This window comes from Euleptes europaea, chromosome 16, assembly GCF_029931775.1.
Source record: "Euleptes europaea isolate rEulEur1 chromosome 16, rEulEur1.hap1, whole genome shotgun sequence".
Classification (NCBI taxonomy): domain Eukaryota; kingdom Metazoa; phylum Chordata; class Lepidosauria; order Squamata; family Sphaerodactylidae; genus Euleptes; species Euleptes europaea.
Genome location: NC_079327.1, coordinates 25,500,652 through 25,644,830, shown reverse-complemented (window position 1 = coordinate 25,644,830; position 144,179 = coordinate 25,500,652). Strand labels below are relative to the sequence as shown.

At 43.7% G+C, this 144,179-nt stretch overlaps 2 protein-coding genes and 1 non-coding gene across 4 annotated transcripts; all 3 read left to right on the top strand.

The window, feature by feature from the left end:
- Nucleotides 1-11,885: 11,885 nt before the first annotated feature.
- Nucleotides 11,886-25,221, top strand: ARGLU1 (arginine and glutamate rich 1). The gene is made up of 4 exons (XM_056862080.1): nucleotides 11,886-12,278; nucleotides 21,154-21,379; nucleotides 23,717-23,800; nucleotides 24,973-25,221. The coding sequence occupies exons 1-4, from the start codon at nucleotides 11,920-11,922 to the stop codon at nucleotides 25,135-25,137; spliced, it is 834 nt and encodes a 277-aa protein (XP_056718058.1). The 5' UTR covers nucleotides 11,886-11,919; the 3' UTR covers nucleotides 25,138-25,221.
- On the top strand, nucleotides 12,410-12,482 carry TRNAA-GGC (transfer RNA alanine (anticodon GGC)). The gene has a single exon. It is a non-coding gene; the product is annotated as a tRNA-Ala (tRNA).
- Nucleotides 25,222-34,991: 9,770 nt separating the features above from the next.
- EFNB2 (ephrin B2) lies at nucleotides 34,992-101,647 on the top strand. 2 transcript variants are annotated; one of them, XM_056862078.1, is made up of 5 exons: nucleotides 34,992-35,169; nucleotides 68,709-68,992; nucleotides 97,689-97,781; nucleotides 98,549-98,662; nucleotides 100,677-101,647. In XM_056862078.1, the coding sequence occupies exons 1-5, from the start codon at nucleotides 35,042-35,044 to the stop codon at nucleotides 101,057-101,059; spliced, it is 1,002 nt and encodes a 333-aa protein (XP_056718056.1). In that variant the 5' UTR covers nucleotides 34,992-35,041; the 3' UTR covers nucleotides 101,060-101,647. The 2 variants fall into 2 exon arrangements, with proteins under 2 accessions (XP_056718056.1, XP_056718057.1); XM_056862079.1 differs by lacking the exon at nucleotides 98,549-98,662.
- Nucleotides 101,648-144,179: the final 42,532 nt, after the last annotated feature.

Sequence of the window (144,179 nt, the reverse complement as noted above, 5' to 3'; positions counted from 1 at the left end):
TCTAATACATTATCTTTTAAAACAGCGATCACAATATATTTTCATTTAACCTAATGTCTATATGTATATTTTTCCATTCATCAATCAGAAAAAAATCCAATTTTCTTTTCAATATATTAATGTTTCCAGTATTTAATAAATCACTCTCAAATCTTTCAGCTCAGTTCTAACTATGTTTATTCAGGATGCTTACAATTCCAATCAGTTTTTAGTCCCCCCGCCCACCTTCTGTCAGTCATATGACTACTTAATATCCTTTTAAAAAGCCTAAATTTTAATCATCTGCTTCCTAATGGCTTCTTGTCGCCCACTGATGTCATGAAAGGAAAATCAGAGGTCCAAGTGTTTTCCTGTAACTCCAAGTAGATCGTAGTAGCTGTAAATACCATCTTACCCTAATTCTATGGATGCTTTCCATGAATTTGCTCCCCTGGTTAAATGGCATTTCTTCCAAGTGATGAAGCATAAGATTGGGTCCCAGGGATGTAATATTACTTCAGTCTCCCTGTGAACTTAGTTCACTGTGGCTTGTATCCAATGTAATGCAAGCAGCGTAGAGCTTGTCAAATGGGACTTTCCTGTCACCCCCTTTCCAATCTCTCCCAAGTTGTTCCAGGGGTCAGGGGACTTTCATGAACAGGAGGTGGTCAGTAGTAGAAGGGAGGGATTGGCAAAAGTCCTCCCTTCTTTGCTGACAGAAGGGCACTTCTGTTGGCAGACAATGGGACCAATCCTAAGCAGGTCTACTCAGAAATAAGTCCTATGTTATATAATGGGGTTTTCTAAAAGGCAGTGTCCTTGGGATTGAGGTCAAAGACAGTAGGATACTATTATGCGTCACAATCTCTTTGCTTTCAAATTTTTGTCACTGGGATGCAAAACAGGCATCCAAAATCTGAAAAAGGCTTTGATGCGAGTTTGCCTTTTCTGGAGCTTTCAAATAGTCAGAATCATCTTTGTTCCAAAATGCGTACAGAAATAATTGGAATGAGAGTTCGAATGCCAAGCCCATCTTGGGAAGAAACTGTAGAAGCTGCTAACGTCTGAGGCACCGAGAAAGAGAAAGCTCCTAATGGAAATGCTGACAGATTGCTAACCATAAGTGCCGCTTAAACACAAACACATGCTTGTGCTTTTGGGAAAATGCAACACAAGTTTGAATACTGCATGGATAAACCCACAAGCATTACTATGCAGGATGGGACCCTACTCTGGACCATAAGCACACGTTTGATCACATTCTTAAGTCTCCCAATAGCTGCAAGGAGAAAATGATTGTAACAGCATCAGGAAAGCCCTGCTAGATCCAATCGAAGCTCTGTCTAGTTCAACATCCTCTTTCCAGCCAGATAGCTCCAAGAAGGCAACAAGTAGGACATTAAGGCAATAGCTTTCTCTTTGTAGTTTGTTCCATGGTATACTGCCTCTAAACATGGAATTTCTATCTAGCTATCATGGCTAATGGCCATTGATGCACCTAACCTTCAGGAGGATCATGAATGACAGACAAAAGTGCATGCATGAGCTACCCATCAGGAACGCACTTCATTTTCTTTTTCCACATATAAGTTGTTTTCTAAGGCTGTCTGAGTGGCTGGAAGATCATCATGCTAACTTCATTTTCTCTTTTCAGCACTTATTTAAAAACGACCTGTTTCTTTCCCCAGTGCTGAAACAGAATGACACTCTAAACTTTTCTATCTGATAAGGATACAACAAGAAACAGAAGCATACTCATCAGACATGGTTTCCATTAGAACTTGGCAAAACATAGTCCTCTTTTATTAAGAGAGATTAATCAGGACCTTTGCACAGTAGCTGGCCAAAGCCAAGAGGAAATTCATTGCTCCAGCGAATGAGCAAACTGTTCCTAAAAAGCTTCTGCTAGATCTGACAATAGGAAACCTCACATCCTTGTCTTATAGTATGTTATTCCATTTTTTGGGTGTGGATTTTAAAACATTAATATCTTCCAATTCAACCCAATCATGTTGCTTTCAGGAACAGTTTCCAGAATCAAATCTAGCCACTATCTGGTTTAAAATGAGGGAAAACATCTCTCACACAAAAAAAACCTGGCTTTTAACATTCAGACCATCAATTAAGTTAAACATTTTTTTTCTTTAATTTCTGGTTCATTATCTGGCTTTTAATAGATCAGTCTTAAATAAGAGTGCATATTGAAGCCAGTCTGGTGTCATGGTTAAGGTGTCGGACTAGGATCTGGGAAACCCAGGTTCAAATCCCCACTCCCACTGTGGAAGCTTGCTGGGTGACCTTGGGCCAGTCACACACACTCAGCCCTGACCCTGGCTAGTATTTGGATGGGAGACCTCCAAGGAATACCAGGGTCTTGACATGGAGGCAGGCAATAGCAAACCACCTCCAACCCTCTGTTGCCTTGAAAATCCTATGGGGTCGCCATAAGTCAGCTGTGACTTAACAGCAAGCAAGCAAGCAAGCAAGCAAGCAAGCAAGCAAGCAAGCAAGCAAGCAAGCAAGCAAGCTAGATAGATAGATAGATAGATAGATAGATAGATAGATAGATAGATAGATAGATATACAGATATACAGATATACAGATACAGATATAGATATATTGTAGAAAGTTAACAAGTTCACTGCTCACAATGTATTTTAACTGTTTCATACAAGTGTTATTTTAAAACTCCTGTGAAACAGATACAAGCTGCATTGTGATGTACCTTGTTGAACTTTTGGCAGTATATACATTTAGTTTAGTGTGATCTATTAAAAGCCAGATAACGAACCAGCAATTATTACTGAGTGTATCCTCCCCCTTGTCGTATGGAAAATATTATATATATAGTAACCAGAAACTAAAACACTTAAATAAAAACAGGGCCACATTCCAGCCTCCAGCCCATACGGGGCCATTCCATCATGTTCCTTCACCTCTCTTCTGTATTGATTGATACTCAGCTGCAGCAACTGATGGTGATATCTTCTCTTAGAATTATCCAGCAACAGAGGCCCGAAACAGGTCTGAGAAATGTCCATTGGGAAAAGTGGGTGTAGCAGGAGGCATCCAGGACTGTATTGTGAAGGCTTTTCGCCAAGAGGCAAAAGAGAGGGGATGTAGAATCATTTGGGCTGCCCCCCAAATGCCTCTCCCTTGTTAGCTGATTTCCAGTTCTCCCACACACAGAGACTTTATGTCTTTCCCTCCACATATTTAAGAGTCTCAAGACACACCAGTGCTGTAGAAAGACTAGATTTGGCAAATATATTCCCAACCCTAAGAGAGCCAAATATTGTGCTGCTTGCTATCTTCAGACCACTGAAAATCCCCCAAAGGCAAACAGCTGGGGGACTACAGACATGAGCCCCCAACAAAAGATCTGAAATGTAGCCTCGTTTGTTCCACAGCTAGTCATATGACAAGAGTCCTGACATGATCATATCTATCCCATAAGGATATTAACAATGCAATCCTATGCAGCGTTACCCCCATCTAATCTGGTGGATTTCAGTGGGCTTAGACTGGAGTAATGCCTCATCGGTTTGCACCATAACTATACGCATAAAAGCATTTAAGCTTAAGTTATACCAGGACGCTGGCATTGTTCCACAAACCCTTGTATGTATTTAATATAAAAATGTCTAACTAGATAGAAGCACATAAAAAAGCAATTCTTTCTGTAAATGTACACAAATATGTGTGGGAGATATGAGGACTCGTATAGGGGAAAGAATTTCAAAATCTTCCTCAAATCTTCCCCTCCAGGATTAATTAAACTCTGAGGGGCTTGAGCAAAGCTTTTCCTCCCTTTCCCCAGTAACTGAAACTTGGCTTTACTTAACATGCTGTCCCTCCTGGTGCATATTTAGTCCTCATCAGGCTGGGTTTTGAAAGTCTTCCCTTCCCCCCTAAAGTTACGCAGAGGTCGTTTTTGTTTCATTGCTTGGTTTGGTGGCCTGATTAATTTTGGTGGCTCATTGCAACAACTTGTTTCGCTTTGCGCCCTATTTCGGTAACCGCTTTATTTCAATTTCGATTTTTATATCGTTTCCAATTGATTTCAAAGGGCAAATTTCAATTTCCTATAATTAAAAAACATTTCTTGTCATAATCTAGTGAAATCTGCAGTGGGAGAAGCCCTCCATGAAGGCATTGTTAATGCCTACTAAATGTCATCTAAATAGATGATGCAGGTTTTATTCTTGGGCAATTGAAGTTGATCATTTTTAAAAGTTCCTGATGGTTTTTCTGGGGCTAATTTGCATAAAACTCACAGGGAGTATAGAGAGGCTCCTTTATAAAATCCCTATTTTTTTTCAGAAAGGTAGGTAAAGCGATTCAGGAATTATACCTAAAATCAGTTTTAGAGGTTTGAGTTTACAATTATTTTGTTTTCCACCAACCCGGCACCAAAGTGCTAGGAAAATGTTAGAAAGATAGTTGCGGGGTTTTTAAGCCAGCGTGGAGCCAGCGTGGTGTAGTGGTTAAGAGCAGTGGTTTGGAGCAGGGGACTCTAAACTAGCTAAATAACTATGTGTGTATGTGTACACTTTCATAGTTTTCTCTCAAGGATCACTGTGATTGGAAGAGAAAGCAAAGAAAGTATGAATTAGCAGCCTCATTCAGTTCAGTGACTCATTGACAACTCAGAGCTGTCAATCATCTTGTCTCTTGCCTGACCTAGCTCAAACTGCTTGGAAACCACTTCCCTAATAAGGAAGAAGTTGTTCCAGGCAGTTAGATAAAGGTGGGGAGAGGCTGGGAGTCAAATGAAGCAGCCAGCTACCTGAAGTGCCCCAAAGGTCATTTATGCATGGGTACTTGAATTCACGTTCACCTCCTGTCTGACTCGGGTGTTCCTTGGAGTTCTGCACATGTTTTCCGTCCATTAGAAATGACCTCGCTACCAGCCCTCTCAATGTTTGGGTCTTCCCATTCCTCTGTTAACCTTACTCTTCCCTCTCCCCTGAGCTCATCCGGACTGAAATTTCCATGCAGAAGGCAAAGCATGGGCCATAGGAAGATTGGCATCTCTCACAACCAATCACAAAGCAGCGTCTAAAAAGGCGGGGATTCAAATGCTTCCTGTTTCCTCAGAACTCTTTCTGGGCAAAAGAAAGACTTTTTAAAACTGAGGCTTGGATTCCGCCCCCTTTCTTTCAGATTGCTCCAGTTTTTGTTCTTAAAATGCTTTTTTATGCAGCAATTGGATTTTGGGGTGGGGAATCTTCTCTCACAGTGAGCACTGTGAAGTAAGCCAATTACAAAGAAGCATTTAAAGGGGCGGGACTAGATTTGAGCTTAGAGAGAGCTTGGTGCAGAGATTCCCAACTTGAAAGTGTGGGTCTAGTCAGCAACGAACCTCAGGTAAAACTCCCATGCATAAATGACCAAAGTGCTCCCAATTACTTTACTTCAGTTCAGAGTATTTGGGAGAAACTTTGCTTCATTTAAAGATCCTACTGATGCATCTCTGAAGCAGGATGATTCATTTGCGAGTGCAATTCTTTCCAAAACAAATGAACACCACTATATTTGCCTACATCCCCCCATATTTTTCTGAGAAGACAAGAATCACTAGAAAAGACAATAACGCTAGGAAAAGTCAAGCATGGTAGGAAAAGAGAAAGACATGACGTGAGATGGATTGACTCAATAAAGAAAGCCACTGACCTCAGTCTACAAGACCTGCACAAGGTTGCTAATCATAAGACGTTCTGGAGGTCTTTAATTCATAACATCATTGTACATCCAAAGCAACTTCACAGCACATAACAGGCATATTTTTCTGCATGCTTGGGAGGTTCCAGGAGTAGGCTGAAACCTGAACGTTGTATGTGAGTGGCCTCATTATACAGCTTGTACCATTCACCCAGCAGCCAGTCCTACACATAAAGCCAGCTGGGTGACCTTGGGCTAGTCACAGCTCTGTTAGAGCTCTCTCGGCCCCACCTACCTTGCAGAGTGTTGTGAGGAAGGGAAGGTGATTGTAAGCAGTTTTGATTCTTCCTTGTGATAGAGGAAGTCGGCAGATAAAAACCAACTCTCCTTCTTCTTCCCCACCAAAACAAAATGTAGAGTTTTTCAGGAAGGGGATGTGTTTCTTTCTCACTTACTTTTGCACAGAGAGAGCTATACAAAGGAACAATTGTTGTACGAAGAGGATACACATCAGATTTACTTATTTTACTGAATCAGCATGAATTATCTGAGATCTTCAGCCACACACACAAAGTTTCTCACTACAGATCTTCTTGTTAACCACACACCTACTCACCACATATTCACACAGGGCCACCCCATACATGAATCAATCCAAGCTTGCTACAGAATATATACACTACAGGGAACAATGAATCATGGCTCCCTGATTAAGATGCTGATATGTTTATACTGTATTTACCCAAAGCAAAACAGCCCTGATTGTAAAAGATCTGTGAATTTAAGAAACCTCCTACTTTTTCTGGACAGCACATGTGGGAAAAAAGGTAGTATTCCTTTCAAGTAAATTGGGGTATTTATTATATTTTGTTCCAACTTTTCAGACAAAAAAATTCCCTTTCAAGGCAGTTCATATCAATTGAAGTTCAAAATACAATTAGGGCTCCCAGCTCTGACCCTCACTCTATGGAGCAGTGGAAGGGGGAAATGGAGGTGGAAATGTTGGTGTGGATGCCGTGATGTCACTTCCAGATGTCACAGCATATGCAATGCTCTAGGAATTTACCATAGAGAGTGGGTGAATTCCTAGCTTGGCACGGACACTGTAACATCACTTCTAGTCACTCAACTGGACATGTAATGGAGTTTGTGACATTCCCCCTCCCCAGATTTCATCCATGAAACCTCTCAAAGGTTGCTAGTACAGGCAGACACTGCACATAAAAGAAAACAACACAGCCCTTGCCCTCAAGCTTACAGGCTAAAAGATAAGACACTCAAAAAGAGGATGTGAAAAGGTCATGCTCCATGGGTGGAAATGCTTCCTCTCACAAAAACAGTATATTGAATCCAGAGTATTTGGACATAGCAAATACAGTTTTTCACAACATGGAGAAGATTCATTTCTGGGCTTTACACAAAGTGAGGAGGAGGGCATGACCCAGGCTTATTTTCATGTGTTGGTACTGTAATGCCAGATATAAGGGCTGGTTTAGAACACTATGTATTCATGCGCACACACATGGAAGCTTTGGGAAGTTGGCATCCGGGAGCCATGAACCAACAAATCATGCTCTCTGTGCCTGGTACGGCCTCTCACCAGTAGAGAGCTCTGAATTACGTTCATCTTCAAGAATGTGGTTTCTGGTTACCGAGCTCACAAGATCAGGCACTCACTAAGTGACGCCTTCGGCCAATATCTATAGGTAATGCTAATTAGAGTGAAGTAGACACTTAATTTCCATTGGTGCTTTTGTGTATCAATCTGCTTGTCAGCAGCCATGGGCCTGCCCCATGGGAATGCATAAATGATACTGACTTTCCTTTGTTTCTCGGGTGAGTAACTCTGCACATCTTATTTGTGGGCTATTTCACCCCCAAGTCAGTGTTTAGCTAAATAAAGAACTGTTGCTCTTTTTAACCTCCTCCTAGTTGTCTTCATTGGACTCTATAAGACAACCAGGGCACTTCAGTACCCCAGGGAGCAGGGAAACATGATACCGGCACTCCATCTGGAAATATAAGGTCATGCTCACAACCTTTAATTTATAATGGTGTTGGGTTACAGCTTTTCCAGGTAGTTACCTCAGCGCCCTGACATCCCTCTGACCCAGTCCACTAGCTACTCTTCTCCCCTTGGGCATTTCCCCCTTTGAAGGGTAAGCGGTCTCCAGGCCCCTTCTTGCCCCTCCCTCATCTCTTTTATTGCCACTCCTATCTCTGCCTCACTTCCCCACTCTTCCCAGGCTGCCTTTTCGTGCCCCCCTTCCCAGTACCCAAGCCATGCCTCCCATGTTAGAGATGGACCTGCCCAACACAGAGGGGGGCCATACTTGGGTTGTCAATCTCCAGGTGGTGGCTGGAGATCTCCAGCTATTACAGCTGATCTCCAGGCGATAGAAATCAGTTCTCCTGGAGAAAAATTGCCTGGCTGCTTTGGCAATTGGACTCTATGGCATTGAAGTCCCTCCCCTCCCCAAACCCCGCCGTCCTCAGGCTCCACCCACAAAACCTCCTGCCAGTGGCGAAGAGGGACCTGGCAAACCTAGACTGCACATTCCAACCTGCCCAGGGGCCCAGATGGCTAGTGGGATTACCAAGGGTAGCCATGCCTTTGCACTCAAGGACCAGCTGGTGTCAGGTTTGTTTTCTGTGCGCACTTTCTACTCTCAGTTTCAAAACAGGACACAGAATGGAGCTTAATTCTGAGTAGACCTGCCCAGGATTGCTCCCTTACCGACTTTGTAAGCGTGGGACCTGCCTTTGCCTGTGAAGTCCCTTGGATCTCCAGTGTTTCTGTTTCTCTTCTCTTTTTTTCTCCAGCTGCTGAAACCAACATTTTCCTCTTCTTTTGCACTCCACCTCCTTGGCAGACAAACTAGCATTATCACGTGCAAATACAATACTTTACATATTCAGATGTTTCCATGTAGAGGCAATCTGCAAGGCCCAAAGTTGTTGCTTAATTGACTTTTCTGCTGACCTTGTAATTTAACATTTCCTTTCTCTAAAGGAATCTTTCACAGTTAAATGTTTTATAAGTGTTTTCCCAACCAGCTTTAAAGAGATTTAAAAAAAAGTTTGTTTCCCACAATGCCACCTGTTCTGAGTGTCTGCTGAAAATGTTACCCAGATGCTCTCCTGATCTCACAGATGTTAGATGTCTGGTGTCTTGTGCAGAAGCCAGCCAACACATCCTTTGCCACAGATACAGAGCAGCTGCAGGAAAATAAAACATGCCCTAAGCAGCAGTTTGAGAATTAGAACAGAGACAAATGTAAGGGACTGGGAACAATTTTAAGACGACGTTAACACAATAATTGTACACGCACACTAGATCATGTCTTCCAGTAAGGAAAGCTCATTGTGTTCACTGGGGCTTCCTCTCAAGTAAGAGTCACAGTATGGTAGCTTTAACTCAACACGGAAAAATCACATCATTCACTGTACAGGGATACATTTATACATGTTATTATTACTTACTGTAAATTTTGCTCACAGCTCAGAAGAGACATTTGCAAATTAATCTTATTTAAATATCATTATACATTACAGAATAATTGGTTATTTTCTGCACCATCTTAGTATTAGCCAACTATTTCTTATGATCACGTATAGTAAGGGTAGGTATCCTGTTCAACATCAAAGGGCACATTGCCAATACATCATTAGATCAAATACCCCTGACTCTAATCCTGTTTTAACCACATGTTTGTTAACCTCAGGTGGTACATATTCTATTGCACATATTTTCTAATAAATTAATTCTGATATATAAGGACAAAATATTTGAATCAGACTTAGGCAAATCTCGATGACTTGAGACAGAAATAGAAATAATAAGAACAGTGCAAAGTGTAGGGGTATGACTGGGGGGCTGGATATCCCCCTCATCTGTGATATCCAGCCTAGAAGGGGTGGTGCATTCACTAGCAACATTTGTTAGGTTCCTCTGTGTTGTTGGATAATTAAGTGAATGCAAATATGTGTTGTTGGATAATTAAGTGAATGCAAATATTCTCACATTTGCATTCCACTGTATAGTATGGAAACCGGCTTCCTACCTAAACTCTGCTGAGCTGGCCATGTTTTATTTTATTTTTTTAATTTACATTATAGTCTGCCTTTTTCACTTGGACTCAAGACAGATTGCAACAGGGTGACTCAGTATAATCAACAGGATGGGGCATTCAGTGAACAATGCAATAGTTGATCCATGACTCCAGAAGAAGAGTTGGTTTTTGTATGCTGACTTTCTCTACCACTTAAGGAAGAATCAAACTGGCTTACAATCACCTTCCCTTCCCCTCCCAACAGGCACCCTGTGAGGTAGGTGGGGCTGACAGAGCTGTGACTAGCCCAAGATCACCCAGTTGGCTTCATGTGTAGGAGTGGTGAAACAAATCCAGTTCACCAGATTAGCCTCCACCACTCATGTGGAGGAGTGGGGAATCAAACCCAGTTCTCCAGATTAGAGTCCACTGCTACAAACCACCGCTCTTAACCACTACACCATGATGGACTGCTGCAGCTCTCTCTGCGTGAGGCTGCCCTTGGTATAGAAAACAGAAGCTCATTTACTAACTACAGCTCTCAGGTATGATCATATCACCCCAATTGTACCACATCTTCACTGGCTGCCTATTTGCTTCCGGATCAAATTCGAGGGGCCGGTTCTTGCAATAAAGACCTGCATGGCCTAGGATCCACATATCTGAAAGACCCCCATGCCTCATAAGTGTCCGTGCACCAACTTAGATCACCCCAGGGCTTCCTCTTGAGTGACCCATCTCTGAGTTCCATGAGATCTGCCATGCTTCAAGCATGTTTGTTCTCAGCCATAACACCCCTTCTTTGGGACCTCGCAGAGGAGATGGAGGAGGAGTCTGGTGTGGTTTTGCAATCGAAGTAGCCTTACTGGTCAAAATTTTTTTGAGAGCAATGTAACTTAATTGAAACCATTAGCACCTTAAAGACTTAACAAAAATATTTTCTGGTAGGGTATGAGCTTTCGTGACCCACAGCTCACTTCTTCAGATATCTGAAGAAGTGAGCTGTGGCTCACGAAAGCTCATACCCTACCAGAAAATATTTTTGTTAAGTCTTTAAGGTGCTAATGGTTTCAATTAAGTTCAGATATCTGAAGAAGTGAGCTGTGGCTCACGAAAGCTCATACCCTACCAGAAAATATTTTTGTTAAGTCTTTAAGGTGCTAATGGTTTCAATTAAGTTCAGATATCTGAAGAAGTGAGCTGTGGCTCACGAAAGCTCATACCCTACCAGAAAATATTTTTGTTAAGTCTTTAAGGTGCTACTGGACTCTTGCTCTTTTCTACTACTGCAGACAGACTAACACGGCTACCCATTGTGAATTACCTTAATCGAAACCATGTTCATGAAGTTCAGTGCATGCTGCAGAGATGGCTTTAGGGTCTTTTTATGTCTTTTTTATAGTGTTTTAATGCATCTGTATGGTGTTGTTGATACCTCCATTTGTAAGCCACTGTGAGCTACCCTTTGACATCGGGAAAGGCAAGATACAACTATTGTATTTGAGTTGTATTCAAATTTTCCCCCCCTGTAACGTAGATTAAAATTCAAATCCAGTTCAAGAAAGATCGCTGGTGATTTATTTCTGGATTTTTCTCTTCTCTCTAAAAAAAAAAAAGCTTATGCTGAATGTTTTTTCTGGATTTTTCTCTTCTCTAAAAAAAAAGGTTATGCTGAATGTTTTTTCTGGATTTTTCTCCTCTAAAAAAAAAAGCTTATGCTGAATGTTTTTTTTTTAATTTTTGAAGTGCCACAAAGACGAGTCTTATACAAAGTGGAGCCTCCGCAGAGCCCACCCAGAGTCTTGCAAATCCACCCAGCCCCAGCACAAAAACACAGCAGCCCCAAGAACTCCTTCCTCCCGCTCGGGCGTTTCCGGAGCAGGCCCTTCGGCTCGTTCCCGAAGCGGCTCGGCGCTCCGACACTCGGCGGCGAAGCCCTTTCGGCCGTTTCCGGAACGCCTCGCCGGAGAGCCTTCGGGCATTTCCGTACCGCTCTGCGGCGCTTTCCCTCTCCCGAGGCGCGACGCCGCGGTGCATGGTGGGTCCGCGCGGTGCATCGTGGGGCGGGAGGGGAGGCGGAGAAGGGCCCGTCTCGGGAGCCGGGCCGCCGCCATCTTGTCTGCTCGCCGCTGGGCCTCGGGCCTGCTGGGGCGAAGCGAGGCCGGGCAGCGTCGCGGCGCGGAGGCCGCGCTGAGGGCCGCCGAGCCGGGCGAGGCGCTCGGGATGGGCCGCTCCCGTTCGCGGAGCTCGTCCCACTCCAAGCGCGTCAAGAGCTCCAAGCACAACAAGAAGAACCGGAGCCGCTCGCGGTCCCGCTCCCGGGAGAAAGAGCGCGCGCGCAAGCGCTCCAAGTCCCGGGAGGCCAAGCGCAGCCGGCGGCGGGAGTCCCGCTCCCGGTCGCGCTCCAACACCGCCCCGTCCCGCCGGGAGCGCGAGCGCGAGCGGGAGCGCGAGCGCGCCTCCTCCCCGCCCGACCGCATCGACATCTTCGGCCGCACCGTCAGCAAGCGCAGCAGCCTCGACGAGAAGCAGAAGCGGGAGGAGGAGGAGAAGAAGGCCGAGTTCGAGCGGCAGCGGAAAATGTGAGCTCTTGGGGGGGGGGCGGATAATGTGGGGGGGGGTCTTCTCTCCCCCCCCCTACTTCCCTTTGTGGAGCCGGTGGAGCCATTGGGACGCAGCTCAAAAAGCATCGGGGTGCGTGTGCGTGATGGACGGGGCTGTGGCTCAGCGGGCAGAGCCTCTGCCTGGCACGCAGAAGGCCCCGGGTTCGATCCCCGGCAGCTCCACTTACAGGGACCAGGCGAGCAGGTGATGGGAAGGACCCCTGCCTGAGACCCTGGAGAGCCATGGGGAGGGGCTATGGCTCAGTGGCAAAGCCTCTGCGTTGCATGCAGAAGGTCCCGGGTTCGATCCCCGGCAGCGCCACTTACAGGGCCAGGCGAGCAGGTGATGGGAAGGAGACCCCTGCCTGAGACCCCGAGTAGACAGCACTGACTTGGATGGACTGAGGGTCTGGTTCAGTATAAGGCAGCTCCATAGAGACGGTCCATGCCCCAATGGTAGAGCCTCTGCTTGGCATGCAGAAGGTCCCGGGTTCAATCCCCGGCGTTTCCAGTTAAAAGGGACTCGGCAAGTAGGTGATGGGAAAGACCTCAGCCTGAGACCCTGGAGAGCTATGGGGAGGGGGCGTGGCTCAGTGGTAGAGCCGCTGCCTGGCACGCAGAAGGCCCCGGGTTCGATCCCCTGCAGCGCCACTTACAGGGACCAGGCGAGCAGGTGATGGGAAGGAGCCCTGCCTGAGACCCTGGAGAGCCGCTGCCGGTCTGAGTCGACAATACTGACTTTGATGGAACGAGGGTCTGGTTCAGTATAAGGCAGCTCCATAGAGAAGGTCCATGCCCCAATGGTAGAGTGCTTGGCATGCAGAAGGTCCCAGGTTCAATCCCCGGCGTCTCCAGTTCAAGGGACTAGGCAAGCGGGTGATGTGAAAAGCCTCTGCCTGAGACCCTGAGTAGACAGCACTGACTTGGATGGACCGAGGGTCCGATTCAGTACAAGGCAGCGCCATGTGTGCTACGGGGAGGGGCCCTGGCTCAGTGTGTAGAGCCCCTGCTTGGCATGCAGAAGGTCCCAGGTCCCAGAAGGTCCCAGGAGAGCCATGGCTCAGTGGTAGAGCCTCTGCCTGGCATGCAGCAGGTCCCAGGTTCAATCCCCAGTTAAAGGGACTAGGCAGGTGGGTGAGGGGAAAGACCCCTGCCTGAGACCCTGGAAAGCAGCTGCTGGCCTGAGTAGACAGTGCTGACTTTGATGGACCAAGGGGTCTGATTCAGTGTAAGGCGGCTTCATGTGATGTTTCTGGAGAGTGGGGGAGGGTGCTGTTAAAAGAGGTTTTGCAGGGAGGGTGGATGCTGGGGGGTCCGTCTGACACGTGTTTTTGCGGTTCCCCGTCTACTCTTCCGCAAGCAAGCCCCCTGCTCCCCCCTTTTTTGCAGACAGGTTCCACACACCTGCCCTTTCCTTGGGGCCCATCTTGGCCTTTTCGCCATCCCCATCCTTCCGGGTCTCCGCCTCTTTCGACTGATGCATGCAAGCCCGCTATGCGCAGCCTGCACTTCATTTCCGTGCTCTGGGCCCTGCTGTATCTCTTCTGTGTCTCCTCTGACTAACGCACACAAGCATGTGGGGTTGCTTGCTTCCTCTCAGCCTTTGCTTGTCTTGAGGGTGTGCATTGTTCTGCTGCACCTTTGGTTTCTCCACTTCCTGTAGTGTGCAATTCTGCAACCATATTTCAAGGCTTGGATGGAAAATTTCTCTAGCTACAATAAAGCACAAGCGGAGCAGACATGGTGAAGTATGGGGTATAACTGCTCTCTGTTCTGCTCTCTGAGCATAGAGTGAGTGTAATTGTGCAGTTTTCACCTCTGTGTCAGTATCCTATATAGTGCCAAATGATAATATTAGGTTTGAAATACTTCAGTCAAGGCAAGTTTGCTTATATAGAAATACACGTGTTATATCTTTACTACAACTACTTTTGGTTCTAAAGGGACGAGAATATAAAGCTGTATATTATTCTTATAGTTGTATATCCTTAAAGCCGAGTTTGGACTTGGGTGTCTAGGAGTATAGAACACATCCTCCGTTGTACCATCTTGAGTTTTGGCCTTTTGTTGGATAGCAACCTGTTGTTGCTGGAGGAACTAGAACCTTTGGATTAAGTTATTTTGCTCTATTTCTGGAAGTGTTGAAAAGGAAGAGAAAAGATCTGCCTCCACATTGCTCAACACCAGACGTTTCCCTGTTTCTGGAGGTGATAACTCTTTGGGACACTTGGGGGATGTTGGGATTTTCTCAATCTTTTTAGAGATCTCCGCAGCTACATGAAGGTTGACCAGTGGACACAAATCAATTAGCATATCCTCCTCTCAGTAGAGGTTTCTGCTAGGAGTGTTTCTTTGGGTTTAGAGTAACTAGTACTTTCTTTAGCAGCTCCTTCATTCATATTAGCTGGTAATCCATTTGATGAAATAAGAGGTTTGACTTTCCCGTTTTTGAAGTATCTAAAGGGAAAAATCCCAAAATACTGCAGAAATTGAAGTTTTTCCAGTATCAAAGAAGGAATCCATGAGGTATTAAAATGTAATAAAATACGATCATGATGAATTGGGCCATGCATCCTTTCGACAAACTGAAGATTACCATAAGAGAGTGAGATAAGTGTCCCCTTGCCTACCATTTAGAGGACCAGTCTATCCATTGTCTCTGAAATTTATAAATATCAAGACCCTTGTGTTATCAGCCAGCTCCTCAATGTTAGGTATGATTTCAGTTAGCTGTGTATCAGTTGTTAAAGGGTCTAGGGAAAAATTTGGGGTTTTATCTTCGGGGCAGGGTGAGCAATTTGACAGGCTCTCCTAGGTTGGCTGTCAGAAGACATTGCAGGTGGGGAGAAGGTGCTAAAATCTTAGCTATCCCCAAAGATTGATTGGCCCACGTAGTGAGAAAAGGGGTGTGACTCCTATCTGTTTATTTAAAAGTTGTGAAACTGTGGTCAGGGATTTTCTTCATAGGAAAACTTCTTTATCCTGCTTTGCTTTAGTTTTGACAACATTTTACTCTTTCACTCTCACTATGTCCAACATTGCTACAGGCTTTAAACCTAATATCGTTTGGCACTATATAAGATACTGACAAAGAGGTGAGAACTGCACAATTACACTTGCTCTATGCTTAGAGAGCAGACTGCAATATAGTCATTCCCCGCACCTCACCACTTTTGCTTTGCTTGTGCTTTATTGTAGCTCAAGTATTCACTACATGGGAGGACTGCCCTGTTCCTTCTGTAATAGACAGGCTGCACTAGGCAGAAAAGCAAGTATAGTGTTTCCTGTAGAACCTCTGGGTTACCAACAGTATAGAAATGAGGCACTCTAGAAGAAGGGTTGGTTTTATACTTAGCTTTTCTCTACCATGAAAAGTCTCAAATCGTCTTCCCCCATCCACACGCACACAACATGCACCTTGTGAGGTTAGGTGGGGCTGAGAAAGTTCTGAGAGAACTGTGACTGGCCCAAGGTCACCCATTAGGCTTCATATGGAGAAGTGGGGAATTGAACCTGGTTCTCCAGATTAGAGTCCCCTGTTTTTAACCACTACCCCACATTGGTTCTCTCCCCCCCCCCATTGGTTCTCAAATAATCTTTCTTAGGTGAATGCAAACAATTCAATAAATGTAGGTAGATCTATCTCAGAGCAGTGCTTTGAGGAGTAGGATCAGTAGAAACTGATCATTTTGTGTATGTGATGCTGAAGCTAGCTAAAGCTTTTCTTTTGGTTCAGTCAAGATTTCATTCTCAGTGGTAAACACACATCAGTGCTTTCTTTATAAGCAATTTAATATAAGGTGTATTCATATGTGCTCAGCATTTTGACCATTGGCTAGATTGTTAAAAATTGGGTTAGATGCCATATCTGCTGGCATACTCATGGAAAATGCCTGTTAATATGACCAGTCTTTGTGTGTTAACAGTTGAGTGTGGGATAGGAGTATTGATGAATGTCATAACAGCTCCTTCTGTGAGCGGAGAATGTTTTCATGCCCTGTACATCATGCTTATAAAAACTTCCATTGTATGTTCCATGATTACATTACATTATTCAAACAAGTTGATCACTAATGCAGGGGTGGGGAACCTTTTTCCTGGCAAGGGCCATTTGCACATTTATGACATCATTCAGGGGCCATACCAGGTGTAGATCTCCCGGGGGGGGGGAAGAGGCAAGGGTTGCCAGGTCTCCAGCCACCACCTGGAGGTTGGCAACCCCAGGGGAGGCCACACAGAGAAGGCCTGCAGGGTGCCCCCACTTCCCCCTCCCAGGCGGAAGGGCAGCCAGCAGTGGGCCCGAGCAAACGAGGTGCCAGGGGGGCACAGCCCACAGTTGATCGGCAAGGGAGGAAGGAAAACAGAAAGAGGAAAAGGGAGGGAGGGAGAAAGGGAGAAAGAAATGGAGAGGGAGAAAGAAAGAAAAGGACGGAGGGAGACAAAGAAAAGGACGGAGGGAGACAAAGATAGAGACAGAAAAAGAGGGAGAAAGAGGGAGAGAAAGAAAGAGTGACAGAAAAAGACGAAGAAAAGAGAGAAAAGCCTTCCCCACACACACACACACACACACACACGCTGGCCCCACGCGACCGGGCCCTAGCCTCCCCTGCCCACACACACCCGGCGGCGCACAGAGCCCCGTGCGACCGAGCCCCAGTCTCCATGCCCTCTCCTCCCCAGAGTCCACAAAAGGGCCCCCCCCAAGCCCAATCGGCTCCTGCATGCATGCTCTGCCGCCGAGAGCCGCCAGCCTCTTTCCCCCTCCCTCTCGCTGCTCATCAGCCGACAGTCGGCGAGAGGAGGTCCAAAGGGCGCCGCTGTAAGCCGTGGTGCCAGGAACACCCTCTGGGAGGGCCGGCCTGCGCCCCGCCTCTGCAGCAGGGTCCCAGAGCTCCCGAGGGCCACAAAAAATGTCCTCGGGGGCCCCATATGGCCCCCGGGCCTGAGGGTCCCCACCCCTGCTCTAATGAGTAAGAATAGGCCAATATAATTTCTAAACTGGCTTTGAGCTGTTGTAACTTAAAAAAAATTATGAAGTTCTATTTACCCTTGAGATATTTCTTTCCGCCAAAATTAAAGCAGTTACAGTATATTGTCTTGAGGGTTTTGAATGTTGAATATATTTTATGTCTGCTAGTTTTTCAGATTAACATTAGTTCACATGTTCTGTTGGAGTGGGCTCAGTATACACACACTTCTAAGTGTTTGACAGAGGGTGTGCATCAGACTTATGGCTTGTGAAGGGTTTTGCTTCGATCACTGAAATGCTTGCACTGAAAGGTCAGTGGGTATCATGTCCTAATGAGAAGTAAAGCTTGATCCCTGACCCAAAGGGAAATGTGGAATTTGAAGGTGCTTGAGATGATTCTACAAAATCTTTAAAATCCTACCGTACACAACTCTGGTTCTGATTATCGAAGACACCATAGGTGGCAATGATTTTTTTTAAAGAATGTTGACATTGCACAAATATATTATGAATATACTGGGTTTATCAAATGGATAGGTTAAAAAGTTCTACACAAAGATCGAAATGGTCAAGGAAAAGGCAGGCTGTTTGACATTTAGAAGGACCTTGGCTCGACGGCAGTTAAATACTTAGCATCTATAAAGAGGAAAATAGACGAGATCCTAGGCTTGATCCATGCCATCTTGAGTTAAAAATGGTTCTCTTGTAGTAGGTTGCTTGATACCTTGGAGAGCTGCTGTACATTAGTAGTGGGCTGCATAAATCAGTGGCCTTTGAGCAAAAGGCAGTTCCTCCTATTTTTGTACTTGTTCAGACGGATTTAATCTCCAGCCTAACTTTCATACTTGTGTTCTTACATTGCTGTTAAAAGTGTTTGCCTGATATACTGGGAAGAACTGGTGCCCACTTAAGGTTAGATGTAGGCATGCAGCTACAGATAACTTGAACATGACTTGGGCAAAGCCCCCCAAAAGGCACACAACATCTGCATGCAGTCAGTATTAATTCCCTTTCAGTCTCCATAGATAGATATGGGTTTACACACATGGTGGTATTCATGCATTTTGTTCATAAAGCACCTGTACCTTTTTGTACTGTATCTTTTCTCCTATTTTCAAAAAACTCCTATACGGATTCAAGTTTGTCTGCTAATTGTGCATGAAAACTACGCTGCAGTATGGCTGTGGCTGCAGAGATTCTATCTATCCTAGCTTCCATTTCAGCACGTAAAATATGTTGATCTAATTTTAGCATGGATCCAGCCCAAATTAATAATTTAAATACCATCTTTCAGTGACTAGGTTCTAAACACACGTTTAACTTTCCTGTTGAAATGTAGAAGTGCTTAATTTTGTGACTTGGCATGATGCTTCTCACCCTTGTTATTGCAGAAAAGAAGTTTGAAAAATGTGCCTTAGACCAGAAACATATCAGCTCAACATTCATGTTTTTAATCTGTCATGAGACTTAGCACCATATTAAGATTAAATGTTGATTCCTATTCATATTTTAAGATACTGGTTTTAAATAAATACACACCTAACTACATGGGCATCTGCTGGGTTCTCAAAATTATAAACAACTTACATTGCATTCTCCTAAAATAGGCAGAGCCCTCTGGCTCATGCTGTACTTTTTTCCTGTGGTAGTTGATGCCTTAGTCCTCTGCAGCATTCAATTTTTGAATCAAATTATGCACTCAGAGCTACCCACTGGTCAAGGCATTCTTATGCATTGACCTTAGTGAAAGTTCTACACATTAAAATCACCTTCCGTCAGTTTGTGCATTGCTTAAAATAAGCTGTCTTTGTAGAGTAGCTCTATAGAGTAAAGCTGTTAGGCCCCGCCTTTGAGAAAGTTCCATTTTCTAGCAAACCACATGTAAAGTTTTATGAAATTAATTGCCTTTCTACCGCAATGTGTCCAAGGCAGTGTTCAGTTTTTTTAAAAACAAAATTATATCATTATGTATGTGTAATTATTTCACTTCTGAAAAACAGATCAGTGTGAATTTTTTTTTTATTTGACTCTTTTTTGTTTTACATCTTCAGATTTTTGTTTTGTCTTCTGGCTAGCTGTGGCTCATTGAGTTGAGAATATAATTTTTTAAAAAACACTTAAATCACAGAAGTTTTTATGGTGCTAAATCAGATGTTTTTAAAAAAACTTTGGATAACAAGGGCACTGTTATATGCTGTAAGTAAGGAACAGAATAAAGAACTAGTAAAAGCCATCTCTGGTTCAGTCATACGGTTGCAGTCTCTCTGTAGCTATAAAGTAATTGTCATACAGGATACATAAGCAGACATAACTGAAGCCATGTTTTGTGAATGCTGCAAAATAAGGAGGATACTGCAAAATTGTCACAAGCCATGGGGGAGGGAGAGTCAGTCTGCATGGTGTGGCCCCCCCAGTGTGTGTGCACTGTTCTCCCATGGCTCTGGGTTGAATCTTTTTATTCTCCATTCATGGCAGAGCCTTCTGCCAGCACAAAGAGCCTATTACTGGCAGAGAACATTTCTTCCTCCAGAAGAAGCTTCTTCTTTTTTTCCTGAGCCAAGGCTATGTTGCTAGTAGGATGGAGTCACAGAATCCAACCTGATATTTATAATAAGATTGTCTGGTCAAATTAAGCACTTTTAAGTGTCTTGAGTGAGCGGTCGCTTAAGAACGTATGCAGCTTTCTAATTAACGTGTGTGTGCCTTGGGTTCTACCTGTTGTTTTTAATAGGTGAAAGCATTTTTTTTGCTCTTACTTTATGAAATGACAAACCCTGTAAAATTACAAAAGAAGAGGAGCGAGATGTAGTTTGGCGACTGATTCCAAAATGGTTTCCAGTCAGGAAGGGGCTTCATGCCGTATTGGTACACAAAGCAGTTGTGAGGTAGATCCTGTGTGATGTAGAAATAAACCAGTAGGGTTTAAGTACACAGTAGTATCCTTGATATGTGCTACATCTAAAGACATGCAATTGAGAGCCGAGAGCAGTACTTGAGCTCAAGTTCTATCCCAGTAAAAGAGAAAAAAAAGTATAGAACTTGAAGGATTAAAACAAGTTATGCATGTTTGCACTGTTAGGTCATACAGAGTTTTGAAAGCATGGAGCCTGTGTGGTTAGAGTTTCAGGCTAGGCCTGGGGAGGACTAGGTTCAAATCCCTACTGAGCTCTGAAGCTTATGCCCTTCTGAGTCCATTGAAACCGGTGCTTTGCTGAGGATGGCACTACAAGTCACCTTGACCCAGTCAGGTTAAGCTGAGTGTGTGTGGCTGGCCCTATTGCACAGGGTTATTAGGACAAAATGGGAAAAGGGAGAAACTTGTATACCTCCCTAAACTGGGCAGAGGTCTTGAAGATCTATTAACTTGGTATGTCTATGTAACTGCATTATATATCGAATAACAGGTATTTGAATCAAATCTATATCCATGTTTTTGAAATAAAACTAAGAATCATTATGTTAGAGTTAAATTGTATCATGCTTTGTTATTTATGTTGTTCATGTTTCCACAACTAACATATTCTTTCTCTTATATTCTGTTTGAAGCTTACAATAAAAAGAATTTAGTTTAAATTCAAAAAGTTGTGTCTTGCTTATTGTAGGTGATAAGGCTGAATAAGATAACTTCTCTTCGCAGGAAGGGGTAATTCTAAGAGCATAATCACTGAACATTTCAGATTCCAGTGCGAAATAAGTTGGATGTTAAATAGGCTTGCAGCATTGCGTCATTTTCTGCTAAATAAAAAGCAAATACAGAAAAGCAGGCTTTGGCGCGTATATGTACCCGTTTGCGTTGTGTACAGGAAGAAGAAAGCCATGTAATAAATTCTGATTGACTGTTGTTTGAGGTCACCGCTTCTTAACTTCTTATTTCTGCTTCTATAGTCGGCAGCAAGAAATAGAAGAGAAGCTTATCGAGGAAGAGACAGCCCGAAGAGTGGAAGAACTTGTGGCCAAGAGAGTGGAAGAAGAGCTAGAGAAGCGAAAAGATGAGATTGAGCGGGAAGTTCTTCGCAGGGTGGAGGAAGCTAAACGCATCATGGAAAAACAGTTGCTCGAAGAACTCGAGCGACAGAGACAAGCTGAACTTGCGGCACAAAAGGCCAGAGAGGTAACGCTCGGTCGTTTGGAAAGTAGAGACAGTCCATGGCAAAACTTTCAGTGTCGGGTTGTGCCTCCTGTTGCGTTGAGAAGGAGATGGAATACAGCAAATCTAATTCCCTTCTTGTGTAAACTTGCATTGCTGCGAAACCTAATTTCTGAGTTATTCAGAGGAGCTCACTGATACCTAAAATGGTTACTCTCCTAAAACCTGTGCAAGGATTCTTGAATTTTAACGGAACTGATCTTCATATTTGAGAATTGTTTGAAACTTTTGCCATGGCTGCAGGATATATCCACAGTCCTTTCTTACTGGGGAAAGGGGTTAAACAATCTGTGACTATGTATCCCTCATTTGTTTTGTCTTACCTAGACTGTAAGAGGCTTTATGCCTTCAGTCAGGGTTAAAAATACAGGGTCCAGCCCTGAGTTGCTGAACCTTTTCTTAAACAAATAGCTACTCTTATTTTCCCTTTTAAGCAAACATGCATTCTTCTTGAACACACAGTGGACACATTCTGGAATGCTGGTCCTATTCAACTTTCTTCATAAAAAGGCCTATGCCAAATTCATGAGATCCAGTTTTTCAGTGACGACTAACAACTCCTTCTTTTTCTCTAGACTAGAGAGTTGTAAAAGAGCAGGTTTTCCTTGCCTGAAGTTGAGCTAAACATGTGACTTCTTCTGTCAGCAGCTGGAGCAGAAGCTGAAAATGTCTTTCTGTGAGACAGTAATTTGCTACTGGAGGTTTTGATGCTTGCCAGCACTAATCACTCCAGGATCCCAAAATTTCAAGTTAGACTACTTTAACCTCGACTGAAAATAGTCCCGAGTGTCAGTCAGTTCTCACTCCATACATATCTGTGTCTGGTGATCTGACTTGAGTGGGCATAGTTTATTAGTTGGTAATAGGAGAAATACTTCAGTAAGATACTTTTGCCTTCATGGCTTTTGCTAATAATACAGCATGTTTACAATTCAAAGTAATTGCATGTGCCATAAATTCAGCAAAATTAAAATTCTGGCTTTATAAACAACTGCTGAATTATTTAAGATTGCAAAAAAAAAATCTTTTTTGAAAATCTTTGCACAATGGATTCTGGCTGAAGCAGCATTCACTTCCCAAAGGGTAGCTGATTGACCAGTAGTGGGGTCAGTGTGATGCTGGCTTACCTCATCCGGGTTTTTGCTATGCAGCATCATCTTGAATTCCTGGAGTGAAGGGTGCCAACCTGTAGCTGGTTACTAGACATAGCAAGAAGGACTTCCTTTACATACTTGCTTTGTTTCCCATTCATTATATTTTTTTTGTGCAGACCTCTGGCTGATTCTAAAAACATCCAAATATTAAAATAATTTGAATATACTATGGTAGTAACTGAAATTACTTCTGAACCTTATTGCAATCTTTTTGCTTATGGTTTGCATATCAGAGTCTCTTTAACTTTTAAAGGAAACTCAATGTTTCCAGTTTCATTTCCCTATCCTCCTTTCTCTGGACTCCTGAATTCCAGTATAAAACTATAGTGCGACAGTTTCATGACTGTCGTTAAGTTTGTCACACTGTATAACGTCCGATCCATTTCCCCCACGAAAGAAGCTCCCGCAGTTCCACGGAGTATGGATTTTACCATTTGTACTTTTCACTAACAGTAAATGTATTTTTTTCCTTATTAACTGTTTGCCTTAGGAATGTTTTGTATATATATATTTTTTGTTCCTTCTTACCGTAAACATCTGCATTCCTCAGCTCAGCCTTCCTTGTATGTTGTTTCTTTATAAATGGTTGAGCTGCTGATGCAGGCATTGCCAAGCTAACAGTACAAATCATTTTAAAGAGGAAGCTGGCGCGTATGGCAGCCGAGGAGCACACTCTGCAGGACACTGGACAAGACAGTAAATATTCAACTTTTAATGCTGATTAAAGGAGTATAGGTAAAGAATACGTAGGTATACATGATTGGTGAGACAAACTATTCACTTTATTTATATTTTATATATTACTCTTTTAATTTGGTAAATAACTATCCAGTTTTTTTGTAGTTGTCCTTGTTGATTTGTGTGATATTAAAAAAAGAGAAAGTACTAGTAGTAAATGGTCAGGGTTCTCTGATTAGGGAGGGTTTAGTTGGTTGCTGTTTGAACTGGGAGGGATGATTTTAAATTTAGAGCTAGAGACCAATTTTAGTGGCTGCACAGTTTGCTTTTTTTTTGGAAAGACCAAAAGACGGTGGCTGTAAAGCTGCCCCTTTAAGTCAGTTCACAGAAGGAGTTCCTAGGAAGACTAGTGCAGATGGGTGAGTGAGTATTTTACTTCTCTAACATCTTACCCTGTCCTCCCCTTTAGGAGGAAGAGCGTGCAAAGCGTGAGGAGCTAGAGCGAATACTAGAAGAGAATAATCGAAAAATCGCAGAAGCACAAGCTAAATTGGTAAGTAGAGTTAAAATTTAGCGTTGCAGAACTGGTAGGCTGCCATCTGACACAAAGCTCTTGGGATTGTTGGGTTTAGCGTGTGTTGGGTTATGGCCATAGGGTTGGATCTAAAGACCTCTCATTGCGTATGGGAGGTTCTTCCATTCACTCACAGAGTTTGTTCATTATTTCCCTGTCCCTGGAATGTAGCTCCAGAGAGTTGGGGAACTCTCTTGAGAAAGATGCTGAAGTTTGGAAAGGCCTCAGAGTGGGGTTGAATGGCAGCACACAGACTGGATCCAAACCTTTGAACAAAATAGCTCCCTGTGCTGCTTTGCGTTACTTGTGGAAGGTTTTATAGCTGCTTTTGTGCTTTTGCAAACCTTAGCACATGCAGAACATAATATTTTAATTTCAGGGTTTTTTTCCGCATAGTGTTCAGGCACAAGGTGTATAAAACAGCTCTTTTATGCAGGAAAGCACTTCTGAATCCAACCTAGGTGGTTTAGTTTTTATAAAAAGTAATGCCTATCCCCACTGAAGCTAATAGTGGGGAGAAAAAACCTCAAAAAATGTAATCGTGAGAATTAGCCAAAGATTTTTCTTAGTTATCCTTACAAGTGCTTTACTGTATTTATAGGGCATGCCGCGGGAAGGGGTAAACTATTTGAAACTCTTGCTTCAAGAAATAATTGTGATAGGTAAAGAATACCAAGGGAATTTTATGTAAGGACGTTTCCCTGTGGTCACCCCCACCGACTGCTTTGGGGCTTACTACTTACAGGGGAGAGCGAGGCGACCTCTGACAGACGGAAAAGGCATGCATAATCAAAAGGAACCCCTGAAGCAGTTGGCGGGGGTGACTGCGGGGAGACGTCCCTGCATAAAAGGCCAAGGTTTCTGTAGAGTAATAAGGATATAGAATTTTTGGTGCCTGTTAGCTTATAATTCCTGCATTGTTCAGGGGGTTGGACTAGATGACCCTGATGGGCCCTTCCAACTCTATCATTCTATAAGAGGAGGTTGCAATCTGCAGGCTTGATCATCAGTCATAACAATGAAGAACAGCAATTGGGCTCTTCTCCGCCAATGTGAGCTACAGTATAGGATTCCAGTAATGTTGAAGCAACAAATACTGTATAAGAGCTGCTGCTGGTGTTACAACCTGTTTTATTATTTTCATGTTACAGGCTGAAGAACAGTTGAAAATCGTTGAAGAACAAAGAAAAATTCATGAGGAGAGGATGAAACTAGAGCAAGAGAGACAACGTCAGCAAAAGGAAGAGCAAAAAATGATCCTGGGCAAGGGGAAGTCTAGGCCAAAACTGTCATTCTCACTAAAGAGTCAGGATTAAATTTCAGCTCTGAACTCTAATGGAAAATGAAACAAACTTTGTATAGTAGCTTCATGTTGAAGTGTTTTTTTTTATTTTTCTTTCGTGATTCCCCCCCCCCCTTTTTGGACGTCTGAAAAGTTAGCTTGATCTAATAGGGGCTGTGCTCTGCATCTCTCTTTTAACTTCTATTTGAGTCAAATCCTTATCAGATCATTGTCTTTTTTTAAAAGAGTAAATCTGTTCTCATCCGCTTTGATTCTGGGATGAAGTGACTTGAAGCAGGTCGAGTCGCTTCATTAATTATGTATGGTCTGATAAGGTTTTTACTGACCCACCGATGTCAGAGTTATACTCTGATGTTAACTATTAATGCTGGTTCCGCTGGCTTTTTAAAAAGTTTGGCAAAGGTATTGGCAGATTTCCACAGTGTACTGGATCCTCAGTGGTTTGTTATTTTGGTGTCCTATGATACTATCCCACTATTGTGCTTGATGTTCCCGATAACAGGTAAGGAAAAATGTTGGTCAGTGTTGCTGGAGATGTGTAAAGGGAGTTCAGTATTGTCTCTGCTAGAATTGTTTTTATTCCATGGATGAAAGTCAACCAGCATTCCCCATTGTGTAAATAATCCAATTTGCCGAATAAAGTGAAGTCTTAAATTCATACGTTTTAAGTACATTTTTTTAATTGCATGTATATTTACTTGAACAAATGGCAACTTTTCTTACCACCATCAAAAGCTCACTAGTATTAAGGACACTGCAAGACTTTTTTAATGCATATTTCCAATGCGATCCTTGCACATACGATTGCGACTCCTGCAGTTGTGATGTTAAGTGGTTGTTCTTGGCTTTTGGTGGTTTTATGTTGATGGGGCCCTTTAATCAACGTTGTCTGTCTTTTTGCATTGGGATCCAAAGGTGCAAGTTAGGCTCGTGGCTGGCTCTATTCCTGTGGAATTGTTGGCTTTTGGGACTCCCCTTAACTTCAGAGCTCTTTGTGGTGTGGCATTGGGAGAGGAGGCTGTGTTTGGGAGCAAGAAGTTGAAAGTTTCTCAGGCTCACAAAAGTTTTCTGATTCTTTTGATCCTTTGATTTCATTTTCTGAAGCATGTTTCACAAGTGACAATTGTCATGTCTTTTTAATTATCACTGCTGCAGTATTCCTGAAAATGTTTACTGACATATTTGTCTGCATAATAGTAATGGTTTAGGTGCCTGGTAGAAGAATGAATATATATATTCACACACACACACATCCCATTCTAAGCACTTATTTTTCTGGCCCAGCAAGGTCACAATTGGTGAATTAGAATACTTTGGTAACCTTTTTAGGGGTAATTTTGTAGGCATGATTACAGTGGAACACTACATTGAAGTAAGAAACGGTTGATTTGTTAGTCCTTAACTTTGGACATTTTGATCCTGCTTGTTTTTGTCAATCCAGGAATATTTTTGAGACTAGATTGAACATGAATCCCGTCTAACAAATATTCCTATGCAGCTTTTTCCGTTGTCATGTACTGTTTCTCTAATAGAAGTGCAGCATCCATAGTGCACTCTTTATGTCTTCATTAGAGCAGTTTACTTAAAACGATCAAAGAGCAATAAGAATTGATGCTAATCCCTTTTAGTTTTGCAAGTGTGTAACTTTTTTTGTGCCAGATTTTTCATTATGTGGCCCAGGTGTGGAATGGCCTCAAGTTTTACTTACTTGGAGTATAGCATAAAAGGACAGCAATGAAATAGTTGAACTTTAAAGGTCAATTAATTTTAAATATGTTTGTAATAAATACTTCTGTGACCATTGTGCTGTTCTTACTTCAACACACACTAGTCTAAAACATAGCAAACATCTTTTTTATCTCTGGAAATCTCAAGCTGCAGCTGGAAAGATCTTTTAAAACTATTTTTGTGTGATCTAAGTTTAGTTGAGTTCTTTTCTCCCTAGAAGAATAATGGACTGAAATACCTGATTTTTTGCATTTGATATATTTTCTGGGCCCTTTCTTCCTATCTTAAAGAAAACATTTCTGTATAAGAAAAAACAAAACAAAAAATGCAGCATTTTTAACCCGTAAAATAAAATGGAAACCCGTTAACACTGAGACCTCAAGTAACTAATGTGATGACATTTAACAACAGCACCTTTGAAATCCGCCTATAGGATGAACTGGTACTGTCCTGGGCCCCCAATTCTACAGCTTCTATACTGTGAGAAAAGATGACTCTTGGGTTGTCCTGCTTTACTGAGCTTGAGACAACATATGCTTAAGTAGGCTACTGTGAAAAGTTTATAGAATCCCATTAACCAACATTAGAGGTACACAAATTCAAATGTCTGTATCAAGCAAAGTGACACAAACGAGTGTTATGTTAATCCTGATTTTACTGTGTTCTAAACAATTTCCTTCAGTCTTCTAGGGCAATATGTTGCAATGCCTTCAGATGTCCAAGTGTATGGAAATACAACTCCCAAGCACCTGCAGTTTGAGAAATGATCTGGCTGTATGATATACATTCCAAAATATTATTTGCTCACCGTTTTATGAGATGCCTTTTGTTATTTGTTAAATATTCAAATAAAATCATTTGTGCATTCCTTTGCACCAGACAGTGGAATTGGTGGTCAGGATTCTTAAGCATGTTGAGCGTATATAAACCGGGCTTTCTAGGGTTTTTTTTTTCTTCAAGCAAAGATGGACTTAAAACTCTAGTTTAGAATCTTCTAAAATTTTGTCTATTCCGAATGCTCTTCAGCATATAAAGAGCAGGTTGAGTATATTAAAATACACAGCTGCATTTAAAATTCCTAGACAAGCTGTGTTTTTATTAGTTATGTTTTGGATGGTCCTAGTTTTTTTTTTAAGTATACCAACAGAATGCAGGACAGCCCAGATCCCTGCACTATGGTGAGGAAATCAATTAAAGAGAAGAGGGAGAGAACCAAGATCTGCTCCACTAACTTCTTTCGTGAATAGTTCTACTGGGTGTGTTTCTCTACGAGTTCTGCAGTCATTGAGCTGTACTTGGGGAGAGCATTTCTGATGCTGACCTGCCTTCCCTTCTCACATAACAAACAATTTTTGCAAGTGAGAAAGAGTCCCCTTCCATACACATGTATACAGCTCACCAATCTAGAAGCTGCTCCAAGAGCAAACAGTTAAAAGGGAAACAAGAAAGCACAGAAGAAGTGGTTGCCAGTTAAGGTTGGGGGGGGGGGAGGAAGGGGAATCATGCTTTCCATATCAATTTTTCCTTGTTCCGAAACCTGCCAAGGAACGCTGGGGAGATAGAAAAGTGGGAGAGTACTTTGGAAGAGTAAACAGTGGCTTACTGCTGTGTCATCCTGTGAGGTGTAAAATACACCTGCCTGCTGTGGTTTCAGTTCCCCTGGCTTGGTGCCTCCCTGCCCCATGAAATTGTAGCCAGGCAATGAGTAAACAGCAAGGTTGGGAGCTTTGAGTATTTCTTCCAGCTAGCGCTCTCAGCGGAAGGGTTTCTCTTGGGATGCTGGTGTGTTCTGCGTTGCACGGCGGGGGTCTCTTTGCAGAGTAGATTATACATAAAAGGTTCACCCCATGAGGTGCGGTAGATATTTTAAGCTGATTTCTTATAAGCAGGAGTTTGATTCTTGTACCCACGAAGCCAATAATTGTCAACTTGATTCTGAAAGGACTGTTCCGCTATGCAGAGTAGCTGTCCCTCTTCCAGTAACTTGTTGGGGAAATCTTATGTCTGACAGGGAGAAGCCTGTCTGCTAAACAGCGTGGCTGGAAACTGCATCCTGAACACACTTAATTTGCAGTAAATCCTAATGATTTTAAGCAGTTCTGTTTTGGAGTAAACAGGCCAAAGAGGAGTACACCTCTAACTTTTCTGGAAGTGACTGTAAAGATCTGAGCAGTGTGGTTCTACCAAGCGGGGTTGGTTTGACTCCAGTGCCTGAACTGACTTTCCTCTGACAATGGGTGGGTGGGTGGGTGGGTACAATGTCCTTGAGGTCAGTTTTCTGAAGAAAAACCAAGTGCTGAACGTTATTCAAGAACCAAGCCCTTTCTCTCCCTCTTCCCTCCCCTCAATTTTTTAAAAACCCATGAAAGTAAATGGCCTGATCCTGTGTTTGAGGATGCTGAATCCATAAATCCGAGTCCAGTCCAATGTTCAAAAGAGTAATTGTTACTTTTAAAAATTTTGAGGCTGTATTTGGGACTTGTATATACAGAACACGAATGAAGCTGTGCATGCTTACACAGGAGTAAACCTCACTGAATACAGTGAATCTTGTTGCGGAGTGATCAAGAGCCAGTGGGGTTCGGTGACAATACAATCGGGAGCAAATTCCATTCCATTTCACAGGGCGAAAACGCACGGGAGGTTTTGCCTTGGATTTAACCGCTCTCTACATGCACATTTTCCCCATCCAAATCCTCAGAACTCATCAGTAAGCCCCCATGCAGAGTTTAGAGAATTCAGATGGCATCTAGAGAGCGGCAAATCCAAGGCAAAACCTCCCATGCATTTTCTCCCACAGAGTGCCTTTCCCAGCGAGGCGCTACAAAGATGAGCGGAGAGCTTCCTCGAGTTTTTGGCTCCTTTTGACTCAAAGGCAGCCAGAGTTTCGAGGAGTCCCAAGTCCCCTCTGGTGTCCAAGGCTTGGCTTTCCCTCTTGGGGGTGGCTCTTCCCGTTTCTCCCGCTTCCCGCTGCTCAGGCTAGCGGGGCCCGGGGGTCTCCAGGAAACTCCGTTTAGACTTGCGGAGGGGAGGCCGAAGGGGGTTCGAGGCGCCTGGCTGCCGGGTGCCTTGGGGTGGGGGGAGAAGACCCATCCATGCAGTTGCTCCCAGAACATTTGTTTGTAGAGTCCGAGCTGAAGTCGTGTTTGGGGGGGGGGAGAGAGAGATCACTAGAGCCACTTTTGCATGGGAGGTTTTGCCTTGGATTTGCTGCTCTCTAGTTGCACATTTCCCCCATCCGAATTCTCAAAACTCTGCATGGGGGCTGATTGTTGAGTTTTGAGAATCTGGATGGGGAAAATGTGCAACTAGAGAGTGGCAATCCAAGGCAAAACCTCCCGTGCATAAAGGGCCAACATTTTGAGATAATTTGTAAAAGTCACCAAGCGCAAACAAACAGATGTAGCTCACCAGGAGTCGGAGTTGTGGAGCCAGGAGCGGATCTAGTGGGTTTGCAGTTTCTCCCCCCCACCCCGCCCCCAGATCAGACAGACAAACGTGGAGAGGTAATAATGGGCGAGGGCAGCGATCCCGGGCACGCGCTTACTTGCTTGCAAGGAAATCCAGCCAAGGGGAACTTGGCAGAGCTGAGAAAATCTCTTGGATTTCAGCGGCCCTGCTAAGGAACTGCCCCAACTAGGTTTAGAGTAAACGCCAATGATAGCAGTGGGGCGTGCGATCCCGATCCTGGGCGTGTTTACTCGGGAGTAAGACCCCATGAATTGCATGGGGCTCTTTCAAGCCAATGCTCACAGAAGGGCGGCCCGGCTTCCCGAGGTTAACAGTCGTCTTCACTTGCTGGGCGGTGGCTAAAGATGGCTTTGGCAGTTGAGCATTCAACAGGGGCAGCGTCTCTCTATCCGGCACTGCCTGTTTGCCATGCAGACCGAAGGGCGCTGTAATTTTGTTCCCCTGTAAACAATGCCAAAATGGATTATTTTTAAAAATAACTTCAAAATATTTCAGAGTATCCTTGACAGGTCCCCTAAAAATAGCCAACGTGGCCTTTATTTATTTTTATTTTTTTCAAATAGGCAGGGGATGTAATGGGTTTTCCTAGTTAAAAATATTTTATTTTTAAAAAGGGACCCAGATGTCAAGCAGGGCTATTTACAGCCTGCAAAGAAGCCACCCGTCCTCCAGCCAAGTCCCTTTTGTTCCCAGCTCTCATTTTAGCCACTATTGGAGGCTTCCCAGATGTTGCCCGTGGCGGGGAGGCGATCCCCGACCCTCGTCCCAGAGCAGGGGACCTAAAAGGCGACCCCCCCCCCGGGGCCCTCCCTCTCTCCCCCCCTCCGGCTCAAACTACAGGGTTCCCGGCCCGCCCTCGCCGCGGATGCCCAGCCGTCCCGGGCTGCTCTCGGTCGGCCAGGGCGCCTTTCCAGGGGGCGCGGAGGAAGCCACCAGCCGCAGATCCCTGGAGCAAAGGCGCGGGGCCGGCGACCCCCGGGAGGTCGCCTCCCTTGGGGGTCTCGATCCTCGCCAAGGCCGCTGCTAAAACCCCTGAAAGCTGAGCGGGGGCTGCTTGGCAGGGTTTGGGGGGGGGCTTCCTTTGCCCCCACCCAAGAGTCCGTCTCCAGTTATGCATGGGAGGTTTTACCTTGGATTTGCCGCTCTCTAGATGCACATTTTCCCCATCCGAATTCTCAAAACTCTGCATGGGGCTGGTTTTTGTGAGTTTGGAGAATTTGGATGGGGGAAATGTGCATCTAGAGAGCGGCAAATCCAGGGCAAAACCTCCCATGCATAGTGGCTCAGGAGTGTCTAGGGAATCCCCCCCTTAATTCGGAGTTGGGGGTCTGCTGTAAACTTTGGGCACTTTCCCACAGGCGGAATAATGCACTTCCGATGTACTTCGCAGCTGGATTTGACTGCGCGAAAGGGCAAAATCCACTCGCAAACTATCGTCCAAGTGTCTTGAAAGCGGACGGAAAGTGCATGATTCAGCCAACCGACCTTTATTAAAAACAGTCGTAGACCAGCACAGCTCTTCACAATTTACCATTAAAACCCTGATGCCATTTATGCACGGGAGGTTTTGCCTTGGATTTGTAAAAAAAATCCAAGTAGTGAAAAATAGTAAAATAATAAAAAATAGTAAAAAAAAATAGTAAAAAAAAAGTTGTTTGTACAAACTTTATAAACTACCAAGTGCATGATTCGGTATGGTGAAAGCGTCCTTTGCGAACTCCCTGAATAGTTGGCTGAGCGCTCCTTAGCAGTTGGCTGTGACCGACCAGGTCGCTGCCGGGGAGATCCCCGCAGCAGATCGGAGCCGGGGCTCTGCAAAGGCATTTGGGGGGGGGGGACCCTTTGAACTATTCCGCCAACGGCGACCAAGGGCGACCGACCTGCGGGAGAGACGTCGGCGTGGCGGCGGATCTGGGGACTCCGCCTGGCTCCGCGCAAACGGGGGCTTTCCGGACCCCGCCCTGGGAAAGGACCGGGTCGGTTCTTCGAGACGGGCCGATTAAACCGCCCGGGGCTGCAACCATCTCCGGCACAAAAGCGTCTCAAGATCTAAAGAGGAGAAGGACCTCTCCCCTCCACTTTCGCCAAAGTAAAGTTTCCGTCGGCGGAGGCCCAGATTTGCGCGCGGGGTTTCTCTAGCTTCTTCAGTTTTTATTGAGAAAACCGATCTTGGGAAGAGGTGTCGCGGTTCTCTATTTCGGGAGGGCAGTTTTTCGACGCGATGACCTCGTCGGCTTTACACAAATGTTTGCGCGACGCTCAAAACCATCCTAGAATAGCTTCGAACTGATATAGGTCCCGGGCATCGCAGCACCCTCATTTCCCTGCCGCAGCCCTTGCAATCCACACACTTGGAGGTCATGCTGAGTTTTCTGTTCCTCTCCTACGCAAAAAAAACCCCTTACATTAAAATAATTTATAATTGGTAGCAGATGGGACACATCTCGTTCAGGCTGGTTTAGATTTCGCGTTGGGTTTTTTTTCTTTTCTTTTTGGCCAGCAGCCGATGAGGTAGAGAAGATCGAAACCAGGACGTTTCGGCTGTAATCCCCCAAACCGGCTCAATCGACACCCCCCCCCCAAAGCCCCGTTGCAAATCAAGCCGGGTTAACGCCGGAGTAAAGTAGTGCGACTCAATCAAGGAAGCCACAGCCTTCAGTTTGCAGGATCTGAGCAAGGCTGTCAAAGATAGGACATTTTGGAGGGCTTTCATTCATAGGGTCGCCAGGAGTCGGAAGCGACTTGACGGCACTTAACACACACACACACACACAAGTAGTGCGAGGAGCGAAGGGGGAAAGTTGACTGGGTGTTGGGACCCCGGCCGCGCTATCCCCGCCGCGTGCGCTAGTGGGCGCTGTGGCTCCATGCAATTGAGCGCCGGGCGCGACCGAGCCGGCCGGCCGCGGGCTTGCAGCAAGAGGCGAAGCTGCCCCACGCACCCCCCGGCTGCTCCCCAGGCTGCCCCAGAGGCCCCGATCCGGGCTTCCCTCCCTTCCCCCCGCTCCGCCTCCATCGCAGACCCTCTCCCTGCGACCCGCGCCCGGCTACAGCCTCGCACCGCCAGGCAGCACCGAAGCACGTTGCTCAGAAAGCCCCCGGCGTGGAAGAGGGGGCCGGAGGGTGGAGGGGTGGGGATCGGTGCAAGGGTCCCCGCCGAGAGAGAGGCCAGCCCCAGCCCTGCAAAGCCCGAGAGCAGCTTCGAAAGGAGCTGGGGTCCTAACCCCCCCCTCCCCTCCCGCCCCCATTCGCTGGAAGTCGGACCCAGGTCGAGGGGAGCGACTTCCAGGCCTTAAGATCGGGATCTCCGAAGCGGACCTCCTTGGAAACGAATGGGCGCGACCCCCCCTCCTCCCCCCACGAGGCAAATCTGGCGCGGGTGGGGCGGGGAGGTCTCGAAGCCCCCCGGCGAACGCGTGCGGGTCCCCCGCGCTTCCCAGGCCCCGAGCTTGGCAGCACCGGGCGGAGGATCAGCGCGGGGAGCCTTGCCCGGACACCCAGGGGCAGGGCGGTAGGTGGGTGGGTGGGAGGTCCCTTACGACCCCTGGAGAAAGTTACCCGAGCGAGGATCGCCGCGAACTTCGGAAGCACAAAGACCCCCCCCCCCCACTCTCCGGTCTCTCGGGCTCAAATTCCCAATAGGCGTCTGCGCGTCAAGTGCCTTCGAGGCGCAGCCCGCTTCTGGCGACCCTACACGGTTTTCCAGGCGAGAGAGGGGGCGTCCAGAGGTGTTTCGCCAGGGCCTCCCTCTGCACAGCGACCCTGCTCTTCCTCGGTGGCCCCCCACCCAAACACTAACCAGGACCCACCCTGCTTCGGAATAATGGAAACCCTTCTTTACAAAAAATCGCCCTTTCGGGTCACCCCCTTCTCCTTGGCCGCCGCGGAGGCGACGAGCGGGCCGGGCCGCCTCACCTGTCCTTCTTCCACCCCCCCCCCGGTCTCTTCCCCGCCCAGGTCCCGCCCCTTTGGGCACTTGGGGGGGGGGTCTGCGCGCGCCCAGAGGCGAGGTGCGCGTAAGTGACAGCGCCGCCGCCCAACCAGCGCCGGGGTTGGAGGGAAGGGGGGTGGCCGGGTTTATAGAGGGGAGCCCGAGCGCCGGAGCCGGGACTCGGAGCCCAGGAGGAGCCGGCGGCCGGAGCAGCAGCAGCAGCAGAAGAAGACCCCCCCCCCGGAGGAGCAGCAGCAGCAGGAGGAGCAGCAGGAGGAGAGAGCCGCGGACGAGCTGCGCCCTGCGCGCGTGTGGCTGTCTGGCTGGCCGGCCGGCTGGGTGGGTGGGAAGGCGAGCGCGCCTGGCTCCTGGGGGTCCGACGTTGGGAGCCGGCCGGAGCCTGGCGCCCCCCTTCTCTGGGCCCGGCCCCGAGGGACAGGGAGCCGGCGGCGGGCGAGCCATGGAGCGGCGCCCAGGCGCCGGGCGGGACGCGCCGCCTCGCCTCCTGCGGCTGGATCGATAGAGGCGCGGGAGCCGAAGAGGAGGGCCGCCCCGGCGGGGGGCCTGGGGGGCAGCGGCGGGAGGCTCTCGGCCCCCGCCTGGGCGTTGCTGCGGCCCCATGCCGGCGGCCGGGCGCGGGAGCCGCTGAGGCCGGAGGAGGAGGATTGGCTTGGCGGCGCGGAGGGACCTGCGGGCGGCGGACCTGCCTTCTTCTTCCCCCCCCCCCCGCCGCCGCCGCCGCGGAGTTGGCGCGCCTTCGGGGCGGGAGGCGGCGGCGGCCCCGACCATGGTGGCGCGCCGGGGGGGATCCCCGCTCGGGCAGTGCTGCTGGGCCGTGTGGGTGCTGCTGTGCCGGAGCGCGCTGGCCAGCTCGCTGGTGCTCGAGCCCATCTACTGGAACTCCTCCAACCCCAAGTAAGTGCGCGGCCGGGGATCCGAGTGGGGCTGGGGAGGGGGGGGGGCGTGGGGGCCCTGCTGATGGGGCGGAGGTGCTCTTTCCCAAAGGAGGGTTTCGTGTGAAGCGCGCCCCGTTGCCCCCTCCCCTTCCAGCGCGCATCGTCCGCGTTGCATCCTTGCCGGTTCCAATGGGATTTGCGCCGGGTTGCTCGCGGTGAGCTGAAATCGGGTGTAACTGGGTTGCACTGTTAGGCCGTTCATGCACGGGAGGTTTTGGCTTTGCTTGGCCTCTCTCTCTAGATGCTTGTTTTTCATTTTCGAGATGCGCTCCCTAGATGCACATTTTCCCCTCCCGCGTTCTCCAAACTGCATGGGGGCTTATTGTTGAGTTTTGAGAATTGAATGTGCATCTAGAGAGCGGCAAACCCAAGGCAAAACCTCCTTACTTAAATGCATAAATGCATTTTTAACTCCATTTGGGTGAATGAAAAAGGCCGGGGGCAAGAACCAGGCGGCACCCACTGATGGCAGTGCTCGCCTGGAAAGTAAGGCCATTTATTCATAAATGCATATGCATTTATGCATAAATGGTCTTACTTTCCGGGCGAGCATTGCCAGCAGTGGGTGCCGCCTGGTTCTTGCCCCCGGCCTCTTTCATTCACCCAAATGGAGTCCGAGAGAAGTCACCTTTGTGGGTATCTGGTACGCACACTCACGCCACCCCTCCGCATCAATCTAGCAGACGTCGGGCCTGGTTTGTCAGGAGGCAGAAGCTGGCAGAAATGTGTGCTGGTGACTCAGCCATGGGTAGGTTCCCATCCATCACCTCTCAGCAGGCTGAAGCCTGTGGCGGTGCTGAGCAGTGAACAGCGAAGGGCTAGAAGGAGCCGGAGATTCGCTCCCTGCCCCTGTGCCTAGCTGCCGGCTAGCCTGGGTAAGCAGACGTCAGGCTGGTGCGTCAGGGAAGGGCATCTGCCCAGTGAAGAGTGTCTGCTTCCTTTCTTTACAAAACCAGGCAGGAGGAGAGGGGGAAAAAAATTGGCCCCCAGTAAGGCCGGGTCGCTTCACAACACACAACTCTTTCGAAGTGGGCGAGAGAGTTATTCCACAAGATGTTGAGGCAGTGAAACAGGAGGTGGGGGTTTCCGCCCCTGTTCCAGGGGCTGTAAAATTGTATCCTTGGTTGTCATTTACAATTAAAGTGAAAAATGGTCCTCCCCCACCCCCACCCCAATAAAGGGATTGGGAGAGATGCAGTGCATTCGCCTTAGTAAGGGGCATTCAGCAGAGAGGGCTTTTCTATACACTGCTGAAATTAAAGCAGGATCAGAGAGAGACGCCTGATAAAAGAATTTGTATTTCTTTTCAGCTTTAGGAGAATGTTTTGCTGCAGATAAAGTCGGCTGTGTTAAACTTGGAAATCTAAGAGAACCACTTTAGTCAGATTTCATTTTTTTAAAAGGAGCACAGATAAAAGTATCTTGATAATATCGGCAGACAAAATGAGGAGCAGTCATAACAGCGCCGCCTCTAACGACTTCTTAGAAAACAGGAGCAGATTCCCTCCGTATCTATCAAACTTGCCGCTTGTGAACTGTTCCAAGCTGCCTACGGAAGCACAGAGTTAAATGGCTGTAAAAATACCCTTTAAATGGATGATGCATTGGGGGAAACAGCCTGCCTCGCAAGTGTGAAATGGCTGTTCAGTTGGGTGTCTCTCGCACACGCTCCCTGCGATCTACTGAAAAGACACCACAAGTTTGGATTTAGACCTAGAATCCAAAGGAGTTTATTTAGAAAACCACATTCTGACCCCGGCATTTTTCTTTCACTCTGTTATAGATTTCTCTTCCACGGAAAGGAAGATTTACAAGCAGGGGTTGTGACCTTTGATAATAAGCATTTTTAAAAAATGGGACAAAAGGGCCATTTGTTTTCATTAAAATGGGGGAATTGGCTTCTCCTGAGCTGGATCATGGCCTTCCCATTCAGCTGGGGGTGCTTACTTCCCCTCCCAAGACCGACGTAAAGAAATTGCTGCTATGTAAGAAACGGTCCTCCGTTGCGTCTGGCTGCCTGGATTAAAGCTTAGTGTAATTCTCGGATCTAGGAAAAGCTGGAATATTAAATCTCTGTTTACACACAAACAAGCAAGACAAGATCTGTATTAAAAAGCAGTGTGTTTCTTTTTTAACTGCAACGTAGGTGAGTGGAGGGGGGAAAGGGGGTCATGTTTGTGTGGCTGCTAGCATGAAGTGGAGCGCTACAGGCGAAGGGCATTCTTGCGCCTGCTGCTGCAGTCTAGTAATTGCTTTATTCCTACAGAGGTCACTCTTCCAATACGGAACACGGTCAGTGCGCACTGGCCATCTTTCTTCTGGTTGCTTCCAGGCCTAACCTCACCGTAGCTGTCCTTCCCTCCTACTAGAAATCACAAACGACTTGTTCTGGGTGCTCTTAACAGTATATGGCCCTGTCTCCAAAGTCGTGAATCTATTTTAAAGGGCAGACCGGGTTGTGTCACTTTATAAACGGTTGGGTATGCTCAAAAGGTGCCCTAATGGGATCTGATTACTGCCCCGCCTTGGTCCAAGGAGTACCACTTGCAAATTGTTTCTGCCTGGTGACGGCAGTTTTAGTTTTCTTTCCTTGATTAGTAGAAAAGGGCAAGAGTCCAGTAGCACCTTAAAGACCAACAAAAATATTTTCTGGTAGGGTATGAGCTTTCGTGAGCCACAGCTCACTTCTTCAGAAAGCTCATACCCTACCAGGAAATATTTTTGTTGGTCTTTAAGGTGCTACTGGACTCTTGCCCTTTTCTACTACTGCAGACAGACTAACACGGCGACCCACTGTGAATTTCCTTGATTAATTCAGGTTGACTCACTTCTCTGAACAGGTGACCTAGAAGGTGTTGGAGACATTAAAAAAGAAACCTTAGTGGTTTATAGGCCTTGGAGGTCTGTACTTTGGGGAAGCTTACAAACGCATGAGTAATTTTCGGGGAGGGGGCAGGGAGATTTGCACTTTTCAAGCAGGATTTCTTTCTGAATTCAGCACCATTGTTGGCAAGAAGGCTAGTAAATAACTCCTTAGTAAAATGCAGCCGTCTTACCGAGAAAATACTTCTTTGGTACTTTTTGGGAAGAGCTTGGTATACGCTCTTTTTTTTTTTTAACTTTTCCGTGCATTCATTTATTGAATACGTATGTTTATTATTTTCAAACATATGTGAAAGTGTTACACTTGGATGCAGTTAATCACAAATTTTGATGCAGTTTCATTTTTTTAATGGACTAACTTTGATCCTATGTTCTTTAATAGCCTATTCTTCTAAACTACAATTGTGACTCTCTGTAATGACTAGAATGGTTTAGCAAAGGGAGGGGAGAGAAGACAGTGATTGAAACCCCCCCTTCTGTGTGTTAAGGTGCAGCTTATATGTACTTAAGAGCTCCTCTAAAATATAGGATATATTTTTTTACTGTATTGATAAAATGCATCTTTAGCATGCTGTATCCCTTGCTTACAGGATACAATGAAGCCTGTAGAAGGGAAGAAATATTTAACTTGAATATCCTTTTTAGAGATCAGTATAACAATGTATGCTTAAACAGAGTTACACCCTTCTAAGTCCAAAGTGCAACTCTTGTTTAGGGTTGCCCCATAAAGGCAGCATGATAAACTACTCAGTTGTGGATATACACCCAGCTGCTTCCCCCCACCACCACTTCCACACCTTCATCCATTCAAAGATACTAGTCTACATACTTTAGAGCTTGACCTTTGGAGCCAGGATGACAACCAACATCTAACTTAATTCTGCAAACCACCCTCTCTAGTTAACTGGGTTATGTCTAGTCGGAAGAACTTCCCAAGACCACTTGTTAATGTGAGGTTGCCTTCCTTGTGCTGACTACTTCTGCCAGCTAATCACTTTTCTGCTTACAGCCAATTCAGGGGCTCCTTTCTGTTGTTTTTTTTAAGATAGTAATTTGGCTAAAGGAAAGCAAACAGATAGCCAAGTGATATCTCTGACGATAACATATTACACAAGAAATCCACCACGGTTAGTCTGAATAAACACTAACCTGTCAGAGACTGATAAAACGGCCCACAATTTATGGCCCTGCTTAAGCCATCTTTTCAGTGGCATAAACCAGCCTGCCTCTCACTGGTGGTTTGTGAAATTCTTGTTTTTTTGTTGTTATTTGAAGGCAAACAAATGCACATTCACTGCTGACTGAATGGACCCTTGAACTGTGCTCTGCAATTTATGTTTGGGTTAATGTTGTCGGTTTTAATATGGGGTGGGGGGAGAGACACAAAGCACCAAAGGGTGGAATTGTTAGTTCTTTCACATCCACATTCCTTGCATTTTGTCAGGATGATAAACTGTAAGTAATGCTCGGGCCGAAAACTGAACCTACCGGAGCAGAAATGCTGTCTCAAAGCATTGGGTATCCCTTTTTTCTGACAATGACTTTATTTGGGAATCATGACATTACTTCTTAATCTTAGCGGCTAGGGACTTCAGAGGAACATAACGTGTATGAAGGTATATTTGGGCCTGGCTCACTCACGGGCCCAGCTAACAAGAAAGGTAGGATACTTTCCCACGAGCAAGAAAATCTTAAAACACAACCCTTGAAACATGGGATGTGTAGTAAGCCCCGAAACATTTAAGGTATGTTCACATGAGCTAAAACTTCATAAAAACTTAGCTCGCAGAGATAGATTCACCTGATAACAGAGGCCAGCACTCCAGCCCAGGGAAAGTGGAGTCAATTTATTGTATCATCCAGAAACATGTATGTAAACTTGTAAAATGCAGATGGAATTTAGTATAATCTGCGCACTTTCCTTCAGCTTTCATCCAAAACATAATTATTCCCAGTTGCTCCTCAAAGGCAAAGACTCTTAAATGCATTCCTTTCTTTCAGTGGCTTCTGGTGCAACACGTCACATTCTCAGCACAGGTGATTTCTTTTATAGCTACAGGAAGCTTACTGCCAGCCAAAGACCAAATGTCTGACTCAGTCATTTTTATTTTTTCACTCCCCTTTACATGTGATGATTTGGAAGCATAATGGCTGCATGCATCCAGTAATTATTTCAATGCCTCTTATCTGTATACGTTTTAAAGAAAAGTAACTTTCAGTTCAAGATAATTCACAGTGGGTGACTCCTCCCCTTAGGGTTGGGCTGTCCAACTTTGTTAGTCTTTAAGGTGCTACTGGACTCTTGCCCTTTTCTACTATTTCAGTTCAAGAATTGCTGTTAGATAAGTTTATTTAATCTCCTCTCCCCATCTCCTCTCCTATTTTAATATGACATTTAGAATACATCTGCTTGTAGAAAAAAAATTCTCTAATAGGAAGTTGGTTGAATGTATATCTCCAGAGAAATCTCTGTGTGGTGATGTGCCATTTAGGGAATGTATTAAAGAGGCTACAATTAATCAATATATATATATAGTCTTAAGTGACTCTTGCCACTAACACATTTCCTGGTGCAGACAAAGAGGAAGTGTTCTGAGAAGGGGGAAAATAGTAATTAAAACTTTATTCCTATGAACTCCACTGACCTTGGGCACTGACTTAAAATTCCACTGTTTCTCAAGGCCACAGATCTCAACTTCTCATAGACTTCACTCTGCTTGATGCTGGAGACGTTGAGAAGAAGGGACTGGAATATTTTGCACGATGGCATAGCAATCATAAACCCACAGACTTAGGGACACGTAGTATTTTTTCCATATTTCCAAGCGACAGAGCCTCCTAATTTGTATTTGGTGGATGTAAAGTACACTAGAGGGATGAGGGCCAAACACAGGGCAAGAAACTGCTTGGGAAGAGAACTCCTGTGGTTTCATTGTTTCTCTGTAAAGCCGGTGCATACAAAGACATAACGCTATTCAGTCCTTCACCCATGATGGAAAATGTAAACCGATGAGATTGTCCCTCTTGTTTAACTTGTTTAATTCTCATTTCAAATTCAGTAGTATAGCGGCCGTGTGAACTCTGAAGATTTCTTTTAGTAATCCATTTTGTAGTTCCGAATCAAAAACAAAGTGAAAAGGTCTGACACAATTTGCTTTTATTTTTAGGCAAATCAACCCTGCTCCTAGTTAATAAGGGGATTACAACCCAGACTAGGCCTTTACAGATGTAATGTAAATCAAGGGCAGGGTATAAAGAAAGTGATCCCTTTTGATTGAAGTATGGTAAAAAGGCATAGAGAAACTAGCAGCGGTAATCTGATTGTATGGCAATAAAACCACCATTTTCTGTCTTTCAGATAAAAATAATGTGGTAAATCCATGCAGCTCATAAGATGTAAAGGCAGATAAAGGGGGATGCCATGGCAACATATAGATTAGCTTGATGTTAGAAATGACACGTCTATGAAAGGGATGTGGAAACTAAGGGCCTTGCTTCAGGGCTGCAAGGTATTATGTGAGAACAGCCCCCCCCCAAAAAAAAAAACTTGGGGGTCTGGGATTAAGAAGTATAAAAGGCCTACTTGTGGCTGGGCTGGTTAAAGCAGTAAAGAAAAGCTGCTCAGTTCTTGCTCATTGGTGGTGTATAATATGGTAAAGGCAGATTTCATTTACTGCCTTTTTATTGCTGAGATGAGGGCTGATTAAAACTTGGGATCACTGCAATTGTTAAGGATGTAGAAGATTTTCCTTTTTAACTCCTGGCCTAGCCGGGGTAGGATTAGCTGCACTTGGCGTTTGTTTCCTTAATCTATTTGGGATTCGGGCAGGGCCATGCTGGCAGGGAACGGTGATTGGAAGGGATAGGTAGTGCTGAGGTTATCTGAAAAGAAAACAGGGGGCTTTTCATTTCGGCCATCTTTTAGACGGTGCTCTCGATCTCACACTCCACGGGAGAAGCTAAAATAAACATTGCGCATTGTCCTCTTCCCTTAGCCAGATGATCCTTCGAGAGAATTTTTTTATTGCTTCTGCTTGCTTCACAACCTCCAAGTAGAAGAAGAAAAAGGACAAATCCATCTTTCAGGGTGTCCCCCCCCTCCCACAGACCCCCAAATAAATTAAAGCAGCTTAGTACCGGTGGTATTTATTTCCAAAAGACTGAAATCCAGAGTTTGAGTGACCTGGTGGGTCTACTTAATGTTTAAACAGTTGGACCATAAAGGAAGTTTCCCCCCTCCTTGATTACCAGGTATAGTTAAGGTTTGCAATAGCTATAAAAGTGCAAAGGAATGATTCAGATACATGGTTTCTTCAGTACATCGGTCTTTAACTGTCCTTTGCAAAATAGCACTCTTGCTTCTGTCTTTCTGGGACCCTCAGCGTTTGTAGAAGTTCCATAAAAAGCACCCCCCCACACACACACACAAAGACTACATGTTATCCCCCTGTTCTTACATCAGCCACTTAAATGAGAACTGCTACACGTTGAATTGTTGTCCACATGGAAGACAGCATACAAGCTCAGAGGAAGTTTGGCCCAAATCTGTGAATTGGTACTTTTGTTGTTAACTGTAGTTTGGTAACTTTGGGGTTTTCCTTGCTTGGAGCGTTGACACAGCTCTGAGGAAGTCACCTGATACCATGGTTCTCCAAATTGCTATGCGTTTTCTGTGGAAGTCCTTTGAAATCTTTTGACCCATAACTGGATTTTCAGCGCAAATTTGAGAAGCTATTCCAAGTTGATGCATCTTAACAAACGTGTGGCATAGAGACCTTGAGTATATTTGTGTAATATATGGAGTCTTAAGAGCTGTGATGTCTTCCAGTGTCCCCGTGTAGCCTTTAGAAATCTATAGCACAAGATCCATTTTGGCTTGCAGATGCTAGGCAGAGCTCAGGGGCAAGGCGTCTTCTGCTTTACAGGCTGGTCACATCCAAGCACCTTGCATTCTGCATTTGACAATGATTGCTAATGGGCTATTCAACTAAAGTATTTGCTTGTTCACAGGGAACAGGGCATGATAAATGTCCAGCAAGCTTGCGGCCTCCTCCAGCTTTTCAAATGGAGACTGGTGCATATTTATGGAAGGCAAATGACAAAAGAAGCAGCTGAATTACTCTGGCCTTATGCTTTCTGTTGGAACAAGGGTTAAAGTGATTAAAGAAATAATGCAAAAACCAATGTCGGTTTGTTTGCTAACCATTATCCAACATTTAGCTTTCGAACCTACCTGTCATGTCACATTTCAGAAACGTCTCAGATAAAGCTGTGTACATTTGGTAGAGCATAGGGGAAAGACGAGGCAATTATTTATGTAGCGTTTCCTGTGCAGCAGATTGTCAAGCATATCTCTTTTTACGTTGTTCCCTCTTCAAAACCAACAGAGGATTCAGATCTTAACATTGCACTTACCTGTATATGTTCATTCAAATGAGGACTTGTAACACACTGAAGTTTGCAGCTGGGGGAATTACGTTCTCTGCTGCAAAGCTATTTCACAGTGCACAAAAAAGCTAGCAGCGCTTGGAGAAAAGTACCCAATATATTTTTTTAAAAGAACACTAAAATATGGTTTTTAGTTTGACCATATCCTGTTTTTCAAAGGGAAAATTGGTAGATTTCAATAACTAAATGCATGCAAGACAGACACTGAATAAATTGTGGCAGCGGCTATCTCACTGTTTTGATAGAAGCAGAAACATGTTCTTATTCCAAGTTGTATCCCTGTCTCATCAAGTTCTGGTCAAACGTTTCTGATCTTTCTTCTGACTTCAGTTGTAACCTAGCTCCAACTCAATCTTTATAGCTTATAGGCGTTTCATGTATGGCAGCTGCCTTGCCGTTTGCAGGCAAAATCATTTTGTAAGGTTAATGGGAAAATCTTGACCCCAAATATAGCTGCATGAAAGCCCATTGCATGCAACATGTGTATCAGTGGGTCAAGTGGCACAACACAAGCAAGCTCTGATATACATGCATTCACTTAACAGTACATAAAGATCCTGTCTGTGGGTGTCGGCACACCTCTGTGCGATTAGGGACCCTGAAAAAGCAGATGATGATGAGAAGAGAGCCCAACACACATAGGATCTTTATACCCTTTCAAGTGGATGTGTGTCTCTGTGTGAGAAGTGGACATTGCTGATCTCCTCCCTGCGTGTGTTTGATGTTCATGGATGTGTGGTGTGAAAAGGATTTACATACGTGCAATCTAAATAGTGAAGATCACAATTAAGGTACGTAACTTCTGGATCCTGATTTTTCTTTATCTTCGGTTGCTTGTCGACTTGAACTCTCTGAGGCCATTTATGCAGGGCTGTTTCCCACATGATCACCCCACCGATTGTTTCAGGGCTTCCTTTTGATTATGCATGCATTCCCCGACCATCAGAGGTTGCCTTGCTTCCCCCGCATGTTTCTGTGTATTTTGCCCATGTTTTCTGGATTCTGTTTTAGCGGAAAACATGCGGGGAGCACGAGGCGACTTCTGACCGTCAGGAAAGGCATGCATGATCAGAAGGCCCTGAAGCAGTCGGCGGGGTGACTGCGGGGAAACAGTCTTGTATAAAAGGCCTGAGACTCAAGTCTAGGTGATTTGGATCACAGTGATAAAAAAAATTAAGACCCTTTAGTCCAAACTGTTTATATATTTCAGATCTCGGATATATTTATATATCTCAGATCATATAAACACTTCACCCCCTTTGTTATCTTACCCTAGTCTTTGAGTTACCATTCAGGAAAAGGTTCTTTTGCCAGAAGTGTGAAAACACTTCAAGTTCTGCCACCCTATGAAGAACAACCCTGTCATTAACCCATTATTTCATCATTTTCTAAAAGACATGTTCCTTAGATCTTCAAGCCAGTGCTCATAAAAATAATTAAGTTAAAATAATTGGAAATTCTTCAAGACTTATTTTGAACAAAAAGTTGTCCTAAAGTTTAGCATTTCTAAGAAATCAAAAGCTTATTTTGTTTCCTGCCGAATCCCAGTTGTTTCATCAGTCAGGAAAAATCGATCCGTGACGCAGAGTAGTCAATTTACTGAGGTTATGGGGAGACATACCTTTCCTTTCCTTTATCCCTTAGAAGCTCCTTGATCCATTGATCTTGAGCAGCATATGGGGAGACATACGTGGTACAGTAGTTATTTGCAGGGTGTCAGCATGATAGTAAATCTGTTTATGGCGCAACATTTGGCAGTCTTTGTCCTGTGACTGATAAGGACAGTTACAAGTGCTCAGTGTGGGATAGTGATGAAACTTACTGTTCTGCTTCAACTATTTAGGGTTAAGGTCCCTTCACTGTGTAATGTGGCAGACCTGTAGCAGAATACTGTATAGAGTTGCTCCGGTCTAAGCCCATTGATCTTAATTAATTCTACATAGTACCGTATTTGAACCCATGAGGTTTTCTAAAGAGCCAGTGTGGTGTAGTAGTTAAGTGCTGTGGTTTGGAGCGGCGGACTCTAATCTGGAGAACCTGGCTTGATTCCCCACTCCTCCACATGAGCTGCGGACTCTAATCTGGTGAACTGGGTTGGTTTCCCCACTCTTCCACACGAGGGCAGCTGGGTGACCTTGGGCCAGTCACAGGTCTCTTAGAGCTCTCTCAGCCCCACCTACTTCACAGGGTGTCTGTTGCGGGGAGGGGAAGGGAAGGTGGTTGTAAACTGGTTTGATTCTTAAGTGGTAGAGAAAGCATATAAAAACCAACTCTTCTTCTTGTATGGTTTCTTCTAAAAGATTCTGTAAATAATCTTAGAGGCATGTAGGAGGTGTCACTATGTTAATTTTTTTTGTTCAAACATTTACACTGAATTTTTAAAATGACACAAATTTCCTCAAAAACGAGGGTTACATCCCCTAACAGTGTTGTGAAATCAAATCACACTGGTTATCCTTCTGCAGAAGCAATGGGGGAGAAGGTGCTGGTAACAGCCTGCTGAAGTTTTGTTAAATACCACAAGTTAGGTTCTATACAGCTGCAATAGAAGGTGCTGTTGGACCTTTCCCACCTCTCCTTTCCTCTGACAACCACCTGGGAGTGCCAGGGGTTAAAGAACCTGCACGGATCCCCAGTGTGAGATGGGTAGCTGCAGTGAGGAGGAGAAAACGCACGAAATTTCTCCTCCTGAGCCAGAAGAAAGCTTCTTAAGCAGAAGGATGCAAAGGAGTCAACTTAATGCAGTCCTTTTAGAATTAAAGAAGCACAGCTGCATGCTATCCTGTCTGGGTTGGGAAACTACCGTATTTTAGCCAGCTAACAGTAGAAAACCCCACTCCTTGAGAGCTCCTAGAGACACCTCTTGTAGTGATGAATCTACAGCAGCATCTAATGTATGGGAAGTGTGGTGAATGTGTCTTGGTGACCATTGCATTCCCATTGTAAGGAGGCATTGATATGTTGGTTTATTATCTGAGTAGATGTACATTGTGGAATACAGAGCAACTTTTAAATTTTATTTTCATCATATCATAGAGTTGGAAGGGGCCATACAGGCCATCTAGTCCAACCCCCTGTTCAATGCAGGATCAGCCTAGAGCATCCCTGACAAAACCCCTAGAGCATTTTGTTTCATGTTAACACTTTTACCCCATCACTTTATTTGGGATGGCTTACTGTGTTGTGGTGTGGGGAAGCTTAATGTAAACAAGGAAGATTGATACCTCCCATGGACTGTAACTTTTCACAGAAAAGGAAACAGTGGAATATAGGGAATAGGGTGGTGATGTAGGGGTGACTATGGATGAATGGACCCAATTGCAGGAATAGTAGGTAATGGAACTTTGTGAACCAGCAGAACAGCACCTTAGGGCCCAGGCCTAAGATACATGTACTAAGGTAGCATGGGCTGTAGTAGTTTGTAGTGCTCTTTTTCTAGTATTAGCTACATTTGCGGTTTGGCTTTTAAATACCGTGAATACAGAAGAAGAAGAGTTAGTTTTTATATGCCAACTTTCTCTTCCGCTTAAAGGAGACTCAAACTGGATTACAATCACCTTTTCTTCCCCTCCCCACAACAGACACCCTGTAAGGTAGGTGGGGCTGAGAGAGCTCTAGGAGAGCTGTAACTAGCCCAACGTCACCCAGCTGGCTTCATGTGTAGGAGTGGGGAAACAAATCCAGTTCACCAGATTAGCCTCCACAGCTCATGTGGAGGAATGGGGAATCAAACCCGCTTCTCCAGATCAGAGTCCACCTCTCCAAACCACTGCTCTTAACCACCACGCCACACTGGCTCTCAACAATACAACTTTCTGTGCTAACAGATGATACATTTTATGTTGTTAAAGCTGCAGAATAAGTTTAGCTTTGGTAAGAAAGTAATTATTGCATGTATTTCAATTTTTCCCCTCTGCTCCAGAAAATTCTGTTGTCTTCTTAAAAAATATAGGAAAGAACTCCCCCCCCCCTTCCATTGCTTCAAAATGTATGAAAATGTTGCATGTCTAGTCAGAGTAGAGATTCCCTCACTCTGTGTCAGGCAAGCTTTCATTTTCTCATTTCTTTCATTTTCTCCCTTGTGCAGAGTCCTAGGGAGGGAAGGGGTTCACATAGAAAGATCACATAGATCTTTCACGGTGTCTTCTGAAAATCCCAGCCTGAAGTACACAATTGCTTCCTCTCTGCTGCTTTTGAAGAATTTGAGCAGGGGATCTTTGCACTGGCCTCGCATGGAAGGGATGTTGGCCCAAAAGCGGAGGAGTGGTTTGCATGGCAAGCAAACTTGTGGATCTTTGGTGAGCCATTTTTGTGACATCTAACGCTGGCCACAAAATGGGACTTGTGCAGTGCCACTTTGGCAGAGGGTGGTACTCGCTGGCAGGCCTAGCAAGTACTGATCCCTGTTGCTTTGATGAGGCAGTATTCTGGGCCTGATGCCATGGGTGTAGAGGCCGTGGCTCAGTGGTAGAGCATCTGCTTGGCATGCAGAAGGTCCCAGGTTCAATCCCCGGCATCTCCAGTTAAAGGGACTAGGCAAGCAGATAATGTGAAAGACCTCTGCCTGAGACCCTGGAGAGCCACTGCCGGTCTGAGTAGACAATACTGACTTTGATGAAGTATATTTGATTCAGTATAAGGCAGCTTCATGTGTGTGAGTTCACAGATCTTTAGGGTTGCCAGGTCCCACTTCGCCACTGGCGGGAGGTTTTTGGAGTTGAGCCTGAGAAAGGTGAGGTTTGGGGAGGGGAGGGACTTCACTGCCATAGAGTCCAATTGCCAAAGCTGCCATTTTCTCCAGGTGAACTGATCTCTATCAGCTGGAGTTCAGGTGTAATAGCAGGAGATCTCCGGCTAGTACCTGGCAGCCCTACAGACTGGTGAACACCACTCCCCTTCCAAGTGCTTAAGTTGGGGCGGTGGCTTTTATCAACAGGATGGAAGGACTGTTCCTGTGGTCTGTTCCTGTGACGTTATCAGCACCTTTCAATGTCAAGTCCTTCATGGAAGTTGATCTGGCCTCTGATGTTTCAGTGAGCTTGGAATGTTGCCCTTTAGAGAATCTGAGTTTCAGAGGTGAATCTGTATGTCGCTGTCAATACTAACTCTCAAGCGTGGCATCTTCACTGCTGGTCTGCTGGCCTGATAGTGTTTGCCATCTGCTTAGCTAGTGCCAAAGCAGCAGTTGAGTCATATGCCTGATTGAGTAACAGTACCTTTTGAAGTTCAGAACATCTTGACTCCTTTTGGGAGCTCCGTAGTTCCACTGCGTCCGCTGTCCACACTCCAGTTGTTTTCTTCACGTTTAATTAATTTCAGTCTTAGTTCAGGAACAGTCGAGTTTAATCATTCTGCAGTGCTTAACCTTTAGGCTCTCCCCCCCCCCCCCCAGCCCAGTCCTCAAGGTAATTCTCGATTTTATTGGTGAGCTGAGCAGGGAAAATCAGGTTGGCAGACAAGAACGCTAAGCTACATTTTAAAAAAAAAAAGGTTCTAAAAGGATGTGTTTGCTATTTGAGGTTTCTGTGTGTCAGAATCTGTAAAATCAGGGTGACTTCAATAATCCTTTTAAAAGGATTGCCAACCAAATCCTAACTAACTTAACTTTTGTAGTCGTTAAAATAATAGAGGAGATCTATACTTTAACTCTTGTAGCTCTGTTCTGATAAGAACTGCTCTCAACAATGTACAGGATGAAAGTTTCAAATACGTCTTTAGGCCTTTTGCTGAAGTGCAGCCAAAGAAGCTTTCAGGAAGAGGGGTGGGGGGAGAGAGAAATGTGCATTACTATTTTTCATCTTCATAAAATCTTTTTGAGTATAAAATCCGAGCAGGAGCTCAAACATGAAACCATTTTGTTTTCATCGCCAGGGGCCATGTGAAATAATAGAGGACAACTTTGTGCTAGAATGAGGGGAATGACTTTGTCTCCTGAATATCTGTAGCCAGATGTCTCTCTCACACACACATACATACACACAGAGGCCTTCCAGTTGGGAGCCTAGCTTCCAAGCAGGCTAGGGTCTCAGCACCTCTTTTGAGAAACTAACCCCAGCCTCCCTGCTTTAGTATACTTGGCTGAATATCTCGTTATTCACAGTTTTTGGTCATTCATTTTTGGCTTCCAACTGCCTGGGGTTTAGGTGGAGTTCTGGATGTTTAACACATCATATTTATGTTATATGTGTAAAGTTTTTAAAAGGGGGGTACAGTTTTTAAAAGGGTGAATGTGCCAGTCGCACACTTTAAAATGAGCAGGTTGTACAGGTACATTCTGCAAGAAGCTGGGATCGAGAGCCAGCGAGGTGTAGTGGTTAAGAGCGGTGGTTTGGAGCGGTGGACTCTAATCTGGAGAACCGGGTTTGATTCCCCACTCCTCCACATGAAGCCAGCTGGGTGACCTTGGGCTAGTCCCAGCTCTCTTAGAGCTCTCTCAGCCCCACCTGCCTCATAGGGTGTCAGTTGTGGGGAGGGGAAGGGAAGGTGATTGTGAGCCGGTTTGAGTCTCCCTTAAGTGGTAGAGAAAGTCGGCATATAAAAAACAACTCTTCCTCTTCTACTACTACTACTTCTACTACTTCTACTTCTCCTCCTCCTCCTTCTCCTTCACCTCCTTCTCCTCCTCCCTGTCAAGGGTCTGCTGAATATCAGACCCCGGGTTTGTAGCCCTTCATGGGTGCAATGCTTCAGGTCCCCACTGACCCGTGGAGTCTGCACGGTGATGTGGTTGTTTGTATATACGGTAATCTGTGTCTGAGTGCCCAACTAGCTGTGATGTTGGCTTGGTTGCTGTTCCAGCTCCTGCATAGGGTCCATTGTGGATAGGGTTGCCAGGTCCCTCTTTGCATTCAGCGGGAGGTTTTTGGGGGTGGAGCCTGAGGAGGGTGGGGTTTGGGGAGGGGAGGGACTTCAATGGCACAGAGTCCAATCGCCAAAGCGGCCATTTTCTCCAGGTGAACTGATCTCTGTCGGCTGGAGATCAGTTGTAATAGCAGGAGATCTCCATCTAATGCTTGGAGGTTGGCACCCCTAATTGTGGAACTGTGTGGAAAGGCTCCTGGGCAGCAGTATAATTTATTGTGTTACAGGAGCAGTGCCAAAGACTGTTCAATAGATCTTAAACAGGGATCGGTTAAAAACACACAACTCAAGGTTTTTGTTTGGTTCCATCTGCATCTTCCTTGCATTGTTCATTTTTAAAACTGTGTTGTTGTTTTTGTCTTGACGTAGGGGTGAAGTTTGAGTGGTCATCTTTTGATACAATATTGATTGGGGGAAATCTACACATAAATTCTAGAATACATCAGAATTTGTGCCGATACACGCATTTTCTTCTGTCCATTATGTTTTGCTGTCTGGGCGATAGGTTCCTTTTCTGTGTGTGTGTGTGTGTGTGTAGCTGCGATACACATAACCCAGCACGCCTAACTTCTGAGGTTTGCTAGCCCTGTCAGGAGGGGGATTTTGTGTGTGTGTGTGTGCGTGTGCTGGACCAGCTCATGAAGAAGAAGAGTTGGTTTTTATACACCGACTTTCTCTACCACTTAAGGAAGGATCAAACTGGCTTACAATCACCTTCCCTTCCCCTCCGCACAACAGACACCCTGTGAGGTCGATGGGGCTGAGAGAGCTGTGACTGGCCCAAGGTCACCCAGCTGGCTTCATGTGGAGGAGTGGGGAAACAAATCCAGTTCACCAGATTAGCCTCTGCCGCTCATGTGGAGGAGTGAGGAATCAAACCTGGCTCTCCAGATTAGAGTCCACCTCTAACCTCCACACTTTCTCATAGGAGTGGCGTCCCTGGGGCAGCTGCAGAAACCAGTCTGTGGAGAGAAGTTGGTTGTGTGAATGAGCCTCTGCTATCCACATTGCTTGTGGCACATCCCTGCTTGCAAGAAGGGTGGGGTGGGGGCAATTCTCCATCCCTGTGGTTGCCTTGCCCAGGCAAAAGCCACCCAACAATGATCAGAGGAGTTAGAATCTCACATTTAGTCACTCGTTTCGCATTCCACACCGAATGACAAGGCAGTCCCCACCCTTTCTTGTTCACTCCGGCTGGCTGTATGACTCAGAACAAGACCGTACAGGTGCTAAGAGATTATAATGAAGAGGAAGGAGCCTTGAAACATTTAAGGTTGTCTCCTTCGACTTTGGCTGACAAAGGGGAAAAAAAACTCCTGAATAAGGGAGGCTGTGTGGTAGAGCCCAGCAGTCGAACAATCTCGTTCTATTGTTTTTGGCTTGTGATTTACTGTGTCCTTTTCAAAGCTAACCTCCTTGCCAGATGCCAGCTAGTCTCTGTTAGCTTAATTTAGAGCTGAAGTTTCAAAGAAATGTATGTTAGGTTCACTTCGACTTTCTTTGCTGTCCCTTTATATTGTACAATCTGTGCATCCCTTTCAATTCAAGGGGGCTTCCCGTTTCCTGGACCTCACACACTTTCTTACTAAACTGATTTTGGTGGTATGACGGAGAAAGGTGTTTAAAAATATTAGTAAACTTAGTTTCTCTGACTGGTAAGAATACCTTGTCTAAAGGCTCCCCTGCGTTATATTTCGAACAGCACAGACACATGCATGCGCGTAGCTTTAATACACCGCCAGGTTCTCCCTATATTGTGTGGCTGCAAAACAGAACGCCGGTCTTTACAGCAAGGGGAGTCGACTTTCATTACAATGAAGGTTCAATCGCTCAGAGCTGTAGGCAGTGAAACTTAATATTATTGTGACTAGTTTGGTAATTTTAGGATGGCAGAGGGGAACGGATTGAGTTTAAATAATATAAAAGTTGCAATGCGCGCACACACGGGCTTTGTCAAATGGAATCTGAAGTTACTTAGTCAGGGAGTGCCTCCTCTCCCATTGTCGGCATGAATCAGTGTTTTGTAAATAACCAGCCACTAGACGGCAGATTTATTAACTAAAAAAAAAAAAGATGGATGCGTATCCAGAGTGACTAGTATAGATGCAAGCGAAAGCTGTAGAGCTGGTTTGTGCCCCTGAGGCTTGCAGGACACTGGGGTTTCCCATCTTTTATTTTCATCTAAAAGTATTTTTTTTTGTAAACAATAGGAAGACCAAGCTAGGAATACACGCTCCTATCTGTTTCAGACTCTGTGATTACAGTAGCCCAGGGTATATGGGCTCATTCCAATGCATTTCTCTCCCATTATTGTAACAAACCCACTCAAAGAGCCAGTGTTTTTATTTTTACTTCGTCAATGTGCAAAAGAAGCGTTGCTAGAAATATGAGAAAAAAGACCCCCCAAGTATGGATGTTGTGTTCAAGCCGAGGCAGAAAGGATTGTATTTGACTCTCTAATTAGTCCTCTGCACCGCAGCCATTGGAAACGAGCAAAGAAGGTTTATCGTCATCTTTACGATTCAAAACGGTGCTTGACAGTCTCTTACGGGGCTCTGCTGCAGTCTTCCATTATCTTGCTGGGATTCACAACAGTGTGTTTGTGCCGAAACCTGTTCTAATGTTAAAGTGCAAAAGGGGGCAGTAAAGTGCTATCCTGAAAATGCTATCTTTTTCACTAGCGCCTTTTTCTTTTCTTTCTTTTTTTAAAAAAAATAGATACTCGGTTTACTTTCCATTTGCGATCTCAATTATTCACCGGTTTATTGTTTTAGGCGATTCTTTCCTACGTTTAGTGGGTTTGAAAAAATGCAGATCTATATAAAAATATTTACCGCTTTTTAATAACGGACGACGCGGCAGCGAATGTTCCTTTTGGCCTCGGCATGGGGCTTCTTTTCCCCCCTCCCCCCTTTTTTTGAAACACTGAACCAGAATTCCTCCCCTTCCAGATACTTATGACAAAGTGATGCTGCAAAAAAAGAAAGAGAGCCTCATTCAGTAACAGCTCCCTTGTATTCTGTATCGCCAACAGGGCATCTCTGAAAACAGTGCAAAGAGAGAGAGAAGGTTGAGGCGGAGTGCTGGGGGTCTGGAGCAGTAAAATGTGGAGGGGGTCATGGGGTCAAGAGTTGGGCTCTCATCCAGAGACACATGCATCATTCATCAAGGAGTAGCTAGACTGAGCATCTAATTGCAATGCGTCTTCCAAGGACTTCTCTTTGAAACACACCCTTAATTACTAAAGACTCTTGCTTTTTATTTTTTTAACCACTGAAGGGACAGGCCAACAAAATATCGTCATATGATGCACGGCAACCATTTTTCGTGAAAGTAGCTTTTTGCAGCATAGACTGCTCATTTTTTAACAGTGGTGTTAGTCCAGTACAGTTGGTAAGATGCATACAACTAGAAATGTTAGCAGAGTGAAAATGCAGTTCTAAATACAGAATATTCACAGTAGCTGTACAGCATTTTTTATTTCGCTGACCAAAACAACAACAACAACCCTGCCGCACATTTGCTAATCCCTTTTGTTTTTTGAAGGGGGGGACCAAAATTGGTGCAGAAAATGCATCAAAACTCTAGTGCTTTAAGTACTTATGACATTCTAATAATTGCTTTCTGCAAAATAATACAAAAAAAATATTGCAATTAACAGTACCAAACAGGAAAGGTCATTTATGTTGACAACTTGAAGTTTTGAGCTAGATCAGCCGGACTGATTTTACAAGTGGGTGGACTTTACAAGCGATTTTTTCTGTCTCTAAAATGGAGCTAGATTCTGTTTCTCATTTTGTGTTCTTGTTGAAGTGGGGAGGATCTCTGAGGCCTGGGGCTGCATTCAGATGGCAAAGGCAACTGCAGTTTAGTTGAAATGTTCATAAAGTGTGTGCCATCTGTGGTATTCTTGATGCCACCTTCTAGTTGTTCCCCCACTTAAGGTGACGAGCTTGGCGTCTACTGGAGCCCATTCCTTTTCTACTGTGGCTTCCACCTTCTGGAGCGGGCTGCCTGAGGAGGTGAGGGGGACACTGGCTTTAGAAGTTTTGAGGAGGTATTGTAAGACAAGTTTATTTCCAAGGGATTTCAAAGATGCAAGTATTGGTTTTGTTTTTAAAATAGGACGATCTTATTGTCTTTTGCATTCTAATCTTAGAATTGTAATGTGCTTTGAGGCACCAGGCAGGGTATAAATTTTTTAATGCATTAACATGACTTGTTGCCAAGGTCGCTTGTGTACCTGGATCCTTTCTCCTAGTGTAAAGTGTGGAAGGAATCCCAGTGCGAAAGTAACTCTGGCAACTCAAATGAAGGTGTGTGTTAGTTTTTCCATACATGCGCACCAAAATGGAATGTAGAACAAGCTGGGTTCCTTTACCTTAACTGCAATGTCATCAAAGTGTTTGTGTGTATGTGCTGCTGGCTAGTGGACTCAAGTTTCAGTGTACATGTATGACCCAGATTAGGCAGCCCCCAACCCCTGTGCATGTATCTTAGCTTGGGGTGGGTACTTTGCTAGGATTGCCAATGCTAGTTTGGGAAGCTCATGGAGGTTTGGGGTTATTACTTGGGGTGGGCAGAGTTTGAGGAGGTGGGGATGTGATGCCACTCTAGGACTTCCATTTCTCCTGGATTCCATGGTATATACCATAGAGTCCTCCCTCTGAAGTTTCCATTTTCTCCAGGGGAACTGATCTCTAGTCTGGAGATCATTTGTAATTCCAGGAGAACACCAGACCTCATCTGGAGATTGGTAACCCTATCCTCCGTACAAACAACCAAGGAGAGCCCCTCAGACACAGACAGTGCCACTGGGGCCAGCAGCATGGGAGAAAGCAGCAGGCATGGCTTAGGCCTATCATTACCTTAGGGGTCCAAATGGCTGCCAGCCAGGTCAGAAATGAGCCATAGAACAAGAGTTGGTTTTATACCCCACTTCTTCTCAAAGCAGCTTGCAATCGCCTTCCCCTTCCCACAACAGACACCTTGTGAGGTAGGTGGGGCTGAGAGAGATCTGAGAGAGCTGTGATTCACCCAAGGTTACCCAGCAGGCTTCATGTGTAGGACTGGGAAAACAAACCCGGTTCACCAGATTAGATACTGCCACTCTTAGCCACTACACCTCGCTGCCTCCACTGGCCAGTTACAGCTCTCCTCCTCATCTGCTTTGCTTGCTGTCATGGCAGCTTCTTCACAGGAAGGAGTACAGAATTCAGTGAAATGATGGCAAGGAATGAAATGAGGAAATTTTCACATATACTGAAATTGTCTGAGTTTCTCTTCCATTTCTGTTTTTGCATGGGTGTTGCTAACATGGGATGGTAAGCAGGAGAGAGCTGGAATTTTGAATCTTTCAGGTGCTGGAAAAGGTTGTGTGTGAAGACACCCTGAGCAAGAAGGAAGCAGGCTGTGTGTGTGTGTGTTCAGCTGCAGTTGCTGTGGAAACCAGAAAAGAACAGTAAAGGCCAGCTGCTGGGAACCCTATCAGAGCAGCCGGGGATTTCGAAAAGGCAGTTTGGCATTAGAGGTGCTCCAACAGGAGAGTACATTTTTGGAGACATGGAAGTCCAGTTGTCATTATCTTCTGTTTGTTGGCTTTTTTCTCCCCTGTTGTAAGTTTTTCAAGTTCATATATGGTGGATAAGCAACACCCCCTTCACAACACAGTTGGTGTAGTGGATCAAGTGAGGTCTCGGTTCCCCAAGTTTGTCTCCATCTCCTTGTCTTCAGCTGAGCCTAGCCATTTTTGCTGGCAGGACTTGGAAAAGGCCAAAGTCTGGCAGTGGTGCTAGTGGCAGGATATTGGGCAGTGTTTGGAATAAATCTGGGGCTTGCCTCACCACCCAGGGAGGCCCTGACCTCAGCCAGACAGAATAGTGTTCCTCCTGTGGAAGAGCTCTTGGAAGTTCAAAGCAGTTTTGAATCTTGATCTGAATAGATTTGTATATACCCAAGGAGTTAATTGCATTTCCCCCTGTAATTCTAGGCTTCATGATGGCTCATAAAATAGCAGGACTCATCTTGTGGGGTTTGTAGTGGCTCTTGAGTACTCCCAATGTGGTGTAGTGGTTAAGAGCGATGAACTCTGATCAGGAGAACCAGGTTTGACTCCCCACTCCTTCACATGAGCGGTGGACTCTAATCTGGTGAACCAGGCTGGTTTGCCCACTCCTACACATGAAGCCAGCTGGGGGACCTTGGGTTAGTCACAGTTCTCTCCAAACTCTGTCAGCCCCACCTATCTCACAAGGGGAGAGGAAGGGAAGGAGATTGTAAGCCGGTTTGATTTTCCTTAAAAGGTAGAGAAAATCGGCATATGAAAACCAGCTCTTCTTCTCCTTCTCCTCTTCCCATAGAACTTCGTTTAAATGTGAGAAAAACTGATTCGGATTCAAAGTTAACAACTTTTCCTCCTGCCTCACTTAAAATACTCAGAGGAAAGTGAGTATGCTGAAGAGCTGTAACTTAGTAATGGCCTTTGTACTCCAACATGTAATTTTGTGACACTGAAAGGAATGGAATGGATCACAACAGTTATAGTTGTAAAAGGGATGGTAGCCAGGGCCCATGTAATATCTAGAAATCAAGTTCATGTTTTATTTTAGTCCCAGCGTAGTAGAATTTGCGGTGGTTCCAGACCAGTTTTTGCTTAGGGTAAAAGCTGGCTAGGAAATCTGCCAGGAAGGACTCTACTAGACCTTGTGTTCCTTTCCTTGTAGACTGTGAATAAAGATATTTCACGTTTACTTAAAAGGACCCTCTGCATCTTCCTGAGTGATTACAGCATATTACAGCCTGTGCAGAATGGTGGTCATGGGTAAGATTGTGTAAATGACACTATAATAATAACCTCTTAACAATAGGGTGTTACTCTTTGAGCTCTGGCAGACGAGTATTTAAGGTTTCTAGCAATGAGCATACTTGTAACCTTGGTGATGCTTGTACAGTCTGCCCATCTTGCCTTTGCCTCATACTTCCAAGAGGAGGTAGAGCCCTTTGTCTTTTGCTTCTAGTGATCCAAAAGAAGTGCTTGATTACCTATCTGTCAGGGGACCTTAAATGTACATGGGCTGAATTCAAGCCGGGGTCTGGCAACATTTTTCCAACCCTTCCAGAAAAAGGCAAAACAGAAAATTTGTTAAGATTCATGCCTGAAGAATACTACAGACAAGCTAAAGTGCAGATAAAAAATTCCAGTTCTTTGAGAATTCTGGAGTGAGTTTATTATACCTACTGGAACACATCTGTTCATGTTAATAGAGCTCTTTGCATTAGTGGTCTGTATTATTAGATTATTTCTAGCATCTGGGAACATCCATAATTAGTGTAAAACTGAACATAGGCAAATCATGAGAGGGAGGGCAGGAAGGGTTGTGTCAGTGTTTGGCTCTCAAGGCCCTTTCTTACATGCCCAGGAAAATGTCAGTGGCCACTTTAGGATCAGGAAGCAATTTCCCTCCAGGCCAGATTGGCCTGGAGGGGTATTTTGGGGGCCATCTTCTGAACATGGATTAGGAGTCACTGGGGGTGTGGCGGGAAGGTGGTTGTGAATTTCCTGCATTGTGCAGGGGATTGGACTAGATGACCCTGGTGGTCCCTTCCAACTCTATGATTCTGTGAAAAGAAGCAGATGTACAAGGACTTGCAGGGGGCATGCCATTTTCGGTTTTTGAAAGCCCCCATAATCTCTCCCCCCTTTCCTGCTTCCTCCTTTGCTCCCCACCTACCAGTCAACTTAACCTTTATCTGCCCCCCATCTTCAACTTTCCCTCCTTCTCCTCCCCCCAGCAGCTGAGAATACTCTCCCCAAGTTGTGCAGTGATAGTTGCCAGGCCTAGCTGCGTGATGCTGGCCACCAGACCCAGTTGTGCTGTGGGGTACCTGCAAGGACTTGTGAGGTAAACCTCACTTTCTATTGTATTCCCCCTCCCCACACTATTTCCTCCTTTTCTTTTCCTGGCAACTCCCCTATGCTCTCCTTTCCTGGCTTCCTTCTTTCCTTCACATCCACAAACCAACCTACCTTTTATCTTGCCCCTCTTCAGCTAAAGTTGTCATTTATTTACTTCATTTGTACCTCACCTTTTGCCACAATGGGAATCCAAAGCACCTTATAGAATTCTTTTCCATTTTATCCTTACAACAACCCTGTGAGGTAGGCTAGGCTGAGAGTGCACGACTGGCCCAAAGCCACCCAGCGCTCTTCTACAGCATAGTGGGAATTTTGTATAACCACTACACCACACTGGCTTTCATGTGGTGGCTGCTGTTGAACAGTAGCAAACAGCCAGGCCTGAATAAGTCATGGAAGTTGCCTGGTAGCAAGTGGCATGGTTGCTACCAGGCTGGCTCTGATGAGTGATCTTGTGACCAAAACATTAATAAATTGGATGAGTGATCCTTCAAAAGCCAAAACAGTCCTGGAGAGGCTTCAACTAGCAGTATTATTTAGGTTGTCTGACAGTGGCCACAATGGGTGTTCATTTCTTAAAACTACAGGTGCTCTTTCTATTATTTTGTGGGTTTTTAACCCCCCTGTTTGTGTGTGTGTTTTATATTTCAGGTTTTTTTGCAAACCTGGGGCTTTTCTCAGATTGTAGAAAGAGCTGCCTTTTTGGTTCATGGCTCCAGTCTCTGGATTTAAGTGTCCACAGATCTGGTCATTGTGAGAACTATAGGTGGTTCTTAAGTTAACTGTTTCACTGAGAACTTCTGGCATCCCTGCTCTGTAGTTACCTCTGAAGGTAAAGTAGTCAAGGATGGAAAATTCTTAGCAAGTGGATATTAATTTGCATGTGTTCAACTGAGAGAAGCACATCCATGCACTTTAAATTCAGAGCACTTAGCACATTCTTACTGCAGCGTTCTGATATCTGCATTTTCAGATGAAGTAATTTTTGTGGGTCTGATTCTGCTCTCTTTCAATCATTTAGGAATTTTTTCCCTTGAGCTGTCAAAGCAGATTCAAGTGTTATGTGTGGTAAGCTTAGTAACAATGGCAGAAATAAGAAAGCTTTAAAAAGCACACCTTTGAAAAACAGTGTAGAGCTTAGTTTTTAAAATACCACCTACCGTAGTTTCTTCTGCAGCAAACCGCTGGAAGGTTTGGAAACATCCCGACCTAAGTGTTTATCTTGATATGGTATTACTGGTTTGATTTTTTTTGCAGACGGTAACGTCTTCTTTGCATGGCTGTTTCACTCGCGGTCACCCCTCCAACGACTTCAGGTCTTCGTTTGGGTTATGCATGCCGTTTCCGACCATCAGAGGCCGCCTCCCTCTCCCCTTGCATTTCCCCACGTTTCGCCCGCGTTCTCAGGGACCAGTTTTATCTCAAATTTGAAAACGTGGGCAAAACGCGGGGAAACGCAGGGGGAGAGGGGGGTGACCTCTGACGGTCGGAAACGGCGTACATAATCCAAACAAAGACCCAAAGTCGACAGGGGTGACTGTGAGTGAAACAGCCATGCATAAAAGACCTACGTTTGCCAGCAGGCCTGGAGAAAAATGTCCTGTCCCTTTAATAGAGGCTTCACATGTAGAGACTGAAGCCTTCACTTTCTGAAGCTTTTCATTGTGTGGTAACATCCCATCCCATTAAGCCTCTATTAAAGGAACAGGACACTTTTCTCCAGGCAGTTAGCAAATCTGTACAGGAAGAATAAGAATTTTGAAATAGTTTCATGCCGTTCCGCAATTATTATGAAACCTGTCTTCATTAACGGTGGTGGTGGTAGAAAGTGCCATCAAGTCATAACTGACTTATGGTGACCCCATAGGGTTTTCAAGGCAACAAACATTCAGAGGTGGTTTGCCATTGCCTGCCTCTGTATTGCAACCATGAACCTCTGTAGAGGTCTCCCATCCAAATACTAACCAGGGCCGACCCTGCTTAGCTTCTGAGATCTAATGGGATCGGGCTAGCCTGGGCCATCCAGGTCAGAGCCTACTAACAGAATAAAGAGTTAAATGATGAGTGTAGTGAAGTGATACTAAGAGCTCTAAATGCCACTAATTAACACCTGCTTTTCATAAACAAGGAGTAAGCTGTTTCGAAGAGTAAAACTTAAAAACAACGCTCTTGGGGGATGTTTTTTGACACATTTTGTGTTTGAACGGCTTGCCACAGTCCTTGAGTCAAAAGCTGGCGAGGCTTCGGCAAAGAGCGTCATCAGGCTGTGCCTCTTGGCTGCTGGAATGGATCCTAGCACCATATGCAGCTCCATATTTTCTGTCACAGCCGCCACGAGAACGGCGAACGAGACAGACAAAGGCAGGTTACAACCAGTTTTGCTCATCAGCTCCATCTGCTCCTGTACGCCCACCCTAAAAGGAATATGTTCCGAGTCTCTCCCGTCTTGAATATATTGCGTGCTTTTGTGATTCAACCGTGCCAACATTTTGCTTGTTTGTGCTCCTATTTAATTGCAGTGGCTTCTTGTTGGATTAAAAAAAAATCTGCTGTGAGAGCGAACAATAAAGCAAAGCAGCTGGAGGGCGGCGTTTTATAGCTGCAGGTTTTTGCGTTTGGATGTGACACTTTGCATCGCATACCTTTGGTCTCGGAGAGACCCAACTGCTACAGACATAATTAACCCACCCTTACTGTGAAGCTTCAAGCGGAACTCTTTAGAGGATGTGGCATTGGCATCACTCCTCTGGCACCAGGTGTGGGATACTGGAGACTTTTGATCCTGAATATTAGTTACATTCCCTTTTGAGCTTAAGCTTTTTTATTTTTAATGAGCTTGAGGACTACCTCCTTATGCACGCCTTTCAAAGCATCGTCGTGGAACCTGACTGGATTACAGCCACGTGAAATGCCTCAACGTGGGTCTGCAGCTCATGGGCTGCTCACAGGGATGATTTCATGGCATCTGACAGCAAGAGAGCCAGCGTGGTGTAGTGGTTAAGGTGTCGGACTAGGACCTGGGAAACCCAGGTTCAGATCCCCACTTGTGCCATGGAAGCTTGCTGGGTGACCTTGGGCTAGTCACACACTCTTAGCCCTGACCCTGGCTGTTATTTGGATGGGAGACCTCCAAGGAATATCAGGGTCATGATGTGGAGGCAGGCAATGGCAAACCACCTCCCAACGTCTCTTGCCTTGAAAACCCTATGGGGTCGCCATAAGCCAGCTGTGATTTGATGGTTAAAAAAAAATAGCTTCAGCATCATGAATACAAACCATCCAATTTCTTCATACCACGATCTGTTAATCAATATGGATTTAAGTTGGATCATTATTTCTACTTGCGGTCATCTGTGCTAATGGTCTGAACTTTTCTGTGTCTTTGTGTGGAGTTGGTACAGCTTTCTTATTTTAACGCTGACTCTGGCTTGGTTCAGCTGCAATGCCAAACCATGGGTTGCTGCTATGGGAAGAAATCTGGTGGTTCCTTAAGCTAAGGCGTTCTCTTCTCCTCTTGTGTGTTGCCTTAATTCTTCCCAAGTTGGGAGACAAAACATTATTTGCCATTACATAGGAGCTGGCAAACTGGTTTGAGTTTATTCTGCAAACCAGGATTCCAGACTGCTGCTTGGAATCCAAGCTACTGCTTGGAATCCTGGTTTGCAAGGCAGAATCTTGGGAATTAACACAAGCCTGCAAATCATTATCTTGAAAGGGATTGAAGGAGGGATAGTACACATTTAACGATATCATAGATTCGTTCACACAGCAGCAAATGATGGTTTGCCATTATACTATGAACCAAAGCTTTAAAAACATTTGACATCCAAACCTTGCCCTATAAGCTTCAACCTTGGATGAGTATGTAGTTACTTAAATTAGAAGGTACCAGAGAAAGGGACATTCCTAAAAGCTGATGTGATACCCCAGATCTTCAGCTTGGGTAAACATAATCTGAATGTCAGACTTGAACAAATTAAATTGCCTGATACTGAGTCAGACCCTTGGACTATCAAGGTCAATACTGTCTACTCTTGACTGGCAACAGCCCTCTGGGGTATCTGGTTGAGGTTGCCAACTTGGAGAAGAAATGTCCTCCCCCTTTAATAGAGTTTTAATGTGTAGAAATGTGCAGGTGGAGTTTTTAACAGCGTGGAGGTAAATAGCATCACCAGTTAAATAATATCTCATTAAGCCTCTATTAAGGGGGCTGCAATTTTCTTCTCCAAGGTATTGGTAGCCCTACATCCGGTCAAGGTCTTTCCTATCACCTATTGCTTGATCCCTTTAGCTGGAAATAAAAGGGAGTGAACCTGGGGCCGTTTGCTTGCAAAGTAGATGCTTACCTCTGAGCCAAAACTCCCACACCAAAATAGGTTTGACTCAAAGAACTATATTTGTAGCAGAGCTGGACCACAGCCTGACAGCAAAGAAATAAAACTTTTTTAAAAGTATCAGATTTTTTTTTTAAAAAAAACGTGATTTATTCACACTTAGTGGCATTTTGGAAGTTTGATTCAAGGTGATCAAGATCAAGAAACCTTCAGTCACGCCCTGTATTGTAGAGGTGGGGAGGGAGTGTGTAAAATGTCAGGCCGAGCAAACACAGCTTGCTGTTAAGCAGAGGTTTAGTCTAGGCCTGTAGCCAGACATTTTATGGGGAGGGGACATGCGTACACTGGGGGGGGGGACTAGGGTTGCCAGAGCCCCATCATTCTATTGTCATTGGACAGGGGCTTGATGATGTCATTGGGCGGGGCCTGATGATGTCACATAGAACAGTTGTACTGATAGTTGTACTCCTTTATACTACTAGGTTTCTATCCCATGACATCTATATGTAGCCACACCTTTGTGTGGAGCCAGCGTGGTGTAGTGGTTCAGAGCGGTGGTTAGCGGTAGAGTCTGATCTGGAGAACCGGGTTTGATTCCCCTCTCCTCCACATGAGCGGCGGAGGCTAATCTGGTGAACTGGGTTGGTTTCCCCACTCCACATGAAGCCAGCAGGGTGACTTTGGGCTGGTCACATTCTCTCAGCCCCACCTACCTCAAAGGGTATCTGTTGTGGGGAGGGGAAGGGAAGGTGATTGTAAGCCGGTTTGATTCTTCCTTAAGTGGTAGAGAAAGTCGGCATATAAAAACCAACCAATCTTCTTCTTCTTTGTCTTTGAAGAGATGGGATATTTACCAGACTAATTTTTTTTTAAATAACACGGGAATTAACTATGTACTAAATTATAAAATGTAGTTCAACCATTAGTACCAATCGCTGCCTCCCATTGTCAGTTTGCATATACCTCAAGCAGGAACGTGTACCAGTCTTAGAAGAAGCCGTATATCTGCAGTATGGCACACCGTCAAATATCCAGGGAACAATGATTAGCTTATAATCACATTATGAGCCCTTTGTTGATTTAATTAGTGTACCTACATTCTTTTCTCAAGAGATGTTGTAGATTAGAACATAAGACTTGAGGAAGTAAAATTCAAAATCAAGCTGGGAAAGCTGGGGTGGGAAGGTGAGATAGCAATTAATCACTAAGAAGGGACATTCCTAAGCTATACTTGCCTGCAAATCACTCCCTCCAAACTAGGAAATTATCCCCTAAAACCATGCAAGTAGATGTGTGTAGTTACTGTGCGGTACATACCAGCAAAGTATTCACTGCCTCATTATTATTTTTGGCTCAAATACATTTAGATCTCCCCCGATAGCTTGTGTTTCTGTAGTGAGAGGTTGTGGTGCTTAAGACTTCTGGGTTATTGTGTCTTTTTGGCCTTCCCCAGCAAAAAATTATCTTTTTTAAAGAGAGGTTCTGGAGTTTAAACCTGCCAGCCAGTGTCAGACTGGTTAGAATGGTCAGAATGACAGTCAGACTAGGCTTTGGGAGAATCCCTGCTCTGCCATGGAAGCTTTCTAGGTGACCTTGAGCCAGACCCATAATCTCAGCTTCGGCTACCTCGCAGGGTTGTTCTGAGGATAAGATGGAAGGAAAGAGAACGAGGTAAGCTGCTTTGGGTCCTAATTGGATCTAAAGTTGGCATATAAATGAAGCAAATAAATTTGCCGCTTTGGTCCTTTAGCCCTAATTCAGATTTTGTGTTTTGCAGAAGCAAGGACAAGGACGGGAGGTTGATAATGGTTATACTTTAGTGAGTAAAAGGCATTCTTCACATGTTCAGAGGTGTACGTTCCTTTACAAAGGCAAGTTACAGCAAGGAGATTTGCAATTAATGATTAAAACTGCTTACTAGGCTTAGTGAAATGGGGCATTCATGTTTTTTGTTCTTGTTTCCCACCCAACCCCATTAGTGAAGCAAATTCCTAACTGTAATTAGAGGATGGGACCTTAAAAGACTATAAATCTCACTTGACTTTTCTGCCCGGTATTTTCCTGTGTCACTATGGGTTTAAAAAAGAAGGTATTGTCTAGTGCGGCAACTAAAACTTCAAACTTTGTCTAACTCAATGGTTTGTTTTTTCAACATGGGAAAATCCAGGGTAGTCAACTTAATGGGGAGGGGGGCCCGGTTATAAATATGCAAGTAAGACTTGGCCTTGTTTGTTCATAATATCTAAATGCAGCCTTTCAGTCAGAGTTTATCAGCCTTGTTAGGACAAATCTCATGTTCAGATTGTCTTTGGACCAAATTGAAGACTTGGGATACCATAAACCCTTTGAGGCATTATGAGACCTATCACTGGCTGAACTTTAGGACTTTGTCTAACTCATTTGACCCACCTACCACATCCTTCCCTTAGGTACAGGCTAGGGTAGTGGGTGTGAGCCAATGTGGTGCAGTGGTTAAGAGCGGCAGACTGTAATCTGGAGAACCGGTTAAGAACACCAGACTATAATCTGGAGGACTGGGTTCGATTCTCCACTCCTCCATGTGAAGTCTGCTGGGTGACCTTGGGCCAGTCACAGTTCTCTCAGAACTCTTTCAGCCCACTCAGAGGCAGGCAATGGCAAACCACCTGTGAACATCTCTTGCCTTGAAAACCCTACAGGGTCGCCATAAATCAACTGTGACTTGACGGCGCGCGCACACACACACAGGATAGTTGGTGAGGGTATCTTTAATCAAATATAGGATGAAGGCCTAGAGCTCTATTGCAAAGCTTTCATGTTTGATTGAGCTCACCATAAATCTAAATGAGTTCGGGCTTCTCTGTCTCTTACAGAGAGAATGAGGATGTTTGTATTTGAAAGCTAGCTGTTGGATAGGGCCATTCATTAGGAAAGCATTGTTTCATTCTACAGAGACATTTTCTATTAAAAAAGATCTTTGAAGCAGTATGGCTGGAGAGAAAGATTTAGAAGGAGGAAAGGGAGTCTTTCAGCTTGTAGGTATTAGGTGGGGGTATTGTATTAGTAGCTCTAAAGACTAGCTTCCAGGCATTAATTGGAACTCATGCATCTTGGGGTGGGTAGGGATGATTAGCTGAAAATACAGCAGCCTTTGTTACTTAAAAGAGCGCAAGTCTTCTTTCTGTGGTTGAATCGATATTACAAGCTATTATTGTCATTTTAAAGCGATTATTTTTTTTTAAAGGTGCGGCGTTAAAATAAGGTCAGGTGCTTGACTGATGAGCAGCCAACTATAAGTAATCGGAATTATTTCAGGGGTCTCTTTGATACCAGACAGTAACAAAATGAGCCTATGCTTAATGGCATTCTAGGCTTTATAGAAGGTTTTAATTAGCAGTGACTTGCATCTGAACAAATGGGGTTTGTTTTTGAAATTAAAAAGTAGGGGATGGATGGGTTGCATCAACTAGGGATGTTGCTTTTTTTTTTTTTTTTTTGCACTGATGTCAGCAGAATATCACCAGCCAAACTGGGGTGATACGGAAGTTCACATACTTTCCTGCCCAGCAATTAAGATCATGGGAAGATGCCCTCCAGACTGCCCCACCAATCAGAGATGTTTGTTTAGTGTAGGGGCGGGAAAACTTTTTCCGCCAAGGGTCATTTGGATATTTATAACATCATTCGCGGGCCATGCAAAATTATCAACTTAAAAACTAGCTGACCGAGCCCCAAGCAGGCAGCTGCCCCAGATGACCCCCCCTGCACGGGCAAGCAGGCAGGCATCCAACCGGTGGCGCATTCGCCCACCTGGTGGCACAGGATGGTCTGTTGTACCAGCTGGGTGTAGCCGTCCAGCCACACGCCGGAGTTGCTCCTGCTACGCGTGGTCGGGGCCGGATTCTACAGCCGGCTCCTGCTACCTCCGCCTGCAGGGGTGAAATGAGGACACACTGGCTAAAAACTCCCCCCCACACACGCATTCTGGCCCTGCCCCCTTTAACTCCATTGTCGCCACTTCCGCCCCCAGCCCTCTTGTAGTACAGAGGGAATACGTTTCTCCATGGCCTGGGTGGGAAAGGGTTAACACAGTTTCTTGGGCGGTCCTAGCAGCTCCATAGCTAACTACTCTTTTACAAGGGGGAAAAAGGTTCCCTATAGAGGGTATTCCTGTCCGCAGGAGGGGGCGGATCGCCAGTCTTAAAGCCTTCTGAGCTAGAGATCTGCCAGGACCCACGAAGGGCCAGACCAAAGGATTTCACAGGCCTTAAACGGCCCCCGGGCCTGACGTTCCCCACCCCTGGTTTAGTGGGTACAAGAGAGAGGGCCTTTTCCATGGTGGCCCCACAATTATGGAACAACCTCCCTAGTTGATCTTCAGGAGGCAGTAATAATAAAAGCTAAATCAATCAAAATACAGTCCTAAATATAACTGATTTAGGACTTCATTTTGATTGATTTAGCTTTTTTATTGGCAGTCTTAATTGGGGGGGGGTTAATCTGTGACTTTTATGGGTTTTATAATAGTTGTTTTTATTGTGCTTTTGTAATGTCTTATTACTATTGTAAACTTCAAGGGAGAAAGGTGGCTAATAAATGTTTTAAATAATTAATTAATGCAGTTTGGTTGGCCCAACACATTCTGAACCACCCAGTTGATATTGCTATTGGTTTTTCCACGTATGGAGTGTTGAGTCTTATTCGGATATTAGAGATTATGATAACATGACTAAGTCCCCTCCCCTCAACCATAGCTAGTTGCATATTTTTCTGGGTTAGGTTTTCTTGTTGAGCAAAGCTATTAAGATGCTTCTCTCGTGTGTGTGCGTGAAATCTAGCAAATATTTCCTAATAACCACCAGAGCTCTCCTCTTTCATTTGGTCAAGGGGAGGCCAAAGTGTTTTACCAGACACCAAGGAAAAGTTCTCACATGTTCTGGTTCATATAGAATTGCGCTGACGTTAAATACAACAAAGCCTTTCTCTCTCGTTTGCCTGCATTTTTTTAAGATGAAGAGAGAGTAAATTGAAGGCTTACCAAAGGGTTAGTGATCAGAATTAGACATCGTGCACAAGAGGAGGTTGGGTGTATAACCAGCGCTTGGAAGCTGTAGCTGCTGTTGGTTCCTAGCTGGTCCTTATGGCAGATAGGGGGAGAAAGTGCCAAGTGCTCGAGTCTCTAGGCTGGAATTGCAACCAGACAGTAGTATTTAGGGTTGCCAGCCTCCGGGAGGTGGCTGGAGATCTGCTATTACAACTAAGCTCCAGGTGACGGAGATTAGTTCACCTGGAGAAAAAGACCGCTTTGGAAGGTGAACTCTATGGCATTATATCCCATTGAAGTCCCTCCCCACCCCAAAACCTCACCCTCCTCAGGCTCCACCCCCCAAATCTCCAGGTATTTCCCAACCCAGAGCTGGCAATCCTAGTAATAGTAGTACTGGTGATATTCCCAGACATCCATGGCTATGTAACTGGGCTTTCTAGAATGGGTGGTTCTTATATTCTTATATCATGCATGCATTTAATTTAATAAAAATTTAAAAGTTGGCTCTGGCAAGGGTGTCCTTCCATAAAATTCCCCACTTCAAATAATATTTCAGTATTTGCCTGTTCCATCCTTTTGAAATTTTAAAATGGGGTGGTGAAAATATTAAAGAGCTGTGTTCTTTTATGATACGCTGATGCCGCCCTTCTTCCAAGAAGCTCAGAGCCTTGTACGTGATTCTCCTCTCCATTTTGGTATATTAGGCCAGAGGAAAGTGACTAGCCTGAGGTCACCCAGCAGGCTTCATGACAGAGCCAGAGATTTGACCCAGATCTCCTTGTTTCTAGTCCAGTGTTCTAACCCGTACACCGCTCTGATCTAAAGGTCAGTGTTACAATTCCCTGAGAGGCAGATGCTGTTTCACAGGGAAAGCCTTGCTGTTCAGAGGAAGAAAGAGTTTTTGCATACTCATAGTTTGTTTTGGTAACTGCATTTGTTCATTTCCCCCTTACCCTTTAAGTAACACATTTCTGATAAAAAAAAAATCATCAAATATCTTACTGTTGTTCTCTCCTTATTTTTTTTTTTAGATTTCTACCTGGACAAGGACTGGTACTATATCCAAAGATAGGAGACAAACTGGATATTATATGCCCAAAGGTGGACTCTAAAACTGTTGGCCAGTATGAATATTATAAGGTCTACATGGTTGAGAAAGACCAAGCAGACAGCTGCATTGTTAAAAAGGACAACACACCTCTACTTAACTGTGCCAAGCCTGATCAAGATGTTAAGTTTACTATCAAGTTTCAAGAATTCAGCCCTAACCTCTGGGGCCTGGAATTTCAGAAAAACAAAGATTATTACATCATATGTAAGTGAACAATGGCATTTGCTTCCTTTCACTTTTCTTGCCGTTTCTTAATTTATGCATTGTATTCAATCAAGTAAGAAGCTTAAAGGATTTGTATTGTTTTCTTTTTTAAAAAAAAGGTATTTTCATGGCTGCTTATTATTAACCACCTCCCTACTGTTTTAGATCCTTTTGTTATTGTTCGTTCCTTCTTGGTTTTCATAGAACTTACGAGGGCTGAGCAATTTTGACAGTGATGCTGGTAATGCAGTTTATGGAAAACGTTGGTATCCTAATCTGTTTCAAGACTCTGTTTGGTAGGAGGGGGAAAGCCCTTTAAATGATAGAGATTGGCTTCAGTGTATTCCATAAATCGAGTCAAATAAACTGACAGATAACTTAAACTCTGTGGCCTAAATATGTTGCCCCCTACAAACATGCATTCAGGTATTTTTTGTAGCATCATTCTCTTGCCCTTCTAAAGTCTACCAGTCAGTGCTGATTAAATAATAATTGTTTATATTGAAATTACATATATATATAAAATCATTTTATATAAAGTTATTTGTATATTAAAATTAAGCAAATAGAAGAATGAGGAGTGTGTTAGCAGCTTAAAACCCAGATTTTAGAACAAATAGTTAAAATAACAGTAAAATTAAATCACCAATTGTTTTTATAGTTATTTGCTACTGCATGTATATGCTACTTTTCTGTTCATGAAAGAGGTTATCATTTTTACCTGCTGAGGTTTAAAGAACTGGACAGCCCCGCAGGAAAATAAATTGGATATGTTCAGTTCATAAAGCTGCAGAGTTAGGGAACCTAAGACAGGCAAAGGAATCCTGGGAACCGCAGCGTCCGGGGATACTTCAGTGCCACTGTGCCTCCACAGAGGCTTCCCAGCCGCCACGGGGGGTGTGTGTGTGTGTGTGTGTTAAAAACAAAAAAAACTTAAAATGGGGAAAGGCCCCATTGTAGACTGATATACTGCACCACCAAAAATGGTGGCGCAGCAACACATTGCATTAGGGGTCGTTCCTTGCGCAAACAGGGTTAGTTTGCACAGCGCAAGTGGCATGGACGCCTGCATAGGGGTCATGCTGGTTCCTAAGAGCATTCGCGCCCCCCTTTCAGGATTGCACAGTTACTTGGTAGTGAATGCACTGATTTTTATTAAGAGCTGTACTTCTATTTGTGTATGTATTGCAGGAAAATGTGCGTGGGTTGTAGCAAAGTTGTCTTGCTCATCTTATATTTTGCCTTTTTCACAAAAGCCATGATGGCCATTCAGCAAAGATCTGTGAAATTTTCGGCCTCCTTGCTGAATAATGGCAGTGGGCTCTTGCAACATTTAAAATAACTTGGAAAGTGAGAAAATATGATCCGACTTTTAAAAAGCAACAAAACTAAAGAGCTGTTTCAAACTTACGTTGATTCTGATTATTTCTAGGTAATTCATTTAGAAATAAATGAAGAAATACTTAAGCCATTTTACCGTAACTAAAACATGCAGTCAGGGAGTTGATGAAATAAAATGTGTAATACAAAAAAAAAAAAAGGCCGCTTGCAGATTTGTAAAATTATGTTCAAAGTATTTCCTTTTGGTTTTGGTGTCAACGCTGAAGGGTTTACTTCTGTGGTCTGTGACTTTCGAGGGAAATGTCCCAGTGAATTTTGTATTACTGGAGTGAAAATTGCAATGTTGAAACTAGAGACAGTTGCCAGTAGGCCTGATGAAAAAGTGTAACATAAAAATGTCTGTGCTCACATAGCAGGTTCCGAGAATGAAATATTTCAGTTATCTAATGCTATGGGGATTAATTCTCTACAGTAGACCAACTGTGACACAAATGGCACCATTTTAATTATGACTTGAGAGTTATGGACACAAATGGAACTTCATGGTAGACTGTCAGCTTTATCGTATCTGTGTCAGTAATCCCTCTGAGTAAATCCATAAGTAGGACTCATTTTCTTCATTTTTGTATAATTATTTCATTATGGCAATAAGGTATAATAGACATTACATTTCCGGGAGGATTATGGCATTCTTTAGGGGTTATAGAATTCACTGTCCCTTCAGCTTGGTGCCTTGGAAATGCCACTAGACTTATTATAATACCTCAGGGAAAATGCAGCCTTGTAGTTGGGATGCTTTGACCGAAGTCTAGCCATGATAGGTTGGTGGAGCCTACAGATACAGTGAGGTCTGATTTCAGATTGCCTGGGAGGACATAATCCCCAGGTGAAACCAGTAGAGCCTCTCCTTTCTTTAAACAAACAGACAAACAAACAAAGACATCAGTATGCCAAGTCAAGCACCCTCCTTCTCGCGTGCCCATCTTTGGTTGCTCAGGTGTCCCAGTAATTGTTACTCACTCTGATATATTATATGAAAACATAATTGATGATAGCACTATACTATTGTGGTTATGAATCATAATAATTCTTGCCACATAGGGGCATGTGATATGGGGCTCAGCTGATATTACTATCCCATCCCAAAAAGAAGGGCCTGAAATTAAAGCAAACAGCTGTTATTGATGGAAGGCAGTGTCTGCTTTTAGACAGCCAAACAAATCGTGGTTGGGTTCATTGGAGGATAAACCTCTGACGTTTTTGCATTTGTGTACTCCCTCTTTCCCTTGTGCATGGCTTGTAAATTGAAGACTTCCTGCCTTGTAGCAAACCACATGTTATTCTAAGTTTCCAGTTGGACAAAATTTGTGTGTCTTGTTTCCTGCTTAAAATCCAGAATTCTAAACCATGGTTTTAACCATGGCTTCAGATGTCACAACACTGAACTATGGTTTGTAATCAGGAGCACAAGTTTTTAAAAACTTGTTGTTTGATTATCCCAACAAAGCCAAATCAAATCTGTTTTGGCATTTTTGGTGCAGCATTTTGATGCAGATATCTTTACAAACGTCAATTGCAGTCAAAGAGTGCATAAGCAGGGTTAAGTGAAACTAGGTGCTTCTGGGGGAAATGTGTTTAGTGCCTTGCCATGTTTTTTTCTCAGAGTAGGATGATGTAGCCATCAGAAAGACAGAGGGAAGGGTAATGAATCATGGGGTGTGAACCAGTAAAAACACAAGGAACCAGATGCTATCCTCTGCAAATCAGCTGAGTGGGATCTAATCAGGGTAGATAAAAACCAATTATTATTTTTTATCTAAAGGTAGTTTTCTCTTTAAGATACATTATAGTCCATAGTTTATTTTTTATGAAATAAGGATTAGTTTTTAATTATGTAGCATCTTCATGCACTGTTTAAATTTATTGGTAAATAAATTCCTTTAATCCGTTCACAATGTTGTGCTCTTCCAGAGGTTTCTGTAAGATTATTTTGGGCAGTTTTTCTATCTAGATTATCACAGATGCTTGGTTTTGCAGTTCTCAACATGCTTCTCAACAGCAAAAATAATATAAAATAAAGACTTGAGAAAAAGATCTTAATCCCATAGTTCCTTTGCAAATCTATGTACACAGAATCATCCCCTTTACCCCTTAAGTTTCAAGAAGTTCAATGAATAGAAGATTGTTTGGAGTGGAATAGATTTGCACAAGGAGCTAAGTGTGAGGAGGGAAGGGCAAGCAGTAAAAATGAAAGTGAATCCTTTTGAGCAGAATACTCCACAAGTCTTGGGATCTTTATGTGTATGGCCTGAGGTTTATCATTTTATTCTCCCCTTGGAGGTAGGGTTTCCAGGTGGGTTGCCTGCCAATCCACCCAGCTGCTCCAGAGACAACACTTCCAATTAGGGTTGTCAGGTCCCTCTTTGCCATCGGCGGGAGGTTTTTGGGGTGGAGCCTGAGGAGGGCAGGATTTGGGGAGGGGAGGGACTTCAATGCCATAGAGTCCAGTGGCCAAAGCGGCCATTTTCTCCAGGTTAACTGATCTCTATTGGCTGTAGATCAGTTGTAATAGCAGGAGATCTCCAGCTAGTACCTAGAGGTTGGCAACCCTACGTCCAGTTTTACTTCTGGAAGCACTGCATCGCCGTGGCTGCTTTTTGTACTCTGAGTGTTAGAGTGTTGAGTGTTTTGCATTTTGAGTGTTCAATCGGCTGCAGCGATGCGGCGCTTCCAGGAGTAAAACCGGAAGTGCTGTCATCATGTGCTCAGACACCCCAGCCCCTAAAACCTCCCACCGATCAGAAGGGGGGACCGGGCAACCCTACCTGGGGGGAAAAACCTATAATGGCAGCGGGCCATAAAAGAGCCCAGAAAACAGTGATTTAAATGTAGTCTTACTGATTAGTGATTTAAATCGTGATTTAAATCCATCCTGGAACTAATACTTGGATGATATGGATGTTGGCAAAAATGTTCTTTCTGCTTCGTCCCTTAGCTAAACTGAGCTGCCAAACTGCAGCAGGAGCTTGGCAGCTCAGTTTAGCTAACTGTCCATTTCCAGGTTAGAAAAGCAGTTAAGTTTATTTCTCAACTGCTCTAGCCTAAAGCTCTGGAGGCAAAACTAGGAGGATTATAGCCAGAAAGCAGTGTGCAGGAAAGGAATGTCAGCAAAACTCTGCCATTTTTTAAATCGATCCAGAACTAGGTGTGGATATGTTGGCAAATGTATCATTTCTTTCATGAAAGCTCTTTCTCTTGTTATGCTTGTTGCTTCCCACTCTTCTTTCATTGGGGAATGGGAAACACAGGAGAACTTTTCTTAGCTGGTCTGGACCCAAGATAAGAAAGCAGAAGTAATTTCTTCCTGACTTCCTTATTTTTTTTTAACTTATTAAAGTTCTGATTGCTAGGAAAGTTTTTTATTCACAGCTCAAGTATCCTTATGTGCCAGTAGAATTTTGAAGTTGTTCCCTTTTATATTGAAATTAATTCACCATTTCCTGTTTTTGAAGCCCAGACACTGGCTTTCTGGCAAAAAACAGAATAGACAAGTCTCGCTGAGATTAAATTAATCTTAAATATGTACTTAAGTTGCCCAGCATGTCATACATAAATCCCTAGGCTAAATGATGCCACTTGGTATAAAAATTATAGAGAGAAATCAAGAAAAATGTTCAAGGACCAAGTTAGAGACATTTTGCTAAATGATTAATTCAGTGTCGGGCATTTGTACTCTGCATAGTGTGGCAGGGATTATGACTGTCTAACCAGATCTGTGGGGAAATCTTGCTGATATTTTGTGGTGCAACAAAAGCCTGAGGAGGAATTCACAAGGTTACTTAATATAAATTAGATACTCTACTACTCATTCGGGACTGCCTCTCCTGGTATACCCCCCGAAGAGCATTACTCTCTGCTGACAATAATCTGTTGGTGGTCTGTTGTGTAGATAACAGTGATTTAAATGTAGTCTTACTGATTAGTGATTTAAATCGTGATTTAAATCCACCCTGGATCTAATACTTGGATGATATGGATGTTGGCAAAAATGTTCTTTCTGCTTAGTCCCTTTGCCAAGCAATAATCTGTTGATGGCCTGAGGAATGTGCGGCTGTCCTCGACCAGGTGGAATGCTCTGCCTAATAACATCGGCCCTGTAAGACAGAGCTATTCCGCCAGGCCTATGGTGGAGGACGGCCGCAGGTGAGATTAAGTGAGATCTGTGCTGTCCTCCCTACTCCCCACCCTCAGTTTGTGATCTATTTGAGGGTGGAAATTCAAACCAATTATATGTTATGGTTGGCTTCATCTGCTACAGTAAGCGCTTATATACGGCGGCCATCTTTTAAATTAATTGGGTTGTTTTGTGGTTTCATATATTTTATTGTTTATTATTATATTGGAAATTTTAATGTTGTAACGTGCCCTGAGCCCGGCCTGGCTGGGGGCAGGCGGGCTAGAAATGCAAAAATAAATAAATAAATTCATTCACACAGTCAGGAGTGAAATTGCTAAATGAATTGACTTCCATTCTTCTGATGAGTAATTGAAGTGATAGACTTACTGTGGTGGCTGTGGGAACATTTGCAGGGTAGGTATTATAGAATAAAAAACATAGATGGATTTGTGATAGTGCAGGGTCTGTTATAAACAGTAAGGTCAGCAGAGTAGATTTCTCTCTGCAAAGAAGACTTCACAGTTTGATACAATCACATTAGTGGTCCATGCACTTATGCTACTAATGTTCATCACTGGTTCAAAAGGTGTATCCTAGTTTACACCATTGAGAGGAACTGAATTGTGTCCACTGGCTCCACCACCAGACATAATCAGATGTCTTCTGGGAGCCCTCTGTTGGTACAAATGAGAAGCATTCCAGTGATTGGCATTCCTTCTAACAGATAGACTTGTATTCATGAAAGTCTCCCTGAGTATGTGTATTTTGTATGTGCAGATGTTTGGGGATGGAGAGGGAGGTGAGATTCTGCTTCTTTTTGTGCACAACAGAGCAATGTGCCTGTGGGACGCTGCATACTATTGTAATCATGCTGCACTCGGTAAATAGGACTGACACAAAAGTTGGTAATGAGTATTTTGTGGGAGCCCTCCCTTAATCGCAGTAGGCATAATACAATCAGTGATCTGTGTGTGTATGCTGGTGTACAAAAGTCAGCACAGTCATGCTGATGAAACAATTATGTCAGCTTCCATTGCGATGGTAAGCTCAGTTCAAGATGCTGGTTATCAGTGCCATCCTAAGCAGAGTTGCACCCTTCTAAGTCTGTTGAGGGCTTAGAAGGGTGCAACTCTGCTTAGGATGGCACTGTTTAATGTATAAAGTCCTCAACCATCTGGTTATCTCTGCTTCTCCCCATATGAATGTCCCTTAATTTTAAGGTCAACCAGAAGGGTCCTGCTTCAAATTTCAATTTGTTTGAAGCTAGATTGGTCTCCACAAGATGCAGGGTTTTTTCTGTCACTGCCATGGATCTCTGGGATGTCTATTCCTCTGGCTGATTAGCCCCCACCTTCATGACAATTTGAAAACAGGGACACATGTTGTATTATGTTGTTGTTCTTACAACTTGTACTTTTCTGTTCTCACTCTGAGGCAGAGGGCATCTTGGAGACAGACGGGTGATTCCTTTCCGGTTCTAAGGTAGGCAGGAACTAGTAAAACTTTCCCCCGCTTCCTGCCTGGAATCGCTCTCTGTCTCCAGTGTCTGGCCTCCTCTTAGCGGTGCAGCATGGGAAGTTGGCCGCACGGGCTCCCGCAGAGGTGGTAGAGCCCAGGAACAACAGAGTGGCTGGCCGGGCTCCCACGGAGGTGGTGGAGTCTGGAAATACCTAGATGGCCAGCTGGGTTCCTGCAGAGGCGGTAGAGCCCGGGAGCAACAAGACGGCCGCCTGGGCCTTATTTTGTATGTTTTTTTAATATTCTGTTTGAGTTTCGGCCAGGGATAGAGGGAGAGGGTAGAAATAAATAAATAAATAAATTTTCAGTGTGTTATTTTTATTGTCTTCATACACCGTGTTGGGATTGTGAGTTGAGACACATTGTAGAAGTTATATAAATAGAATAAAACCAGGAGAATTACCACTGTAGGAAGTGAAGTGATCATTGAGAATGATCAAGACCCACCTTTGGCACTGCCCTTACAAAAGCTCTTTGGCACCCATTCGTCTGTCCACAACTGTCTTCAGTATTGATCTGGAATGGTATCTAGAAACAGCAGATACCAATGAGTGTCTTGCACAGATGTGTTTGCTTCTGGTATAAGGGATTGGATCCAGTACTGATCAATAGCTGTCCCTTTTACAGCCCCTATCCAACATGGCTTTTGTCTGTGCAGGTCCTGTGATCCTTAGCATAGCCTTTTTGTTGATCACCAGTGGGAATGCGGTTGGATGTAATCATAAGAACATAAGAAAGGCCATCCTGGATCAGACCAAGGTCCATCAGCAGTCTGTTCACAGGAAGCCCACAAACAAGACAATTGCAGCAGCATTATCCTGCCTGTGTTCCACAGCACCTAACATAATAGGCATGCTCCTCTGATCCTCGAGAGAATAGGTATGCATCATGACTAGTATCTGTTTTTACTAGTAGCCATGAATACCCCTCTCCTCCAAGAACATGTCCACCCCCTTCTTAAAGCCTTGCAAGTTGGCAGCCATCACCACATCCTGGGACAGGGAGTTCCACAATTTAACTATCTAATCCATTATCTGGGATGTAAAACTAGAGCACTGTCACTAAACACAACTGTAATATTCACATTTCTTTGGGAAGATGTGCATAAATTACCTATTTGGAACATCGCACCAGAAGCATGAAAAACAGATGCACAAGCTACTTCATCGTAACATCTGGAGCCATTGGCTGCCTACTCTTAAGATAATCATCGGCTTTGATGCAAGCAAAGTGAGATGTATAGTTTTTCTTTACTTTCTGTTAGTTTTTTTTTTTTAATGACCTACTTATGTAATTGGTTTCTGGATAAAGTTAAACAACAGAAGAAAATATTATAAACTATACAGAATGTGCAGCAGAATATTTGATTTGATAACCATCATCAAATACTTGAAGGGCTGTCATATAGAGGAGGATGCCGAGTTGTTTTCTGTTGCCCCAGAAGGTCAGACCAAAAACAACGGGTTAAAATGAAATCAAAAGAGTTTCCATCTAGACACTAAGAAGAATTTTCTAACAGAGCGGTCCCTCAGTGGTAGAGGTTTCCTCGGGAGGTGGTAAGTGCTCCTTCCCTGGAGGTTTTTAAGCAGAGGCTAGATGGCCATCTGTCAGCAATGCTGATTCTATGACCTTAGGCAGTTCATGAGAGGGAGGGCATCTTGGTCATCTTCTGGGCATGGAGTAGGGGTCACTGGGGGTGTGTGGGGGAGGTAGTTGTGAAAATCCTGCATTGTGCAGGAGGTTGGACTAGATGACCCTGGTGGTCCCTTCCAACTCTATGATTCTATATATCATCTATAAAGAGCAAATGTATGGCCTCTGACCTAAGAACAGTTGCTGGGAACTAAGTTGCAGTGGTCGCAGGGGAACTTGTTTCTGATTACATGTCACCAGACAATATGTGATCAAATCAAGCAGTGTATGGGTAAATTTGTGTATTCAGTATAAGTCAGCTTTTTAATGGTCAGCAGATGGAAGTTTTTACTCTACTTAAAAATTGCTTGACCACTAGAAAACCATCATAAATTCCAGTTCCTTTTCCCAGAGATACAAGTATTCATGTTTCCTAACATTACCTCATCCGGTGGAAAATTTTATTCTGCACAACCAGTTTCTCCACAGATTTCTGTGGTTTGAAACTAACAGTAGCTATTACTTATTCTTCACACGCCCTATGCATGAGCAGCTTGAGAAACCACACACCAGAACAGGGACCAGTTTTGTCTGGACAGGGCTCCTGCTAGAAATGGCACCAAACGGACCTCCAAAACGAAACATTTAATCAGTAACTTCAATATCTTTGAGGAGCTAGATTCGAGTCCAGTAGCATTTTGGAGACCAACAATATTTTCAGTGTATAAACTTCAGAGAGCCAAAGCTTCCTTCATCAGATACAGATTCTTCAAAGCTTATCCCCTGAAAATCTTATTCGTCTCTAAGGTGCTTCTGGACTTGAAGATAGCTTTTCTACTGCAGGCCAATGTGGCTACCCTCTGAAACTCTATTTGGTTTCTGTGTGCATGTTTTTAGTATGTCGAGGTTGGGGGGATATGTAATTATTGAAGGAGGTGTGCTCTGTACTCCACAATAATCTGTGCGCACAAGACGTTTTGGTTTAAAAAAATTTTTTTTTCCAAAATGCATCTGAATTAAAAGGTTCAGGAGTTTTTCTTCCAGTGGGAAATCTCATGCTTTGTCCCATTCCACGAGTAAAATAATCCCCAGATGTGAAACAATTATTTTGTGTTTTTGTGTTGTTGATTGAATAGGATTAAAGTTCAGCAAAGGGAAGACACTCTTCCACTTTGCTTGGCTTGCAGGAAGAAAAGGAATTCTATCAGTAAAAATATCTGCATATTTTTTGAAATAACAATTGTATCTACTGGTGCTTTCTGAAGACCGCAGATTTGCTACCCCCTTCCCTCCTCCAACTCCTGCCCAGCCCTTTCCCCTCCACTTAGGGTAGCCAGGTCCTTCGCCACCAGTGGGAGGTTTTCGGGGCGGAGCCTGAGGTGGGTGGGGTTTGGGGAGTGGATGGACTTCAATGCCATAGAGTCCAATTGCCAAAGCAGCCATTTTCTCCAGGTGAACTGATTTCTATTGGCTAGAGATCAGTTGTAATAGCAGGAGATCCCCAGCCACCACCTGGAGGTTGGCAACCCTACCTCCACTGCTATCAAGGGACTTTGTTTCATTTTGATAAGTGAGCCTTTTTACCAACATCACACTGGTATTATGTTAAAGTGATAAATTATCCCTTTTAAAAACGCCTTTCTGGCTGTAACGTGCAGTTCTTGAAGTAGTCAAAGTCTGGTCTGAAAAGCCACCTCGATATGGACTGTATGCGAAATACACGCTTTGGCCTCCTCCTCCTCATCAGAAAAACTAAATGAAATTATCTACAGCTCTTCGATTACTGTAAGATGCTATATATGGTCAGTCTTGGAGAGCTTTTTAAACGGACTCCTAGTTAATTCAGCTCTTATTGAATTACATATACAAATAAAATTACTGCAGGAGGAAAAAGTCAGGGACTGTAAAGCTTTGGGTTCTTTTTGGCGTGTGTGGCTTATAGTGCTAATGGACCTTGTGGGCCCCTTGTTCTAGTTCACACAGGGTGTGTGAGTTTGCTTGCTAACCGTGGGTATTGTAGATTGTCTTTGTTCATCTTCCATGCCATTACCTAGGCGGTGCTGGCGGTTTATCTCATTATAATGAGACGGAAAGGAACTACAGCAGGAAATCTGTAAGAACCATTTCTGTATTCCCAAGTGCCGCAAGTGAAAGAACAAGATGGCTCTGGTTGTTAATACAATGGGAGCTAGTAAGCGAAAATGAATCCTCCATCCCGATGTGTACTAAATTTTAAAGAAGATGGGGAAATTAGAAGTGATTGCTTAGAAGGGGGGAAAAAAGAGTTATTTAGGAATTGCTCAGATTGAAACTGTTTTAATATTTTATAATTACTAGTTGAATGTTTCCAGCTACTTCTTATTTATAGCACCCCAGCCCTCCCAAAAATTGGCACAGTAAATGATTTAACAATACCAGGGATAAAATATTGGCACAAAGGAGAAAGCAATTTCTCTGCTTAAGGAGCTTTTATATATTCATTATGCTGATTAGCATTAAATGAACTAAAATGCTTTAAACATAATAAATAACTTAAGCCACTGTGTTACAAAGGCTTACACATAGAGGTTTTAATTTTATGTATATAAAGCGTCTCTGTGACTTAAGTAGGACTACTCCCTTGTGGAAAGTTAACTACTGGTGTAAAACTCTGCAAAACGAGTGCCCTACAGCCCTTTTCCCTTTGCTGTGGGATTTGGAGAACTCTCATTAAATCAAAGGGAGTCATTTGCATCCTGCTGAAGAGAAGCCCCATTAAAGATGATCCAGTATAAATGTAAATGACTAGCACAGAGCATTTTGGAAATATGCTTCATTTTCCTGACGTATATGGGGAAGTAAAGTAGGTATTTTAATTGTACAGGTGGGACGATATGGTATTGGCGTGTAAATCGGAACTGTAGCAAACCTCTGTAGCTTGTCATTTTATTTATAATTTCCTTCTTGATCTATTAAGTTTATCTTGCAGTTAGAAAACCAAAGCAGGGTCTTAAAAGCTTCTGCCACAAACAAGAAAACTCGTAAACATTACTTTCTCCTTTTAAGTTTAGTTTCTTTCTGAACTGGGTTTTGGAAACGCTACATGTGATTTCTCTAGAATGATACAAATGGCCGAAACGGTAAAGATTCTAACCTGAATATTGTCGAAGGCTTTCAACCTTTCTACACACTTGACACTGAGAGACACTGTCCTTCAGTGTTACTCCTCTGATGATGCCTGCCACAGCTGCTGGCGAAACGTCAGGAAAGAAAATACCAAGACCACGGTTACACAGCCCGGATAACCTACAAGAACCAATTCTAACCTGAGTCTCCCAGATCCTAGCCTGACACTAACAGATATATCATCCTGGCAACATTGGTGATAAATTCATTACATTCATTATTTACTGTGTGTGTGTGTGTTAAGTGCCGTCAAGTCGCTTCCGACTTATGGCGACCCTATGAATCAGTGTCCTCCGAAATGTCCTATCTTTGAGTGCCTTGCTCGGGTCTTGCAAATTGAGGGCTGTGGCTTCCTTTATTGAGTCAATCCATCTGTTGTGGGTCTTCCTCTTTTCCTGCTGCCCTCAACTTTTCCTAGCATGACTGTCTTTTCTAGTGACTCTTGCCTTCTCATAATGTGACCAAAATACGATAGCCTGTAGATGTATGGAAATAAGGACCATCTGTTTATTTTTTTGGAAAACCAATGAGCTGAAAATCTTAAAATATTCCTTCTGTTAAGCACATTTAAAATATAGTAAGTGGATTTCAATGGTCCTGCCCACGCTGGAGGGCGAGAAACTTGAGATGAGGTCTGCTGGGAAAGAATCTTGCATGGTGTAGTGGTTGAGAGCAGTGGACTCTAATCTGGAGAACCGGGTTTGGTTTCCCACGCCTCCACATGAGCGGCAGACTCTAATCTGGTGAACCATTTCCCCATTCCTAAACATGAAGCAAGCTGGGTGACCTTGGGCTAGTCACAGTTCTCTCAGAACACTCAGCCGCGCCTACCTCACAAGGTGTCTGTTGTGGGGAGAGGAAGGTGAAGGAGACTGTAAGCCGGTTTGATTCTCCTTAAAAAGGTAGATAAAATCGGCATATAAAAACCAATTCTTCTTCTTCATTGTATCCCTAATTCTCCTTAATTTGAAGCTTGAACGTCTCCAGAATTGTATGACTTCCACTGTATGTATTAAAAACCCTCTATAGTCATATGATGTAAATGTTAGCTTTTCTATTTTAAATTACGTTAGAACCGAAGGCTGTATTTGTACAAACTTAGTTTGAATGTGGATGAATAAATGATTCTGTCTTGCTGTCCTCAACTTAGATGTGTGTATGCTGATATCTACTGAGCAATGGCAACATGCTTAGTGTCATTTGTTTGGGAGTGATGAGGGCGCCTGAATTCAAGTAGTTTTTTCACCCCCAAATGGGGAAAGGGGGTTGAAACAGCTAGATTCTCCTCCTCTTTCCCAGGCAGATGATTGATGCTGTCAGCATCAATTCCTCGTTGCATGTGCCCTTCCACTCTGATGCTGGGGAGTGCTTTTGGAGCCCTGGATGAAGAGATCTTATACTGGTAGAAATGAACGCAAGAGAGGTTTTGCTTCTCTTTGTACACTGCCCTTGTGGCACTGGGGCAGGTAGCTCAACACTTCTCCTAAGTGCCCAAAGCATTTTGCACAGACTTGCTATATATCCCTGAGAGGGGATATGATAACCATCTGCAAGTACTTGAAGGGCTGTTATATAGAGGATGGCACTGAGTTGTTTTCTGTTGCCCCAGAAGGTCGGACCAGAACCAACGGGTTGAAATTAAATCAAAAGAGTTTCTGTCTAGACATTAGGAAGAATTTTCTAACAGTTAGAGCGGTTCCTCAGTGGAAGAGGCTTCCTCGGGAGGTGGTAAGTGCTCCTTCCCTGGAGGATTTTTAAGCAGAAGCTAGATGGCCATCTATCAGCAATGCTGATTCTATGACCTTAGGCAGTTCATGAGAGGGAGGGCATCTTGGCCACCTTCTGGGCATGGAGTAGGGGTCACTGGGAGTGTGTGCATTGTGCAGGGGGTTGGACTAGATGATCCTAGTGGTCCCTTCCAGCTCTATGATTCTATGTGTTATCTCATTATGTACTGGGTTGTATCCCCCCACATTAAAAAAAGGAAGAGACTACTTCAAATACCTCAGAATGTGACCACTTGTGAGCGTACATCCAAAAATTGTATTCGAGGTTGGGGACAATAAGTATCTGTGGCCATAGTTTTGTTGTTCATAGTAGCCTCCACTACATTTAGAAAAAGGTATGCATTGTATTGTGAAGAAGGTGTTTAAATGCGTGCTGTCCCGTATTGCCTTCTGTGTGCAAGAAGGTTTGCCTTTGGTTGTTAATGTATTTCTTTGCTGGGCTCTTTGTTTTGTTAGTACTCATTCAGCAGCATGTATGTCAATTCATAGGCCTGTATTTCTATTACGTGGTGAAGGAATTGAGTTTGGAATTCCTGTACGCTGGGCGGGGGATTCATATAACTCTGAAGTGGCACATTCAAGAAATAAAATGGCGAGCTTCATCTAAAATATAGGTGTAACTCGTTCTGAACCCAATCCTGCCCATTGCATAACAGTAACACCACAACTATGTTAACATTTCTGATGGGGTTTCATAACTGATCTGGATACTTAAAATGGCCAATGTTTCTCTCTCTCTCTCTCTCTCGTTTTTTTGCTATAGACAATGGCCAGAGGATCTAAATAGCTTTTTGTGTCGTACAATATTACACACTTCTGTTGTGCGGAAAGTAGAAGCAGGAGATGAAGGTATTCTTTTATTGAAGCAAACATGTGGAAAATTGCACTAGATTGTTATAAGAGCAACTATCTCCCCGGAAAGGAATGAGGTTCATCTGTAGGGCAAACCTGGCCTGTGTGACTTCATTGGGGTTACTGGTCGGCTCTGTGCGGTCGCAGCAAATAGCGTCGTGTCCATCTAAGCCATTAGTGTGCGAATGGCGCATTTTCTCATCTGTAGTGTTATATTCTAAAATGTCAGTAGGCATTAACTCAATCAATGGTGATGTCCTACCACCTAGAGATGAACCCTGCCTCAAGATGATGTTTTCCACTTCAGTGCCACTCTTACAGCAATTACTGGGTCATTAATATCATTGCATGCAATTAGTAACAGCCGACTGCACCCAAAAAGGGTTGTTATTTTTTCCCCCCTCCATCCCAAATAGGAACTTTCCATTCCATTTTAACCTTTCTCAAAAAAGGGACAGAGTCAGAAACTCTACGAGATTTTTGAAAAAGGCTGGCAGAAATAGGAACATATTTTCCCCACATTACCTTACCTCGTTACATTAAAACCGCTGTTCTCCCCCCATGAAAAAGCATGAATGTCATTTCCGAGAATTAGTGTAACTTGAAAATTAACTAATGCTGTTTTGAGATCAAAGAGGAAGCGTTTTCTCTATTTTTTTTTTGTTTTTTTCTCAGTAGGCACCTTGAGATTCCATTTCCATTTGCTTATTTTCACAGCCTCCATAACTAATGGATTATGTATGTGAGTGTGTAATTATTGAACTTTGATAGCCGCCTTGGTCCCACAGAGGGAAGAAGACAGAGCAAGCAAGTGATACTTTGTCATCAGCTTGGCAACTCAAAAATGTTAGAAGCCACCTTTCGAGTTGCGCAGGTGATATCTTTTGAGTTAGTCTCGTATGGGTATTTTGTGCAAATATATGGCATAGCCAGGCTGATGATGTCATTTGAGAAACTTAATACCTGAGCACAGTCTGGCTGTTCAGCAGGACAACAGAGGGCATCCCAGATGGAGAATTTATTGCACTAAGAATATCTTGAGCAGGATCTTGATTAAGATTGCATCCACATGGCAAGGACTCTTTGTTTCCCACTGCGCATTCAGAGGCGTTCACAATGGTAATGGAGCGTCCTTTCCAGAGTTTGGTGAGCGTTTTCCTTTGTCAGATGCCATTTCCCTCCTGCTGTGCCATCAGAGGGATTTTTTATAAATTGGCAATTGCTGTTGTGCTGTAATGCAGTAATGTTATAACAGCCTGTTACAGTGATCTCCTACCATAGTTCCTTTGAACTCCCAGCTTTCACTTAAAAGAAAAAAGGAAGGGCCAAACTAGATGTGCGGGTTTTTAAGGAGTTTTGTACGGGTTCCCTACAGCTGCTGTGGCTGCAGAGAATGGCTGTTAAAAAAATAAAGGAGAGTCCATTTGGTCTCAGAATACTGCTAGGAAAGGGAGGGGTCCTGCTTTCCCCCCAAGCCGTTTTTCCATGCCAAAATAGCACTGGGGTGGAGTGATTTTCCCTTTTTGATGCTCCCCATGAAGTGTGTGTGACTGTGGGGCAGCTGTGTGGCTGTGGAGAACTCGTACGTCTGGTTTGGCTCTAAGTCAGAACATTATGATAATGTGATTCTCCACATTTTCCCCTCTTCCCACCTGCTCTTCACTAGTGTCTTAAGTAAGCGCTCTGTAGACTGTGGTTGCTTAGGTCATCAGCTATTGGTGCCCATGAACTTCCTGGTGACAAACAGCATATTTCTTATCCATACCAGTGTCATTTTAAAGCATGTTAAAAAAATTTAATCCTGTTTCCACTGTCTGAGTGCATCCCACTTACCATTGCAATAGAAGCATCTCTGCCTGGCTTTTTATAAAAATCAAATTCAACCCTTCTCTCAAGATATCAGTAAAGTCGCCTCTATCCCTGCAGATTGCCCCACCATTTTGTGAGCCTTTATTTTTCATGTCCTTCTCTTCCATTTTTTAAAAGCATGCTTCTGAGCTGTGTGCTCCCTTTTTCCAATTTTTTATTAACATTATTAATTAATTAAAAATTATATCCTCCTTTTCTTCCTAATTGGGACCCAGAGTGGCTAATCACATCATTCACCCATCTTCCACCTTACCTTCACAGCATGGCTAGGCTGAGAGAGTGTGGGGGCCCAGGGTCACCCAGCGAGTTTCCACTGGCAGAGCAGGAATTCGAACCCGGTTCTCCCAGGTCCTAGTTGGACACTCTACTGGCTTTTGGGTGGGAACTGGGTGTCCCTTCCCTCCTGACATTTCCTTCCTTCAACAAGGCTGCCGACTTCCACACAATACTTTGTGCTAGCTCTTTGGGGCTCATTCTGCTTTTGCACTCTCCATAGCGTTAACAGCCCCCCTTGCTTTTTTCCTTCCTATTTCGAAAGGCTGTAAGAATATTCCCTTGAGCAGTTCTAGGGGAAGAAGAATACACTGAGTAAAATAAAGCTGCAGAAAAATCTTAGCCCTGATGAAATATTTACACTGTATAAATAGTCACTTAGAGGGAAGGGAGGAAATAAGCTGTTTTTAGAAGGGTAACTTAAAGTGTTGGTGAGGAAGGGCAGGCATTTGGGGGGACTGTTGTGAGGGGCAAGAAGAAAGTCGAGCCAATGTTTTAGGGGTTGTTGATTTGCAGCCTCCATTTAAAGTCTGAATGGCTTGTGTCATGTGATGGTTGTGCCTCCTGGAAGCAAAAGGGTAGATACAATGCTTTGTGGACCAAGCCCCAGGTCAAGAGTTTGATTACACACTCTGCAATCAGCTGTTGGGGGGAGGAGCCAAGTCCCATCCTTTTTGGAAGGTCTCTGCTCCTGGAGAACCAGGTTCGACTCCCTGCTCCTCCCCATGAAGCCTGCTGGGTAGCATTGGGCCAGTCACAGCTCTCTCAGAACTCTCTCAGCCCACGCAGAGACAGGCAATGGCAGACCACCTCTGAACGTCTCTTGCCTTGAGAACCCTACAGGGTCACCACACTCAGCTCAAGGAACCCAAACGACGAGTGGATGAAAGTAGGAAATGAAAAGGAAAGATGAGCCAGTGTGGAGATGAGCGATATTTCATTGGGTCTTTATATGCCCAGTTATGGCAAGACTGCCCCATTCCTTGTGTGTTGGTGGAACCGAGAACATTAACCTAAATTAGAGGCATCACATTTGTAACCCTTTGTGCAAACCAAGCCAATAGCTGCCTCCAAGCTGTTCCAAAAAACAGTGAAGGAGCATTTGCCTAAACTAGGGTACCAAATGAGAGCAGGGACATTCAGTTGTAAGCACGTAGCATTTTACCCTTGAGAAAGTATTTTTTGTGGCTGGAGAGCCAGTGTGGTGTAGTGGTTTGGAGCGGTGGACTCTGATCTGGAGAACTGGGTTTGACTCCCCACTTCTCCACATGAAGCCAACTGGGTGACCTTGGGCAAGTCACAGATCTCTCAGCCCCACCCACCTCACAGAATGTCTGTTGGGGGGAGGGGAAGGTGATTGTAAGCCGGTTTGATTCTGCCTTAAGTGGTAAAGTTTGAATATAAAAACCAACTCTTCTTCTTCTTCTAAAATCCTGACCATTACAGGTATTTGAAAAAAGGGAAGTCCAGTTTAAAGCCAGTTTAACAACCCTAAGAAAACACATGATGCACAAAAAGAAATAAGGATTGGTAGCTTGGGTGAGGTTGGTGGCGGGTGGAGGAAAAGGCTTGTCTGCTAGAACTCGATCCTTATACACTTGGATTGCTTTTAAGTAGCCTCCCACTCTGTCTAATCACCTCATCAAGTGGGATACCATGTGGCTTCCCCCATGCTATTTTCGGGATCTTGGGGAGGAGTGAATCTCCGATTCAGGCCTTGGCAATTATTGTATGCATTTTGTAACTCAGCAACGTTCGCTTAAAGCAAGAATAGTGTGAATTTGTGACATCTATCTTTGGTTCTGCCCGGGGATAGAATTAGAAAACTGTTTAAATCATGGATTGAACGTATTTAGAATGGCAAGTTGTGTATTGTTTAAGTGAGTTAAGGAAACAGACTTCACGAGATCGACAAGCGCAACGTCTCTGGGCCCTCCCTGTGCTTTCAACCTCATCTGAAGGTGTAGCTTCTACTTCTTCCAAGCTCTCGAAGCTCACTGGGATCAGAGCATTTGTGTTTAAAAGCAAATGCAATACCATTTAATTGAAAACACTCTGCGGATCTACCACAGCTGCTTTATTTGCTGTTTCTAGCTGTTCCAGAAACAACCACCTTGATTTGTGGTTTTTCAATCTGTGCGGTTCCTGGTGTTCTTAAAGCTGTCTTGTAAAATTAGATAACATATGTGTAAGAAGAAGTAATTACTTGATACTTTACCAAGAAAGGCATTTAAGAAAGGCAAAAGGCAACTGACAGCAGGTGCAGTGTAGCTGTACAATCCTTTAGCAAACTAATTTTCTTCTCTCTCTTTTAAAAGACTGTGTAGTTGACAATCCTGGGAATTCACATTACGGCAAGCAGAGCTTTGATAGGAAGCGTATGTTATTGCTATTACTGGATTGAAAACTGTGGTGACTTTTTTCTGTTAAGTCGAATAGTTCACAGTTGCCCGTCTTCTTGAGCATTAATTTTTTAAAGTATAGTTTTGAGCAGTGAGCTTTACTGTCCCTGAAGGAATCCCCGGATGGGCTAACAGTACTGCTCTTACCATCTGGTGGCGATAGAAAGTGCTGTCAAGTGGCAGCCAACTTATGGCAACCCCCTCATGGGGTTTTCAGGGCTGGAGATGTTCAGAGGTGGTTTGGCATTGCCTTCTTCTGCATAACTAAAGTCACTAGAGGCAGATTCCAAACTTAAAAATGCAATGCAAAACTAAAAGCAGAAGGGCTTGGCTTGGTGGTACCACTTTTGGACCTTCCCTTCTTTGTTTTTGGTGGTACCCGATTTGGACCAAGATGGAATTTGAATTTTGGAAATTGAAGATCTACATAAAGGACATGTACTAAAATAGGATTTTCTACATTGTATATATATTAAAAAGGTAAAGGTCCCCTGTGCAAGCACCCCATGGGGTGACTTCACATCCTGACGTTTCCAAGGCAGACTTTGTTTTGCGGGGTGGTTTGCCAGTGCCTTTCCCAGTCATGTTCCCTTGACCCCCAGCAAGCTGGGTACTCATTTGACCGACCTTGGAAGGATGGAAGGCTGAATCAACCTTGAGCCGGCTACCTGAAACCAACTTCCTTTGGGATCAAACTCAGGTCGTGATCAGAGCTTTTGACTTCAATACTGCAGCTTAACACTCTGCACCACGGGGCTCCTAATTGTATATATTAGGATTAGGATATTATAGTTGTTCACATGTACATTTAGATGTGTCACACTGTGTTTTTGTCATTGTAGCATTTAATATACAATTTTCGCACTTTGTTGTACTCAGTCGCTCCTGTGCTGATTTCCAAACCTCCAGGTACTAGCTGGAGATCTCCTGCTATTACAACTGATCTCCAGCCGATAGAGGTCAGTTCACCTGGAGAAAATGGCCGCTTGGGCAATTGGACTCTATGGCATTGAAGTCCCTCTCCTCCCCAAACCCTGCCGTCCTCAGGCTCCACCCCAAAAACCTCCCGCAGGTGGCAAAGAGGAACCTGGCAACCCTAATAATGAAAGACCCACATGTGTGTGAAGTGCCATCAAGTCACAGTCAGCTTATGGCAACCCTGTAGGGGTTTGCCATTGCCTGCCTCTGTGTAGTGGCCCTGGACTTCCTTGGTGATCTCCCACCCAAATACTAACCAGGGCCATCCCTGTTTACCTTGTGAGATCTGATGAGATCAAGCTGGCCTGGGCCATCCAGGTCAGGGCAAAACACCTATATAAAAGGCATGAGAGAAATATGTTCCGATTAAAAATGCCTGGTGAACCGTACATAATAGCCTGGAGTTGAAATTCTAACAAACTTGTCTGCAGGAGGGAAGGGCTGGGGGAAGGTGTTCCCTAAGAGAACCTGTGGTTTGGTGTGCAAGTTGCACATGATACCATAGGTTTGGAAACAAATATTTTGTTGTTATCTTTGCTGCCCCGAAACTGAAGGAAGTTTGAAGGGGGGAATTACTGCTCACATCACGTACACTTATCCCTCTCTTGCTTCTGGCAAACCTGTTTTTGTTGTTGTTGTTGTTATCAACACCTTGCAAAACCAGTTTGATAAGAAACAACAGTAGTAAAAAAGAATATCGGGGTGCCATGCCGAGCGATGCCTCTCTCCAAGCATGCTCAGCTCTTCTAAAACAATTCCTTGACTCTTGCTCCAGTTCCCGAGCAAAGAAACGTTGTCTCCTGGTAATGCCAAAGTAACATTATGATATTAGGTGTAGGCACATTCTGCAGAAAACACTAGAATGTGTTTGAGTCAGCGGTTGCAAATTCCCAAGGGACAATTTGCTGAATGGAACCCACTGTATACACGAAAAGGCGGTATGCCTATTTCTGTGTTGTTCTGTACTTACTTTTCAGCGGTGGCTGGAAATTATATATGTCCTACTAAGCAAAATTAAACAATTGTAGGCAGCCTTTAAGACGATCGTTCTCAGTGTGGTGCCCAACAAGGTGTGTCAGCTGATGTGTTTCCTGGCATTGTTTGCTTCTTTTTTTGGTGGGGGGGGGGAGAGGAAACAGATTTCAGGTGTCAGGTTGCTTCCTACCTGCTGGCTTACATGTGAAGATCTGAGACCATCACTCACAGCTTTTCACCCTCAGCTTGGCACTACTCACAGACTCTTATACCCCTGAGTTGTGCTTCCTTGGAAACTGAAGCCAGACACCAAAGAACTGATCCAGCCTCAGTTGCAATTATTTTGTAATGTTTCCCTCCCATGGCGGTCATTTTGTGATTTCCCCCCCCCCCCAAGGTTGCCAGCTCCGGGTTCAGAAATACCTGGAGATTTTGGGGTGGGGCCTGAGGGCAGGGTTTGGAGAGTGGAGGGACTTCAATGCCATAGAGTCCAATTGTCCAAGTGGCCATTTTCTCCAGGTGAACTGATCTGTCGACTGGAGATCAGTTGTAATAGCAGGAGATCTCCAGCTAGTACCTGGAGGTTGGCAACCCTACCCCCTTTCAAAAGCAGACATTTTAATTGATGTTGACCTTCATGGTAGCATTTTGTGGTAGTGCTCACTATCTTTTCTCAAAATTGTATAAGTCCCCACAAGCCCAACAGAGCTGGGTGAACCCTGTTCTGGGATGGGGCGGGGGAATAACAGCTACGGTGAGTACTGTAAGGTGATTCACTTGGTAGTGATTACAGAGTAGTAACTTAAAAATGTACACTAAGATGTCAGGTACATACTGTCCATGTATCAGGGTTAATTATGTTACGGTAAGTGCCTGACCTAGATACCCCAAGCTAGTGAGATCTCGGAAGCTAAGCAGGGTTGGCCCCGGTTAGTATTTGGATGGGATACCACTAAGGAAGTTGAAGGTAGCTATGAAGAGGCAGGCAATGGCAAACCACCTCTAAATGTCTGTTGCCTTGAAAACCCTATGGCGGTTCGCCATAAGTTGGCTGTGACTTGACAACCAAAAAAAGTGCCTCATAGAAACCAGATTTCTCTTAACGTTTCATTGATTGAAATTATTGACACAGAAATTATTTCTTGTTGCCTACTCAGTGATTTATTTGTTTTTAATTACTTATTAATAAGTTTATAACAAGCACCAGAAGTGACAGTGGTAAGGGGGATTATAAAAATTAAGGCTCGTTTATAATTAATATGCTGAGTGTAGTACAAAATGCAAGTCCCATCTTTACCCTGCAAAAGAAAATGTATTGGGCCAACTAAAGAAGTTCAAATTGGTCCCTTCCTCATACCTTACAGCTTTCTCTCTCTGGGAAACACAACGTTGCTTGCTATATACTCATCTTTGCTATATACTCATCATATACTTTGCTATATACTCATCTTTGCTATATACTCATCGTTGCTTATATACTCATCTTTCCTGATATATACCACCTTTTTGTAAACGATTCGAGACAGAGTGATTCAAAGATAGAATCTTTTCTTATTTAGTCCAAATTGAATAGATTATTCATGTATTGACACTCTAGCCCACAGTATGCAATGTTACACCAACTTGGAATTTCAGTGGTCACTGTCGTTCAGCGTCTACAGTGCAAATGATAGCTGTGATCTATGGTGATCTATTGTTTCACTGTGATGAAAAGTTTTGTTGGGATTAATTTTTTTAAAAAAATATTGCATGTCAGGAACAAAAAACATGTTTGAAAAAGAAATACATGTGTGTGAGAGAAAGAAGCGTTGTTGCCTTCATTTCTAATCTGTTTGTGAATGAAAGGCCCAAATCCTGAAGCTTAACTCTCTCATCTGATTAGAGCGCTGTTGCTGACTTGATAGGTTGAAAACAGCTAAGATCTAGGCAGTGGCTTAGCCTCTTGGGAGACAAGAGTAATAACAATCAAATGAAGATGTATTAAAATGTAATATTACTTCTACTCCACGGGGACCATATAAAAATCATAGCCCAGAAACTCTTCTAGTCTGTCTCACTTGCCAATTGCTTCGCATTCAGAGGGAGCACGTTTTATTCTGTAAACAGAATGATTGCATAGTTTCTGAAGCAAATAAATCTTTCAGATCAAACCTCTGTTTATGGGATTCTCAGTGCTTTTAAATATGATGATAATATAGAGAGGGCCAAACTGGTAGTGGATGTTTCGGCCAAGTAGCTGTACTAGAGTCCTACAGCTATAAACCATGTTTACAATGTATTTTACAACTTCTCTACCTTGTTTTTAACATTTTACAGTTTCCCTTCCAAAAACAAAAAAGGGACACAATGCAAAACCAATAAAGCCCTGACCTTGCATTGCTTATAGAATTATAATTCCTACACCTTCAAATGAGTATGAGTATGGAACTCCCTGCCCCAGGATGTGGTGATGGCTGCCAGCTTGGAAGGCTTTAAGAGGGGAGTGGATATGTTCATGGAGGAAAGGGATATTCATGGCTACTAGTAAAAATGGATACAAGTCATGATGATGCATACCTATTCTCTCCAAGATCAGAGGAGCGTTCCTATTATATTAGGTGCTGTGGAACACAGGCAGGATAATGCTGCTGCAGTCTTGTTTGTGGGCTTCCTAGAGGCACCTGGTTGGCCACTGTGTGAACGGACTGCTGGACTTGATGGACCTTGGTCTGACCCAGCATGGCCTTTCTTATGTTGTTATGTTCTTAGTTAGAAAGTTGAAATAAATTAACATTTCAATGAGGAAAATAGTAGGCTTGCACATCTTGTGAATGCAGCCCCTAAAGAATGAGGCCTTCCATGTTGTCATGTCCCCCATACAGACACACCTCCATTCATGCAATCTTGGTTGGAAAGCAAAACTAGAATATTTCTCAAGTCCCTGGTGGATCATCGTGCACATTGGTCAGCCTTTGGCAACTCACAAGTTGTGTGGGCCTGCACTCTGGTTTTTTTTAAGTATAATAAACCTTTCTGTTGACTTGAATGGTGTAGAAATGGCTTTTAGAGCCTATGCAAAAAGCTGAACGTTTATAACCATCTTCTCGATTGCTGGGTGAATGAATGCCGGTGTTTGGAGTCAACGCTTTAGGCTACTCCTAAATAACTTCTATACTGAGCTTCCTAAAAAACGCAGGGAAAGCGGGCATCAAGAAAGGAGCTGATGGGCACCATCATGCCCATGGGTTCCACACTGGGGACCCCCAATCTAGGGATATTCTGTAGTCACTCTGCTATATACTCATCTTTTAGAATGTATTAGACATACAAAGCAGTGTCGTCTCTTAGACTCCAGGGAGAAGTGGTAGACATTTGGATACCCGAGGCAGAAACTCCAATACCACCCCATGGTGGTAAAAATAAAATAGTAAACTAAATAATAACAATTTGCTGCCTTATGATAGCGCCACCTGGATGGCCTCATCTTGTTTAATGTTAAGGTCAGACCCGATCTCTTTATGAAAATCTTTTACTTTGCTGAATTATTTAATTGCTGGAAATAGACTTTCTTTACTCCTTCACTGTTTTTCTGCTATCGGATTGGCAGATAATATTTCAAAAGTGTTTCAGTTGTCAGTTCAAGGATTTTTCGCTGCAACGTCATTTGCTAAGTTTTCATCAAATCTCAATACCTTCAATATTTCAACAGAGACTGCACTTCTGCATAGCCAGGCATCATAATTATAATTTCATGGAAGCCACCCTGGTTGGGATCCTTAAAGGTTATTCCAGTGTCCAGAATTACTGTACTCCTTAGGTGACAGTTCTTTGGGGTTCCTTCTGTGACCTCCTGTGATCTGTCAAAAGGCTGATTCCATGTGTTGCTAGATTTTTATTGCTGTCAAGTCACAGCTGACTTATGGTGGCCCCATAGGACTTTCAAGGCAAGAGATATTCAGAGGTGGTTTGCCATTGCCTACCTCCCCGTCATGACCCTGGTATTCCTTGGAGGTCTCCCATCGAAATGCTAGCCAGGGCTGACCCTGCTTAGCTTCTGAGATCTGATGAGATCAGGCTATACTGGGGCTATCCAGGTCTTTGATGGCAAGCCAACCCAGTTGCCAATGGTTGCTGTAGCAGAGTATCTAATGATGTGTAGATGCAGCTGTATGGACATTAATCTGTAAGTTGTTTGTAATTAAGTGATGTTGTCTACACACTACAAGATAGGCAAGACAGTCTGAGTAAAGAGGAGGAAGGTAGACAGCTCTCTGACTATTATCTGAGAAAGGTAGGTAACTCTTGGCAAATTCCTGTACTTCAGCAATAGCAAGAAGGAGCTGTGGCTCAGTAGTAGAGCATATGCTTGGCATACAGAAGGTTCCAGGTTCAGTCCCCGGCATCTCCAGTTAAAGGAACCAGGCAAGTAGGTGAAGTGAAAGACCGTTACCTGAGGTCCCAGAGAGCTGCTTCCAGTCTGAGTAGACAATACTGACTTTGATGGACCAAGGGTCTGATTCAGTATAAGGCAGCTTCATGTGTTCAAAATAGCTAGTGTATACTAGCCATCCTCTCGGTTGCTGTATTTCTATACATTTTTTTCCAGTGTCTAAGCACAAGGGCAGAAACAAAAGAGGTCATAAAAAAAGAGCAAAGATACATTTGATTTATGTCCAAAACTGGTTCTTAGTATTGATTTTCTTTTCTTGGAGAGGGGGGGAGGGAAGATACCAACAAAACAATATATCTCCATTATTTTTTGAGTCTGGCAGTGTAGTTGTACATATCAGATCTATTTCCCCCCACCACCACCACTAAATTACTTATTTGAAAAATGCGCCCTAGAAGTTGGAAAATGAAGTTTGGTTGACTATTTTTGTGGAAGATGGAAAAGCACAATCAGAGATGGGAAGCCTGGGCAGGATCAGCTCTAAGGAGAATGGAGCATCCTGGAAGGAACTGCAAGAAGGAAAGGCTCACATAGGGAGGAATTGAGTTACGCTCACAAGGGGGGGAGCAGTAGAACAAAAGCAAGAAGTAGATCAAAGGCAAGCCAAAAGTTTGTAGTTTTTGTAGCGAAGTGAGAGGATTAGAGAAAGAAAAATATCAACATGGGGCTGGGAAGACACTTCATGAAAGGTGATGGGAGCCTATGAAGGACATCAAAAATGTGCATAAGCTATGTTTAAAAAAATAGCCCCCAAAATCCCAAAGGAAAAATGGGGGGGGGCAACTAAAAGAAAAAAAAAGAAGACTTATGGGGGGCCCTAGCTAAATTAATCTCTCAGATGAAAAGGGAGATTCTTCTAAGTGCAAGAAGCACCATTTAATTGCTTTTCCTCCACAGGAACTTCCTGCAAGCACTTTCAGGGCCTTCCTCCCCCTCCTTTTCATATTTTAGTAAAGTGACCAGATGTCAGTGCATGTGTACTTGAAAGACAAAAGGACACACAGAGAGAGTAAGAAAGTGCCAAGAAAGCATATTGACAGCTAACTTAACAGGTTTATAATTAACCGCCCAAATTAAAAGTGTCTGGGCATTATTAGACAAGCAAGACAATCTGCCCCGCTGTTTCTGCTCAGAGTACGTAAGATTGCTTTCAGTATCAACATAGATATCATAAGATTGCACTGGTGGCCTGGAGACTCCATCCAACCTATCAGGGGCAGCAGAGTATTCTCCCTTTCTTCCAGCTAGTAATTGAAATGCCCAGTTTTTTGCAGCCTTCTTGAGCAACTGACTATCCCTGTATGGTTTGGGACCACCTAAGAGAGCCAGCGTGGTATAGTGGTTAAAAGAGGTGGTTTGGAGTGGTGGAGTCTGATCTGGAGAACCGGGTATGATTCCCCACTCCTCCCCATGAGCAGCGGATCTTAATCTGGTGAACCGTGTTGGTTTCCCCATTCCTCCACATGAAGCCAGCTGGGTGACCTTGGGTTAGTCACAGCTCTCAAAGCCCCACCTACCTCACATGATGTCTGTTGTGAGGAGGGGAAGGGAAGGTGATTGTAATCCGGTTTGATTCTTCTTTAAGTGGTAGAGAAAGTCAGCATATAAAAACCAACTCTTTTTCTTCTAATCTCATATGACCTTTACAGTCATCTCCTGGGGCCTTGTTTCAGATACCCCTGTCATCTGAAGCTAGATGGGTGGGAACCTGAGAAAGTGCTTTTTTTGGCTGTAGGAATTCCCTCCCCAGTGAGATCATCTGTCTCCCTTCTATTTTTATTTTCTGCCAGTGGCTGAGTACCTGTTTGTTACATTTGACTTTCCCTTATTGACCTTCCTTCCTGGGTGTTTTTAATTGTTGTTATATGTGTGTGTTGTTTTAAGCATTGGTTTCATTGTTTTCTGTTTGTTGCCTTAATGGCCCTAATAGGATGGAAAGCCGGGATAAAAATGTTCTAAGTAAATACATATCCTGAAAAGCTGCTTCTTGAAGAAATTTCTGTTCAGGTTCTCAGTTTAAGACATAATTTTGGGGGATGGGAATTTTAAAGAGAAGATACGAGATTAGAACAACTGTAGAGTATTTCTCTCCCCCTTCTCTGTGTTATCAGTGTCCTGAAAATTTAAATCCTGAAACTGGAGCTGAGCTTCCTTGCTTGCCCCTCACAAGAGAAGATGGAAACAAGAGTGGGTGCCGAGTTCCAGTTGTGCAGTCTTGAGCCTAAATGGTTTATGGGCAGGTCTTGTAGAATACCATAGGGAGAGCTGAGAATTGCAGCCCATTTGTTTAACTTTGGTATGACACGACAGAGACTGCTGCAAAACGTGGGCTTGAAAAACACGCATACACACTGTGCTCTTTGCTCTGCCGAGGCTGGCAGGACTCCTGTTCCTCCCCTGCCCACCAACTCTCCACTTTTTTGGGAGTGGAAATATGAATATAAAGGGATTCTGCTCTTTCATCCAGTGGCATCCAGCAATAGTTATTGGGAAGAAAAATGCCTGGATAAATGTGAAGCTTGATGACGGTCTTTTATGCATGGGTACTTGAACTCACGTTCGCCCTCTGTCTGACTCGGTTGTTCCTCGGAGTTCTGCACGTGTTTCCCGTCTATTGGAAATGACTTCGCTTCCAGCCCTCGCAATGTCCAGGTCTTCCTCTGTTAACCCGACTCTCCCCTCTCCCTTGAGCTCAGCCTGGCTGAAATCTCCATGCAGAAGGCAAACCACGGGCCACAGGAAGATTGGCATCTCTCACAGCCAGTCACAAAGCAGCATGTAAAGAGGCAGGGATTCAACGCTTCCTGCTTCCTCGGGGCTCTTTCTGAGCAAAAGAAATGCTTTTTTAAACCGAGGCTTGTATTTCTCCCCCTCCCCACTTCTTTCTGATTGCTCCAGTTTTTGTTTATTGTTCTTAAAATGCTTTTTTATGCAGCAATTGGGTTTTGGGGTGGGGAATCTTCTCTCACAGTGAGCACTGCAAAGTAAGCAAATTCCAAAGCAGCATTTAAAGGGGCGGGACTAGATTTGAGCTTGGAGAGAGCCTGGTGCAGAGATTTCCAAGTGGAAAGTGTGGGTCTAGCCAACAACGAACCTCAGGTAAAACTCCCATGCATAAATGATCAATGTATTGGCAACGTATTCGCTCTCTTGGCTATCAGCATTTTGCAGCTTTTTCTGGGTAAATGTGAATGGCAGAAGTAAACTGGACCAATTAAATGTGCTTTTTAGCTACTCTTGTTCTGCTTGCCTTGACCTGCTGATATTCTAAAATGTTTTTGTTTTGTTTCTCAAACAGCAACATCCAATGGATCACTGGAGGGCTTGGATAACCAGGAGGGAGGGGTGTGCCAGACAAAAGCCATGAAGATCCTCATGAAAGTTGGACAAGGTAAAGACCACCTATTGGTTTCATCCAGCCACTTTGATCAGCAACCTCCCCTGCCCCCCAGCTTCTGCATGCCAGGGTAGCCTTGGGTCAGTCTGCCTTCCTATAGCCACTGAGGCAAAGCCTATTTTCTACACCTATCTTCCTGACAGGTTTGGTAGGACAAGCGTTAATGCAATCAGATCTCTTCATTGGAGAGCTCTTCTTGGAAGGGAAGATCGTTCGTGAATGACACGTGCTCCAGTTATTCTTGCTTGTATGCTAAAAATTAAACGTGCAGGTTCACAGCTCAAAATTATATAAAACAAACGAAAGGGAGAGGGAGCTAATGTTTCCATAGTTTGCTCCTTATGAATCGTGGCCCAAAGAAGAGAGTTTTTTGTCCATTGTCCTTTTTTCCTCATACACAGATAACCTATTGTGCAGCCCCCCCCCCAAAAAAAAAATTCTTTCTAATTAGAGGTTGGTTAGTAGTCAATCAACTCGCTTGGCTATACTGAAATGTCATCTGCAAAGGTTTCCTGCCAGTTACAAGAACCTCCTTCATTTTCTACTAATGGCCTCATGATCTAAACCTCTGAAATAACTAGTATAGCAAACTTTTTTTTTTTTGGTTTTGTTTTAAAGACGAAAATTACACTCTCGTATCTCCTCGTACTCCTACATAAAGGATCTTCTGTTCAAAGCCATTCTTGCCTCATGAAAATTGATAACCGGCTTTATAAAGCACATTATTGTTAGTTTGTAGTGAATCATTTGTGTTCTTTCAGTTCCCAATTCTGGTGGGTCCCCAAATAATGCTGATCCAACTAAACGCCCGGAACAGGAGGCTGGTACCAACGGGAAAAGCTCTACAACAAGTCCCTTTGTAAAGGATCACTCAGGTAAACAGGATGGCTTTTAGATCTTCAAGGAGGTTATTTCAAAGACTATACATTTTCTATAATAATACAGTTTATTAGATTATTAAAATATAACCATTTGCATAGGGAGGCAGATCAAAAGTGTGTGTTCTGATGCACCAGTATGTGGGAAGTCAAAGTTGTTTACTTTGGCGAAACCCAGCCCTTCTGTTCATTAGCATTTGACTCTTAAATTTAATTGTTCCGCGTGAGGATGTTACTGACTTGCAGAAACGGGCATTGATCTAAACAGTCTGGTAACTGTAGGAGCTCTCGTGCCAGAGAAGGCGGCTTTATGATCACTGGCTGCAGTCCAGCACAGAGTTAAGCATCCTTAGCTCCAGCTGATTTCAGAGGCACTTAAGCATCTTAACTGTGTACTGGATAGTAGCCACTGTCTCTCGATGCTGCTATAAAGAGCCTTCTGGTTAGCACTTTATAAGGATTGCTTTAGTGCATGTTATAATTATGGCTGTAATCTTTTGACTGATCGCATCTTTGCTCTGTAACTAATATCAGCTCTGTAAATGACTGATCTCATTCATGGATGATTATAAGGTGCCTGTTTAAACCTCCAGAATGAATACACCCCTTTCCCCCTCCCACCACACTTGCACGCACACACACACTTAACATCAGCTTCTTCTCTTTCCTTTTCTGGTTGGATCTGAACAAGAAAGAATATACTGGACAAGGTTGGGAGAGGGGGGTTGGGATAATAATTTAAGATCTCTTGCAAAGCCATAGTGGGTGGCAGTTGGCTTCACGGGTTCTTGGTGGTGGTTTCACATTTATTTTTCCTGTGCAACTTTTATTTGCTACCATGCTAATATATCTTTTGATTGGGAGTTATCAAATAGGCATCAGCAACTCTGCAGCTAAGGTTACCGCATGCTGTGGGGGGGGGGGGCGCACATGAATTTAGCCTTCACAATACTATTCCATCGTGGCATAGGCATTCGATTGCAGTGAAATGATTTTAGATCTCTTTGCTCCAAATTTAAGTAATTAATCTGGCAGCGTGTGACCTGCTGATCTGTTTTCTGCTGTTAACGGGCGCAGCTACACTGCAGCTACACAGGATTCTTGTTGTCCCCCTTGCTACCAGCTATGTCCAGCACACATAAGATCTGGCCTCACTAACTCTAGCGGGCCAAAAGGTCTCACTGGATGTGTAAAAAAGCTCAAAGGGGGGTTCTTTTGGCTCCTTCACACGTAGGAGCCATTTTCTGTGTCCCAGCCATATTGCACCAGAGCTGAGAATCTGTTGCACTAGGGTTTCGTAGTGGCACTTGCATGCGTGCAGATCAGTTGACCTCCATTGTGTCAGTGATCGTTCTGAAAATTATGAAGCACTCTATTTTGCCCTGGATGATCAATTTGTTATCTTAAAGAAACTGCCACTGGTGTGAGCTCAAACATCAAAAAATTTTCTAATTTCTCTGGAAGCACGACCATAAAACCTAAAACTAGGTGAAATCGTAACTACTTCATATCTTGGAATGTTGTGCTTTCCCCCCTACTTTGATTTCCTCTGATCTGTTGCAAAGATACAAAACCAGGCATGCATCGATAGAGGTTAGTTGAAATTAGTGTCTGAAAAAGAAAGTAGTAAAGGCCAGTTTCCTGCATTTTTCATTTCCCCGTCTTGTCCCGTTTAACCACTTTGAGCTGACCAACATCTGTTAAGACCTGGCATGCATCAAAGACTGCCTTGTCAGTGCCTGTCTTTGCTCTTGATGAAGGATGAGAGATGAAAAGGAGCACAGTGTGGTTTAGGAGCAACATAAAAGCAAAGAGCAACAGACAGGAGGCAGGCTTAATATGAACAGGTTGACTTTGGCTAGTTGAATCTTGCAGGGTAATCGATTTGCCAAAGTTCACTTGACAGTTGAGACTTTCAGTACTGCAAAGTGGTGATGGGACCGTGATTATTTTGAACTTAGCCCTCTCTGTCTTTCTTTCTCCCCCCTCCTCCGCCCGATCCCGTTCCTAGGTTCCAACACAGATGGCAGCAAGGCTGGTCATTCCAGTATCCTCGGTTCAGAGGTGGCCTTATTTGCAGGGATAGCTTCAGGGTGCATCATTTTCCTCATCATCATCATCACGCTGGTGGTTCTGTTGCTGAAGTATCGGAGGAGACATCGGAAGCATTCACCACAGCACACGACGACTCTATCACTCAGCACGTTAGCCACCCCGAAACGCAGTGGGAACAACAACGGGTCCGAACCTAGTGACATTATCATCCCTCTGAGGACTGCAGACAGTGTCTTTTGCCCCCACTACGAAAAGGTCAGCGGTGACTACGGACACCCGGTCTACATAGTCCAAGAGATGCCCCCTCAGAGTCCAGCAAACATTTATTACAAAGTCTGATGAACGCTCAGCGTGGTACCTTTTGGGAACTCTTTCTGGCCAAATGCTATCCATGACGGGGTTGGGTTGCGATGAGCCCCTGTGCAGGTTACTGGATCAGGTGCGGCGGAGGGAACAGCGAGGCCCCTGACCCTGTTGCAAGGAGTCGGACCGCTTCTCTAGTCTGTAGAATTCCTGTCTCGGAGAACAAGCTTTGGCTTGGGAGCTGGAAGAATTTGCATTAGAAGATACCCATACCAATTGCTGTACATTCATCACCCTCTAAGCCATGTGCTGCAGGCGTTCAGGCACGCACATAAAAAAAAAGCCCAGAGAAGATGAAGCAATTCGTGGATGATAATGGTTTTAGGCATTCTGGGAAGAAGTCTTAAGTCATCCACCTTGAAATGAAGCCCAGTGACTCTGTGTGCGTGCTTCTCTCTTAGTGCTTATGGATTTGTCATACAGAACCTCGGCTTTTAAGTAAGACTTTTAATCATTTTTTTTCTTGCTTTAGTCTGTCCCCATATTGCATTTTACTTCAGTTAGGTAGCGTTCTGGCATTCTTCACACGCAAATTATGTCTCTCCACACCTGCATCGCTGTTGGAAAAACGTAATTTTTTTTTGCCGTTCCATTTTCCCATCCTTTTTCGATAGCAGCCTCACTTGAATGGATAACACTCTGGGAGAAATTAGGCTTGCTAAAAAAAAGAAAAGGGGAATCTTCCAGCTGAAAGTTAGCTTGTCAGCAGAGTCAATTGTAAGACGGAGGTGGCGCGGTGCGGGGAAGGGAGAGGGTAGGGCTGACTGACTGATGCTGCCTCTGAAATCAACCGGACAAAGCCCGACAAGTTAGGTAGCAGAGCACTTTGGAATTCTAAGAGGCAAGCAAGTTAAAGGACGCGGTAACAACAGGCCGTGGACTAGGGCTGTGTTTGAAAGAGGTCAAGGTTATCCTCAAGTAGCAGTGTGTAGGAGAAACTAGTTCTCTCCCTCTAAGTAGGACAGAGAGAGGGTAAGTCGATGAGCGTGCCTGGAAGACAAGACAATAGAAGGCCATTGGTGATATATGAGGGCAGGACTGCTGCGGTACCGTACCAGCAATAAGATGTACAGCTCTGAAGAAGCTGGAGCAGAATCTTGGCCGGCTTCAAATGGCACGGTTTTTAAAAGCAGTCTCAGCTGCTGTACTTATCACATTTTAACTAGTAACGGGGAGGGGAAAGTGTTTAAGACAATAGCAACATCTGACTGAGGGGGAAAAAATGTACAAGCTTAAACTGTCAAGAGGGCTATAATGCCATCACTTGAAAAACAACAACACACCATGTCTCTTAAAAATTGATCAGGATTTTATTTTTCCTCCAGTCAAGCTTTTTTACATTTCTGGTTTCTGGCAGTGCATTTGCAAAGTGATGCTATAGTGAACACTGCCATTCATTGGGTATTCTCTTTCAGAATTAAAAAGCACATATGGTAAACTGCTTACGGTCCATAAAAACGCAATATAGTCAAGACACAAGACCAGGGGGGCAGGGAAAGGAAGGTATGACTTATTTATAATAGGTGTATAGAACCCAAGGGATATAAAGTAGCAGATTTTGTTACGATTACTAATATATATACATATATATATATTGAGATTGCACAGAATCTATACCAGAAGATGTGAAATTCATCTGCGGCAATGAAATTAAATCTTAAATGATCAGCATTAAAGCAAAACAATGTGGGCAACTGGTTCTGGAAAAGAAATAGCTTCACTCCCAAAAAGAACAATACTGAGAGGAAATATAAAAATAACAAAGCCCTCAAAAGCTGTCTTGCATAACAGTAGACTAGGAAATATAAGCCCCCAGATATCACAAAACCAATGTAAGCGCATCATACATTTTAACAAGAACAAGATAATTCTGGTGGGTTCCCCCCTGCCCCGTTTTGTGTTTCCCCCTGTTGCCTTATGGGAATATTCCAGCTAGTCACAAATAGGGAGAGTTCCAGTGTAAAGTTTCTGCTTGAAGCATGGTAGTTGTCCTCTCTCCAACCTCTACACCCTGGGGGGAAAATACTTTTTTTATGTGCTATGCAAAATAGATGTCTTTTCACATAGTCCTGTTACCATAGTAACGCTTCACTTTCTGGACTGGAAAGAACATGTAACTACAGCGTTTTAAGGTTCTCAAACCTCCACTGAGCACGTGCAAAGATGTACTGTCACAGAAATGATTACTCTGTATTTTCTGAACCTGAAAATGTTGGTCCAAAAAGGGAGAGGATGGGTGGAAAGGAAGCAGGGTTCTTTCTGCAGGAGATTACCATGGCAACTAAGTACAATACAGATGTAGTTCTTTCCTTAAAGCCTTCCTCTCTGTGAATCCATCCATACAAGATTTTTTTCCCCCTTGTAAGTCATTAAGATTTTGTTTTGCGGGAGGGGAAAATGATGGGCCTGATTATTATTTTTTAAATCAAGAGTATGTTTAGATGGTGGGTTATATTCTGATTACATATTAAACTGGTGGGGGGGGATAGGAGAACTGACGAATCAATGGGGGAAAGAGCACCCTACAACCAACTGGGGGGGAGGGAGAAAAGAGCCCCATGTATCTGTGTTGTTTCTCGTGCAGAATAATGACAATCTTACCAACTGTTCCCTTGGTTGGTGTGTTGGTTCAGCTTTGAGAAGTTACTGTAAATGCCTTGCTTTGTGTTAACCCCCTTGATCACTTAAACTTTTTGGAATTTGCACCATCCTGTCTAAAGAGTGAAGACACTGTAAATAAGTTCAGATTTACTGTATATGGATTTGGGGTGTTACAGTAGCCTTATTCACCTTTTTCTAAAGTAAATATAAAATATAAAAAAAAATACACATGGAAACAAGAAAAACAGCAACATCTTTTCTTAACCAGATTGTGTATATAGAGCAACATTGGTTTTTTATAAAGTCTAAGCAAGATGTTTTGTATAAAATCTGACTTTTGCTATGTATTTAGCTACAGCTTGTTTAAAGGCAGTGTCATTCTTTTTGCACTGTATCCAGGTTAAAAAAAAAAGAGAGAGATAGTATAAAAAAGGTTGCCAAATTGCTGCATATTTGTGCTGTAATTGTGTACCATGAATATTTATTTAAGAATTCCTTTGTCCGGTTTGTAAGTAACACAGTATTATGCTTGAGTTATAAATAATTTTTTTTCCTTTTTTTTTTAAAAAAACACACACCTAGACTGTCATAGATTTGAAATCTGCTTTTTTTGTTCTCCATTGCAGTTAGCCCCTCCCAGAAAACCAAATCTATGAAAAATTCACATTCCGCATCTGTTTCAAACTGAATTTGTTCTTTTAAAAAAATAAAATATTTTTTTCCTATGGAAAGAACACCTTCTGTGGAGTTACTTGCATTTCTTTTCTTTCCTCCCCCCCCCTTCCATCCCTCACCCACTTGAATGTTCTGTATACCTGCCAAGGAGATGGCAAACACAATTCTTGCCCTAACCAGAAGAAGAAAGGTTTCCTTTAACGTAGATGTTCAGTGTGATAAACTGGACCTGGTTAGTAACTGAGGGAGCGAAGTGCAAACAGTACGAAGCAGTGGTACTCTTGGACATATTACTGTTTCAGTCTAACCCTTAGTCTCACAGTTTGTGAGAATGGATCCATTTCCGTGACTCCTTGGAACATAGTGTAAAAAATCCTAAGCCAGATCCTTGCCTAACTCCATAAGGCTGTAAAAGTACCTTCCTAGTATGGGGGAATCCAAGAGGCGGAGAATTCTCTGGCAAATCTCTCAGGACGGCACCATTGCCCAACCTGTCTCCGAACTTTTAAACAACAGGATGTGGGGATGGGAGTTGGTTGATTTCCCCTACTGTAGCCCTTTCTGCTTGACGTATTTGGTGTCCTGTGTTGTATTCGGAAAGGAGCTAGGGGTGGGAGCAAAACAGTAGAAGAGACAACACTGTTTCTCCACACATGCTACATAATGAGGGACAGCAATATAACTTGAGCTAGCCCTGACCCCAAGTATAAACTGTAGTACACATTAGAGTCATAGGGTTGTCACCTGTTGGTCGGTAAATACCTGGAGATTTTAGGAGTGGACCCTGTGGATGGTGGGGTTTGGGGAGGAGAGGAACCTCAGCAGGGTACAATGTCATCGAGTCTACGCTCTAAAGCAGCCATTTTCTCTAGGGGAACTGATCTTTGTCTTCTGGAGATCAATTGTAATAGCAGGAGATTTCCAGACCCCACGAAGAGGTTGGCAACCTTAAGAGGAAGAAGAAGAGTTGGTTTTTATATGCTGACTTTCTCTACCTTTTAAGGAGAATCAAACCGGCTTACAATCTTCCCTTCCTCTCCCCACAACAGACACCTTGTGAGGTAGGTGGGGCTGAGAGAGGTCAGAGAACTGTGACTAGCCCAAAGTCACCCAGCTGGCTTCATGTGAAGGAGTGGGGAATCAAACCCGGTTCTCCAGATTAGAGTCCACCGCTCTTAACCACTACACCACACTGGCTCAGACACTTCAAATGTTGACCTTCATAGAGCTTGTAAGCAATCTCTACAAGAGCAAGACCCAACAGTATGACTAACTACTTTCAGCGGCACAGAAAGTGAGAATAGATCCCAACGTTCCTTTTTATCTGAGCAGATGCAAGTGGACATGTTTCCCTAGGATGGTGAGATGAATACGTTTGTTTTATCTTGCTTACCTTCCCCTCAGATTACTAAGGGGCATAAATCAAAGAAGGGTTTTGCCACATTTTGTAATTGATTTTACTACGGTTGTACATTTTAAGCTTTCTTTTGTCTTCTCAGTTCATGTACATATTCATTTCATATACATATTTGCCAGGTTTGTCTTAATATGTATATCAGCATTGAAAGTTATTAGTCTCCATCTGATGCTGAGGTCCTGATTACATGTCAGCATTTCCACCAGATCCTCCCTGGATCTGCATGATCAAACCTGAGTTCAGTCCCGGGCATATATGGTCTGATTTGGATTCAGACCATGGCATTCAAGGTGAGACAGTTTAAGCCTCCCTCCTCCATTTTTCCCAACCTGAAACAACTCTTAGCATGCTCCCCTGTGAGGAGGAGGAGGAGGAGAGAGGGAGTATGGAAACCAAACAATGAGGTAGGTTATTTGGGACTAATGCATTGAACCAAACTTTGTCTTTGTTTGGGTTATCATTAGAAATTCAGGCAATGGTTTCATTAAATCGGTGACCAAACTGGGCTTGTTAAGGTTTCACGTGTAAGTGCCTTTACATAGAACAGCCAGTTCATAGAAGATGAAGTAATCAGCATTTCTTTCTACAAAGATAATCACTCATCAAAATAGAGTCATAGTGCCCACAGAAAAGGATCATGTACCTGATAGCTGCTGTAGGAGTGTTTCCACATGACCATTCTTTCATACAATGATCTATGACAAATCCGGCTGTTGCCCACCTACACGTGCAAAGTAGCTCTTGCCACACAAGTTTGGATTTTATATGATGGTGTTTGCTTCTTTCCCTTTCAATTAAGCTCTTGTTTGCTTCTGTAGCATTTTCTTTCAAGGGGGAGTCAAATTCTAGCTTCTGCAGTGGCATCACACTGTTCTAATTTTCCACTTTGGGAACCCATTAAGTTCATGGTTGACCTGAGATTCATATTTAAGTCTCCAAATGCAATACTCTCCGTACTGGACCACACAAGCCTTCACATTATATTCTGTAGCTCTTATGTACATGATTACATGAACCTTCCATTCAGCAAAACATATGAGTTTTATAATGTGCAGTTGGTTGCATAAATCACTCTTTAAAAAAAAAATATGTTTTTTTTATTTAACCTATATCCTGTTCTTTCCGGCAAGGCACAGGTTCCAACAACAACAACTCACAACGTATTACAATATAAATGTAAGATTAAAACATAGAATTTTAAACCAGTTGTCCAGTTTAGATTAACAAGATGGCGTCCTAACTCCATAACCACTTTTTAGAAATGACAAGAATATCTTCGATGGTGAGGATGGTCTAAGGTGATACCCAGGAGACTAACATCAACCCAGAAAGGCCCAGGTCCTCTAAGGAATAGGGACAGGAAGAGGGAACAAGAAAAAGGGGAAAAGTACAAAGAAGGGAAGGAGATCATTTTAAAGCAAGCTGTTTGGCTCAGAATAGTTGATAGAAGTTATATTTCCCCTCTCATTTCCTTACGCCCGACTGGTGTAATCAAAAATTCTTTACTCGTTAGTACCACTAGTAAGATGGCTAACAGTGTAATCCAAAACAGAGTTACCCCATTTTAAGACTACTGAAGTCAATGGGCTTAGAAGGGTGGAACTGTGCTTAGGATGGCACTGTGCGTCACTATTGATTTGGAACTCTGCAAGCAAGCAGATAAAACTCCGCTGAGTAACATCATACAGCACTTGGCAGAAGCTGAACGCCTTCCAGAAACATGCCCAGCATAAAGCAAGTTGACTTATAACCCATGTTTTGTAACTTGAAGGGGAAAGATGTACTTGCATTTTTAACTGCTGCTGACATTAATTATCAACTGGTGTGTGTGTAGGTGGGGTTGTCGTTGTTGGGTTTTTTGTTTTTTTTTGTCTCTGCATTTTCAGCATTTTTACCCTTTACTAGCTTTCCAGTAGAAGAATCAAACAGGATCAACCTGCCAAGTGATAAAAATAATTTACTGCTCTTTCTTGCCTGAAAGGAAATCTGAAGAAAATGGGAATTGTAAAATTCTCCTACAGAATGATACAGACATCTAACAGTGATTGCATGAACTCTCTGGTAAGTTACCACTTGGTAAATGGCTACCTGCATTTGCCCAGGGTCTTGCAGCTTACCTTTATTTTTTATTTTATTTACATATTTATACCCCACTTTTCTACCCGATGGGGACCCAAAACGACACAGAACATCCGCCTTTCTCCTTTTATCCTCACAGGAAGTCGGTGAGATAAATTAGCCTAAGAATGTGTGACTGGCCCAAGGTAACCCAGTAAGTTTCCATGGTAGAGTGGGGTCTCCCAGGTCTCCCAGATCCTACTGCGGCATTCTAATCACTACACCACACTCTCTTGCTGGCTTACTAGAGGAAACTGAGGCTTGACCTGGAAAGCCTCATGATATCAGGAAATGTTTTTTTAAAAAAATTAAATTAATATTGCAAGCATTGTAAAAATCCAGTTCATGTTTCGAATCTGTACATTCAAACCTAGTGTATTGGGAAGGGGCAAATGTTTTATTTCAGATATCCCCTCAGGGCAGAATCCTAGAGTTGGAAGGGGCCATACAGCCCATCTAGTCCAACCCCCTGCTTAATGCAGGGTCAGCCTAGAGCATCCCTGGCAACTTAAGGGCTTGTCCAGCCTCTGCTTAAAGGCTGACAGTGAGGGGGAGCTCACCACCTCCCTAGGAAGCTGATTCCACTGTCGAACAACTCTTACTGTAAAAAGTCCCCCCCCCCCAATATCCAGCCGGTACCTTTCCTCCCGCAATTTAAACCCATTATTGCGAGTCCTATCCTCTGTTGCCAACAGGAACAGCTCCCTGCCCTCCTCTAAGCGACAGCCCTTCAAATACTTAAAGAGAGCAATCATGTCCCCCCTCAACCTCCTCTCTACCAGACTAAACATTCCCAACTCCCTCCGCCTTTCCTCGTAGGGCTTGGTCTCCAGGTACAAATACATAACCACATCAGGCTTCGTTGATCAGAACTTAACATGAGTGATGCAGGTTTTGTGCAGCATGTACAGAGTTTGTATGTGGGGCAATATCTGTGTATTGTCCCTGTCAGACAACATGGCAACTGCCCATATCAGGAGGATTAGGAAATTAGTACAGGAAACAGCTGACCCAACCATAGCATAACAAAATTGTATTAACTAACTACAAGCAACAAGTGAAAGATATATACAGTGCCAATGAAATAAAGTATGCACAATATTTATGAAGAAGTCCATATAAATGGTATCCAATATCAGTCTGTCCAAAATGGTATCTTCAAACTGAAGAGTAAAAAGGGATATGATCGTTTCGCAGTCTTCCTCAGTCCCACTTATATCAACAGCAGTGCATACACTTGTTCCAAATTCAACTTATGCATATTTTCACAATTTCCCATAAAGTCCCCATAGGGATACTTAATATAACTGCATATGTAATTCTCCAATATTCCCAATTTGGGATATTATATCATTTAATCCTAGCAGTTATTCAGCAATTGTTCAGCCAACTTTTCACAGCATCTACTACAGAGTCAACAGGTTCCCAGCTGGGATACAGATAGTAACAGCACATTTGTTAAACAAACCCACAATTTTGAAGGTGTAAACCTGCTCCGAGAGGTTTGTGAGTCTCCTAAGACTGCAGCCCCTCTGCATCGCAAACTGCCAGCAGATTCTGCTGTAACCTTGAAGAAGTGTGGCCCCTTCCCCACCATTTGACCTGAAACAGAAAGATATATTTAGGCTGAACACAATAAGGACGGTCTGTTCTATTCGTGTTTCACCCTGCCTTCGAGTAGAAATAAGTATTTTAGAGAGACGGTGCGAGAAGAAAAGAGCGTTTGCTGTTCTTGCTGTGTTGCTTTTTTGCCAGGGAGACGTCAGCGTTGTCCTTTCAGCAATAAAACCCCTAGCATGGCTGTGTGGGACACCAGCCCGGACAGCTTGTGTGATTGCACACAACCCGCTTATACCAACACGCCGCTCTTCCAAGTTAAACATCTCTCCCCTTTCTCCCCATGTTGTCATCCTGCTCTACAGCGGCAGGGTGTTTTATTTTCTGTCCTTTTTTCCCCCTAGTGTAAATATTTTTAAGACAAAGCAGCAAGGGCTCTGTATGCCAAAAAACTGTCCTTACGCAAGCATTTCCATGGCTCTGTTGCAGCTGGTAGAAACCTGGTTGTTTGCACAGATACCAAAAACGATTTAAAGCCCTACTGGCTGTGCTGATTTGCCTTGGAAGAACTCAGATCATGTATAAAACTATAGCTTGGATCCCATAGCGCCGTTCTGTCTGCCCAGCCGCAGCTCCCCTGATAGAAGAAGAAGAAGAGTTGGTTTTTATATGCTGACTTTCTCTACCATTTAAGGAAGACTCAAACCGGCTTACAATCACCTTCCCTTCCCCTCCTGACAACAGGCACCTTGTGAGGTAGGTGAGGCTGAGAGAGCTCTAAGAGAGCTGTGACTAGCCCAAGATCACCCAGCTGGCTTCATGTGTAGGAGTGAGGAAACACATCCATTTCTCCAGATTAGCCTCGGCCGCTCATGTGGAGGAGTGGGGGATCAAACCCGGTTCTCCAGGTCAGCGTCCACCGCTCCAAACCACCACTCTTAACCACTACACCACGAAGGCAGGGTGGGTGACTTTTCTCATTCTCCCCTCCTGCTGCAGACCCCCAGTTTCCTCCCCACACCATGCCTTTGGGTCCACCGACCTGTAAGGGCACAATTTCAGGGAGCAAAGTGTGTGTGGGTGTGGTGGGGGGAGGTAAGGAAGTTGCCTTCCTCTAGATTTCTGGTCACTGTAACTCAAAAAGGATATTGTAGTGCTGGGGAAAAGTACAGCAGAGGGCAACCAAGATAAATAGGGGGAGTATTAGAATTGTGGAGTATTAGATAATTAGGGGAGTATTAGAGGAATGGAGGCTCTAGAAATTGCCATCACACAATATACAGAAGTAGCATAATGCAATGCCACTTTCCAGAGTCTCTACCACCTAATACTTTTGGGAGGTTCCCCACACCATGTGTGCTCCTGCTGCTCCACTGAGTGGCAGTGGGATCCTAGAGTGCAGCGGGGAGTTTGTCCACTATGACATCCCTAGGCATGTCCCTCTAATAGAGGCTTAACGTGTAGAAATTGTCTGGTGATGCTTTTCATGCTGTGGAGGTAAATCACATCACCTAGTCAATAACATCCGATTAAAGGGACATTGCATTGTTTTTTTCTTCTTCAGGCAATTGCCAACTTCTAGGCATAGAAGGGGAATAAGTGAAGCTGGAGCACAAGGGCCTTTTGATTCTTTAATCTGGGGCAGGGTGCAACTTTCTGTTGCAATCCCAGGGGCTGAATACGAGCACAGTTCAGTGGTATTGTCAAGGCCAGACTCTGGGGCCCATCTTGTGGGTGTCAGTAGGGGTGACAGGCAAGGGCAAATGCAGCCCATAGCTAGTGATCCCAGTTGTGCATTTCTGAGTAACTGGACACAGAATGAGGCTGTGCTGTGTGCATTTAGCTTTGGCAATGGCAGGACGGGATAAGAAAACCCTGCTGAAATGTCTATTGTTTGCTTTGTATTGGAAGTATACATTATTATCTAAAGAGAGCTCCCATAATATCACAAGGGCCAGTCTAAAACTAACTAACTGCATAACTGGCAGAGTTCACCTCCCCGCTATATAACCACAACCACTACATGGTTATAAGCATCTGTGCTTTTTTAACTAAATAAACAATTGGCATGGAAAAAGAAAAAGGAGTCTTCCAGCATCCTGAAGGCTAACAGACTGACCTATGAACGCTTTCTGGCAAGTAAGCCCCATTAAACAGACCTGAACAGGAATCTGAGTAGACATGTTTAGAATTGCTGTATTATTGAACTATAAGCTTTCGGTGTGGATGGAGGCTTCCTTTTCGGTGGCCGGTGAAAAACATACAGCCCATGAAAAGCCCTTCAATAAATCCGCTGTTCTTTAATGTGCTGTGACCCTTTCCTGTTTTTACTGCAAGAGACTGGCTACCATCTCTGTAACTTTTATGGAGAGATGAGGATGAGAAGCGGCTGAATTTCTGCTTGCCGTGAAATTCTTAAAAGAACAGAAGGGGAAAAAGGGATTTGCAAGGACCTCTGTGAGCTTGCAAGTCCCCCCTGTACATTTGAATAAACTGAGAGATAAGACGGCCTTAATTTCTCCCACCCAGTTTTCTTTGGCCCTTGCTTCCTCTGTGAGGGTCATCTGAAATCTCTCCTCACCACAACAGGCAGGGAGGAGAGCAACCAAAAGATATAGGTGAACAGTAGGTAGTAAACCCTGTAACTAGGGTTGCCAACCTCCAGGAGGTGGCTGGAGATCTCCCACTATTACAACTGATCTTCAGGTGACAGAGATCACTTCCCCTGGAGAAAATGGCTGCTTTGGCAATTGGAGTCTAAGGCATTGAGGTCCCTCCACTCTCCAAATCCTGCCTTCCTCAGGCTCCACCCCCAAAATCTCCAGGTATTTCCCAACCCAGAGCTGGCAACCCTACCTGCAACTGCACGATCTTCCAATTCAACCATGAATTTCAAGATACAGAGGAAATTGCTAGGTTGCAGCCTGCTCAGCCCTACTCACTAGAGGTCTTTGGTGACAAGCAACATTTTTCTCAAGTAACTTCCAATCCAACAAATATTTAGCATGTGTTGAACAGTGACAACTATCAAAAATTGCAAAAGGAAGCAGTTGGTCGAAACTGTCATTAAGTTGCAGCCGACTTCTGGTGACCCTGTAGGGTTTTTAAGACAAGAGACATTCAGAGGTGGTTTGCCATTGCCTGCCTCTGTGCAGTGACCCTGGTATTCCTTGGTGGTCTCCCATCCAAGTACTAACCAGGGCTGACCCTGCTTAGCTTCTGAGATCTTATGAGGTTGGTCTGGCCTGGGCCATCCAGGTCAAAGTAGTAATTTGTTACAGAAGGAAATGACAGCAAGTATGGAACAGAGGTAAGGTTGACAACTGGCCAAGGGGTGGGGGGGAAAGGCCCTGTTCCTTTAATAGAGATTTCATATGATGCATCCTACACAGGGTTGCCAGGTCCGTCTTCACCACTGGTGGGAAGTTTTAGGGGTGGAGCCTGAGATGGGCGGGGTTTGGGGGGGAGGGACTTCAATACCATAGAGTCCAATTGCCAAAGCGGGCATTTTCTCCAGGTGAACTGATCTCTATCGGCTGGAGATCAGTTGTAATAGCGGGAGATCTCCAGCTAGTACCTGGAGGTTGGCAACCCTAACAATTACTCTAGATCAAACTGAATAAAAAGACAATCAGAGGCACCAGTTTGCAACCCTAAGCAGACAAGGAGGGTGGGAATCCTTTTTTTTTTTTTTTTTTGTAATTATCGCTGGACTTGGGTATAGATATTCAAAGGAAGTAATTTAACAGCTGGGTACACAGGGATCCAAGGAAGAGCTAGTAACTGTGCGGTTGGGAGTTTACCCATTGTTTCCTTAAGTGCTCAAACATCACTCTTGCCTCAGCTCCTGATGCTGAGGGTAGATTTTAAAAATGCTTGAGGGACTCTTTGCTCAAGCAATTGGTGCCCCATGGGGGTCTCTGTATTATGATGCTTTGCTGTAGCAACATCAGCATGTTTAAGACATTCCTGCTTTCAAAGATGCACCCACTGGGACCTTTATTCATAATTATTCTAACTCTGACGATTAAGCACTTTCCGGTATGTTAAATATGAAGTCCAGGTTGGGGGAATGGAAGTTCCTTTTATTCCACAACGAGAGGAGGAAAGGTAAACTGCTCAAAGCAAAGCTAATGTGAAGTTATTATCTGGACGTTTTTAATTGCTGTTTTGCTTGCATTTTTTTTCTGCTAGAAAGAACTGGTTTGTCTGGATTATCACAGGGCTGCCCTGTGCAAGGTGAGGAAAGAATCGTTTTACACAGGGCTGTTCCACACGAGATACCGTTTGCCTTGAACTGGCAGACGGGGCCCTCAGCCCACGAGAACTTTTCCCAGGGACATTAATGATCAATCAGGGGAAGGGCCGTGGCTCAGTGGTAGAGCATCTGCTTGGCATGCAGAAGGTCCCAGGTTCAATCCCCAGTATCTCCAGTTAAAGGGACTAGGCAGGTAAGTGATGTGAAAGACCCCTGCCTGAGACCCTGGAGAGCTGCTTCCAGCCTGAGTAGACAATACTGACTTTGGTGGACCAAGGGTCTGATTCAATATAAGGCAGCTTCATGTGTTCAGTCCACCATGGAATTGAACCTGTTTCTCTCAGATCTTAACCCAACATTCTAACTACTACACCATTCCGACTCATAAAGAAAAATCACTATACACATTTATTTATGTAAAACATTTATTAGCCACCTGTCTTCCTTGTAGAACTCATGGCGGGTTACAATAGAAATAAAACAATTATTAAAAATATAATAAAAACAATATAAATAAAACAGCAATTATACAAACCCCACAAATAATCACAATTTAAAAACTCCAGTTAGGACTGCCAATAAATCAAATCAGTCAAATGCAGTCCTAAATAAAACTGTCTTGAACTGCCTTCTGAAGATGGACAGTGAAGGTGGCAGGTATACTTCCCTGGGGAGGTTATTTTAATGTGCTTTTAATTAATAAGTTGTTAATTAATAGTTTTATAAATTGTTAATTATTAATTTTAATTAAAATGCTTGTAATAAATATAATGCATAATGCAGGAAGAATTATTCTCCACAACTGCTTCACAGTATGCATCTTGCTGAATGGGCATTACAGCAATAAAGTAAATCAAACATCATAGAGGAGTTTAGAAGGGAGGGTTTTATACTCTTGTGCTCTGAAGGCCAGATATGATAACTTTGGTCATTACACAGATTAAGGATGTGACTGGAGTCAATTAATAAATTTTAACAGGATGTAGGCCTTGTAGGACTAGGGCCTATTTTGGTTATGGGTTAGGTCTCCAGCGCTGAAGTAATTTTCCCTTGATGTCGGTTGACTTGGATGATTTAAGGCTTCCTGTGAGAAGGACAATTGTGGTTTCCAGAGGCCACCCTGCAATGCCGTGAGTGATTAATAGCTCCGCCACAAGGGAGAGAGAAGCTGGGCCAGTGAAAGGTATTGCCTTACCTTCTCTCTCTCTCTCTCTCCCTCTCTCTCTCTCTCTCTCTCTCTCTCTCTCTCTCTCTCTCTCTCTCTCTCTCGGGAGATGGGGATTGTTTTGCTAGTAATACCAGAAAGGAGGACTCGAAGGAAAGCTCCTGAGATGGGAGAGTTGTTAATGCAAGCTACTTTTGCAATCTCCAGTTATTCATCCTGTCTGATACCTATCGGAAGGAATGAAGCAATGACCCACATAAATATAGCTGGGGTTTTCCTCTCTGTGCCTTAGATATTTTTACACTCTTGTTTACAGGGCATTTCCCACGCCCTGGTGTATGCTTGCAATTTTTTTTTTTTACCAGCCCTGTTCTTACGGCTGTAGCAGAAGCCTAATAGGGGTCATTTATGCATGGGAGTTTTACATGAGGTTCGTTGCTCGCTGGACCCACACCTTCCTGTTGGGAATCTATGCAAGCTCAAATCAAGTCCCCACCCCTTTAAATCCTGCTTTGTAACTGGCTTACTTTGTAGTGCTTACTGTGAGAACCCCCCCCACACACACACACCCAATTGCTGCATAAAAATGCATTTTTGGGAGAAAGGTGGAATATAAATAAAATAAATAACTACCTTCTTCTCCAAGCCAATCGGTTAATGTTTTGCATCTTTCAAGCTGACATGTGTCAGTATTTCACTCAGAAGAAGCATAAAATGTCAACATACTATCTTCTGTATGTTTTGCTCTTCTCCTCACAGGCATTCATTTGTATTTCTGAATAGGTTTCCTCAGAGAACTCATAGGGTGGGGGAACAGAACATAAATCAAAGCTGCCTTGTTTTTCTTTTCTACATGTTGCAATCTCCCAACATGAATTCTTGGATCCTTTCCCTTCACTCTTCTGTTAGCAGAGGTGACAATTTTCAGTTGTTCAAATAACTGTTAACAGTTTTCTCAAAGACAAAGACATGGCAGATTGTTGACAGATGATTGCTGTAAACCCTTGCATGTCTATCTGGATGTGTAGCTTGTCTATTACAAATACATTGGTCTTTTTATAAAAAAATCCTACCATCAAGGGTTTAAAAGAAATCTATTCTACAGGGATCTTGGAGCAGTTTTTGTACTGTGGTATTATCTACCGTTCAAGGTGCTACCTCTTCATTTCACAACTTGAATAGGGTTGCCAACCTCCAAGTACTTCAATACAAATTACAACAATAGGCTCAATATTAATCAAACAGTATCAAGTGTATTCAAACAACAATCCACAGGCAAAGACTATACACATAAAGAATGGTGCTGAACAACAAAAGTGTACTATATACAATATTTACAACAAATAGTCACCACCAGATACATCCATCAAGCTATTCAGCTTACTGATACTAATAGTGTCCGTAGACTCAAAATAAAGTGCCTGGCTTCATCTGTTTCTTGATATTCCCTTAAAAGGGTAATGCCAAATGTCTGGTGGGGGCCAAAACTGAATCCAAATTATTCAGAACCAGATCAGAGGAAGGAACGCAGATCCATGGTATTCATTGCGTTTCACCTAAGGCTTCATCAGCCTGAAGTATATAAAAAAGCAGATACAGTCCTATATTATACTTATAATAACTCTAAAAGTTATACATTTTATTAATAGTTTTTTAAAAATAGTTTTTAGAAAAAAATTTAGATTTAAAAGACTTAATCTCACCCAAGCTAAGTTATACTAATGCAAACATACCTCGATTAGTTTCTCAAGTCACCCAGTTCACATCAGTCAATGTTCAAAAATACATGCTCAGAAGAGCTAAGTTGGTTTTCCAAGGCTTATGCTCAAGAAAACTAAATAAAAGATTATATACAAGAAAAAAACCACTCCTTTCTAATTGCAGCCCAGCTGCTCAAACTACCAATGCTGTGTCTTAAAGGGGAAGTGTCTTAAAGGAGAAATGCCATCAGGACCTTAAAGGGTAGTTGTTCAATAAAGCGCCTACGAGCTGAACAGGCAGAAAGTATTAACCCAAAAAGCAAGAAAAACCAATCTCCGTATTTAAACCTAGAGGAGCCAGAGTCTGAAACAAAAAGATGAACTTAGATTCATATTGATGCAGTATCTTTTGTGCATCTTTATGATCAAAACGGTGTGTCTGTAGTTGCCAAATAACTAAAAAAAGGATATTGGAGTCATTATGTCCCTTCTCTTTGTAATGGCAGACCAGGGGGGCTTCCAAAATGCTTGCCCGGATTCACGACCTATGTTCAAGAATTCTCGTTCTCACGTTACGAATTGTTCTCCCTATATAAAAAAATTTGCACGGACAAATTATGCAATAAACAACAAAGGAAGAAGCACAATTGGAAAAATGGCGCAATTCAAACCCTACATCACCTTACATCACATTACGCCCACATCACATTATTTTAGACTGTCGTTTACATGAAGAACCTCATAAAAAATTATATTACCCTTAATCAGCAAATGGATGGCCCCTTATAGAACATCCACTTGCCAGTTCTTGCTGAACGACATTACAACTGATGTTACGGTGAAGGTGGCGGAGTTTTTGGCAGAGGTTGTTAAGGTTAAGATTCAAACTCAATTTTAATCTAGATATGTATTATCTGTTTATCTCTGACCTTGTGACCATCAATTTTATTATGCCAATAAAGGTTATCTAATCTGATCTGATCTGGTTGGAAATACATTTTGAGAATGGTTGCAGTGGTCAATTAAATGTATTTCCAACCAGGAAAAAATACAAAGGGGCTTCATTAATTTACCACTGCATGCAAACCAAAACAGGATGCTTGAAGATATCATCTCTTAGGCTGGACTAAGGTTGGATTAGATGATCGCTTTATGGCCATTTCTAACGTCATAGTCCTAAAACAGAGGGTTTTGACTTCTTGCTTTCATCTTTCTCCTTCCAAGATAACATCTGGTTTTTTTAGGCTCCCCCAGTGGCAGCCTTCAGCTGAGAAATTCTCAGACGTACAAGCAAGAGAAATGTGATTGGGTTATCTGTGTGGTGCCCTTAACATGGGACAGTTTCATCAAATGATAAGGAATTTGATCTGCTGTTAGCTACAGGAGACTTTGCTACTGAGTAGAGTGTTAAAACCTGTTGCTGAACTTGAAAATACACTCTGTACAGTTAGTATACCAAGGTTCAGTTGTGCCACTATTTTAGGAGGATTATTGCTGTGTTTTTAACTGAAAGTTAACAACTAAAGTTTTTCCAGGTAAGGTTGCCAACCTCCAGGTACTGACAAAGAACAGCATGAAGGCTCAGCTTGAAAATCAGTTATACAATCATTTATTATTTGCTATCAGCATCAATAATAAATCTCTGCGTAGCTAAACATAATTTACATAAGAGTAAACACAAGTAAGGAACAAACGATACCTCGAAGAAACAAAGTCCATAAAGGAAAGAAATCCTTACAAATGCCGCATGGGTTGGAGTCGAATAAAGATGTACGTGGACGTTGTTTCAAAGATGTGGTAAGCTGTAGCAAATTCCACAGTTCTAAAATTGTGGAAAGTGCCCAGCTGGTGAACTTTGCTCTTGCGTTTGAAAAAAGAAGAAAAATGTGCAGAAGCCAGTCAAGTTGGAAAAGAAAGCTTGCAGTGCTCATGGTAACTTATACATGGGCCAGTTATACAAGGCAAAGTGCTAATTGAGAGAGGCCATTGCTGACTAAGGTTATCAGCTGATTTGAGAAAATGGCTGGTTTTTACTGACAAAATTATCAGCTAAAGCTTCCAACTTCTCAGAGGGTAAGAATATAAGTATTTCAGCTGGGCCATCATTCTGATGGAAAGAGAAAATATCAGCTGGCTGAACTGCTAGGGCTTAACGGCCTGCCAAGGGCCAATGTAATGTTTAGACTCCAGTATATCCATGTCAGATTCAATTCAGATAATCACAGGTCACTTTAACCCCTATAATTTATCTCTTTCAAGCTGAGTTGGCACAGAGCCTTTCTCAAGAAGTTAAAACAGAGAAGGGGGGGGGAGAGAAAGGTTCCTGGATTACTTCATAATTGCGACGCCTTGTTTGACTTCTGAAAGAAGAGTTTACAAAGGCTCCCTCAAAGAGAAAGCCCGAAGGTAGCCTAACCCCATGCAGTGGAGGTGTCAAGTCAGTCACAAGGGCAGGGCAGAGAGGTTACCAGAGATAATGGAATCTCAAAGGGGGGGGGAACCACCAAATAGATGCTGCATGACTCACCAAAGGGTGAGGGAAGAAACCCAGTCTTTTGGATAAATGTGTATTGGGCCTCAGCAATGAAGTAATACATCTTTCCTTAATAACAACAATGTTATCGTATGATAAATAAATAAAACAAGGCCCAAATGCTGGAACCTTGCCATAGACACAAAAAGAATGTGGAAACTTGTCAGTGTAAAAGATCCTTGTATTCTGTGTGCTACTGGAGTGAAACTTAAAATTGCTGAAAAGTAACGTCCATGTTTTTGTACTAAATGCAAAACAAAACTCATTGTGCTCAATCTTGTTTTTTCAGGTTGTTTCCTGAATACCTGAAACAGCCAAATCCATGACAACTCTTTGCTGGGAACACATCTCCTGCATGTGCCTCTGCCTGTGGTAAGATTTGGTAGCCAAAATGTGAGCTGAGATGTCTTCATTTTCAGCATTTCCTTGAATTATGACCTTTTATGCAGAAACGTTTCCCGCCGTCACTCCCGCCGACTGCTTTGGGGCTTCCTTTTGATTATGCATGCCTTTTCTGCCCGCCAGAGGTCCCCTCGCTTTCCGCACATATTTTGCCTGCATTTTCCAGATTCTGGCTAAAACCAGCTTCGCGGGGGCCAGCAGGGACTGGGCGAGCTGGAAGGTCCTCGGGCCACACATGCTGAGGAACAGCGAGCGCTTCTTGCCGGGGTCCATGATGTCGTTGGCATCCATGAAGAATGTCACACGGTCGGCGTAGCATTCCCACTCGCTGGGACTGGCGGAGTTGAAGTGTTCCATCGAGCCTCTGGTGGCCATTGTAGCGAGGTGTTGCGTCTCAGGTGTGTCGGGAGGATTTCAGCAAGGCGAGCCGGTCTGCCTACCGGGCACTGTGAGGTCAAGGAAGTTGAAGGTGATTTCAGTGAGAGTGATCTCAGCAGGAGAGCTGGACTGCCTACCAGTCTTCGTCGCCACTGTTAAGTCCACGTGGGGAGGACACACGAGGTCGAGACGGAGTTCCAACAACAACCCTTTATTAGTGAAGAACTGAACTAAAGAATACAGTGCAACGGCCCTGCTTATATGCCCCCCGGCCTCCGGTGGCCACTCTACCCTGATTCGTGATAGGGGGGAACAACCCCAGGTCGTCAATGGCGAGTGCCAGCTTAAGGCCAATGGCGCATGCCGGTTTCGGCCAATGGCGCGTGAAGGGTTTAGGATCCTTCGTCCGGGACTCAAGCTCCTAAGTTTCCCCCTGCATATCGCCTAACTATGTACATATATAACAAACAGCATCTATGTACATATATAACAAACATGGGCAAAATGTGCGGGGAGAGTGAGGCGACCTCTGACGGGCAGAAAAGGCATGCATAATCAAAAGGAAGCCCCAAAGCAGTTGGCGAGGATGACCATGGGAAAATGTCCCTGCATAAAAGGCTTGAGTCAGTCAAGATACCGGAGGGGGTGGGGAAACTGCTGATTCCACATCTCCCATGATTGCATTCTGCAAACAGTCAGATAAAAAAGTACTTAAACCACTGAAAGGCTGTCCCTTACAATCCTTACTCCCAACTCCATTTGCTTCAGTAAAATGGCGCAGTCAACCACTATCAAGCACAGCTAAGTGATTCACAAGAATCAGCAAAGAAACATTGCTTTTCAGGAAAGCCGTAAAAAGAAAGCACACTCAAATCACAAAATCACACAAGGTTGGAAGAGACTACAAGGACCATCGAGTCCAATCCCCTGCCATGCAGGATCCCACAATCAAAGTGCTCCCGACAGATGGCCATCCAAATTCTAAAAGCACTGTAAAAAATAGATTCATACCCATTGTACTTTAACTACTGAACTAGCTGTACCTCTCAGCTGTGGATCAGTATGATATTGTATGAAACTGCTCTGTAAGGTGGTAAAAAGCATGAATGGGGAATGAAGAGGTTCCTGGTTCACCTCTCAGCTCACTCTCATTGGGTGGCTCAAGGCAAGCCACTCACTCTCTGTCAAAGCCTCTCAACGTAATAAGGAGTTAATAACTTGGCCTACTACTTACACCTCATTGTAGGATTACTAATGTACCTGGCAGACAGTGAGCACTTAGGAAAACCATTATGTACTTACAAGTAATGCTACTGATTTGGGACCCTATTATATTCTGCATTGCTTAGATGGCAGATGAATAATTAATTAATGGGGTTCTGAGACGCTGTGCTTAAATTAGCCTGTAATGCTTATGTAAAAGCTCAATTGGCTGCACAGTACTGTACTTTTTAGTTTACTTCCTGACCAAATTGCACATTAACATTACATATAGACAAGACTGGTTAAGTAACACCTTTTGGGGAAGAACCACACTACAAAAAACATGGAGCTGCCATGTCCTGAACTTATACAGGCCATTTATGCTGGGGTATTTACTTTGCAGTCCCTGCTGAACTGCTTTGAGGCTTCCTTTGCCTTATTCATGATTTTACCGACCTTCAGACATGACTTCCCTCTGGCAGTTCTAGGATCCTGTTTTAGAACAAATTTAAATACTGCTTCGAGGCAAGAGGAACGCAAATTCCCCCCATTTCCGTGCATATCTCTTAATTTCGGGTTTCTCCACACGCCCATTTTGGCTTCTCCCAACCATGTGTCTGTCCCTCCCATCCAACCCCTTCCCTCAACGCAAAACACAAAAGAGGGAGTTAAACCATCATGAAATGTGTAGGAAGACACCGAAGAGAGGCTGCAAAGTTTGGAAGGCAGCTCCTGGCAGAGAGTTGTTGAAGAAAGGGGGGGAGGAATACCCAGCAAAAGCACACACGGCCCCTTTAAGAGCTGACCCGCCCCCTCCAAGTAAAGTGCAACAAGGCTGCGTTGTCAGGGGGAGGAACTCAGAAGCTCACTGGGGATGCGTAATTAATCACAAAGTACTCGCAGAATTGTGTGTGTGTGTGTGGGAGCCCTCATGCATATGATGTTTGAGAATTCGGAGCAGAAAACTGTGCTGCAAACCAAACACAAATTTCCCCTGCATAAATGGCCACTGAGTTCTGATGCTGTTATGACATTCCTTGCTCTGTTCTTGCATGCCAATGTTGTTGGTTATGTTCTTTATCTTTGTATCTTACTTTTATTCCATTGTGGAAGTCAAGGTAGTCCACAGGATTCCCAGGTGGCCTCCCATCCAAGCAGTGACTAAACTCAGGCTTGCTTGGCTTCAGTGAACTTGCCCGATCGCATGGCTTGTGACTATAACCTGGGACTACACGATATAGATGTGGAGCGATGGCTTGAGTCGGTGGTACACGAGAAAACATTGAAGTTTAGAGCAGGGTTGGGACTAGGGTTGCCAGCTCCAGGTTGGGAAATACCTGGAGATTTTGGGGGTGGAGCCTGAGGAGGGCAGGGTTTAGAGAGAGGAGGGACTTCAGTGCCATAGAGTCCAATTGTCAAAGCGGCCATTTTCTCCAGGTGAACTGATCTATATCGGCTGGAGATCTCTTTGTAATAGTAGGAGATCCCCAGCCACCACCTGGAAGTTGGCAGCCCTAGTTGGGACAGAGACAGAAATACTATACACCCCTTGGTGTCAGGTTTGATGGGAGAATTCCACTGATCCTGGCATGATCTGCCTGCTAGACAGGGCCAGCCATGCTCCCAGGTGGTATGAAAAGGTGAGCGGCCTGGTCAAGATTGATGGTGCCCAATATAAACTTGGTAGGGCAAGTGCAGTTCCATGCAATGCTACATCTATGCTACACAATCTTTGTGACATGTAGCTCTCATGTGTGAAAACACTTCAGCATTAGATAGGGTCCAAAGGCAAAACTCTTAGGATAGAAATGAGGGCAACTGGGATGGATAGCTTTCTTTACTGTGAGTGATAGTCCCCTCCCTGGTCTGTAGTGCAAATTATTTTTCTTGGTAACACAGTTTTCTACTTAGCTTAGTTCCAGTTGTCGGAAAATCCAAATCCTTTACTGTGGCACAAAAGGAACAATCGTATATTCACTTCCACATCCTGCCTGCCAAATACTTGATTGACAGGAAAGAGAATACGGCACCTCTGTTGAGTTTCCAGGTAAGGGTGCTGATTTCCTTTTCTTAAAAGATGTCGCCACTGCCTTCATTTCCCCACACGTCCATGCAAAGTACACTCAAGGATAATCCCTTTCGCCTCACACATCTATCTTTTGGGCAAGTAAGGTTACCACCTCTCCCACAGGAGAAACGTCGCGAGAGGCTATTTGCATAACACAAATTCATTTCAGCAGATGCAGCGGTTGTTCTGAGGCTGATATTCAAATTAAAATCTTTGGGTGGTCAAAGAAATAGAACAGGAATGAAGCTGCAAGCTTGAATCACCTTGGCTTAAAACTGTCTTGAATGCAGCAGAAAATGAGCAAGGGCAAAGCCTTTGATCTGGACGATGGCTGTCTTGATTCAAATCCCCGCTCATCCATGAACTTAAATGAGTAGCTTTGGGAAGGCCGCTATATCACAGCCTCAGTTCCCTGTCAGTGAAATGGAACAGAAAGCAGCATTTGGGGATGATCTGAAGATTACATAACTATCTTCTATAATATCCAGGCCTATAAAGAGATGAATGAAAACCACTACAGGCAGAATGAAAAATCATGTTAAAGAGCAATTTCACACAGGAAAAATGTCACTAACATGGGCGAGCAAGCCGAAACAATATGGGGAAGTGTAAAGACTCGAGCATTAATTTGTCACCCTTAGAAGAAGAAGAAGAAGAGTTGGTTTTTATATGCCAACTTTCTCTACCACTTAAGGGAGACTCAAACCGGCTTACAATCACCTTCCCTTCCCCTCCCCACAACAGATACCTTGTGAGGTAGGTGAGGCTGAGAGCTCTAACAGAGCTGTAACTTGCCCAAGGTCACCCAGCTGGCTTCATGTGTAGGAGTGAGGAAACAAATCCAGTTCACCAGATTAGCCTCCACCGCTCATGTGGAGGAGTGGGGAATCAAACCCGGTTCTCCAGATCAGAGCCCACCACTCCAAACCACCACTCTTAACCACTACACCACTCTGGCTTTCTTTGTGATTATCTCTCTTTTTAAAAAACAAAAAAATACAGATTCCTTGGTCCAGCATCTGGCCTCTCTATGCTTCTACTTCATTTCTTGTTGAGAAATATTGCTTGTTTATATTTTATGTGTCATCATGTTTGTTTCTTCTTATTCCACACTCTCATCTTCAGAACTATTATATGCTGTGTCTAGTTGCTCATGTAGACTTGACACGAGAAACATCATTTGTTGGTTTGCGACATTAACTGTCTGTCTAGGACCTATGCATACAATTACCTCACTTTGGCCTCTCTCATATTGGTGCTTTAGTCACCAATTGGTTTCATCTCCTTGTTTGCATCATGCTCACTGAGGTCTGCTCTTCTATCGCCATGTTTCAGATGGAAACCAGTCATTTAGTCAGACATATAAGGGAATCAGAATGACTCCCTAGTACTTAAAAAAAATCAAATAGCAATTTGTATGAGTTGGTAGCAGTTTTAAAATTGAAGCTTTAAATACTTTAAATCTACTTTGTTCTAAGAAACTGATATCACAGTACTGTTTTCCAGTTAAAACAGATTATTTATATCCTGTTCTATCATCAAGGCCAGGATTGAATGACCACACAGGTGCATTAGATCGTCACCTAGGCTGCCAGCCTTGGAGGTGCCCCACATTAACTCAAGAAGAAGAAGAAGAGTTGATTTTTATATGCCAACTTTCTCTACCAGAATCAAACTGGCTTACAATCACTTTCCCTTCCCCTCCCCACAACAGATACCCTGTGAGGTAGGTAAGGCTGAGAGAGTTCGGAGAGAACTGTGACTAGCCCAAGGTCACCCAGCTGGCTTCATGTGTAGGAGTGGGGAAACCAACCTGGTTCACCAGATTAGCCTCTGCTGCTCATGTGGAGGAGTGGGGAATTGAACCTGGTTCTCCAGATCAGAGTCTACTGCTCCAAACCACTGCTTGTAACCATGACACCATGCTGGCTCTCAACAGGCAAAAGTCTCTGCTAGATCCTTTTTATGTGCTGTGAACCCCTCTCTTTTTTGTATGTGAGCATTTAATCTGTAAGTAGGGTTGCCAGCTCTGGGTTGGAAATTACCTGGAGATTTTAGGGGTGGAGCCTGAGGAGGGTGTAGTTTGGGGAGGGGACTTAAATGGGATATAATGCCATAGAGTCCACCTTCCAGAGCAGTCATTTTATCCAGGTGAACTGATTTCCTTTCGCCTGGAGATCAGTTGTAATAGCAGGAGATCTCCAGCTACCACCTGGAGGTTGGCAACCCTATCTTTAAGGCCCCATCTGCTGTCTGAAGTGGCTCTAACCAGATATATACTGCTTCTAAGAGAATGAGAACTCTTACGTTCCAATCAACATGAGAACAGGCTACATAGCAGTCCATGATGAATCCTGATGAAGACTCTCTCGAAACAGGATAATACCTGGATCCCTGTCTAGTCTATTTGGAAGGTTCACAGTACTAACATTTCATTGTTACAAGGAACCTTTGGATTTACGTCTTTGCACCATGGTCATTGTACCTAGGATTAAAGTCCAGCGTTGATTCATTGCACTCCGGGGAGAGCAAGCTGTATGGACAATGTTCTCAAGGAGATATTCGTCTGTGGACTTTTTTTTCAGGTTTCTTGTTATGTATTAGGTACAGCTTTATGACTGTGGATGTCTTATATTGCACATGTTTAACATTTTCTAAATATTGTGTTAGCACATTCTTCACTACTGTTCTTTGATTCTAAGAGAATGAGGCCTACATGGCAGCCCAATTGCTTGTATTTTCCTGGGTCTCTTCTTGAACATCTTGTTTTAGCACTGAAGCATGTGTGTGGAAATGCCCTAAAGTGCCATTTTGGAACTGCCAAGAAGGACAAAAAAAACCTAAAATTCATCATATTTGGATTGTACCCTCTACATAACTCAGGGGAAAATACATGGAGTCCTCCTCATTTTATTGCTTGCAAGAGTTGTCTGAGGAAAAACAAGTTCTAGTTGTATGACTGGAACTAATTGTGTGTTTCTCCAGATCCCGGCCGCCTGGTATTTTATTTGGTTTCTTTTGTTTGTTTTCTACCAGTTTCTCTACTGTGTATAGTCACTACTAGAGAGAATTGAGGGGAACTGACTTGCCTCAGGTCATCTACTGCATATCTCAGCACCCTATGCAAGTGACTTATGACTTTTCTCTCTATGAAGATGGGAAGGCTGATTCTACTGTCCTGCGATGCCCTGCAGGTAGCAAGGCCCGCAAAATCTGATTTCTGTCTGGTAGCTCCTTTCGTGCTGTCAGTTCTGACTAAGAGTGGAAAAACACTCTATTTTCTCTCTCTCTCTTGCGCAAAGCCCAAGAGGTAGCAGAGTAACCCTAGAGCTATAAATTTATCTCTTCAGCACCTATAAAAATCCTATTAAAACAGAGAGTAGAAAAGCAACAGATGCCCAGAGGAAAGTAGGGGTTATTGTAACAGCCTGTATTGTATTTTTTTTTTTAAAAAGACATTGCTTTAAACTCTCTTCCACAGATGTTAAACAATGAGATGCTGCTGAGTGTGATAGGATTTTTGTGAACCAGAACTCGGAATCAGCTGTGGACAAGATTTGCCCTTACATTTTGCCAAAGAGTAATTAATTTCACTTTGTCAGTATTAGCCAGGGAGAGTTCTTTCCAGGAGACTTTTGAGGAATGAATACATTCTATGATGCTTCTGTAATTAATTAAAGTGTCTTTCCAGTGGGGTTTGTTCTGTACTTTTCCTGTTCTGTACTTTTTCTGCTTTGTATTTATTGGGAGCTTTACAAAAAGATGTATTGTGACCAGATTCACGTAGATTTGGATCCATAGTAGTATTTCCCCAGGTTCACCGCCTTCCGTACTTAATTGCACATCTTTTTTGCCTCCCTGCCCCTGATTCTGCCCCAAATGACCCCCGTTTCAGAGGAGGGGGCATCTGGGCTGCCCAGAGTTACCACTTCCCTTTTCACCACCGGCGGGACGTTTTTGGGGAGGGGAGGGACTTCAATGCCATAGAGTTCAATTGCCAAAGCGGCCATTTTCTCCAGGTGAACTGATCTCTGTTGGCTGGAGATCAGTTGTAATAGCAGCAGATCTCCAGCTAGTAACTGGAAGTTGGCAACCCTAGGGCTGCTGTGGGAGAGGGGAGGGGAGAAAATTGTGATCCACAGGCGGAAATTTTTCCTCTCACAGAAAAGCTCTTTTGGATCCCAGCCACATGGAAGGTGTGATAGTTTTCTAACTGCGTGAAGGTTACAAACCACTTGGGTCAATTTACTTTCCACGTAGTTTTGCTGACTTGCAATGTGTTACAAAATAAGCCAGTTTATTTGATGTTATTGATGGAACCTTCCTCTGACAACAGGGAATGTTATATCAGTACAAGGAACCCTGCAATGTTGAGACATGCCTCTTCCACTGGAATGCTCAGATGCTCCCACTGTTAGCGGAATGGAAACATCAAACCGCAACCCTAGAGTGCGTAGTGCGGTATGTTGAACATTGTTAGAAATGCACGGAAACGACTTCATACCAATGGTTTGTTGCTGTCTGCTTTTATGCGTACATTTCAAATGTGTGTGCTACAGTTGTCAACCTCCAGGTGAAGCCTGGAGTTCTCCTGGAATTACAACTGATCTCCAGGTTACAGAGATCAGTTCCCCTGGAAGAAATGGCAGCTGCGGGGTGATGTCACATCCCCACTGAACTGCCTCCCCCCTCTCTCCAAACTCTGGCCTCCTCAGCCATTGCCCTCAAATCGTCAGGTATTTCCCAAGCCAGAATTGGCAACCTGTGTTTTTGGAAGTATGCGTGAAAGAATAAAGAAAGCATAGAGGAGTGTTTTAACATAAAATCCAGGGCCACATGCAGCCTCCCAACATATGTGTTGTGGTCTGTGGCCCCACTGCCAATTCTGGTGGTTCAGCAGGTATTTTTGGACTCCATGCTCCCTACTGAATGCAACTCCGTGTGGGGTGGTGACATGGTAGCTGGGCCCCAGTGAAGCATCACTGCAAAAGATGGGTGGCAAATCTCAGGTAATGTGCTGAGAGCACATGTACCTGGGATGATGGTCAAGGCAGCCCCTTTGGTTCCTCAGCTTTTCCAAGAGTTCCAGTTCTCATGGGAGCCCAGGAGCTCCAACGGAGCATGTGCAACTTTCCACCCTTTATTTAGAGAGGGCTAGAAGGTGGCCAGCAGGGAAACCAGGTGTGGATTGACCATTATGGACAAGATCCCGGTAGGCTGATGGTCACTTTCCTGCCACCTTCAGGGCCCATCCATCACAGTGAGATGTTCCACCTACTTGCCCAGTCTGGCCTGGCAAGTTGCTCTTCCACTTGCCTATCCCTGGCAAGGGCCAGTACTTTTTCCATCAGGGTGGTGTGGCAGTGAAGGGGGGCCTTTTTCAGGGCTGTTTTGGCCTGTCAGTCCTCCCCACATTGCATCTCCTACAAGGCAGTGTATAGGACCAGAAAAGAAGGCAGCAATAGTGGTGGTCCTATGGAGTAGGAGAAGAGTTGCCAACCTCCAGGTACTAGCTGGAGATCTCCTGCTACTACAACTGATCTCCAGCTGATAGAAATCAGTTCACCTGGAGACAATGGCTGCTTTGGCAGTTGGCTTCTATGCCACTGAAGTCCCTCCCCTCCCCAAACCCCACCCACCTCAGGCTCCACCCTGAAAACCTCCTGGCAATGGCAAAGAGGGACCTAGCAACCCTAAGTAGGAGGAAAAAAGGACAGGGAGGGAGGGCCCCAATGGCTGTGTAGTGCTTGGACCGGTTGTCTTTCTAACCCTACTTCTGGTTGGGATGTATCCAACCTTAGTTATTATTTTCTTGTATCATGATGATGAAATTGTAACATACTTGCAAAATCCCCTGCATCCCGCTCCTTGAAATTCATGGGGTGGGGCCAGAAGATATTAAAGGACAGGATGTGATGACATCATATACTTTCACAATGCAGCCTGCTTTGTGCTAAAATATCATTACAGAATACATGTCAACAACAAAATAAAAAACAATAAAATACAAAATAGAATAAAATATCCTTACAATATATGCACAACAAACCATGCAATTTAAACTAAATTTCCTTAAACTGTAAAGATTAGAATTCCTACAGGAATGGTTCATAAACAGAAATAAATGAAGATTTGTGGGTTGACTGAGGGGGGAGGGTAAATGAGGGGTACTTGGAAGTAAGAAGTTCTGTGGGCACAAAACCCCCTGAACAGACTGAGACCATTTATGTTGGTTACTTAGCCTCGCAATCCCCATGGGACTACTTTGGGGCTTAGTTTGGATTATTCATGATTTTTCTGCAAAGTCACTTTGCAGCTTTCGCACTCTTGTCCTGTGTTTTCAGGAACCCGTTTTATCACAAATTTAAATTTTGCCTTGATCCCCCAAAAACTTTTTTTATATATTTAAAGGCTTTTCCTAAAAAAGAGGTCCATACACAGTAAATGTAATAATTACTATTTCTAATAGAAAGATTGTCAATGATTTAACAAAAATATAAACACCATGACAGTATATTATGCTAAGGTTCAGTAGTGTTTCAGACATTCAATGATAATCAAATCTTCTAGTACACTTGTTAAAATGATGGCATTGCACACTACTGGTGAAGTGGCACCAGTGTATTATTGTACTATTGCCCCAACCCCAGTTTCGCAGCATCCTTACCAGAAACCTAGAAAGTGGGGGGAAGAAGAATTGCGAGTCTTAGATGCCTCAATGCCAGTGTGAGGCTGTGGCAATGTGCCTTGAACTGCAGATTTTGGAGTACCACATTACATCCCAGAACATTGTGTAGTATTTAGTATATGATTATAATTTTACCAGCGTTTGGATTTTATGCCTCAAAATGCCTTGGAGCAGTTCTCACTTGGTCTCCCCATAATGTTTTTTTTCACCCAATGCAATTTCTTCACATGCAATTCCTCTAAAAACTTAACTGCAGGTATATCTTCATTTCTGTTTGCCACTTGCTTTGTGGTTCCCTCTGTGTGTGTGTCTCTGTCTCTCTCTTTGTGTGTGTGTGTGTGTGTGTGTGTGTATGTATTTACTTGACAGATTTCTCTCACTTTCAAGCAAAATTAGGTAGAGTTTGAACAGATTTTAGTGGAATTAAGATATCTGAAGCGACTTCCTATAAAATACAGCCTTGTATTGAATACCTGTCCAGGAAGGTTTTTCTACATAGGCAAATGATTCTCTTGCATGTTTCCTTTTTTTGTTGAAACTGCAGGATTTCCTGAGGAAAAGCAGTTGACTAAGATTTTAACCTTTCATCCCCTTCACTTGTTTTCTTTGGCTACTTTCACGGCGAGATTCTTATTATTCTTTTTCTTTCTTTTTAATTAGAGCCAATTATGTTTCTGACTGCACACATCTGACAGGCCGTCAAATCCTAATTGCTGCACAAAACGTATGATAAAAAAATGTAAGTTAGACCTACCCATCATGCCATCTACGAAACCTATTTTGTGAAAAACTAGAGGATAAAAATATAATTTGAGGGCAAAATATGAAGAAGCATAAAGCAGAATCTAAATGCACGAGGCAGGAATTAAAGTTTAGGAATAAAACTCCATTCTCCATGCTGCAGATGGGGCTTTTGCAATATGTGGAGGATTTGGTTTTGCATCTTAACAATTCCTAGTGTTTTAAAAAATTAACTGTTTGCTCATGCAACACTCTTTTGGGATCGTCACATGATTCTAATCATTATTCTGTGGCAAGATATTGGGCTTTCCTTTTGTATCTCAAAATAGTTTACAAGACTGCAAGGCCTAATTGAAGCAGTGGACTCTGATCTGGAGAACCGGGTTTGATTCCCCACTCTTCCACTTGAGTGGCGGTGCTAATCTGGTGAATTGGCTTTGTTTCCCCACTCCTACACATGAAGCCAATTTGATGACCTTGGGCTAGTCACAGCTCTTAGAGCTCTCTCAGTCCCACCTACCTTATATGGTGTCTGTTGTGGGGAGGGGAAGAGAAGGTGATTGTAAGCCAGTTTGAGTCTTCCTCCTCCACCTCCTCCTCCTTCTTCTTCTGGTGTCCCCTTTAAACAGCAAGGCTGCTCCAAGCCTGTGGCAAGTAACATGAGAAATGGCCACCGTGTGATACAAAAGTAATTCTCTGACATTTGGTGAGAGAAAAGTTAAGTATATAACCAGGTCTTTATAGTCTGGGACTGTATCCCAGAAGATTCTTTTAGTTACTGCCCTGATCTCCTCGGTGAAAGAGTGGGATAAAAATGTGATCGATAGAAAATGTGTGAAAGGATATTAACAAATTCCAGGTTTCCCCACCTCCACAAGCAGCAGTCACTGAAGAGGTATGGGAGCTGGAAGCTTAGATTGTTTACTGTCACATCACTAGGGTTGCCAGGTCCCTCTTCACCACTGGTGGGAGATTTTGGGGGCGGAGCCTGAGGAGGGCGGGGTTTGGGGTGGGGAGGGACTTCAATGCCATAGAGTCCAATTGCCAAAGGGGCCATTTTCTCCTGGTGAACTGATCTCTATTGGCTGGAGATCAGCTGTAACAGCCGGAGATCTCCAGCTATTACCTGAAGATTGGCAACCCTACACATCACATCAGTGCTTATGGACTACTAGATATGTGAGGGAGGAAGAAGGTTCAAGTTTTAGTTCTTGGTAGCAGCACCATAATCCTTGTAACATCTTGTTACCTCCTGAGACGCTACATGACTAACAGTGGGTGAGCCTCTGGGGTCAGTAGGGTTGCCAACCTCCAGGTAGTAGCTGGAGATCTCCTGCTATTACAACTGATCTCCAGCCGATAGAGATCTGTTCACCCAGAGAAAATGGCCGCTTTGGCAATTGGACTCTAGGCATTGAAGTCCCTCCCCTCCCCAAACCCTGCCCTCCTCAGGCTCCGCCCCAAAAACCTCCCGCCCGTGGTGAAGAGGGACCTGGCAACCTTAGGGGTCAGAGAATCAAATTAGGAGTCTGCATTTGGATATTTCTGATCCAAAACAGCATACAAAATTCCCTGTTTAGTTTCTGATTGAAAATACCTGAAATAAAACAGGGAATTTCGAGCATTGTTTTGGTTTGGAACTATTTTAAGGTCACACAGAAATGTGTATCTCCTGCCCTCTTCCACTACCAATATGTTCCTCAGAAAAGTCAAATTAGAATAGTACTTGAGGGAATTGTCCAAGAGAAACAAACAGAAAATGTAAACATGAATGTGTTTAGACCTATGGACACTTTCCAGCTTTTCAGCTGATAAAATAACTAATCCTGGAAAGTAGATTAAAACCAGTCAAACAACATAAACAAAACACCACCATACATGTAAGTATTAAAACAGTGAGAGCACTGAGCAGCAATTGTTTAGGTAGTACCATAGTGGAAATATGACATCTCTTGAATCTCTCTCTCTCTTTTTAAAAAATATTGCTTTCTGTAACTAAGCATTACAGAACCCCGTGGTGCAGAGTGGTAAGCTGCAGTACTGCAGTCCAAGCTCTGCTCACGACCTGAGTTTGATCCCGACGGAAGTCGGTTTCAGGTAGCCGGCTCAAGGTTGACGCAGCCTTCCATCCTTCCGAGGTTGGTAAAATGAGTACCCAGCTTGCTGGGGGTAAAGTGTAGATGACTGGGGAAGGCAATGGCAAACAACCCCGTAAAACAGAGTCTGCCTAGGAAACGTCGGGATGTGATGTCACTCCATGGGTCAGGAATGACCCAGTGCTTGCAGAGGGACTACCTTTACCTACCTAACTAAGCATTAGCATTAGTTTTGTGTTGGTTGTACTGGTCAGGATTACCAAAAACCATATAATTAGCTCTGCACAGCCAATGGAGGCTCTCAAATACTAACCCCATCCCCTCCCATGCTAAAAATCAAATTACTTGAGAATGTACGGGGAAAATTCAAAAACAGTTTCTGATGTAAGGATGGCATGGCTCAAAATCCACTGGATGTGTGTGTGAGCCTTGGATTATGGCCGAAGTAGTGTTTAAGATGTGACAATCTCAGCAGCAGACATGGCGATTCTCATGTTTCAGATATAAGCAGATGAGAACTTTGAAGCAATGTCCTAAGCAGAGTTATATTTTTCTAATTCCATTAACTCAATGGGTCTTTGGAAAGGTACTATTCTGTTTAGGATGGCATTGCTAATATATGAACATAAGAAAAGCCATGCTGGGTCAGACCAAGGTCCATCAAGTCCAGCAGTCTGTTCACACAGTGGCCAACCAGGTGCCTCTAGGAACCCAACAAACAGGATGACTGCAGCAGCACCATCCTGCCTGTGTTCCACAGCACTTAATATAATAGGCATGCTCCTCTGATCCTGGAGAGAACAGGTACAGTATGTACTATGACTGTGTGTGTTAAGTGCCGTCAAGTCGCTTCCGACTCATGGCGACCCTATGAATCAATGTCCTCCAAAATGTCCTGTCTTTGACAGCTTTGCTCAGATCTTGCAAATTGAGGGCTGTGGCTTCCTTTATAGAGCCAATCCATCTCTTGTTGGGTCTTCCTCTTTTCCTGCTGCCCTCAACTTTTCCTACCATGATTGTCTTTTCTAGTGACTCTTGTCTTCTCATAATGTAACCAAAATACGATAGCTTCAGTTTAGTCGTTTTAGCTTCTGGGGTCAGTTCAGGCTTGATTTGACCCACTGATTTGTTCTTTTGTGTCATGACTAGTATCCATTTTTACTAGTAGCCATGAATTGCCCTATCCTCTATGAACATGACCACTCCCCTCTTAAAGCCTTCAAAGTTGGCAGCCATCATCACATCCTGGGGCAGGGAGTTCCACAATTTAACTATGAAGAAATACTTCCTCTTATCTGTTTTGAATCTGTCACCATCCAGCTTCAGATCATCTTAGGTTGGTATAGGAATACTGGTTCAAATGGCCAATCGTCTCTGCTTTATCATTGAAAGACCTTACTATATTCTGCAGTGACTGGGAAGGATCTCTGGAACTGCTTCTTTGCTTGCATGGTTGCTTAAGCTTACCAAGAGCATCCAGGAGTCTTTGAAGAGGCAGGGGCAGAATTAGAGAGATTGCCAGTGCAAGCACATCCAGGAGTTTGCAGTCCAGTACATTGTTAGTGAACCATGCATTATAACTTGGCAGCCATTACCCTGCACAAAGGTTACGTGAGCCATGTACTTACACAGCAGTGGCCTATTCCCTACCTTGTTGGCTGTATAATTTGTATAGTTGAATAATTTAATTCATTGGATCCCAAGTGTAAGGAATTCATGGTGTTAATTTCTTTTATAGTTCAGATAATAAATCATGAAAAGAAACAGGCTTAAACTTTATTTTCTCCCAAGTTTTACTGCAGGCTATAGGCTGTTAGAAATTCAAAAGAAAACAAGAAGGGGACTCATGGGGAGGGAAACCTAATTTCTCCCCTGCTGATCCTTCTCCCCACACTATCTCCACTTTCCATTCTTCCTTCACAGCCCCCACAGCTTCTCCCTTTTCCCTGCTTCCTTCCCTCCTTCCAACAGCTCCCACCTCCCTTTTGCTCCATTTTCTCTCCCACTTCCATTCTGGCTTTGCTGCCTCCCCCCCCCCCATCTTCCTCCTTATCTTTATTCTCTTCCCACCCACCTCCAAATCATTAAAAATGATTAAATAATAAAAGGAAAGCCGGAATTGAGATGTTGTGGAACATAACAATGAAGAAGAATAAGAATTGGTTTTTATATGCCGACTTTCGCTACCACTTAAGGAAGACTCAAACCAGCTTATAATCACCTTCCCTTCCCCTCCACACAACAGACACCTTGTGAGGTGGGTGGGGCTGAGAGTGTGTTACTAGCCCAAGGTCACCCAGCTGGCTTCATGTGTAGGAGTGGGGGAAAAAATCCAGTTCACCAGATTAGCCTCTGCCGCTCATGTGGAGGAGTGGGGAAGCAAACCCGGCTCTCCAGATCAGAGTCCACTGCTCCAAACCATCGCTCTTAACCACTACACCATGCTGAACAAATGTATGGGCCAATAAAGGCACAGAACCGAGGAAACCCACTCATTAAAGGAGAAAATATATATTTGGTGTGTGTGTAAAGTGTTGTCAAGTTGCAGCTGAATTATGGCGACCCATTACTGGGTTTTAAAGGCAAGAGACTAAGAGGTGGTTTGCCATTGCCTTCCTCTGCAAAGCAACCCTGGTATTCCTTGGTGGTCTCCCATCCAAGTAATAACCAGGGCTATCCATGCTTAAGCTGCCAAGATCTGATGTGATTGGGCGAGCCTGGGCCTTCCAGGTCAGGGTGTTTGGGAGTTAAATGTAGTCAAGTCACTTCCGACTTATAGCAAGCCCATGAATTAATGACCTGAGGATCAAAGCTTCCTTGATTGAACTGGTCCATCTCATGTTGGGTCTTCCTCTTTTCCTGCTGCCTTCAACTTTTCATAGCGTTATTGTCTTTTCCAGTGAGTTCTGTATTCTCATAATGTGACCAAAATGATACATCACTTTAAAATGGGTGGGTGGAGCATATCTATTAATATTTGAAGATGAATGGTGCACAGCAAATATTAAATTTGGGAAAGAATGAACAATCTGTCTTAAAATTTGAGGAAGGATAAACTACATCTCTTATATTTGAGAAGCAATGGATCACATCTCTTAATTTTACACTTTACAAATGTATTTTACTGCAACCTCAACAATTGTCTTTAAAATTACTGCATTTATTTTTTTGTTTCTATCTTGTTTCATGTTTGGCAGGTTAATCCTCATTCAATTCATGTTCAAAACTATCTTTCTTCACTCGTTTCTAAGAATGAAGGATAGAGGAAAGATACTTGATGCAGTCGTAATACCTTCAAAAAGGAGGCTAACCCACTGGTCAGCCGAATTCACAAGCCAGTTATGAGAATAGCATACTTGGGACTTAAACCATATAAACATCAATCATAAACATATTTACTATCATTTTATTAACTCACCATAAGTCAGTGTCTCTCTCTGCTAGCTTTGAAACATTATGGGATGGGATCTCTGTTAAACACAATACCATCTCATCAATTTTACACAATGGTTCAAATATTTAATAAGCTTGCTTTAAAATATTACTTTCCATTTCGTATCCTGTAGAAAGTATGACATCAGATTTCATGGTTTTATCCTGTTTCTACGACGTGTTCTCTGGTTGCCTTAGAAACGTAGTTGCTATGGATTACACAGTGGGAGTTGTAAGGGTCAGCAAAGATCAGAGCCCTGTCATTCTTCATTCAAAGGCAATTGTCCCTGAAAAATGTAACTTACTTCAATATTTAAGAGCCAGGCGCTGATATTAAGCCAAAATGAAACTTCTGTTAAAAACCCATAATTAACCTTGTCTTCAACTCTAGGTCACACATTAATGGCAATTTCATAAAGTGGACATTCCTCTGTCTTTCATTCTGGAAGGGGCAGATAGGATTTAAATAACATGTCTCTTGGAAAAATACATGGGTAATCATTGCAATTTATTTTATGTCATTATCTAAGCCCTCGAGACCTCACATTCCCAGCTTCTATCCCTGAGGTAATTGCATGCATCTTGGGAATGTGTGAAATGGTGTTAATATTCAGCACACCAGGCTTTTTCAAAGGACCCGGGGCCTACAATAGTGCTCTGTGCTGAAGGATTTTTTTGCAGACATTGTTTTCGCTCAAGTACCAACTGCTACAAAGACAACTTTTTTTATAGGAACCCAACAGATGATGGGTTCCAGAATGTTAAATGCTTCCCTTGTTTTGTTGAGTCGAAAGGTGAAATGGGCCTACTTAGAAGCACACTGTTTGTAAAACACAAATAAAACGAATGCACAAATGGTATATAGATTTTCATGATCACCTCCAGAAGTTTTGTTCTACAATTTGTCTGACGTTCTTTTATGTCCTGGCCTATTGAGACAAGATTGCAACAGACACAAGACGATGTGGAGTTTTATGAGTTATTTTCACTGCTGCATCATGTTTTGGGTTATGCACTAACATATAAAGCAAAGTCTCTTTAAGTTAATTTAATTAACTTATGTTCCTAGTAAAAATCGATCTAGTGGAACTAAAATGTTTCATTTCAGACCAAAAAGCTACCCGCGTATGTCAACTTGAAAACGATTAACATATTTGGGGGGGGGGAAGGTAAAGTTCATCTTGATTCCTTGCTAGGAAGCCTAAATCACAAAGTATTACCCTCCTCTTAAGTAATCAGAACACTAATTAACTGGAGATAGGATTGCCAGATATGAAAAAGAAAACAAATACTATTTAAAGATCTATAAAGAATGGGTGTATGTTTATAAAACCGACAGTGCATTCCTAAGAGGCGGCCCGAAAGGCATTTGGAGGCAGCGTGACCCCTTGCACTGTTCAAATGGGCACTAATGCCAGCGCTGGACCAATTATGCCGGTGCCAGGGAGCGGTGCAGTAGCTCGGCAGCAACACTTCTCCATTAGCTGTTCTGTGTGGTCCCTCCTAACCAGGATGGGTACCCCATCTGGTTCAAAATACACACTGCATGTGCTCCTCTATGCTACTTAACCCAGTGTGGAGTCTCTTTCTCTTATGTACGACCCTGTCTCAGGAATTATTATTGTTGTTATTATTAACAACAACAGTAACAATAATAAATGTTTATACCCTGCCCTTGGCTGAGCAGTTGGGCTCAGGGTAGCTTCTAACAGATAGGTACAAAACCATATAAATATATACGAATACATCAAAATTAAAACCTTTGTACTACCGTTTATATGTAAAATTAATAAAACTTGTTAAAAAAAATTAAAACCTAACAATTTAGAACTTCACAAATAAACCCAATGGCACCCAATGGTCATACAGTAGATGGCACCTTAACTCATCAAGCTCCTATAAAATGTGCTCCCCAGGGAGGTTGGCCAGAGATGGAATCAGCAAGGCCAATAACCTCCAGGTAAGGCTGCCAACCTCCAGGTGGTGGCTGGAGATCTTCTGCTATTACAACAGATCTCCAGCCGACAGAGATCAGTTCACCTGTAGAAAATGGCCATTTTGGCAATAGGACTCTATGGCATTGAAGTCCCTCCCATCTCTGAACCCCACCTTTCTCAGGCTCCACCCTCAAAATCTCCAGGTATTTCCCCACCCAGAGCTGGCAACCCTACCTCGGGGGGGGGGGCTTGGCCCAAGGCCAGGTAAGGCAACAGCAACAGGGATGGAGAAGGAACAAAGGACAAGGGAAGACAGGACAAGGGAATGGAAGGGGAGGGAAGGGCAAGGAGGCCAATCTAAATAACCATCACTGTCCTCAACCTGGTGGAACATTTCCATTTTATGTGTTTTATGCTGGCTTGGAGCTGCTAGTCCAACAGTTACAAAACAAGAAGAATAGAATACCGGGCATTGGAAGACTGTGATCTCAGTTTGCTATGGTGTATGCAGCATGTGGCAGTGGGTTTCATCAGGGTCATTAAAATATGACCAACTACCATAACCAGTGCATGGGGATTATGTCCTCCTTGTCTCCCTGAAGGGACCCAAAGTGACTTACACCAGAATAGACACGGTATCAATAAACCAGTGAATGAGCAAACAAATGGGGCCTTCTTGAGATGTAGTTGTCGGACTCACTGGATAGCTCGTTTAAAGACACAGGCAACTGGCTCAGAGCCAAAGGGTCAAATGCCCTTTGGTTCTCTTCCCTCTCATCTGCCAACCAAGGGCATGTGCCTCTGGCCATGCCCAAGTTTGATAGGGTATCTGAAACAGGAAGGGAGAGCCAATCCTCAGTAGAGATGCTAAACAACAGCTAGTAAGATCTTTGTGGATTTTCTGGTGCTGTTTGGCTGCTTGCGGTAGGTCAGCTTGGGCCTCTATTTAACAGGTAATAAATCATAGAAATTCTTAAATCCTCTGACTTAATTTTATTTCACAAAAAAAGTAAAAAAATTATCTTATACCTCAGAACAGTTTAAGGCAGCCCTCAGATAATTTTATGTTACAGGAATGAAATAATGTGTGGTCTGAAAAGAAAATGGTAATATTTACTTTACAAAATTCGTAAGAGCTTTCAAAACACATTACAGATTGCATCGCCGATAACCAGATGGAATTAATAATATTTATCTTAAAGTATTTACTTAAATGAAGATAACAAGATAATACCTTGTACCATTATCTTTCCCCCCTCTTTCTGTGTGTCCCACGAAAAGATGAAAACATTTCAAGGATCGTTTAAACAGCCAGTGATATAAATCCTTACCAACAGTAAGCGACATGTTTCTTTCTCCGTATTTATTTTCACAAGTTTCTTTCAAGACATTGTTTAATAAGTGCTAGATGAAGGAAGTACTCAGAAGCACAGCTGGCAAAGTGGCAACATCTGTGAACAGCTATGAATTCTTCTTAGCGATGGGCGAACAATGTTTTTCAAAAGATACTCTAAGTGGAATTCATCTGTGTGCTAGGCTTGGAAAGGAGCAAGACAGCAATCCTAAACAAGTCTCATGTATTCAGTGGGCTTTACTCTCAGCAAAATGTTCTCAGGTTGGCACTCCCAAGTCACCAGAATACGTGAGGGGCAGATGGGTCATTTATGGTCAGTTGCAATGTAGTGTGCCTGGCTGAAGGATGCCACTGTCGCCATAAAATGCCTCTCTGCATTTCTTCTCCTCCCTTCTGTTCCAAGCTGGGCAGATTTCAGCAGTCTCATCCACCAGCCTGACAGATTATATAGAATAGACTTGTTCATGGGAGTGGTTTTGTTATTCATTCCAAAAGGGACTGTTTAGTTATTGGGTTTTTTTTCATATGGTTTTGTTTCATCATTGTTTCTTTTGTTATTATTGTTTTATTTTAATAATTCTATTTCATTATTAGATGGATTGACTCAATAAAGGAAGCCACAGCCTTCAATTTGCAAGATCTGAGCAAGGCTGTCAAAGATAGGACATTTTGGAGGACTTTCATTGATAGGGTTGCCATGAGTCGGAAGCGACTTGACGGCACTTAACACAAATTTCATTATTATTTCCCATTGGCTTCTGTGGAAGACATACACATGCCCCTGTTCTTGGACCTGTACCTTCCTAGTTTTCTATCAAAACTGGGCAAAACTCAAAGGATTTTAATATTGCCTGAGTGCACCTACATTACCAACTTTCATACAGAAAACAACAAAGGGACCCCCCCTTTTTGAGACAATGTTTAACATTAAAATATATGGGAGAACAGCAGTGGGGAAAGCAACCTGGTTCACCAGATTAGCCTCCGCTGCTCATGTGGAGGAGTGAGAATCAAACCCAGTTCTCCAGATCAGACTCCACCGCTCCAAACCACTGCTCTTAACCGCTACACCATGCTGGCTCATAGTGGGTTGCAGGCCAACCTTCCCTAGTGGTGGCTTCTGCCTTTTGCACCCTTCTTTTTCTTTTCTTCTTGTCAACTTCTAACATTCTCATCTCCCCCTCCTTCTTTGTGACAATAATGAAGGGGGGGTCAGGAAACTAGTAACTTCACTGAAGCAGCTGAAAGAATGAGGAGGGGGGCTGGACAGTAGGTGGGAGCTGTTTAGCATGCTATGGAAAAACCAGAGGAGGATAGCATGTATGCATGAGCTGTCTTGGTGCTGCTCCTTCAGCAGCCCTACGTCTTGCCCAGCCCCCTGCATTGCTTCACTGCTGTTGAAGATGTACTCTGCACCAAGCCCCTTTCTGCCAACCTCTTCACTTCCATCTTCATGTATCTCCTTAGCCCACTGCCCATGAGCTTGCCTCCTCATGAAGTTGCCTTATACTGAATCAGACCCCTGGTCCATCAAAGTCAGTATTGTCCACTCAGACTGGCAGCGGCTCTCCGGGGTCTAATGTAGAGGTCTTTCACATCACCTACTTGCCTAGTCCCTTTAACTGGAGATGCCGGGGATTGAACCTGGGACCTTCCACATGCCAAGCAGATGCTCTACATACTGAGCCATGGCCCCTCTCCACAACTCCTCCTCAAACTCTGGGTATGGCCAACTGGCAGAGGAGAAGGAGGTTGGGGCTCATAGTGAGGGCAGATGCACACTTCATGTGAAGTTTGTTGGTTTTTCAAAAACATCTGCTTGGGCAGTGTAGAAAACAGAATGCTGGAACAGATGGGTGTCAGGGTCATAGTTTGCTTAGTGCCCCAAAAAACCTTGGGCCAGTCCTGGATGGGTCACCATGAGAAGTAAATTTGGATGTGGGGGTCACCATCCAAAAATGGGTGCAAACCATGGCCCTAATGAACACTGCTCTTTCTCTTTGCCCTGATTAAGAAAATGCGGGCTGCCTTGTAAAAGTGAAATCAATACAGGCAGAGATTGCAATAATGATAGAAACCAGAACAAAAACAAAAGAAAATAATGGTTTTTTTTCATTATAGGCTGTTTACATAGGAATTTGTTTCCTTTTCATATTACATGCAAAAATGACAAAACGCTCTATTTTTGTAACTATTGTAACTAATAACAAAAGAAATGTAGATGTCTAATGTAGAACTAAACAGCAAACAAAATGGGACACTTCTCAAGCCCATTAGAGTATCCCAAGTATACATCTTTGGACTTGCCAGCAGTGAATGTACGGAATCTTTTGAATACAGTCACCTGGCGCCTGCTAGATCCTGCAACGATGCTCAGCGGTATCATTGCAGGATCTAGTAGCAAAGGACTTATTTCTTCTATCCAACGTTAAGTGAAAATAGTCAACTACCATATGTGTTGTCTCCATAGGCTTGCCAGGCCCCGTTGCTCCACCGGTGGAAGCTTTCCAGGGCTGTGGCTGCGGCGTGCTATGTGTGTGCGTGCGTGCGTGCGTGCATGCCTGGCGAGATGCTCACGCGCATCCCACGCGACGTGCCTATGTCACTTCCAGGTTTACCCGGAAGTGACGTGGATGCTCTAGTGATCTCAGCCAAACTCTATGGTCACTTTCGGGTGCACACAGTGCCCGCCAGCCATCAGCTGGCCAGTGGGCAGTTCGGTGGATCGGTGTGATTTTACCCACCACCACCACCGGGCATTTGGTAACCCTATGTCTCCATGCTGTCATGTGATTTCATCCAACAAGAGAGTGCCAAATCAAACCGAGAAGAGAGTTCAACCTCTGATGATATTTGCTGCATATGTAATTTATTCCTTTGATTTTCATGCAATATAAGTACAAGGTGTCACCAGCATAGTGGTAAACATTGTATAAGTGTGTATCCCCTGAAACTAGTGAGAGCCCTCCTGAAGAAAGGTTTTCTCCCCAAGATGAACAAGCACATGGAAACTGATCTTCATCCAAAAACTGAATGCTATCAAACAGTATTTGGAAGCATTTCTCTTTTGTGATGAAAGAGAGAGAGAGAGAGTTGTGTTTTCCTCCCAGTTGCTACCCAAGTCACTGAATGCCATCTTTCACTCATTCCATCCCTCCCCCCAGTAATGGAGTGGCATTTCCTGAATGACAATGGGCCTTTAAAAAGCACAGTTTAACAAAGAGATCAAGAGGCTGTAGCTGCAAAAAAAGGAGAGTTTTTTTTTAAGGCACGGATAGGCTTCCTACTTGCGCATGCACACGCACCCTCGGACTTTTGCCAACCCGTCTCAACCAATCAGCTTTAATACTAGGTAGGCCACAAAACAGGCATGCTATTTATTGCTTTCATAAACAAAGTCTGGGCTCTTGTCCTCTGCCAGCTCACTGCTGAGTGAGATAAGCAGACCTCCTACTGCTGAATTACGATCTTGCTTTCAGGCCTGTGCCCCCAGGATCTATGGCAATCCCTCCAACAGCTTGAAAAATTGAAGTGCTTTAAAAGAAGAAGAGCTTGCTGGCGCTGTGATTGACAGGCAATGAAACTTTCCGGTTGCTCAGATATGAAGAAAAGACCTTTGGTTTGGGTTTCGGCTGGTCTTTTTTTTTTTTTTAGCAAATGGTTTTGCAAACAGGTATTGAGGAAACTGAGATAATTTATTCATCGTTGGTTTAATTACAAGAAGAGTTCATTCCCTTCCCCCTTTTCCTTTGCACTGGGCTTTTTATTAGGAAGGCATCAGTACCAAGACACAGCATTATCAAATATTTAAGACATTTTAATTCGTAGCAGCAATTTTGCTGAGTGATTGGATTCCTATAGCAGACTTTTAAAAAAATGCTCTTTTCTTCAGATAAATTGTTCTTAGGAGAATGGGAGCACAAATCTGCAGTAGGCATAATGTAGATGTATTTGCATATTGACATGTTAGCCAGCAACACTTACTTGGAAGTAAGATAAAATCATAGAATGATAGAGCTGGAAGGGACCACCAGGGTCATCTAGTCCAACCCCCTGTACAATGCGGGAAATTCACAACTGCCTTCCCCCCACACCTCCAGTGATCCCTACTCCATGCCCAGAAGATGGCAAAAAAGAAAAAAAATCCTCCAGGATCCCTGGCTAATTTGGCCTGCAGGAAAATTGCTTCCTGGCCCCAAAGTGGTGATCGTCATTACCCTGGTCATGTAAGAAAGGGCCTCTAGAGCCAAACACTGGTGCAACCCTTCCTGCCTTCCCTATCATGATCTGCCTAAGTTCACAGAATCAGCATTGCTGACAGATGGTCATCTAGCCTCTGCTTAAAAACCTCCAAAGCAGGAGAGCCCACCACCTCCCAAGGAAGCCTATTCCACTGAGGAACTACTCTGTCAGAAAGTTCTTCCTAATGTTTAGACAGAAACTCTTTTGATTTAATTTCAACCCACTGGTTCTGGTCCAACCTTCTGGGACAACAGAAAACAACTCTGCATCATCCTCTATAAGACACCCCTTAAAGTACTTGAAGATGGTTATCATATCACCTCTCAGTGGTCTCCTCTCCCAGCTAAACATACCGAGCTCCTTCAACCTTCCCTCATAGGACTTGGTCTCCAGACCTCTCGACATCTTTGTTGCCTTCCTCTGGACACGTTCCAGCTTATCTACATCCTTCTTAAATTGTGGCGCCCAAAACTGAACACAGTACTCTAGGTGAGGGCTAACCAGAGCAGAGTAAAGCAATACCATCACTTT

Bases quoted from the DNA above. Each gene is read 5' to 3' on its own strand.
- EFNB2 (XM_056862078.1), top strand. From the start codon at position 35,042: ATGGTGGCGCGCCGGGGGGGATCCCCGCTCGGGCAGTGCTGCTGGGCC. The intron at 68,993-97,688 runs GTAAGTGAACAA...TTTCTCAAACAG, and splicing joins CAAAGATTATTACATCATAT to CAACATCCAATGGATCACTG. The intron at 98,663-100,676 runs GTAAACAGGATG...TCCCGTTCCTAG, and splicing joins CTTTGTAAAGGATCACTCAG to GTTCCAACACAGATGGCAGC.
- ARGLU1 (XM_056862080.1), top strand. From the start codon at position 11,920: ATGGGCCGCTCCCGTTCGCGGAGCTCGTCCCACTCCAAGCGCGTCAAG. The intron at 12,279-21,153 runs GTGAGCTCTTGG...CTGCTTCTATAG, and splicing joins TTCGAGCGGCAGCGGAAAAT to TCGGCAGCAAGAAATAGAAG. The intron at 21,380-23,716 runs GTAACGCTCGGT...CCTCCCCTTTAG, and splicing joins CGGCACAAAAGGCCAGAGAG to GAGGAAGAGCGTGCAAAGCG.